Below are 137,732 nucleotides of genomic sequence, written 5' to 3' on the forward strand. Positions count from 1 at the left end.
AGCCAAGGATGCCAGGCATTTGAGGAAAGCATCTTACATGAAAGAGTCTGAAACAAATCACTGAGTGCCCAGCCCAATGAACAATATAGGTCCACACTACTGAAAATGTTCAGAACACAGAAGACAAAGAGATGAGCCTACAAGACTGCAGAGAGAGAACATAGTTCCATATGTGGTCTCAAGAATCAGAATGGCACCACAGTTTGCAACAATACTGGAAGCTACAGGACAATGGATCAATGCCTTCAAAATTCTGAGAAAATTGATTTTCAACGTGGAATTCTATACTCAGGCCAAGGACCAATTAAAGTAAACTCTACACTCTGCAATTGTTTTAATAGCATGATCCCTTGAAGGTTTGAATAAACTTTTTTTAACTTAATGTTTATTTTTGAGAGAGAGAGAATGCACAGGAGCAGGGAGGGGAAGAGAAAAAGCTAGGCAGAGGATCTGAAGCAGGCTCTGTGCTGACAGCAAAGATCCCACCATGGGGCTCGAACTCACAAACCACGAGATCGTGACCTCAACCAAAGTCAGACACTTAACCAACTGAGCCACCCAGGTGCCCCAGGTTTGAACAAACTTGTCTGTAAAGCCCATCAGACTTGATACCTTTTTTTTTTTTTGCCTTCATTTAGTATTTTTTTAATTCCAGTATAGTTAACATACAGTGGTGTACAATATAGTGATTCAACAATTCTCTACATCACCCAGTGTTCTTCACAAGTGCACTCCTTAATCCCCATCACCTATTTCATCCATCCCCACCACCACCTCCCCTCTGGTAACCACTGGATTTGTTCTCTGTAGTTGAGTCTGTTTCTTTAATTTCTCTCCCCCTCTCTTTTTTCCCCCTTTTGCTCATTGTTTTCTTAAATTCCACATATTAGTGAAATCATATGGTATTTGTCTTTCTCTATCTGACTTTTTTCACCTAGTATATACTCTGCAGCTCCATCCACGTTGTTGCAAATGGCAAGATTTCATTCTTTTTTATGGCTTAATATTCCATTATATTCACTTCTTCTTTTTCCATTCATCTATTGATGGACACCTGGGCTGCTTCCATAATTTGACTGTTGTAAATAATGTGGCAATAAACATAGGAGTGCATATATCCCTTTGAATTAGTGTTTTTTGTACTTTTTGGATAAATACCCAGTAGTACAATTACTGGATCATAGGGTAGTTCTATTTTTTCCTTTTGAGGAACCCCCATACTGTTTTCCACAGTGGCTGCACCAGTTTGAATTCCTACCAATAGTTAGGGAGGGTTCCTTTTTCTCCACATCCTCCCCAACACTTGTTTCTTTTGTCTTTGGTTTTCACCATTCTGACAGGTGTGAAGTGATACCTCATTGTAGTTTTAATTTGCATTTCCCTGATGATGAGTGATATTAAACATATTTTTATGTGTCTGTTGGCCATCAGTATGTCTTCCTTGGAGAAATGTCTGTTCATGTCTTTTGTCCATTTTTCAATTGGATTATTTGGATTTTTTTTTTTTTTTTGGTGTTGAATTGTATAAGTTCTTTATAGATTTTGGATACTAACCCTTATCAAACATGTCATTTGCAAATATCTTCCCCCATTCAGTAGGTTGCCTTTTAGTGTTGTTGACTGTTTCCTTCACTGTGCAGAAGCTTTTCATTTTGTTGTAGTCTCAATAGTTTATTTTTGCTTTTATTTCCCTTGCCTCAGGAGATAAATCTAGAAAAATGTTGCAATAGCCAATATCAGAGAAATTACTTCCTGTGCTCTCCTCTAGGATTTTTATGGTTTCAGGTATCACATTTAGGTCTTTAACCTATTTTGAGTTTATTTTTGTGTATGGTGTACAAAAGTGGTCCAGTTTCATTCTTTTGCATGTTGCTGTCCAGTTTTCCCAACACCATTTGTTGAAGAGACTATCTTTTTCCCATTGGCTATTTTTTCCTGCTTTGTTGAGGATTAATTGGCCATATAATTTTGGGTTTGTTTCTGGATTTTCTATTCTGTTCCATTGATTTATGTCTACTTTTGTGCCCATACCATACTGTTTTGATTACTACAATTTTGTAATATAATTTGAGGTCGGGAAGTGTGATAAATTCCAGCTTTGTTTTTTCAAGATTGCTTGGGATATTTGGGGTCTTTTGTTGTTCCATACAAATTTTAGGATTGTTTGTTCTAGTTCTGTGGAAAATGCTGTTGGTATTTTGATAGGGATTGCATCAAATCTGTAGATTGTTTTTGGTAGTATAGACATTTTAACAATATTTGTTCTTCCAATCCATGAGCATGGAATGTATTTCTATTTCTTTGTGTCATCTTCAATTTCTCTCATCAGTGTTTTATAGTTCTTGGAGTACTGGTCTTTCACTTCTTTGGTTAGCTTTATTCCTAGGTGTCTTGTTATTTTTGTTGCAACTGTAAATGGGATTGTTTTCTTAATTTCTCTTTCTGATGCTTCATTATTAGTGTATATAAATGCAACAGATTTCTGAACATTGGTCTTGTATCTGCAACTTTATTGAATTCATTTATCAGTTCTAGTAGATTTTTGGTGTAGTCTTTCGGGTTTTCTATATACAGTCATGCCATCTGCAAATAGTGAAAGTTTTATTTCCTCTTTACCAGTTTGGATGCCTTCTCTTTCTTTCTTTCTTTCTTTCTTTCTTTCTTTCTTTCTTTCCTTTTTTTTTTTTTTTTTGTCAGAGTGCTATGGCTAAGACTTCTAGTACTATGTTGAATAAAAGCATATAGCCTTTATTATGTCGAGGTACGTTCCCTCTAAACCTACTTTGTTGAGGATTTTTATCATGAATGGCTATTGTACTTCACCAACTGCTTTTTCTGCATCTATTGAAATGATCATATGGTTTTTATCCTTCTGACATTGATGTGATGTCTCACGTGATTGATTTACAAATATTGACCCACTCTTGCAACCCAGGAATAGATCCCACTTGATCATGGTGAATGATTTTTTTTTAACGTATTGTTGGATTCAGTTTGCTAGTGTTTACTTGAGGTTTTTTGCATCCATATTCATCAGAGATATTGGCCTGTAGTTTGCTTTTTTTGTGTCTTTATCTCGTTTTGGTATCAGGGTGATACTGGCCTGATAGAATGAATTTGGACGTTTTCCTTCCTCTTCTATTTTTTGGAATACTTGGAGAAGAATAGATTTTTTTTTTCAACGTTTATTTATTTTTGGGACAGAGAGAGACAGAGCATGAACAGGGGAGGGGCAGAGAGAGAGGGAGACACAGAATCGGAAACAGGCTCCAGGCTCTGAGCCATCAGCGCAGAGCCCGACGCGGGGCTCGAACTCACAGACCGCGAGATCGTGACCTGGCTGAAGTCGGACGCCCAAACGACTGCGCCACCCAGGGGCCCCGGAGAAGAATAGATATTAACTCTTATTTCAATGCCTTTTTTATGTCACTCTGTAAAAATTTTTTTACTGTCTCCAGCAACAGTTTGTCTACTCAGATTTTCTTCTTCATGAATCTTAGTACTTATTACTATAGTCCCTCCCCCCACACACACACAAATGCTATTTGAATTAGGTGTTTGGACAGCCTTAGGTAATCACACCAACTATTCTCACTTTGCTTACACTTCAACTAAAAGCCCTAAATAAAACTGTTCCTTGGCTTCTCTGTGTGCCATGTAAGATGTTTTGTGTCAGAGTGATACTAGTTTGGTGAGCTGCCACTAACTATTACTAATATGAGCTTATGTAATTGGGAATTTGGGTACTAAAAGTGACACATGTGACATCTGCAACAGCAAAATGCCATCGTGTCCACTTCAGCCCATTATGCCAACTGATGAGAACCATCCTCTTAAATCTGGATGTTCACCCAGAGTATTAGTGACTCTTAGCTTTGATAAATCGGATTTATCCTTCATCCGATAAGTCTGAGAGTTTAATACAATTAAGTGGCTTTCCCTGGTGGAATCTACATTTATTCCTGGGTCTGTATGTGTGGAGTCTTTGCTAAGTGCAAAATACTATTTCTAAAAGACTGTACCCCTTTTTCTACCCCACTCCAGGAAGGGGGGTAGCACAGCAAAGTATCACAGAGAACCTGAGGGTGTGGGGGACCTGATTACCTAGGCCATACCCTGAACTCAGAGAACCTCAATCATCCCAGCTCAGCTGTGATCCAGAGGATCTCTAAAAGCAGAAACAGAAACTCAAGGGTGGGGGGGATGATGAATTCTTAAAAGGGGGAATGAAGGACAGACACGGGAAGCCAAGCTCAGCAAAGGATCCAAAAGCTTCTCAAGATCAGATGCCCAAGCATTAGGTTAGGACCACAGGTGCCCAAGCCAAGCTTTAGCCATGAGAAGACTTTAGGTTAGGACCACAGGTACCCAAGCCAAGCTTTAGCCATAAGAAGAACTATTGTCAGCCTTACAGCAGTCAGTCCCTGTAAAGAACAGAACACAGTATGGCAGGGAGCTCAGATGCCTTCCCAGGACTGGCTTAAGAGAGGCCTCCAGAGGGACTAAGGAGATGACAACAGGGTATATGTGAGTAGAGACAGGGAGGGGACAGGCCAAGACTGAGAACACCAACCCAGCAGTAACATCAGTGGAAGTTTTGGCACTATTTCCAAATGAGATCATACATACCATTACACTTTAGCATATGTGTCAAAAAGCATTCAAATTTTACATCTTTGGGGGATGCCTGGGTGGCTCAGTCAGTTAAGCAACTGACTCTTGATTTCGGCTCCGGTCATGATCCCACAGTACGTGAGTTCAAGCTTTGCGCTGACAGTGTGGAGCCTGTTTAGGATTCTCTCTCTCTCCATCTTTCTCTCTCTCTGCCCCTCCCCCACTTGTGTTCTCTCTCTCTCAAAAATAAATAAACTTTTAAAAATTTTACATCTTTGAAACATACCATAATTTTTATATATAATTACTTACTATTTAATATAGCAAGAGCCTCAAGAAGTAAAAGTGGTCTAGGCTTTTCAACACCTGAAAGGCTTTGAAAAGAGAAACTTGGACTAAGAATTTTGATAGTTGAATTTTCTAGGTCTCCTCCACTAGAACATGAGATCCCTGAGGGCCTGGACTATGCATCCCCAAAAAACCAAAATCAGGAAATTCCCACAAAAAGTAATGATTTTCTGAACCAGAAAAAATGTATTCATTAAGGTTTATAGAATTTAATTGAACTGAACTCAGAGATTCTGACAGGGCTCAGAAAGAACACTTTCAAAAGAGCTAAGCCCATGAGCTTATCTGCACAATATGAAGTAGAGACTAAGAGATTTACAACCAATTTAGGAGAAGAAAACTCCAAAATATTGCGTGGAGGCAGGTAAGCATCACAAAAAGAAGCGAAAGGAAACTATATCCCTGAAGCATGGGACAGAGGTAGGGGGAAATGGGGCAAACAGAGACTCAAGCAGGTAAGAGAAGTTCAGCTGCCTCGAACAGGCATCCACACCCTTCCCAATGAGGAGGGAGTGCCTAAGAGGCAGAGTCTACCTCCCATTATGGAAGCTGAAATGAGAAGAAAGCACCTTTCAGGCTTGGAACGATGCTTTGAGTTCAGTCAATCAGATGTTTCTGCCCAGGTTCCTCCCAGAATCCAATATCCAATAATGATAATTGGAACAGGAGACAAGCCTTTGGGCCCAGTTGTGGCAGAGTTGGAAGTGAGACTCCTGAATAAAAGCCATTGGTGCCTCTCTCTCCTGGCCTTGGTGCTGGTAGGAGGGGAAAAGTCCTCCCTTGAGATTTAGTAACCACAGACATGTTCTCACACAAGTATGGATTTCAGTTTCTACTCTTTGTGAGAGCCAGATACCCCAAGTAGTCTTTATCCAATATGAGCCTCAGGGGACTTAGAAGAAAGTCACTTTTGAGGGATGTTTCCTCAAGGAAAGCCACGTGGAAGTCCCATAGAAAAAGCCCCACCATATGTGAACACACAATCCAAAATTACAAAACACTGGAGTGCCTGGGTAGCTCAGTTGGTTGAGTGTCTGACTTCAGCTCAGGTCATGATCTCACAGTCCATGAGTTCGAGCTCTGCATCGGGCTCTCCGCTATCAGCACAGAGCCTGCTTTGGATCCTCTCTCTCTCTCTCTCTCTGCACCTCCCCCACTCACCCTCTCTCTCACATAAATAAATAAACACTTAAAAAAACACAAAGCAAAATTACAAGACACACAAGAAAATAACACACTATGAATTAGAGTAAACAAAACAACATACAGAACAATTTGACCTCCCCAAAACTTTGAATCACTGAACCATTGAATAGGGTCAATAGATTGAATTGTGACAGATTGAATTATTACTGGCCCCAACACTCTATCCCTCTTTGCATTGCACCCTTGCAATGGCCTCATCAAAGGCAGAATGTACTTTTACATCCCTTAACTTAGAGCTTAAGTAGATGCCTTGTTTTGACCAGTGGCATGTGGAGGAAGTAACCATGGATCAGTTCCCAGAGTAAGTCTTAAGAAGGCTCATATATTTCTGTTTGTTCTTCTGTGACTCTTCAGTCATGATGAGAAGATCTTCCCCTGAGTGGCTGTTGCCCTTTCAGCTAGGGCCCTGAAAGAACACTCTAGAAGCAGAGCTGTCCCGGCTGCCCACAGATCTGCAGTGAGAAGTGAAGCCATGCCAGCTGCCACCATGTTAAGCAGAAGTTCTCAGTTGAGCCTAGCCTCACTCTGCAGACCTGCCCCAGCCAATCAGCAGATGCATGAGAATAAGTGGTTTTGGTTTTAGGCCTCCAAGTTTGGGGATAATAACTTACACAATGTCAGTATGTAAATAGGTAAGTTATACAAACAAATATGTTTAAAATGATTAGAATAAAAAGGGAGAAAAAAGACCTTGTTAAGAAATTAAGGTCCATACATTTTAGAGAACTAAATCAAACTTACAGAACAAGTTTTAGAAGTTATTAAAATTTAAAACTAATGGAGAATTGTGCTTCTACTCACAAAGAATCAACTGCTATGAAAAATGCCCTCCCATTAGAAACAACTAGAAAACCCAGATGAAATATTATGAATCAACTCCTTTGGACACTGGGCAAGAGGCAGCAAAGGACTATCATCCCTGAGAGAAGGGAAATAAACAAGGTGGGCACTACAATTGTCCCAGTTAACTGTGTGGAAACAGTTTTCAGCCTTCAGAGCAGAGAAGCAGGTCAAACAGAGACCAGAAATTTTGCTGAATCAAAGAGAAAGAGATCAGATTTAAGGGAGGTCCAGACAGCTAGACTTTCTGGGGAAGAATACCACAAAAGATGCAGCCTCACAGAGAAAGAACTCCAGAGATCCTCAGAAGGGTCCCTCAAGTGCACGGTGAAACTCTCTGAAGACAGGGCAAGAATCCCTGGAAAACTATAAGCTGAACAAATCCTGGAACTATTTCCGGGCTCAGAAATAGTTTATGTTCCCATCTGCCAGACTGGAGAGACCACATAAATCATGAGACATTGAGAAAAGTTCCGACAAAGGTATTGCATAGTAGTGGAGTTAAATTAGCTGCACACTAAAGGATTCTCTGGACCCACCCTAACAAAACTTAAAAGCAAGCCTCAGAAGGATCTAACTAATCCTTAGTAACTTATTTGTATGCTAGAACAATTTGAACTTTTTTTTAAAGGAATACAACTTAATAAGAACTAACAGACACAAAGAAGTGTAATCAGTAACCAGGAGAAAATTTAATAAATAGAAACAGACTCAATAGTTATAGAGATGAAGGAATTACCAAAAAAAGTTAAAAGAGTTATTTTATATATACCAAAAGCTATGGTCAAGTATATAAAGGAAAACATGAACATACTGAAGACAACAACGGAAAATATTTTTTAAAGACTAAAATGGAACTCACATAGAAAAAAATGCAATATCTGAAATTTTTAAATACACTGGATGAGATTTACATCAGATTAGACATTGAAGTAAAAATTTGAGAAGAGTCCCATCACCTATGAGACAATATCAAGTAGTCTAAAAAGAAGTGGGATTATACTAGAAGTGGAAAAGGGAAAAGAGAAGACACTAAAAAAATATTTAAGAAAGAAATGACTGAAAAAATTAAATTTCATGAAAGTCATAAACATCTCATTAAAAAAGCACAGTGAAACACAACGAGAATAAATATAATTATAGTCACACCAAGGCACATCATAATCAAATAGTTGAAAACCAGAGATACAGAGAAAATCTTAATAGCATCCACAATTTTTAAAAAAGCATTAGATATAAAGAATAAAGAATGAGAGAAAACTTTGCATTAAAAACTAAGTAAGCTTGGGGCGCCTGGGTGGCTCAGTTGGTTGGGCAACCAACTTCACTCAGGTCATGATCACACAGATCGTGAGTTGGAGCCCTGCATCGGTCTCTGTTCTGACAGCTCAGAGCCTGGAGCCTGCATCAGATTCTGTGTCTCCCTCTCTCTCTGTCCCTCCCTCACTCACGTTCTATCTTCTCCTTCAAAAGTAAATAAACATTAAAAAAAATTAATAAATAAATAATAAAAAAGTAAGTAAACCAAAGAAAAATGGAACAATATTTTTAAACTTAAAAAAGAACTGTCCAGGGGTGCCTGGGTGGCTCAGTCAGTTGAGCGCCCAAATTCAGCTTAGCTCATGATCTCGTGGTCCATGAGTTCGAGCCCCACGTCAGGCCCTGTGTTGACAGCTCAGAGCCTGGAGCCTGCTTCCAATTCTGTGTCTCCCTCTCTCTCTCTGTCCCTCCCCCGCTCACAGTCTCTCTCTCTCAAAAAATAAATAAACATTAAAAAAAATTTTTTTAAAGCAATTATCAGTGCACTCCTTAATCCCCATCACCTATTTGACCCATTAAGGAATGCACTTATCATGATGGTAAAAAAAGAAAAACAAAAAGTAGAGAAGGTAATTGGTTTCAGGAAGGTGTGCAGGTCCATTTCAACTGAATCAAGAAATTGTTACATATTTTTTAAATGTTTATTTATTTATTTTGAGAGAGAGAAAGAAAGAGCACTCGCATGAGTGGGGGAGGAGCAGAGGAGAGGGAGAAAATCCCAAGCAGGCTCCATGTTGTCAATACAGAGCCTGATGCAGAGCTCAGACTCATGAACCATGAGATCATGACCTGCGCTGAAATCAAGAGTCAGACGCTCAACAAAGTGTACCACTCAGGCACTCCAACAAATCATTATAAATTTTTTTTAATGATCTATAGTACATAAGTATTAACATTTGTTAAATACTGGGAATGGATTCCTGGGCACTCTATTATGCTATACATTTCTGAAGTTTTGAAATATTTCTTAATAAATAATGATAAATAATAAATAAAAACAAAGAATTAACAATAACAAAAGAACTGTCCATCCAGAACTCTAAATTCCAGGGAAAATAGATTTTGAAAATGAAAGTGAGACTTCCAGTTTCCAGTCCAGGATGTTGGGTCTGGAAGTCACCATTTCATCCTAACAACAAGTAAAAAGCTAAACAAACTGAAGAATCAACAAGTTTCCTTGGATCTATGAGAGAATTGAGGTCACAAGGCAAAGTGTTGCCCCCAAAAGGGAAAGGCCAAGAGGTGAATATAGAAAATCACAATAGACCAGACCCATCGGCTGAGACCTCTGACAGAACCAGTGCCAGGGTAGGAAGACCTATACAGTAATTAACAAATCCTAGAAACTCAGTGTGGACAAGTCTGAATCCAAAATTCCAGAGGGAAGTTTGTGTGGGAAGATCCCCACACTTCTGTGAGTTTTGCCTTCAAAATCTCAACTAGGTTCTCACAGTGAATATCAGAGAAAAATCCCCTCTGCTTCCTGCAATGGGAGGGGAAAGTAGCCATTTTGAAACACACCAGAGTCCTGTTCTTCTGAACAACATCTGTCCTCAGGAGAAACTTTGAACCAGCTGAGAAGCACTTGTGAAGTTCACAGTCAAGAACCACAGGCTCATTAAGAGACTGAGACTAATCATAACACTTTTGAACACTTCCTCTGCCCCCACACCTTACCACCATATTACCAAAGTCCTATTTACAGCAGTTACTTTTATCCACTATGTAATGACCAGTTATCGAGAAAAAAATCACAAAGCATACTGAAAGGCAAAAACACAGTTTGAGGAGACAAACATCAGAACCAGACATGGATATGACAGGATCTGTCAGCCTGGGAATTTAAAACAACTATGACTAATATGCTAAGGACTCTAATGGATAAAGTAGGATGGAAGAATAGGTGGGCAATGGAAGCAGAGAGATGGCAATTATAAGAAAGAATAAAAAAGAAATAGTAGAGATCAAAAACACCGTAACAGAAATGAAAAATGCTGTTGATGGGCTTATTAGTAGACTGGACACAGCCGAAGAAAGAATCTCTGAGCTTGAAGATATCTCAATAGAAACTTTCAAAACTAATAGCAAAATGAAAAAGACTAAAAACAAAACAGAACAAAAAAGAATATCCAATAACAGTGGGACAACTACAAAATGTATAACATACACATAATAGGAATACCAGAAGAAGAAAGAGAGAAAGGAACAGAAGAAATATGTGAAGAAATAATGACTCGGAATTTTCCCCAAATTAATGTCAGACACCAAACCACAGATTTAGAAGGCTCAGAGAACACCAAACAAGGAAAATATGTCTCTCCAAAAAAAATGCTAACACCTAGACATACCATATTCAAATTGCAGGAAATCAAAAAATAAAGAAAAAGTCTTGAAAGAAGTTAGAGTCAAAAACAAACAAAAACAAACAAACAAACAAAAATAACAAAACACCTTACCTATAGAGGAGCAAAGCTAAGAATTACATCCAACTTCTTCTCAGAAAGAAGAGAGTGAGGTGAAATATTTAAAGAGTTGAGAGGAAAAAGTCACCAACCAAAAATAAAGGAGAAATAAAGTCTTTCTCAGACAAACAAAAATTGAGAGAATTGGTTGTCAGTATACCTGCCATGAAAGAAATGTTAAAAGAAGGAAAGGAAAGAGAGAAGGGCGTCTGGGTGGCTCAGTCAGTTGAGCGCCCGACTTTGGATCAGGTCATGATCTCACAGTTCATGGGTTCAAGTCCCACGTCAGGCTTGTGCTGACAGCTCAGAGCCTGGAGCCTGCTTCAGATTCTGTGTCTCCCTATATCTCTGCTCCTCCCCTGCTCACGCTCTCTCGCTCTCTCGCTCTCTCTCTGAAAAATAAAATAAACATTAAAAAATTTTTTTTAACTTTAATTTTTTCTATTTTTATTTGATCTAACAAGTTGGTTCAAAAACAAGAATAGCTGGGACACCTGGGTGGCTTAGTCATTTGAGTGTCCAACACTTGGTTTGGGTTCAGGTTATGATCTCACAGTTTGTGGGTTAGAGCCCTGCGTGGGATTCTGCCCTGACAGTGCAGAGCCTGCTTGGGATTCTCTGTCTCCCTCTCTCTCTGCCCCTCCCCTGCTCATGATCTCTCTTTCTCCCTCTCTCTCTCTCTCAAAAATAAACATTTAAAAAATAAAAAAAAACAAAATAGCTAATATCTATTCATTTGTGTGTGTGTGTGACTACACATAAGTGAAATGGACAGTAGGAAAGAACTAGGATTATTTTATTATAAGCTACTCACACTACTCATGAAATGGTATAGTATCATTAGGAAGTGAATTTGGATTAGCTGATATTGATATTGATAGGAAAAGAATAAAACAGTCTTTGTTCACAGATGACATGATTATCTATGTAGAAAATCCTAAAGAATCAACCAAAGAAACTCCTGGAACTAATAAGCAGTGTAGCAAGGCTGCCAGGATACAAGCTTAATATACAAAAATCATGTGGTTGTCTCCATAGCTCAGGGGTTAGAGCAGTGTAATATACAAAAATCAGGGGTGCCTGGGTGGCTCAGTGAGTTAAGTGTCTGATTCTTGATTTCAGCTCAGGTCGTGATCTCATGGTTCATGGTTCGAGCCCCACATCAGGCTCCATGATGACAACATGGAGCCTGCTTGGGATTCTCTCTGCCTGTCTCTCTCTGCCCCTACCCCCTCAAAATAAATAAACTTTAAAATATATATATTTTATATGTGCATGTGTGTGTGTGTGTGTGTATGAAAATCACTCACTTTCCTGTATACCAGCAATGAACAATTGGAATTTGAAATTAAAAACACAATATTGGGCACAATATTGGCTTGGTGGGTTGAGCATCTGAATCTTGATTTCAACTCAGGTCATGACCTCATGGTTCATGGGTTCAAACCCTGCATTGGGCTCCACGCTGACAGTGTGGAGCCTGCTTGAGATTCTCTGTCTCCTTCTCTCTGCCCCTCCTCTGCTTGCTCTCTATCTCTCTCTCTCAAAATAAATAAATATTTTTAAATTTTTAAAAAGAAAATCATTAAAAAAAAAACCACTACCATTTATATTACCACCTCCCCAAAAAGTTATATATTTAGGTATAACTCTAATAAAATATGTACACGATCTATGTGAGGAAAACTATAAAATTCTGATAAAAGAAATCAAAGAAGTAAATAAATGGAGAGATAGTCCATGTTCAAGGATAGGAAGACTAAATGGTATCAAGATGTCGGTTCTTCCCAACTTGATCTATAGATTAAATGTAATCAGAATCAAAATCCTAACAAGTTATGTTATGGATATCAACAAACCAATCATAAATTTATAGGTAGAGGCAAAATACCTAGAATAGCCAACATAATATTAAAAGAGAAGAACAAAGCTGGAAAACTGACACTACCCAACTTGAAGACTTACTATAAAACTATAAGAATCAAGATGGTATTGGTAAAGAATAGCAAAGTTCATCAGTGAAACAGAGTAAGGAGCCCAGAAATGGACCCACATAAATATGGTCAATCTTTGAAAAGGGAGCAAAGGCAATACAAATAAAGGATAGTCTTTTCAACCAATGATGATGGAACAGCTGGACATCCACATGCAAAAAAAAAAAAAAGGGGGGGGGCGCCTGGGTGGTTCAGTCGGTTGAGCATCCGACTTTGGCTTAGGTCATGATCTCGCAGTTTGCGGGTTCATGCCCTGCATTGGGCTCTGTGCTGACAGCTCAGAGCCTGGAGCCTGCTTCAGATTCTGTGTCTCCCTCTCTCTCTGCCCCTCCCCCACTCATGCTCTGTCTCTCTCTCTCTCTCTCTGTCAAAAATAAATAAACAATAACAAAAAAAAATTTTTTTAAATCTAGACACATCTTAAACTCTTCACAAAAATTAGCTCAAAATGGATCATAGATTTAAATATGAGATGCAAAACTATAAAACTACTAAAAAATAACATAGGAGAAACTCTAGATGATATTGGGTTTGACAATGACTTATTAAATAAACACCAAAGAAAGGCATAATCCATAAAAGAAGTAAATGAAAAGCTAGACTTTGTTAAAATTAACAATTTCAGGGCACCTGGGCAGCTCAGTCAGTTAAGCATCTGACTTCGGCTGAGGTCATGATCTCACCACTGGTGGGTTTGAGCCCCACCTCGGGCTCTGTGCTGACAGCTCAGAGCCTGGAATCTGCTTTGAATTCTCTCTCTCTCTCTCTCTCTCTCTCTCTCTCTCTCTCTCTCTGTCTCTCTGCCCCGTCCCTGCTCACACTCTGTCTCTCAAAAATAATGAACATTAAAAAAAAGAGTCTTTAAAAAAAATTAACAATTTCTCAGGGTGCCTGGGTAGCTCAGTCAGTTAAGCGTCCAACTTTGGCTCAGGTCATGATCTCATGGTACGTGGGTTCAAGCCCTACATCGGGCTCTGTGTTGACAGCTCGGAGCCTGGAATCTGCTTTGGATTCTCCCTCTCTCTGCCCCTCCCCCACTCATGCTCTCTCTGTCTCTCTCAAAAATAAACATTTTTTAAAGATTTTTTTTTTAATTTGAACAATTTCTCCTCTTGAAAGACACTATTAAGAGAATGCAAAGACAAGCCCCAGACCGAGAAAAATTATTTGCAAAAGACACCTGATAAAGAACTGCTATCTAAAATATACAAAGAACTCTTAAAATTCAATAATAAGAAATCAACAACCCAATTTAAAAAATTGGCCAAAGACCTTACCAGACATCTCACCAAAGAAGATATACAAATGGCAAATAAGCATATAGAAAGATATGCCACATCGGATGTCTCATGGAAATTAAAACAAGATACCACTACACACCTATTACAATCTCCAAAGTCCAGAGCACTAATCACCAGATGTTGGTAAGAATATGAAGCAACAAGGACCTCATTCATTGCTGGTGAAATGCAAAATGGCACAGCCGCCTTGGAAGACAGTTTGGTAGTTTCTTATAAAACTAAGTATACTCTTACCATACAACCTGCAATTGTGCTCCTTGGTATTTACCCAGATTTGAAATTTCTATATAAAAGCCTGTGTATAGATGGTTATAGCTTTATTCACAATTGCCAAAAGTCTTTCAGCAGGTAAGTAGATAAATAAACTGTGGTACATCCAGATAACAGATTATCATTCAGCATTAAAAAGAAACAAGTTATTAAGCCATGAAAAGAGATGGAGGAAACTTAAATGCATATTATTTAGTGAAATAAGCCAATTTGAAAAGACTATTATTTCCGCTATATGATATTCTAGAAAAGGTAAAACTATGAAGATAGTAAAAACAACAGTGGTTGCCAAGAGTTAGGGAGGAGAAAGGGATGAATAGGCCTGAGTGATAAAGATGAATAACAAATAGATAATTTTAGGGCAATGAAACTATTCTGTATGATATACAGTTGTCAAAACCCATATAACACTAAGAGTGAACCCTAATGTAAACTATAGACTTTTGGTGATAATAAGGTATCAATGTAGATTCATCAATTATAACAAATGTATTATTCTGGTGCCAGATGTGGATAGTAGGAGAGGTTCGGGGGTGGGGGGAGAAAACAGGAGGTATATAGGAACTCTGTACTTTCTGCTCATTCTTGCTGTGAACCTAAAACTGCTATAAAAAATAAAGTCCTTTTTATTTTTTAAGTAAAAAGGATGGAAAAAACATATCATGCAAATGTTAACAGATAGTTGAGTAACTATACTAATATCAGACAAGATAGACTTTGGAACAAAGAACTAGGGATAAGAGAACATCTCATAGTGTAAAATTATCAACTCAAGAAGATTCATCAATCCTAAATGGGTATGCATGCACTTAGTAAGAGTCTCTAAATACATGAAGCAAAAAAACAGAGAGAACTGAAGGAAGAAATAGAAAACCTGTAATTATAGCTAAGGATTTCAATCCTTTTCTTTCAGTAAATTTGAAATAACAAATAGATCAAAAAATTTATTAAGGATGTAAAAACCGTTAACAATGCTATATACTATATAGTTGTTATATACTATAATAATCAGTTTGATCCAATTGGCATTTGTACAACTTTCCACCTAACAGAATACACATTTGTTCTGAGTTCACATGAAACATCACCAAGACAGATCATATGTGTGGCTATAAAACCAATGTGAACTGGGGCATCTGGGTGACTCAGTTGGTTAAGCGTCCAGCTCTTGGTTTCGGCTCAGGTTATGATTTCATGGTTTGTGAGTTCAAGTCCTGTGTCAAGCTCCATGCTGACAGCGTGGGGCCTGCTTAGGATTCTCTCTCTCTCTCCCTCTCTCTCTGTCCCTCCCCTGTGTGTGGGTGCATGTGGGCTCTCTTGCTCTCTCTCAAAATAAATAAATAAACGTAAACCAATCTGAATTAATTTTATTTATTTATTTATTTATTTTTAATTTTTTTTTTCAACGTTTATTTATTTTTGGGACAGAGAGAGACAGAGCATGAACGGAGGAGGGGCAGAGAGAGGGAGACACAGAATCGGAAACAGGCTCCAGGCTCTGAGCCACCAGCCCAGAGCCTGACGCGGGGCTCGAACTCACGGACCGCGAGATCGTGACCTGGCTGAAGTCGAACGCTTAACCGACTGCGCCACCCAGGCGCCCCTGAATTAATTTTAAAGAATTGAAATCATCTAAAGTATGTTCTTGGGCCACAATGGAATTAAACTTGAAATCAACCATAGAAAGATACCTGGAAAAAAAGATATTTGGAAAATAACAACACTTATAAATAAGCCACAGGAGTAGAAAAAAAAAGTCACAAGAAAAATTAGAAAATATTTTAAATTGAATGAAAATAAAAACACAACATAAAATTTGCAATGAAGCTCAACAGTGCTTAAATGGAAACGGACAGTTTTAAATACTTCTAGTAGAAAATAAAAAGTTCTAAAAGCAGTAATCTAAACATCCACTTTAGGAAGCTAGAAAAAGATCAAAATGAATATAATTTTTTTAAATAATAACAAAGATAAGATCAGAAGTCCATGAATTAGAAAATAGACGAACAATAGAGAAAGTGAATAAAACCAAGCTGGCTCTTTACAAAGACATATAAAATTGAAAAACTACCAGCCAGATTGATCAAAGAAAGACACAAATCACAAATATCAAATATGAAAGAGTGGCCACCACTATGTCCTACAGACATTAAAAGAATGATAAGGAGATTTTATGAACAACTTCATGCAAACAAATTCAACATTTAGATAAAATGGACAAGTTTCTTGAAAGACACAAACAACCAAAGCACACTCAAGAAGAAACAAACAGGAACAGCCCTATATCTATTAAGGAAATAGAATTTATAGTTTAAAATCACACACACACACACACACACACACACACACACACACAAGCCTCCAGGTCCCAGATGACATCATTGGTGAATTCTATCAAACATGTAAGGAAAAAAATCTTAACAATTCTATACAAATTCTTCCAGAAAATAGACAAGGAGGGAAAATATCCCAGCTCAGTTTATGAAGCAAGTGTTACCCTGATAAAAAAAAACAACAGATAAAGACATTCCAAGAGAAAGGGAGGGAAGGAAGAAATAAGGAAGGAAGAAAGGAAGGAAGGAATTATAGGCCAATACCCCTCATAAACATAGACAATGAAAGTCCCTAACAAAAGTTTAGGGATATATGTATAAAATAACACATTATGGGTAAGCTTTTTCCAGAAATGCATGTAGTGTAACATTAGAAAATCAAAAACACATGATCATTTCAATAGATGCAAAAAAAAAGCACTTAATAAAATTAAATATGTATTCATGATTTAAAACTTTCAGCAATCTAGGAATAGAGGAGAATTTCTTCAATCTGTAAGGATTGTCTACAAAAACTCTACAACTTATATTTAATGGTGAAGAAGGCAAGGATGTCTGATCTCACCACTTCTAGTCACCATTATGCTGATCAATGCAATGAGGCAAGAAAAAATAATAAAAGGCATACAGCTTTGTAAAGAAAAAAGTCAAATCACCTTTATTCTCAGATAACATGATTGTTTAGAGAATCCTGAAGAATCTATAAAAGAAGAGATACTAGAACTAATAAGTGAGATTAGTAAGATCTCAACTTACAAGGTCAATATACAAAACTCAACTTCGTTTTTATATACCACTAAAAAAGTAACTGGAATTGGAATTTTTAAATTCCATTAGCAGTAGCATCAAATATATGAAAACTAGGGACCAATTTAACAAAATGTGCAAGAACTGTACCCTGAACACTACAACACATTGTAGTGAGAAAGTAAAGAATGTCTAAATAAGTGCAACATATACCATGTTCATGAATAACAAGACTCATTGTTTTTAAGACATCAATTCCCCCAGGGGCACTTGGGTGTCTCAGTCGGGTAAGCATGCAACTTCAGCTCAGGTCATGATCTCACAGTTAATGAGTTTGAGCCTCACATCACTCTCTGTGCTTACAGCTTGGAGCCTGGAGCCTGCTTCAGATTCTGTGGTTCCCTCTCTTTCTGCCCCTCCCCTTCTCTCTCTCTCTCTCTCTCTCTCTCTCTCTCTCTCTCTGTCAAAAATAAACAAACATTTAAAAAAAGACATCAGTTCCCCTGAAAGAGATTTCTAAATTAAATACAACATAAATTAAATACAATATAGATTAAATACAATCACAATCAAAATTCCAGCAGGGTTTTTGGGTAGAAATTGACAAGATGATTCTAAACTTATAAAAAATGCAATATACCTAGAAAAAGAACTGGGTTGGAGGACATATGCTCCCTGTTTTCAAGACTTACTATAAAATTATTATAATCAACAAGTGTGGTATCAGTATAAGGATAAACATATAGATCAATAAAACAGAATAAAAAGTCCAGAAATAGATCCATACATACATGGTCCATTGAGTTTTCACAAAAATGCTAAGGTAAATAAATGGAGAAAGGATAGTTTTGTCATCAAACCATGCTGGGACAATTGGATGGGGTGGGAGGGAAGGAACCTGAGCCCTTAGCTCCACAAAAATTAACTGAAAATAGGTCAAAAACCTAAACATGAAAGCTAATAACATAAAACTTCTACAAGTAAAAAGAAGAGAAATTCATGAGTTAGATAAACATTTATCAGAACATAAAAAGCACAAACCATAGAAGAAAACAGTGATAAATGGGACTTCATCAAAGGCAGTAACTGAAATAAGTGAAGAGATGCTCAATAACATTTTGGAAATTTAAGGAAATACAAATTAAAACCATAATGAAATACCACTACAAAACCCACCAGGAAGGCTAAAATGAAAAAATAAAACTGAACATACCAACAACAGGATGAATCTCAGAAACATGCTAACTGAAAAAACAAACAAACAAACAAACAAACAAACATAAAAGATGATACACTATAAGATTCCATTAGTCTGAAATTCTAGAAAAGATAAAACTTCAGTGGGAGAAAGCAGATCAATGGTTGGTAGTTTCCTACTGTAAAAAGTCATCTTCCTGGGGTGCCTGGGTGGCTCAGTTGGTTAAGTGTCCGACTTCGGCTCGGGTCATGATCTCGCAGTCCGTGGGTTCAAGCCCTGCGTCGAGCTCTGTGCTGACAGCTCGGAGCCCGGAGCCTGTTTCAGATTCTGTGTCTCCCTCTCTCTGACCCTCCCCCATTCAAGCTCTGTCTCTCTCTGTCTCAAAAATAAATAAACGTTAAAAAAAAGTAAAAAAAAAAAAAAAAGTCATCTTCCTTAGTACTAACCAACCAGGGTTGTTGCAAGGATTAAATGAGATGACCTCTATTGAGAACTTAGCACAGTATCTTTTTTGTTTTTGTTTTTTAGGATCCTAATAAAACTTTATTTTTAAATTTTTTAATGTTTATTTTACTTTTGAGAGAGAGAGAAAGAGTGCAAATGGGAGGGGGCAGAGAGAGAGGGACACAAAATCTGAAACAGGCTCCAGACTCTGAGCTGTCAGCACGGAGCCCAATATGGGGCTCGAACCCACTAACCATGAGATCAAGACCTGAGCTGAAGTCAGAGACTCAACTGACTAAGCCAACCAGGTGCCCCCAATACAACTTTATTTAAAAAAAAAATAACTCATTGTTAGAGACCAGAAGTCTAGCAGGACCTTTACCAAAATTTTAAACCATTATTTTATAAGATGAAAATAAGTACTTCTCTGTATGAAACCAACCTGGATTTTCTAAATTAGATGACTATGTGTATATATATTTTTTTCTTCTTTACCATATCACTGGTCATTAAAATCACTAATTCTTCTTGATTAACTTGAACTCAACTCAAATAGCAAAGCAAAATCTAATACAGCAGATGCTTCTTCCACTTTAAAAAAAAAATGGCTGGGGTGCCTGGATGGCTCAGTCAGTTGAGCATCCGACTTCAGCTCAGGTCATGATCTCACAGTCCGTGAGTTCGAGCCCTGTGTGGGGCTCTGTGCTGACAGCTCAGAGCCTGGAGCCTGCTTCAGATTGTGTGTCTCCCTCTCTTTCTGCCCCTTCCCTGCTTGTACTCTCTCTCTGTCTCAAAAATAAATAAAAACATTAAAAAAATTTTTTTTAATGACCAAAGTTGTATTACTCAACATAGCAGGAAAATAATAAACAAACATTGAATGGTCCTGTTTGGTCCTGTGCTGAGATGGGCTATTTTGACAAAGAACAGAAGAGTATGAAGGGGAGAAACATAGGTGATAGAGCTGACAAACTTGGACTTGAACCCCCGCTCTTCTCCAAGTAAATTAGGTAGGAAAGTTTTGGCATGCATTAGACCCACCTCACTAGGCAAATGGGAAGATACAATCACCACTCAGCCAGCATTTGCCTAGAACATACGTGGTCTAAGCAAGCACTTTATGATATGGGATGCTTAAATGGTAGTGGATCAAAACAGTCAACATACATTGTGATAAGCTTTTCTGCCTAATGATATTAAATATCACCTTTCATTGTACTACAGAGAAAAGACATCTGAAAAAAGCCATACAATTTTGAAACCCTTTCATTTTTTGTGTGTAATGGCCATTAACAAGTCTATAATAAGGTTAGGATTCCAATTAAAAGAAGTGTTTCCATGAAAGCCTTCAGGGCTCAGTGGTAAGTCATATGGCATGGAGTAGCACTGAATTTGGTATAAGACTTAATGACCTTATTTACAGCTTCCAAGAAATCCTTCTCAGTAACAATTTTTCACCCTGCTCTGATGGCAAACATACCAGCTTCTATGCAGGCACTTCTAATCTCAGTACCAGTGCTGTTGGGACACAGTCATGCTAACAATTCAGATCTGATATCACTTTCAACACTCATGGAATGAACATGAGTCTTCAAAATGTGAGTCCAACCCTTTAGATCAGGTAAGCTAAATTCAATCTTTCTATCCAATCTCCCTGGCCTCCTCAGTGCTGTATCCAAAGTGTCAGATCTATTAGTGGCCATCAGTACTCCCATGTTACCTCGACAATCAAAACCGTCCAGCTCATTGATCAGTTCCAGCATTGAAGCACCATCATCAAAACAAGCCCTTGCAATAGCATCAACTTCATCCAAGATAAGACATGCTTTTTTTGTTCTGGCCATTTCGAAAAGCTTGCAAACTATTAGAGCCCCTTCACCTAGGTACTTCTGTATAAGTTCAGATCCAGTAACTTGAATAAAACAAGCATCAGTCCTGTTAGCAACTGCCCGAGCACAGAGTGCCTTGCCTGTATCCCGTGGACCAAAGCTTAGCACAGTATCTTGCACATAGAAAGTTCAAAAATTGTTAGATAGATAGATAGATAGATAGATAGATAATTGATATACAGAAATAAAGAAATCACTGATATTTTTGTGTTAGAGCCTGCTGGGGCTCATCCATATCATGTTGTCTCTTCTTCCTGGACACACTGCTAGATCCCTTTTCTATCCTCCTTGCATCTAGGTAGGACCATGCAACTAGTTCTTGCTGATAGAATACAGATGAATGTGGTATGAGTCACCTCTGAACAAGGCAATTAAGAGTGGGTTGTCTTCTGCATGTTCCGTTTCCTGGAGAATGGAGATGGTCTCATGGATGACTCTGAGACCCTAGAGGATGATGGAACCACAGCATGGAAGGAGCCTGGGTCCCTGAATGACCACATGGAACAGAGCTCCCTTCCCCACCTGACTGCCCATGTGGTGTGCCAGACTGTGAAATAAGTAAAAAATAAACCCTTATTGTATTGAGCCATGAAGGATTGGTTTTTTATTGTTGTGGTTATACCATTAGCCTCCCTGACTAATCCAATACATGCATATGTATATGTATACCCATACACAGTATCATGCTATGCTTGTCCCTCGTACTCTGAACACAACTCCTCAAAAGCCCTAGTTCATGCTGGGATCAGCTTCCCACTCTTCAGTTTCCATCCCCGGCTCCATGCTCAAACCTCCATCTTTACTTTACTTTCGGTTACAATCCTGAGTCTAAAGTCACTGATAGACCAAATCCCACATCTAAGTAGCATGTCTTTATCTCTAGGCACTGAAGCACAAGAGAATGAACAAAACTTTGTGTTTCTAAGACCTAGATCCAAATCTCTCTATAAATTACCAGCCGTGTGGGCTTGGCCATGTGACTCTATCTCTCTGAGTCTCAGTGTCCCCATCTGTAAAATGCAGATAATAATGTCTTCTTCATAGGGTTGTTGTGAAGACTAAACTAGATAACAGATCATAGGTGCCCGCACAGCCTCTGATACACTTAAGTCCTGCAATGAACCCCAAACTACTTGCCTCATCCCCAAGGGCTACCCAGACTGGCCCAGGAGCCCGCCTACAATGTAGGGGGCTGTGAACGTGTGGGAAGAGGCACACCCCACCCAGGAGAGATAACATCTGCTCAGCACCACTTCCTGTACCTATGGAGACAAAACTGTAGACCTCTTACTGCAAATATTGTGGCAATCTCCTCTAAATCACACACTGAGGACAACAGCAATGGCAATAATCATGTACTAACACTAGTTACAATCTCTTGGGCTTATTGTATCATAGACTCAAAATGATGGAAGTATATTTTATTTTTACAACAATTCTATGAAGCACTTTTTCTACAGATAAGGAAAGTAAGGTTCAGAGAGGTTAAGTAACCTGCTGAAAGTCACATAGCCAGTAGTAGCAGAGCTAGAAACTGAATTTATTCATACATTCGATCTTTCATTGATTTAGTCAACAAATCATTTCTGCTATCTGCTATGTGCCAAGACCATGCACTGGGCCTGAGGACACAAGATGCAGGGAGACAAAGTCCTTGAGGTTCTCTGGGGAAACAGATCATGACTCTTTAGCTACAGTCCCAGAAAGAATGGAGCCTGTGCAACACCTCTCCCTCTCTGGTTCCCTTCCCCAGCTCTGCTACCTCCCAGAGCTGCTGAACCCCAGCAACAGCCCAGAGACATTTCCTGAGACCACTGTTTTCCTTGGCCCTGCGATGGGAGACAGTATGCCCAACAAGGTGGAAAACAAGGTGGGGGAGGCAAGCAGGGAGCAGACCTCCCAACAAACTGTCCCTTTCGCTGGTGGGAGCAGGGAACAGAGGAGGCTGCCCTTCTACCCACCCACCAGCCCATCCAGGCCATTGTTCCCTTGTTGTGACAGGGGGTTCGGCTAGGGCCCTGCAGACTGGGGGCTTCCTCCCCAGCCAGCCATGCTTGGACAGCTGGAGGAAACAGGCGGCCAGAGAGCCAGCTATCCCTCCAATAACAACAGGCTGCTGCCCGCTGGCGGCCCTGCTGAGGGGCAGGCTGGAAGCCAGAGAGGCCACCCCACTCCACCCCGCCACTGGCAAAACATGTTTTCTTGTTTTCTGAGGGGGAGGAGGAGGCCCGTACCCATCCTGAGCAAACACAGGAGCTGATAAGCATGGACAGGCCTGGCTGCCAGGCTGCCAACGAGGGCTGCAGAGGCAGGGGCAGGGGCAGGGCTGGGCCCACCCTGGAGGTCACTTAGGCCAGAATGCCAGCTTCAGAGTCAGGGTGGGGACAGTGAGCTCCTGGCCCCTCCAGGGATAAAGCACTCAACTCCAAGTCTGCCCACACTGAAAAGAGAGGACAGGGGCTTCCAAGCCACAAGTACCATCACTGATCTCAGAAATACATGCATGCTAACGTTTGATAGCAAAAGTGCACCCGTCCATTGGGTGCCCATTTTTCGGCTAGTCTCTGGGACAGCCCCCTTACCAATACCACCATTTTCAATACTAGAGAGGAAATAAGATACAAGAATTGCTTCCCATTACCTTTTTCACACGAGGTGACTGAGGGGCAAAGTGACTTGTCCAAGGCCACACAGCTCTTGGGATGTAAATCCCCATCTGCCAGACCACAAAGCTCATGATCTTTTTCATCGTGCCCTAGCGAGCCCCTTCATATTTGTGAGGGTCTCCAGTTTACAAAGTACGTACAGCCTGCTGTATTCATTTACTGGGGCTGCTGGGGGGCTATCATCGACCTGCCATAGCTACCCTCACTTTTCATAAGGAAGCTCACAACAGACCCATTAGGTTAATGTCTCAGTTTGGGATTTCCCTAAAGCAGACTCTGAGGTAAGGATTTGAGTGCAGCATAGTTAATTCAGGAATTGATCCTAGGAAGTTCCCATTAGGCACATCAGTGTGCCAAGATAGCTGTGGGCAACTGGGATTCAGTCACACTGGGAACACAACACAGAACAGAATTGTCCCCCAGAGATGCAAGGAAACTGACATAATCCCCCACCACTGCCACCCATCTTTGGTTGAGGGCTGCTCCTGGGCACCTTAGCTCTCTGAGACTGCCTACAAGGGACTGAGACTGTCCTGCAGCCAGAGAAAGTCCTCAGGTAGGTGCCAAAGGGGCATGAGTGGGGCTCTAACAGCCTCTGCCACAGTTAGTAAACAGAGAAATCATCCCCATTTTGTAGATATAACTATAAAATGTTCCCCCAGGCCATGCCATGCCCAGACCTATGTGTACTGAGGCTCAGACCCTATGGGCCCATCTTCAGCTCTAGGTAAATGAATAACCTCTCACCAAGAGTCACAGCCCCTGCAGCCAACCCCCCAGGCTCTGAACCCCTCCCCGAGATTATAAGCCTCACCATCCTCATCCATTCTGACCCTGTCCAGAGAGAACTATGTCCTTGGATCCTCCCCCCTTCCACCCGTCTTCCATCCCCACCCATGACTTCCCCCTCCAAAAGGTGGGAGCAGGATTTATTTCCTCCTTTTCAGAAAGAAGGTCTTAATATTACTGTCCAGCAGCCATATAATAATCCACAAACACCCTTCACCACTTCTCCCACTACGTCCAGGGACTCTTACAAACCACCCCTGGTGGCCCAATCATTCAATGCCAAAGTGCCCGATGCAGGTGCACAAATAATGCCACACTGGGCACCTCACTGTGCAGATGAGGAAAAGTTCGAAAATTCAAGTGATTTATCCAGCTTGATCACAGCCAGCTATCTTCTGATTCCAAGTGTTTGGAAAAGAGGGAGTACGCATCCAGTCACTGGGGGGTTATAACAGATGCTAGAAATGGGGTGTTCTGCTCTGTTTTCATCCTACCATTTGCATGTGCGCAGAGGGACACCACAGGGGGTGGGGGTCATCTACCCCAGGTGTGGACAATAAAGGGGTCCATTGTCTACAGCAAATGTGTAAGTAATAAAACTAATTTTATTATTGACTTATTATCACTAAGCACTGGCAATTCTCGAGAATATTAGTGACCAAATAGCCCTCCCACCCACCACAGCACTGAGCTACTCCTCCCCCATTCTGTATCCCCAACAGACATGTTGATTCAATCCAGGCTCTTTTCCACTGAAGGGAGATGCTGCTACAAAACCCATCCTCCACACGACTCTCAGCAACTATATTCTGAGCTGGCATCAGAACTGACCTCTGGGACCTTACGCTTCTTAGCCCAGACCCTGTTCAAGAAATGGTCCATAGGCTGTTCTCTAAGGCCAGGGGTCCAGCCTGCACCCCATCCTCTTGCACATAACCCAGGGCCCCACCCCTACCTCTCTGATGTCACAATCCTCACTAATCTTCCCTCACTGTCTTTGGCGCTATTTTTTTTTTTTTTTTTTTTGCCTTTTTGCCATGCTCTTGTCCAACTACACACCTGCTTCCTGCCCCCAGGGCTCCTAGGGTCCTGGCCTGAGAATTCAATCCAAAAAAAACTTGGCCTCTGGTCGGACTACCTCAGAGCTGTGATCTCCCAGTGGTCCTGCTGCACAGACCCACAGGGAGCACATAAGGTGACTTCTCACCTGTACATTATGTCATCAACACAACCTTGAACCCTCTGGGAAATCTTCTGAAGGGAGGCCTGGCCCTTAGTGCCTGTCACTGGCGGAAGATTTATTATGATTTGCTTATAGGTTTAGTGTCTTCCTCCACTGAAAAGTAAATTTCAGGAAAGCAGACCTGGCGCATCTTCTTCCCCCACTATGTCTCCAGTACCTAGAGCAGTGACTGGAACAAGAGAGGCACTCAGCAGCTAGCAGTTGAAAAAGTAGATGAGTTTTCCTCAGCCCACACCTTGGCCACAGAGGCCCAGACCCACCTGGGGTAGCTTCAACACTCAGTATGGCTCTGCCTCCAGGATCTCAAACTCTGAGCCCCGTCGGAGCACACTGGCCCTTCCCTCGGAGACTGGATCTCAAGCTCTTCTACCAACCCATCCTCTCTCCTGCCGGCTCCCTGTTTGAGAACCAGGACCTCGAAATCAGACAGGCTGATTGCTCGACCTCTCTAAGGTTCGATGTCTTTTCCCCAACAAAACGGTAAAGTAATAATGCCCATCTCACAGGGATTAACAAGGGAGCTAAAACACACCAGATGTGTAGTGAGGACCCAATAGTGTTTACCATCACTAATGCCAAGTTAATAATGCATTATTAATACTGAATTAAGAAGCTTTTATACAACAGTCCAAAGGAAAAAATGCCAACCCATTCACCCTCCCCCAGGCCTTACAGGGATCCCTGAAGAAAATGTTCAAAATTTAGGTTTACCAGGAACTCAGACTTTAAAACAATGGGCTAATCACCACCCATTTCGCACGGCATTCATGACTCTAATACTTTATCCCTCCCTGGACCCACAGCCTTTGTAGATGACTTTGTAGCTGACTTTGTAGCTTTTCTCACTAAAGAGATGGAGTCCACCCCACCCCACCCCCAGCCCCCTGGATCTGGGCTGGCCTCGTGGCCTGCTCTGACCAACAACATGTAACAGAAATGACTGTGTGCCAGCTCTGGGCCTGGGCCCCCAGAGGTCTTGCATGTTTACATCTGCTCTCTTGCATCTCCACCACAGCCAAGACAGCATGCCTGGACTAGCCTGCGGGAGCAGAGACTGGTGGAAACGCGCCGAGCCACAGCAGCAGAGGCAGCAGCCCCCAGACATGTGAATGAGCCCATCCAACGTCAGCAGAGCTGCCTAGCCAACCTCCGTTGACTCCAGACTTGTGAGCCACGCACCCTACTGTTGTATACCACTCAGGCTTTATTACACAGAAAACGCTGACTGATGCACTACACAACCAAGTGTTAGATTGTGGTCTAGCCTTTCCACCAATGGCCAGCCAGCTTCTTCTCATATACCTCCATCAATGGGAATCTGATCACCTTCAATGGCAACCTAGTCCCAAAAATCTATCCATATTTTGAGCTAAAGTCTCTCTCTGTGTACTTTTTATGTTTATTTATTTTTGAGACAGAGGGAGACAGAGCATGAGTGGGGGAGGGGCAGAGAGAGAGGGAGACACAGAATCTGAAACAGGCTCCAGGCTCTGAGGCTTCGGCACAGAGCCCAATGCGGGGCTCAAACCCACAAACCATGAGATCATGACCTGAACCAAAGTCGGGCGCTTAACCAACTGAGCCACACAGGCGCCCCTCTCTCTGTGTACTTTAGCCTTTGGGCCAAATTCCTAGATCCATACAAGAGTAGCCCAATCTCTCCTATACCCATTTGGTGCTTCAAAGTCCTCATGTCCAAAATCAAAAGCTTCTCTTTTCTCTGTTTTGCACAGGGCAAGACACTCTCGGGTCTATGAAGTCTTGCTCTTCCTCACCCCCTGCAGTGAAAGGGTGACAGAGCCATGAGGCACACATCTCTTTCCACTGTGGGGACAGGGAGTCTCACCCCACCATTCCTTCCTCCACACTGGCTACAGTGTTCTGTCCATCCTTCTTCGTCAAACAACGTTACCTTGCATCTACTCTGTGCCAGGAGCTATGCTAAGGATGACGAGATAAAAGGCAGATCTACTCTCAAGGAGTCTGTCGAGAGAAGGGGCTCATCTTTCTCGCATAGGGATCTGATGATGATACTATGATCTATTATTGGGTGCCTACTGAGGAGGGAGCATAAGGAAAGCTGACATCCTGCATTCCCCCTCACTCACACACACACACCTGCCCCTGTGGGATATGTGTGACATTCCTCTGGTACTTCTGGTTGCCCAAGAACAAAGGAAAGGGAAAAACCAATGGTTAACTGATAGAGATCACAGTCCTGCAGGACATGAGTCTCCATCAGTTTACAAATGTCTTAGGAAATTACAATAAAGAGACAATCTTATTAATAGCCTAACCTCCAGAAACCCATAGACTCGGTTTCCTGGAGCCCCAACATCACTCTCCCCTCCACAGCAATGTGGGAAACAAAGGCAAGAAGGAAATGGCAGGTAAAATTAAATTTCTTTATAGTCTACAGCCCATTGACAAATATGTGAGATGGGCAGACTAAAACATTCCTCCAGGAACTCCCTACTGTCTTAATGCCTTACTAGAGGAAAAAACAACCTTAGCTTGACAATAGCTTGGCCTCCAGTATCTTAGGAGTCTTCTTTAGCATGTAAAAGTACTGTTAGGAACCTCCCTTTTGTCTTTACCTCATCTGACTCCATAAAATACAATCAGTCACTCTTCACAACAGGGGTGCACCTCATTCTGCCCTGGGGTCCTGTCCCTGTGCTTTAATAAAATCACCTTTCTTTCTTGGCCATCAGATCCAGACCCCCACCACCACTCCAAAACATATCACCTACTATATGCCATCATATAAGTCTCAAATCCTTGCAATGGTTCTACTGAGTTTTATTGTGTCCCTTTTTATAGGAGAGGAAACTGGGGCTCAGAAAGTCCAAGTGACTTGCCTGAGCCATAGCTCCGAAAGTGGCACCATCTAGCTGTTGGCCCCCAAATCCAGGCTCTTCCTGTGGCACCAAACTGATGCTGTCATTATGTCCCTCCCCTACTCAACACTTAAGTGACTCCCACGACTAACAGAACAAAAGCCATTCTCTTTAGCATGGACCCCTTGGTCTTGCCTGTTGCTACACATACCAGGCCTGCACGCTCCAGGCTTGCCTGCCTCCCTTGGCTTGTCTGTTTCCTCAGCCTGGAAATGCTCCCTCACATCCTGACCTATCCATTTCTCAAGACCCAGGTCAGGTGCACCAAGCTAGGAGGTCTCCTCAGCTAGCAAGACTCTCCTGTGTTCCCACAGACTCTGTCAGGCCCTCTGTGCTGGCATGGGTCAGTCTCCCACAGAAGACTTAGGGGTCCCAGGAGACAGAGATGGAGTCTGACCCATCTCCAAACTCCCCAGGCTGCATCATTCCACAGAGGGTCTGTACTCAGGAGTTGCAGAACCAGACCAAGCTGGATTAGATTGCCGAAAAAGTGGGTTTAGTCGTGGGTCAGAAGTTGGTTGTACAGATGCATTTGACCAATATTTATGGAGTATCTACTATGTGCTCAGTCAGGATTCCTAGTTGTCAGAAGTAATAACAACTCTGGCTAGCACGTGTGGAAAAGATTATTGGAGGAATATAGAGCAGTAGTATGAAGACTAAAAAATGAGGCCCAGAGAACTGTGGGGAACCCAGGCAGGTGTGACAGCAGGAGCTCCAGTTGAGGCAACACTGTGGGCAGAAAACTCATGCCGAATGCTGTGAGTGTCCCTCCCGCCTGCAGGCTCAGCCTCTCTGAATGAGACCACTGCTGGCCTTTATCTTTGGGTCTTGTCTCTGGATTCAGCCCTAAGCCTAGATCCCGTGTCCCCACCCAAGCTGCCAGAAAGGACGAGGAGGATGTATGTTGCAAAGGGAGGCTTCTGTAGTGAAAGATGGGGCTCTGCTACCCTCCGAGACTCATATGTGACCCCTTCACGACAAAGACGGGGTTGGAGGTGCTGGATAGACAAAAATGTATGACAAGTGTCAACAGTACACCTTTGCCACAAGGAACTTATATTTTGGAAGTAGAGGTGAGGAAGGACCTTAGAGACTATCTGTGCCAGCATTTTCCAATGTGTGCTCAGTAGGACACAGTGAGGACAGGAGCGTGAGAAAGGCCAAGTGACAGACCCTGGATAACTTGAGTTTTTCATTTCAGGACTTGTCGGAGCCTTTGATACACCACTGAATATTGTGCAAGTCCAGGAGCAGGAGCTTTTCCCTCATTTGTCCATGCCACCCTTTCCCTGAAGAGTATTCAGCAGACAGGGAAACCCCCATCTAACTCAATCCTCATTTTCAGACAGGGAAACTGAGGGACTTTCCTGGCCTCACTGGGTCCCTGGCCTCCTGATTATCAGTCCAGAACCCAGGGAAAGGACCCATTCCCGGGAAGAGGAGGCAAAGGTGGAGGCAGGGACCGGGACCAAGGGAACTGCTCAGGCCCTCCCCTGCCTGGCACTGCCTTCCCTGCTCTGTCTGCTGACATGAGCTCACCCTCCAGGTGCAGCACCCTTCAAGACTTCAGGACCCACTTCCACCTTCAGGAAACTCCTTGGGGGAAGTGGGGGAGAAGAGTCCTGGGCAGCACCAGGCCACCCAGGCCCAGCTCCCAGTTGCCTCAGCACAAGAGGGAAGGGGACAAGACACCCCAGCAGTTCCTGGCTGAGAAGCAGGAGTGCTGGAGTCCAGCTGTGGGATCTCAGTCATGGGCCCTTGGGAAATGTTTGTTAATTCTCTGAGCCTCAGTTTCTTCAGCGGGGAAACAAACTAAAAAAAAAAAAAAAAAAAAGATCAGCTGAGACATTACGAATGATTCAGTAAAGTGTATAGCATCCTTCTTCAGATATGAAGACTTACTCTAAATTTTTTTAAAATATTTATTCATTTTTTGAGAGACAGAGCAGGAATGGGGAAGGGGCGGGGGGGACACAGAATCTGAACCAGGCTCCAAGCTCTGAACTGACAGCACAGAGCCCGATGCAGGGCTTGAACTCACGGACCTAGAGATCATGACCTGAGCCAAAGTTGGATGATTAACTGACTGAGCCACCCAAATGCCCCCAAGAAGAATTATTCTTACATTGGGGATCAGATAGGAAATAACTTTCCTCTTTTTCCTAATGAGAGACCCTGAAAAAGACTTCTCAGATTAAGTCACAGTAACTCAAGGGGGACTTCCGCAAAAGGAGGTGTCTCCTATCTGGTTATGTCTGGAAGGGCCTATTAACAGAAATAGGACAGCATTAACACTGAGGAACTTCTTCCAGATATATTTTCTGAGTGCCACTAATGTGCCAGGACCTGTACTCACAGTTACTTATGTGTGCACACGTGCACACACACACGTACGCACATACCTCATGCTGCCTTGTATCTTCATCCCTGTGCCCTTCTCTGACATCCCAGGCTGCCTGGAATACACTTTCCCATCTTCACCTGGTGAATTTCTGTTCATCCCTCAAAACTCAGATGAGGTCTTCCTGGCCTCTCCTCTCTCCGGGCTAAGTGGAGGGCCTCCTCTGTGCTCTGTCTGTGCAGATCCTCATGACCGACCTTCCCACCCTAGAGTGAACTTGCCTGTTTGTACACCTCCTCCCCCAGTGGATTGTGAGTGACTTAAGGGCTGTGAGCTTAGAAGCCTAACCCGGCACATACGGGTCGATGAATGAATGTATAAATCAGCCTTCAGCTCTTCCTGGGGTGGGAAACCCGGGGCTTTTTCCTCATGCCAACCCTTGAAGCCAGGGTCTGCGTGCCTTCACGTGTACCCCAAGGAAAATATGCACTGTGTCCAAGTGCTGGAGAGTTTGTAAGAAATAAAGAGGACATGCACACCCCACCACAAGATCTCCCCCCAAACTCATCAGACATGTTTGTTCACAGTCTCCCTCCCACCACACTAGTAGCTCAAGGTGGTAAGCAGAATGATGTCCACCCTCGCCAAGATGTCCACATCCTGATCTCCAAAACCTGTGAAAATGTTAGGTTACATGGTGGATTAAAGGTGGATTAAAGTGACAGATGGAAGTAAGGTCATCAGCTGACATCAAGATGGGGAGATTATTCTCTATTATCAAGGGGATCATAAAAAGTAGAAGAGGAAGGCAGAAGTAGATGTCAGAGCGGTGTGATAAAAGATGGAGAAAAGAGAAAAGGGGGCCATGTGGGAAAGAATTAGGTGGCTTCTGGAAGCTGGAACAGGCAAAGAAATGGATTCTCCTCTACAGACTCCAGAGAGAAACAACTTTGGATCAATGTGGTCTGTTCCAGACTTCTGACCTCCAGAGCTGTAAAAATAAATCTGTGTTGGGGCACCTGGGTGGCTAAGTCCCTTAAGCATCTGACTTCGGTTCAGGTCATGATCTTGCAGTCCGTGGGTTGGAGCCCCCCATTGGGCTCTGTGCTGATAGCTCAGAGCCTGGAGGCTGCTTTGGAGTCTGTGTCTCCCTCTCTCTCTGCCCCTCCCCCCGCTCACACTCTGTCTCTCCATCTCTCAAAAATGAATAAATGTTAAAAAAAATAAAAAATAAATAATCTGTGTTGTTTTAGGCCACTAAATACGTGGCAATGCATTTCAGCAGCAATAGGACGCTAATACATCCTTCTCTGGCCTTAGCCCCTTACTGTGCTGACTCTCCTGGTAATTCTCTGGCTCCAAAGCTACACAGCTCACCCAGCTAAACAGAAGCCTTGCAGTTGCCCAAACCCACCCTCCTTAAAGGCAATTCAGCAGCCATCTGTTGTTAGGCAAGTTATGTATCCTTTGACAAGAGGGCTCACATTGGCACACCTCACAGCCTGTGCTCACAAGTTTCACAATCTGGCCAGGAGGAAAAGACACTTCTTATCCACACAGTGCAATTCTCTGAGAGCATCCTGCTCTGAGCTCTTGGAAGCAAAGGGGAGGGGAGCCCAGATTGGATAGGAGGAATCAGGGAAAGCTTTCTGGAAGAGGTGGCACGGAGCTGAGTTTTGAAGGGTATGAATAGTCAAGTGAAAGGAAGCAAAGGACAGTGGGTCAGAAAGACTCTGGGGCATGAAGAGAAATACAGAGACAAGATAGAGACATGAGAGACAGACAAACACTGCAAATTGTAGAGGCAGAGAAAAAGCCACAGAGAAAGAGGCAGAAAACTGCTGACTGTCATGACTGGCTACTCCCAGCCCAGCCTCCCTCCAGTTCTGGGACAGAAAATAGCCTGGCTGACCCATAGTGTGCAAAGCATTTCCTGTGCAGCCCTGGGGACCCCTGAGCTGTACTTTCTCAGGGGTGGGGCTGGCTGAGAGGGGGGCAGTGAGGGCAGAGGAGGAGGAGACAAGAAGTCCTGGGCCTGCATCAACTAACTCTCCAGGACAAGAGTGGCTGAAGATGGGGAGGAAGTGACATGCGTATGTCAGGATCCATGTATGTGTATGAGCCATGAGGGTGCCAGAGGTGTGTGTGATGCACTTCCATGTGTGCACGTGGCTAATCCTGGGGTTCTATGTCCCTTCCTGGAAAGTGAAGGCTGGACGGACAGACAGCAGGTCATGGTGGACACCTCTCTATGTTATGTCCCTGGGTGAAAGGCAGCTCTGAGAGCCCTCTTGAGTACACAAGCCATCCCCCCCTGGGGAGCCAACAGCTTCTATGTATCAGAAGCAGCTTCCAGTTGACTCTTTATCCTGCCTGTTCCCCAAGGGCACCACCTCTCTCTGCTCCCTTCAGGGGCCAATGACCTGGTCTCAACTTTTGCTGGGGAATGAGTGATCCAGCCAGAACCTTCTCTGAGGAACTTTTCCAAGTAAAAGGGGGGGAGGCAGGGGTACAGTTAGGCCTAGCTTTCAGAACATCTCATTGTGAAAGATCTCTTCGTCTCAGGGAGATCCCAAAGCTGACCCAGTGGCTTTAGCCTAGACCCTTCCCCCACCCTCCTCATTGAGTCCCTGTCCCCACTTTTCCCAAGGTCATTTTTGAGACTATCTTTAAACCAGCTCTTTCCATTCTTTTTTCAGTTTATTATTTTACCCTCTACCTCTGCTAGATTTTTTTAATATTTATTTTATTTTATTTTTTTGAGAGAGAGAGAGAGAGAGAGTGAAAACGGGAGGGACAGAGAAAGGGAGAGAGACAGAGACAGAGAGCATGAGTAGGGGAGGGGCAGAGAGAGGGAGAGAGAATCGCAAGCAGGCTCCATGAGGTCAGGGCAGAGCCTGACTTGGGCTGATCCCACGAACCACGAGATCATGACCTGAGCTAAAATCAAGAGTCTGATGGTTAACTGATAGAGCCACCCAAATGCCCCTAGCCCTGCCAGACTGTCATCATTCCAACACATGGAGATGTCTTTGAATGTGGAGCACACTTTTTTCTCTCTGATGGTCCTGCTTTTGGAAACATTCTAGCAGAGCCTGAGTAGCCATTGACTGGGCTGGGCTGCCACAGAAGGACTGCTCCAGAGGGGATTCCTGCTGGCAGGGGTGGGGGTGGGGGGGTGGGGGCAGCTACGCACACCGCAGGAAGTCATCCAGGGGAAACCAGGTAGTCCCTCACTCCCCTCCTAGGTCTGAGTTCTCAGCCAGGATTACCTCCCATGACCTTTTGGCTCAAACTCTGACACACCTAACAACCAGCCAGGACCTTTGACTCGACCACATTGGGACCCATGGAGCTCATCCAAAAAAACCACAGAAGAGCTGCTAGGCTGGATATACACTAGCTTCATCTGGCCAGGCCAGGCCAGGCCTTCCTCACCCTCACTGCACCTACTCCCTCAGCAGATAAGAGGTAACATCGTCCCTGCCTTCCCAAAAGGAGACCACTGAACTCCTGGCTTAAGGAAAGGGAACTAGCATTTATTGGACATCCGTCATGTATCTCCTTTAGTCAACACACCAACCCTTCTAAAAGGTCACTGCTGTTGTGGAGAAGAAGGGATTTCCAGAGGAGGCTAAATCAGGATCTGGAGTCAGGTTGTATCTGACACATGAAAATGACAGTGCCCTCTCCTCCCAGCATCCCTCCACAAGAGGAGGGTCCAACATGGGGGGAGTACACAGAAAGGGGGCTCCTGGAGAGAGACCAGAGCAAGATGCACTTTCCCCCGGCTCAGCTAGGACTGGGCCAGAAGCTCAGGGAGAGAGGGGGAGCTGCTAGCAGGGGAGATGCCTTTCCCGGGGGACTACGTGGGAGAAGGCTCACAAGCCACACTGTTTGGGGGCCCAGTAACCCAGTACAACTTGGATTTGGTGAGAGGAGCCTTCTCTCCACTTCTTCATAGAATTCCACGTGGCTCCAGTTCAGCAAGGGCTGAGGGACATGTGATGTCACCTGGCACCCTGTCTGCAGGTTTGAGGGCACTGGGACAGCACTGGGCTTGGAAGAAGGGTCCCTGTAGCCCTTCTGGGGCCCGCAGGCCAGGGCCACTCGTGAAACAGCAGGCTACGAACACACATGGCATATCCTGGGGACTCTGTGACCAAGTAGAAGTCTGGGGTCCTATAGATGCGGAGCTAGGAGGCAGAAAAGGTAAGGTCTTAACGTCAATGTGATTTCATTTGTAACCATAGGTTGCTGAAGCCAGGGAAAGCCACATCTCATGAACCTTTATGGATGTCAATCGAGCTCAAAGAGGCCAAGTCCTTTGCAGAGGTGGGAGAGCCAGTGCCATGCTGAGTCTCTGGCTCCACAGCCATGATCCTTCCAGTACACTAGTCTACCTGGGCACCCCTGATGTTCACGTCAATGCCAACGTCCCAGAAATCCTCTTAGTCATCCCACCCCACCTCCCTTCCTAAGGCCAGTGCATTTGTGGTGAGTGATCACAGCGGCACAGAGGACTAAGGCCTTTGCAAACCCCTGCCCTGCCCAAGAGGTGCCATCACACCTGCCCCCACCCTCATCATGCACCTAAGAAACTGCCTGCCTTCTCTGGAAACTTTGGCCCCATTCCCCAGGCCACTGCAGAAGCGGCCACATTCTCGCCTAATACTTGCCCTTCCCTGGCTACTACCTGTCAGTCAAGGGACAGGTACATGGACCAGTGGACCTCCTGTCTGGGATTTCTGGATTTGGAAAGCAAGGACTACAGTCAGTCCTGTGATAGAACCTGTCTTGTATCAGACTTGGGAGCTCTCAGCAGCCATATTCCTCCACATGGAAGAAACAGGTGTGCACAGAGGTTAGTGCCACCTCAGAGAGACACCCGGAGGTGAGAGGAGCAGAGAAAGTACTGGTGACCTTCATGGCTGCCACCGAAGCTGGTTCGCAAACTAGGAAGCACTTTTTGCCTGAAAAGCTGTAAGCTGGATTTCGGCCACTTGCTTAAGGCGCTGTCCAGCCTCCACATGCCCTTTCCCTTCCCTCCCAGGAGAGGCAGCACAAAGCAGCAGCACCAGGGAGAAGGAAAGCGGGAGGGGGCACCAGCCAGAAGGTCCCATGGGCCTCTCTCAACAATGGCACGGGCAGCCCATTGTTCTTTCTGGGTTGACACACCTCCCCGGACACCCCCACTGCTCAGCTGGCAGCCAATGAGGCAGAGGCAAGAATGGGTAGTAGGGGCAGTTCTAGTATCTTCAGAAAGCTGATGCCCGGGGACCACCTCTTTCACTACAACTTCCCAAGGACAGAGAGGGAAAGAGAAGAGTTCAGATGGGGGACAAGAGAACAAGCTAGGGCAGGAGTGACCCCAGGCCTGGGTGGAGAAAGGGGCTGGGAGACTTCTGGTCAGTAGAAACAAAGATGGATGTTTGATCTCTACTTAGACTTCCAGTGTGGCCTTGAGTCAGCCATTTCTCTTTTCTTTCCTTCAGGGACCCCACCTGTGAAATATGCAATGGGAGAATATATTCTGCGCAAAAGAAACCTGATCTCTCCCAACTTGGCCTCATGTGTGACCCCAGACCCACTCCTAACCTTAGCACCTGCCAAACTCCTCTGAACTCTAGCTGCTGGGATTGTCTGTATGCCTGCCCAAGGTAGGCAAGCCCACGAGGCCAACCCAGTGGCCTCAGTTGTCAGACACACTGGGACTCCTCTGTTGGTGCAGGCATCAGCGTCCCATCAGGGAAGGGACAGGAAGCTAGGACCTGAACAGGGAGGCTGAGCTACTCCAAGGCAAGATCCAGCCCAATGCTGATGTCTTTAGACCAATTTGATACTCAAAGCAGACATATTCCAGAACTGGAATTTTAGGGGATGGGGATATTCAGAGCAGGAGCCCAGTCCACAGCTTAGGAACACAGAAACCAGCCCAGACCCTCTGAGGGGAAAGAGAGAAAGGTAAGGAGACAGTAACGAGCCCAGTCAGGGAGTCAGGAAGCTAAGCAGGGCTTAAAAACTGGATAAGCTGGAAAAGCATAGCTGGGAGTCAGACAGCTGTGGTCCAGGGGTGCCCAGGACTCACACACACCAGGCTGTTGGCAACAAAAGCTAATTCCAGAGCCCAGTGGCCTGCCAAGGCTCAGGGATCAGACCGGGCTGAGTGGTGAGGTCGGCCCCTGCAGCTAAGCACAGAGTGAGAAGACACTGAGAGTCACATGAAGGACTATGCTTGGGAGGAGGCTGTGTCATCGCAAGGCCATGTGGGAAGAGAGCCCAGAGCAGCGGCTTAGAGACAGAGTCTTATGGCCGTCGTGCCCCCCAAGTCCTAAGTAGCCACAACTCACACCTGTGTGGGCGGTGTGGCACACAGGGCAAACTGTGTCTGCGTGCAAGGGCTGGAGATGGCCCAACCCTGGGGCACAGGGCCGACTTGGGCAGCTCACTCAGAGGTCCCTGGCATCTGAGTGTTGGCCCAAGTGTGCTCTGGACTCACTCCACTGATGGAAGAAGAGCACCATACACAGAGTCCAAACCCCACAGACACTCCAAGGAGAAGAGGGCCATTATCGCACTCAAGCCCTCTCTCCTCACTCATTTATTTTCTTCTACTTATCAGATTCTGCGGTATAGCACATCCTCCAGCTAAGCGCTGTCCAACAAAACATTCCACAATGATGGAAATGTTCTGGCTCCTCTGTCCAGTACAGTAGCTACCAGCCACGTGCAGCTGGCGAGGAGCTGAATTGTTAGTTTTAATCCATTACTTTTCACTTTTAATCGTTGCACATGGCAAGTGGCCACCATATCGAACAGTGCAGTTTTGGCTCTTCCGTGTGGTGGGGCGGTAAAACCTTCTGAGATCCAAACATTTAACCGTGTCCATGTACCAGGAGCTACCAGAAATGGCTCTCTGTCCAGGGTAGGGCTGAAGGGACAGGGAACAAGAGGGAAAGGGAAAGAAAAGAAAGACCTATGCATTACCTTATTTCGTCCTCACAGAAACCCTGCAAAGTGAGATTATCCCCACCTCACAAATGAAGACACTGAGACACAAAAAGCTTTAATAACCTGCCTAAGGTCACACAGTTAGTTAGGGCCAGAGTCAAGGTTTGAACCCAAGTGTGTGACCTCAAAGCCCCTGGTTTTCCACCTCATTACACAGCTGAGGAACAAAGTGCCCCTTCCTGGCACTGACGGGTCAGAGCTGAGCAGGGCAAAGCCCCGGGCTGCCAGACGTCTCTAACCTGCCTCTTCCTGAGCTAGGTCTGCCCTGTTACAACTTCTCCATTTGGCCTGAAGTGAATTTGTAGAACTCAGACACACCCAGATTCACACACAAGGCCAAAGGCACATGGCCAAAGAAAGATGATCTGCTTCTGTGCCGTCCATTAGCGCAGATAATTAACAGTTGATTTGATATTCTTGGCATAGGGGAAGGCACAGCTCTGCTTTGTTTGGGCTGATATTAAAATACCTCTTCACTCCCCTGCACACGCTGATTCGCTCACTGCTGGAGGACCAGACAGCGGGGTCAGAAGTGAGCTGGAAGGGAAGGAGATGAGGGTGGAGAAGGAACTAACATTTCTCAGACCTCTAATTTCATGCCAGGTACTGAGAACTTCAACAGACCATCTCGAGTACTGATCATCTTATGAGGTGGTTGTGATTCTTCTGGTTTTGTGGGAGCAGGCCTGAAGCTCGGAGAGGTGAGGGGGCCTGGCCAAAGTCACACAGGTGACAGCAGCAGAGTATGACCTCAAAGTCGAGGTCTGCTCGACTCCAAGCCCGTTTTATCTCACACTGGCTCTTGGCAGAGATCTAGAAAACCCACCACTGCTAATAAAGGGCCTGAACTCCTTTCCAGGTCTGTCTGGCACGATGCCCGAAAGCAGACTCCTGCTGCAGCCATCCCTTCTCCCAGAAGTTCAGGCTCCCATGAGCAGGAGCAGACCCCAGCCCCCAACCTCATTGTGCAGTCAGTGACAATGAGAGGCAGGCTGTCCCTTTCTCACCCACCGCTTTCCTCCCCACCCCATGGGGTGCTGCCAGTTCAGCACAATAGTGCATTCTGTGTCCAAGAGCCTCTGCTGGCGGCCCCAGGCTTTTGCAGCCCCTCCAGACAATGGCAGGACCCAAAAGGCCTGATAGCCGGTGACAAATGTATGTGAATGACCAGCTCACAGGAAGTGGCCTTCAATAGTCCGATAGCTTCCTGTATCCTGACATTGTGAAAGCCCACTTCCTGTGCTGTCTCTGAAAATACAGCTCGGCAAAGCTGGGGGCAGGGGCAGTGGTGGGGCTTCCCTGTCCACCCCCTGGCCCAGGCAGGATTCAACTCTCCCTGCCAAGAAAGCCACCCATCTCATCTCATTTCTGATTCAAGGGTGAATTCCCTGCTGGCCTCTGCCCTGTTTCTCCACCTCCTTGCCAAACCCCACCCAAGCCCAATCAGAACAAAATGACCTATTTTTAAAGACTGTGTGGCCTTCCTCAGTAACAGTCCCCTAGCCCCCAGTTCCAGGATCTCAGGCCTTCTGCTGGGAAAGGCTTTCCCGTGTCTCCTTGCATACCTCTGGGACACACTGAGCACGGTTCTAGGCTTATGAAGGGCTCTTCAGTCACCCCTTCAACCATCTATCCTATCAGAATGGATGCTCAGGATTCCTTCAGCTTCCTCTGGGTCATGAAAAGCACAGCACAGCAAGAGAGCAGGGAGGCCTCCTTTCCCTCCAGGCTCCAGCTAGACCCAAGAAAAGTCTTTTCCCAGGCAGTGCCTCCCCCACGAACCCTGCCTCCCAAGAGAGGCTGATCAGAGAGAGCAAGACAGGGGGCAGCTAGGAACAAATGCAACTGAGCATTTTCTATGGAGTCAGGCACTAGACTGAGAGCTTTCCTCTCTGTTACCTGGTGACATTGAAGTGAAGCCTCATGTTCAAGACAAGGACACAAGGAAATGAGGTCATTGGCAGAGGGTCACCCAGCTAATGGGAGGCGGAGTCATACCACCCCTAGCCTTGCTTTGTACTGGGAGACACGTTCAGGTCTGGGAGTAAGGGAAGGGTACCATTTACCCCCTCCTCTCACGTGCCCCCTTAGGCCTTCTACCCCAGACCCCAGACATGGACAGTCCTCCCTCAACTTCTGGCACTGGAGAAGCAACCCTCAGAGGGCAGGGGGCTGTACCCACCCAGCCGCCAGCAGCCTGCCTCTGAGCATGAGCATTGTTCTCCACTTTTGATAAAGGAGGCACTGAATCAGCCTCAGGCCATTGTGGCTGCCTGGGGGAGGGGGGCTGGTGTGGGAAGCCAGACAGGTCAAGGGGTGACTACCCTATTCATTCCCAGCTAGCCACTGGAGACCTGAGAGCTCCAGCTCAGCCAGTGAGGAGCCCCAGGCCCACAGTGTCCAGGAATGGGGAGAACAAAGAGGTCTCTGGAGATGGAAAGGAAGGGAGGAAGCACTCACCAGTTTTCCCACCCTCCACCCTCCCTGTCCCAGGGGAAGAAAGGCCATGGGCACAGTGAAATCAGCAGGGACCGCCAGCTTCCCTGGGGTAGAAAAGAACTCCGAAGCCAGCAGACCTGGGCTTAAGTGGCACCACCTTCTCCACCTGTGACTTAAGAGGGTGGCTTAGTGGCTGAATCTCAGATTCCACCTCCTTAACATGGAGACAATCCCTGTCTTGCAGGCATCTTGGGAGGATTAAGTGAGATTTCGTGAAGCACCCACCCAACACTTAGCCTGCAGGAGCTCAGCAAGCAAGCTTATGTCCCTGTTCTTGGCTGGGATTTGTCTGCCTCAGGTGCCGAGACTAATGAGGGCCACCAGAGAACCGGGGCGGCTGTCCTCCAGCTCTCTTCCAAGAGGCCGGAACATCGCAATCCCAGGACTTGAGCTGGCTGGGCAGGAGGTGGCTGGCAGCCTGTCCTAAAGCATCCATCACCCCTGCCTGTACGTTGGCTCTGGACCCTGAGGGAACCAGGGGCCACACGAGCCCCGGGGCTGCAGACCCCAGAGGGACACAACGAGGGTTGGGGAAGGGCAGGGCACCATCAGAGGCCCCTGAAATGTTCTCTAATCTGCTGAACAGGGCTGCATGAAAGTGACACAGAGGTGGGCTCCGGGCCAAAGCAAGGTGCTGGCTGGTTATCTGTGGCCAATTCCGAATCCCAGCAAACATCTGAGTCACTTTCCCACCCTGCTCTGCTTTTATCAAAACACACATGAGCTCAAGGGAAAATGTCTATACTGGAATATCAGCATGAACCAACCCAAGCAGGCAGGTAAATCTTCTGGAAAAAAATCATAATTCTCGGTGCCTTTCTACCGCTCCCTACCTGAAAGGATACTTACTGTGAGTTGCAGAGCTCAGCTAACACAAGGGCAGCTGAGTTCTCCCCTCAAAGTCAGCCCCCACTGGGAGAGCCTGGGGCCATGGCCAGGCCTGTAAAGGCTGCCTCGAGGCGGAAGGGCGTCTAGGCTCTGATAAGGCAGGGGAAGGACAGGACCCATGCCTGGGGCCCGCTGACTGTTCCTTCACCCCAGAGACCACAGGGATAATCAGCTCACAGTGTCTTCCGGCCTCAGGCATTTAGTTGCTACCCTACGGTCTCTTGGGGAGGCGAGGGGGAGCCAGCACCAGCTTCACCCCAGAACCAGGCCAGCGCCAGAGGCCAGCAGGCCCCTGCCTCAGGGGGCTGGGTACCCCACACCCAAGTCTCTCCCCTGAGGCAGAGGCAGCCTTTTCCCTACCGCTGCCTTACCCTCAAAACTGTGTCCCCTCAAAATTCATGTTGAAGTCCTGACCCCCAGTACCTCAGAATGTGACTGTGTTTGGACATAAGGCCTTTAATGACGTGATTAAATTAGACGAGGCCATTAAGAGTGGGCCCTAATCCAATCTGTTGTCTTTACAAGAACAGATTTGGATACAAAAGACACCCGGACGCGGTGTCACCCACCCAAGTGCACAGGGGGACCACCATGGGTAGAGCAAGAAGGCAGCTATCTCCAAGTCAAGGAGAGAGACCTCAGAGGGAAGCAACACTGCAGGCACCTGATCTCAGACTTTCAGCCTCCAGAACTGTGAGAAAATTAATGCCTGCGTTTAAGCCACCTGGACTGTGGTATTTTGTTGCAGCCACCCTAGCAAATTAAGGCCCTCCTCTTGATGAGGGGTCTGGGGGGACTTCCTCCTCACACACTGTCAGCTGGGTTGGTGCTCCGAGAGCCACGATAACCCAGGAAGGACCCCTTCAGCTTGGCCCTTCCCCTCAGATGCCCAGCTTCTACAGCCTCCTCCAGAAACCTCCACCTGCCTACAGGCCAATCAGTGGGCCAACCAAGGCAGGGCTGTGTGGGTGTCGGGGACCCAGCTGGAACCGGGGGATGCTGCGAGATGCCAAAGCAATGCAGAAGAGGCTGGGGGGTGGGGGAGACAGTGAAGCAGGGGTTGGGGCAGAAAAGCACCAAATGGCAAAGCCAAAGGGCCTCAGAGCTGAGGATCAGAATGCCCTCACCACTCCCCAGCCTCCTGCCACGGCATTACTATAGGCCCATTTCCCCTCTACACTCAGGAACCTCCTCTTAAAGCCCAGAGAACAGGGCCTTGTTGCAAGAGTACATGCGTGGAGCATAAAAAAACTGCTATGAATCAAAATAACCACCTTTCCTGAGGGCTATCAGTGAGTCTCAGTTCCAAATGCCTTGCATGTTTTCTCTTAATCTTCACAATGACCCCCTGAGATAAGTCCTGTATTAGCCCACCTGACACTTGGAATTGAAACAGAGAAGCTGGGCAGCTTGGATGAGGCCTCAGAGTTCTAAGTGGCCATGCTGGGTTTTGAACCCAAGCAGCCTCACTCCAGAGCTGAGTTTCTTGGAGGTGAAGCGGGGAGGGCCGGGATCGGAGCCCTTCGAGGCCCCAGCATATGTCAGGGAGGTGACAGCCAGCCAAGGACGGGGCTTTAGGGACAACAGTAGATAAACAAACCTTGTCATCAATTGACCAAATTATAAACACACGGGGCTCCATCTGTGGGAAAGTCTGTGACCTCCTACCCTCCTGCGCGTGGGGAAAACAGCATGGAGAGCGTCAGAGAGGCAGAGCTACCCCTAAAGGTTTGTCTGTGGTCCGTGCACTGGGAAAACGAAAGTGGGAAGGGGCAGGAAAAGCAGGCTGCGGCCTCCATCCGAGGTATGTCACGTGAGCCGCCCACAGAGGGCCCCAGCTGTGCCCTATGGCCAGCCTGCACTCAAAGGGTGCTTCCCTCATCGGGTCTACCGGTCTGCAGGCCAGCTGACCTTGCTTTGGTATGATGACAACATGTAAACTGGGAAGGGGAGGGGGCACCGGGTGGCTACAAACCCAGCTCTGCTGGTTATCTGGGGTGAGCCATTTCCCGCTCGGGGCCTCAGATCCCCTGTCAGCCTAACAGGAACCAGTGCTCTTCTCCCTTCTGGTTGAACTCACTGGGGATGAGGGACAAATGAAGAGGGCTTCTTGTGAATACAAGGTTTACCTCAGCTTTTAGGTGAAATGAGGAAATGGAAGCCTGCCTCACCTAGCAGCCCACCTGCCCTCCCCGGCCTAAGGGATGAATGGAGACAAAACGGAGACACTCCCAAAGCAGGGACTCCCTCAGACCCCCCGGCATTCCCAGGCCTCCCTAGGACTTCCGTGTCCCCCAGGGTTGGCCCAGGGTTCTGCTGAGGCTGAGGGAGAGCCCCACCTGGTAAGGGCATTAAGGGATTCCCTGGGCTCCATCCCAGGGCCTTGCCGGGTTCCTTGGAGCGTTCCCATCCACCCTGCCGAGCTGCTGCAGGGCTTTGATCACTACTACACGAAGGGCTTCCTGAATGCTTTCCTGAGGACATTGTTCCCCACTACAGAGTCATCAGGGTCAAATTCATCATGGGCTATGCTGGTCCAGGTCCCACCCAGTGGGGAAAGCCAGCCCTCTGCCCAAGCCCCACTTACCCTGGGAAAATGAAGCCAGTGGCTTCTTTTGGTTTCACTCATGACCAGCCTCGGGGAAGACAAAGCAGTAGCAACACAGTGCCGCCATTAGCTCAAGGCGGCCAGGCGCCTCAAAGCACACGCCCGGTGGTCTTGCCCCCTCAGCTTCCATAGAAGCTGGTCTCCGCACCCAGCCCCAGTTGTCGGCTCCACCCCAGAATCACACTCAGGGGGCCTCTTAATTCACTCAACATTTATTGAAAATGACTCTGTGCCAGGCCCCCTGCGAGGGGCAGAGGTGGATAAGACGTGGCGCCTGCCCTCAAGGAACTCACAGTCTAACGGGGGAAGACACACACCCGTTACGGTGCCTTGTAACAAATGCCACAGGACAATGACCACAGGGCTGGACGAGCAGGGAGGGAAGGACAGCCTCCGCTTAGAAAAGTGCCTTTGAGCCTGTACTATATCTTGCAGCGTCACAGGAGTTCACCAAGTAGCCAAGGAGGAGGGACACACGATGGACACAGAGGTATCAGGATTGGAACAAGCATCATGTGCTCAGGAAGCGGCAAAGGCTGGCCTCTGTCCCAGGGATGATGGGAGGAAGGCTGGAGCAAGCTGGTGAAAGAAGGAGTGAGGCATGCCAGGGGCTCTGGTGAGAGGAGCCATGGAGGTCTTTAAGCAGTGACCTCATCAGAAATGTCTTTTAGAAAGAAAATGCTGGCAGAGATAGGAAGAATTTCCAGGAAGAGACTGACAGTTTAGGCAAGATGATGCGATACAGAAGAGGGTAACTGCAGGTTGGCTCAATGGAGCCCACAAGAGGGGGGGTGGGGGAGGGAGTCAGACAACAAGGGAGAAACAGGACAGAGGGGGAGGGCTCCACGCCAAACCTGGGGTGGATTCCCTCAATCTTCCCAACTCTGTGAGGGAGGCAGAAGCATCCCCACTTTACAGATGATGTTTGGAGAAGTGAAGTGACTTTCCTAGTCACACAACTAGATTACGGAGCTATCTGCAAACCCATCATTCGATACTGGAGGGAAATCCAGACTAATTACTCTTCTCCATTCTTAAAGCTGGTATCCCAAAGACTGCTCTTTAGCAAATACTCTGGGAGACTGTGTACAGAAAAGGGATAGAAGAGCATTTATTTCCATTTCATTATTCAGACTGGCTGCCATCCAGTGCGCTAGAAGTAAGGCTTCTCTGGACTATCACGTAGCACTCGCGGTTTTCAAAGCGTCCTCGGGATTGGTTTCTCCTTCTCTTTACACCATCAGCAGGGAACACACTCACGTCCCCAGTTTGCAGGTGGAGAAGCCAAGTCCAGGGGAAGTGAAAGGTCATGTCCCATGTCACCCAGTTTCCTTGTCCCCAAGTCCAAGGCTCTTTCCTCTACCTGTGCTCCTGATACAGGACTCCTGGGGATTCTGCAACCCCTTGCTCCCCACTTCCCATCTCTGACCGTGCAGACGGCACCAACAGAACTGCTACTTAGTGACACAGGTCTGGCCAGCTTGGTTCTTATCCAAGGCAGTCCCTTCTGTAAAGTATTCCTAAGAAGTCCTCAGCCACCAGGCCTGTCAGGGTCCTGTTATCACTCTCCCAGCCAAGCCTGGTCCTGCCTCCAGATCCCCACTTCACCAGGATCACAAGGATACATGCAACTGTTGCAGGAAATGGAGGCTTTTCCTGCAGTAAAATGAAAGCAGCTAACATTATTGAGCACCTACCTAGTGGTTGTCATAGACCCTGCTAAAAACTTTACATGTTACCTTAGCCTGCTGCCACCCAGCAAAAATAGGTATTCTTATCCCCATTTTACAGATGAGGACAGTGAGGTTCAGAAAGGCTAAGTGACTTGCCCAAGGTCATTCAGCTAGTTGCGGAGGCAGTATTCATAATTCAACTGTTGGACTCGAGAACGCACTTTATTTTTACTCTGCCACACTGCCCAGGCTCACCACTCTACAAGTGCAGAGACGTCCACACCAAAGTGGAAAAGGAAAAGGGAGGCAAGACAGCTTTTCCATGTTTGCTGCCCGGCTCCCAGGCAGCTTCAGGGAGGCTAATCCCATGGTGTTTCACTCGGCCAACAGTCCCACCAGCCTGGGACCCTGGGAAGCCGACGAGAGTCAAAGGGCTCCCTGGCAGGCTTATCCTGGCAGCTGCCCAGCTGACTTGTGCTAACACAGCAACAGGCACAGGAAAGGCTCTAGAGGGAGTGGAAAAGCACCAGACACTGGGCCTCTGAGGGGACAGAAGTGATTCCTGCCCAGCTCAGACAGGATAACCCTGCTCTAAAGCCACCACCATCACTGGACCGAGAAAACACCCGAGAAGGGGCCAAGCACCTTTAGCAAGCACCAAGCACCTCTCCTTACTAATAATGTGTTTCAGTGAGTCGTGACAATTGGGCCAGTCCAGAAGAGGGACATGTGCCTCCAAGGTGAATCAGCAAGCATGGAAGAAACCAGTGCCCTTGTTCATTCCAGCCACCTTGGCCTGCCTTTGCCCACAACCACAGGAACCCTGCTACTCGATGTCACCTGAGCAGAGGCAAGAAGGCACGCACTGTGTCAGAGTTCCACCACGGGCGGTGGGAAAGAAAGAGCCAGCTGGGGATATTAATAGGCCTGCTGGCGGCAGAGATTCAGTGAGGGCAAACCCTAGGAAATGAAACTGCCCAAGAGGGGGCATAAAATGAGACTCCTGGAAGGGAGCAATGTAGGTTTCCAAAGACAGGGCTTCGGCAGCCAGGCCCTGGGCGGAGCTACATCAGCAGTGACAGGGTTATTCTGAAATATCTGCAAATCCAAAAATGTCTTAGTTTGTGGGAAAACTTTTTTGGTGCGGTTTCTGTAGGTTTTCTATCCTCTAAAGTTCTGTTTAGACTGATATTAGATATTAAGTATCTAATATCTATTAGACTGGTTTCAAGAGAAACTAATCCTGGGCCCTAATATTTGCCACAAGTTGTTATACTGCTTTAAAAAAATATATATATACCTCGCAGATTTCACTGAAAGGAAAGAGACAGTTTGAGAAGTCACAAATTGGCAGCTACTGGATGAAATTAAATCCACGGGTATGTTAGGAGGCTTTGAATTCTTTTTAAAAAATCAAATGTCAACATTTAAAAATCAAGTTTCCAAAAAAAAAAAAATGCGTAATATTCTAAATTTCTAGCATCTTTTAGAAAAAAGAAAAAAAAAAAACGAAAAATTTGGCATCACAAATTGGAAGATGCTGCATGGCCACTGCCCCCTTTAGGCAGGCCGGTCCCTGTAATTCCTGGCCTGGCTATTCACTTAAGCCCCGCTCACTTAAGCCCCCCACCCTCCCCCCGACTGACCCCTGGGGGCATGCGCCTTTGCCACTCCTTGTCTAAGCCCAGGGAAGGGCTGCCAGGCTTGGTCATGCTCAGGACCACCACAGGGCGGCAGCACTGGTCTGTCACCGGCCAGCGGGCTAACCAAGCTGAGCTCGGCACACCCTTGCAGAACCAGACATCTCATGCTTACCTCAGTGCTAGACACTCACACACTCATTAGATTTATTCCCTAAAAGCAACAGTGGCTCATTTCAGCATCCCCACTCGCTTCAGGGACTGAGGAGGGCCACTAACGACTTGCTCTCTCCTCTGGCCACCCCCTTCCACATCTTCCCGGCTCCGCCCACCCACTTGTTCAGGAAATCCACCTCCACCCACCTGTTATACCAGCAGGCCTCAGATCCCAAGAGAAGAGAAGCAGGACAAACCCACCCCCACCACCATCACCTTGAAAGACAGTTCATTCTTCATCATATGCTCCTTACTTGCTTTTGCTCACTTAGGTTAAATGTCAGTTGACTTCATGGACAATAGGTTCTTACACCTCTTCCCACCCTCTGCTCTCAATGCCCTTCCAACAGCACTAGTGACATCTTAAGCGGCAGCATTTAGTATAAATTCCTGCAGCCATTTAAGAAAGACCTTTGGTATTATGCATCAAGGTCCTCAAAACTGCACATCCATTTCACCCAAAATGCCATTTGTGGTTCCTGCCATTGACTCCAAAATGCAGGAAAAGCTTTATGAAAGATATTCATTGCAATATTTACACTAGTGAACCACCAGAAACAATCCAAATGTCCAGCAACTGGGAAATTACTGAAAACTACATTTTTCCCACTTGATGGGCAGTTGTGAAGCTATTAAAGTAGGATTGTGAAGACCATGTGATAAGATAGAAAAAATGATTATGATATGAGAAACTATGTAAAGAAAGAATATAAAATTAAGTGGACAATAATGTAAAAATCTTAAAAACCTATGCCAAGAATTAGTGAAAGGGAACAAAATGCTACCTTTGTAGTTGTACTAGAGCCCTAGTTGGGGTTGGGCATGGGGCTGACCCTTTTTAAATCTCTACCAAATGTTCTTTAATGTATATATATTATTTTTATAGGGAAAAATGTAGTTCTGTGTACAACTGGGAAATTTGATAGCAATTCTTAAGCTCCCTGGTCTACACTGAATTCACACTTTGAAATATCCTATAAGCCTCTTCCCATCATGATAAAAAGGCTGCTGGGAACCTGCACGTCCAGGACTCACTGCCTGGGCCCCGGAGCCCTTAGTTAAAGGCCAGTATTATCCACCCCTGAAGTGCCTGCACTTGCATAACTCCTAAGGAGACCCCAACACTATCTGGAAGATAGGATTCAATCAATATGGTTCTCAGATGCCACTTTAATCAAGTTTTGTACCATACAGTGATGGGGGGGGGGGGGGTGAAAAATCATGACTGTTTTCAAGCAAATTCACCTGTCCCAAGGCAAACTGCCTGGACTTCCAAGAACAGAAAAAGGCTTTCCTCCCCGAGGAGTCTCTTTCCTGACCTGATAGGATAGGATTTCAGGAAGAATGAGCACAGGAAGAGGGCAAACTAGTGAAAGAAGCCAGGTAGCTTTTTGAATTCTTCCCAGTGCACACAGGAACTAGGCCTGCAGGCATGCCTCCTAAGGCAGCCCCAACTCCAGCCCCTCCCCGCCGAGGCCGAAGAGCCTCCCCGCAGAAGCAGACGGCCGTCGTTTATAACACTTCTCCCAGCAGCACGCCCAGAAGCGCAGAAGCCTGCACACCACACAACGGATGCAACCTTCAGGCCAGAACCCCCAAGAGCCTTTCCTCTTCACTGGCCCCTCGGCTGCTCACGTGTCTGCCTGGCAACAGAACAGCAGCCAGTATGTGCAAGGCTGGGTGGTGCGGGAAGGGCCAGAAGAAGCAACAAAGCAAATGACATGTGGGTTCTGGGGCCGGGTAGACACGGTGGCAGGGCCACTCATGGCCCACAGAAGGACCCATGGGGCTCTGTGTCCTCCATTAGTTCTTCTCCGGGCGGTTTCTGTTCAGGACAGCTTTAGGGGCAAATTCCAGCTTGTCCTTAAGGCTCACCACCTGGGTGTGGTCCTTGCCTAGCAGTTCATCCAGCTTGCGGTCCTCCCGGCACTCAGAGATGCTCTTCTCCTCCTCCGCGGGCTGGGGATCCTTTCCCCGGATGAACCATTCCAGGTGGTAACCCACGGCCCCGACCACAAAGGCCACAGGAAATGTGACATAGGGAGCATAGGTACGCACCACGGTCCAGAGCACAGGCCACATGACATCTGCAGAAGAGCACAAGGCCACATTAGGGAGAAACCAGCACCCCCTCTTCCCCGAATACGGACAACCCAACCCACTGGGGCTCTCCACTTCCCAGGAAGCCTGGCACAATTTACTGAGCATCCACCCCAGGCAGAGTAATCCAAGAGGGTACCTTGCTTTAGGCGACAGTTCGGGCCCTGAAACAACCTAGGCAGTTTTCAAAGATATGATTGTTAGGGAAAGGGGGAAGAATCTCTTTTATGTACTATACTCTTTGACAATTACACAACCATGCATGGCAGTGTTCCCCACAAGGGAACCTCTGAGCTAACCTACCAAAGATTCAAGTCTGTTATTGACCCCAGGCCCTGCCTCCACAGTTTGCCAACATTACAGGAATGGACAAGAGCCTTTCTCCGCTCTATGCAGTTTCTCCATGAACACAGCCAGCCATAATTTTCCTACCATGTGTAGTCCCACTGTGAGTCTCCTGGCTCCAAGATAATGAGAAGTAGTTTCTTTGCCTCACAAAAATAATAAGGAGCATATTTAAGTGGCCAAAACCCTAATCCATTACTCAACCATTCTGGATGTTATATAAATGATGATTTTTTCCTATTCTGACCTTGATTTCCCTAACAATGAGACATATTTATACTTTACAAAACTGCTGCCCAAACCTCTTTCAAAATACGTTCTCTTTGGGGCACCTGGGTAGCTCAGTTGGTTAAGCATCCAACTCTTGATCTCGGCTCAGGTCATGATCTCACAGTCAGGAGATCAAGCCCCACGTTGGGCTCCTTGCTGAGCGTGGAGCCTGCTTGGGATTCTCTCCCTCTCTCTGCCCCTCCACCCCCTCTCAAAAATAGATAGATAGATAAATAACAATATACATTCTCTTCAACCAAGCCCATACCCTCATTTTGCATAATAAACTCCTAAAAATATCACCAACACTGAAAAACTAGGGCTTGAGTTTTTCTGTAAAAAAAACAACAAAAAAAAAAACACTGTACAAGCCCATGGCAGAAAAAAAAAAAGGTGGAATGGCTCTGGAGCGTCCTGAAAGTAAGTAAATTAAGCTCTTACATGCCAGTCCTTGGGCTAAGCAGTTTATATACAGTATTCCCTTTAATCGTCATGTCTACTCTAAGAAGTAGATGGCATTATCAGAGGGTTAACTAACTTGCCCAAAGTCTCAACTAAAAGATCATTCCATTTGCACTCTGTAGGTGTTTCTCCAACTTGGCTATCTCTGGTCTAAAGTGTACAACTGAAACCTCACCAAGGATAAAATGATTCTCTCTTTTTGGTTCCAATTCTCTTTGGAGAAATCCAGTGTTCTGTGCACCAAGACTATAATGGATCATCATCAAGGAAAAAACTGCAGCAGCCTCAAGGTTCCCCTCTGGGTCCTTTGTCTTAGCACCAGGCCCTATGCTGGACAAGTCACACACTAGTCATCACCTGATCTTTACAACACCTCTATGAGGCAGGAATTATCAGCCCAGATTTGTGTCTAAGGCCACAGTGGCTCAGGGACATTATGTTAACTTGTCCAGGATCACTAGAAGTGACACAGCCACAGCTTTTGAATCCAGGCCTCTCCGAACTTCAATGCTTGTGCTCTTTCTAGTGGTAAGAACACACTGCAGACAGGTATATTGTTTCCTCCAAGTCCTGGACTTGGGGAGAGCTTCCTGCAATTTCTTCCCAACTACTTGGCATGTCACTATCTGGAAGAGCTTCCCTCTTGGACAAACTCTAAGATTACTCAGATTTGTGAAATCATAAGACTTAGAAGTTGTTAAAACTCCGATGAAGAACCTCAAACCTAATACTTCATTTTCTTTCCTTTTATGCAAATTCCCTATAAGTAAACACTTACTCTAAACAGCAATCCTCCATTCAAATCCCTCATTTGCCGTCAAACACAGCAAGCATGAGTCCACAATTCCTATCACTCCCCACATGCAGCAAAGGTCTCTCTGTCGTCCTGCCCACTCTAATCATTCCCCAACTAGTCAATTCATTCATTTATTCAACACTTAGAACCACTTTCTCTGTGACAGATGTTGGGCTGGCAGCCTACCCTACTTATCTGCATTTCTCAAAACACTTAAGCTCCAAGAGAGCAAGGACCATGTCTGTGTGCACCACCCACCCCCCCCCCCCCCGCCTGGTATAATGCAATGTTTGTTGAATGAATGAATGACAGCTCAGACAACCCGCCAGTGTAAAATCACAGCAGTCACCCACCCCCTCGCCCTCAAAAGGCGGCAGGAATACAGCAGGCTACTTTTCTGATTCCAAGAAGCTAAATACTCTCCAAGTCATCCCTGGGGTATCAAAATGAAAGCAGCAAATACTGGAACGTATTCTTTCCGGCCCAACACAGAGGGAGCCTGAGAGCCCGGTAAAGGTCAAGTGGGTTCCCGGGAAGCCTGTCCTTGTACCGGCGCCCCGGAGACCCAATGAGACCCGAAGCCGCAGTTCCGAGATTTGAGAAATGTTAACAAGGGCAGATGAGATCTGACAGGGTGGAAGGACCGACCCTGACCGTCACTCGAGACCAGCCCAGAGATGGGAGCGCAACTGAGGTCCACGTCCAAGTATCTGCCCTTCTCCCTCCTCTGGGCTCCCAGGCCCTGCCCGTTATCCCACCACGCTCGTGGCCTTGTCGGCGTCCGTTCTCACCCACGTGCCTGAGGCCGAGAAGCCCTGGTCGCAAAGGGTCTGCTGGGAGCCCAGACTCAGCTTCCGAGCCCTGGGAAGAGAGGAGCTGTCAGGCCGGGGCGGGAGCAGACACTCGCGATCACCCTTCCCTAATTCAGAGGTCACTGCCTGGAGCCGTCCCCCCGGCAACGGGCGGCCCCGGCGGCCGCTCTGGGGGAGGGAACTGCCCGCCGGGACCGCGTGCTCACCTGCGCCGCAGCCCGCACTGCACCGTCCGGGCCCCGTCCTCCGCCCGCTCACTCGCCTGGAGCACCGACGTCTCCACTCCCAGCGGCCCGCAGGCCCTCGCCCCGGGATCCCGCCCACCGGCGCCTGCTCTCTCGGAGCGCGGCGATTGGCTGAGCTCCAGCCAGAGAACCAGAGGAAGCTAGGCGTCCTCAGCAGGCCCCGCTGCACAGAGAAGGGTACTGCGCCCCCTGGTGGTATGGAGGTTTCCCAGTGACGTTAGCACGTGCTTGTCGCGGGGAGAAAGTGGAAGGTCATCCATTCTTTATTCAACTGATGTTTATTAGGAGTCTTCTAAGACCTAGGTCTGGGCACACAAAAATTAAAGACAGATTCCTTGACTTCAAGATCCTCTTAGCAGAATATAGTCTAGAACTCTAAGAACGCTTCAGAGCTGGGCTAGCTTTCTAGCCATGTGACCTTGGGAACATTATTAATCAGCCTGCGCCTCCTTTCCAGCTTATGCATAAAGGTAATAACACCTATTTCACAGAAGGTTGGGAGGGTTTGATGAGATAATGCATGTAAAGTGCTGTGCCAGGCACAGAGCAACAGGGAAATAAATGGTACTATCGTTGGTATACAAAAAATTGAAATGCAGTAAAACCTAAGTCTTATCTGACCCCTCAGATACAAGTATTCACTCCCCCTGTATCCACTATGCCCTGTACAGACACGTATTTGATCACATACAGTTGACCTTCGAACCACAGGGGTTTGAAACTGTGTGGGTCCACTTATACACGGATTTTTTGCAATAAATACAGTACAGTACCATAAATATATTTTTCTTCCTTATGGTTTTCTTAATAACATTTTCTTTTCTCCAGATTATTTTATTGTAGGAAGACAGTACATTATATATATATATATATAATATACAAGATATGTGTTAATCAACGGTTATCTGTAAAGCTTGTGGTGAAAAGTAGGCTATTGGTAGTTCAGTTTTGGGCGAATCAAAAGTTACACACGGATTTTAGACTGTTCAGGAGGTGGGTACCCCTAATGCCCTCATTGTTCAGGGGTCAACTGTGTAGAGAAAAACACCAAAGCTCAAGTTCCGTAACCCCCCACTAGCCCCTCTGACATCTGTTCCACGAGTCTCAGCCAAGCATGTTTATCTGTAGGACGCAGGCTAAACTCATATTCCTCCATGCAGACCAAACAGTTCACACCTCTGTGCCTTCTTTTACTATGCTTTTTCATCTACCTGGAGTGCCCCTCCCACCTTTCTTTACCAAAGTAGCTCTGGCTCATTTTTCCAGCTTCAGGGACACCTCCAAACAGGAAGCCTCCTAGATTGCTTAGGGCATCACTTAGCTGCCCTTCCTCTATGATCTCCAAGAAGTCAGTGCTGGAGTGCCTGAGTGGTTCAGTCAATTGAGTGTCCGACTCTTGATTTCAGCTCAGGTTGTAATCTCACGGTTCATGAGATAGAGCCCTGTGTCAGGCTCTGCACTAACAGCCTGGAGCCTGCTTGGGATTCTCTCTCTCCCTCTCTCTCTGCCTCTCCCACCCTCTCTGTCAAAATAAATAAATAAACTTAAAAAAAAGTGCTACGCTCTGGAAGTGGAGATAGAGAGGAAGGAACAGTATAAAGAAACACGTAAATGTGTAAGAAACCATTATTAGCAGAACTTGTTCCTCAAAAGAGAGGAGAAGGAAATAGAATTGCCTAGAATAATTAGCATTCAGTCAGCCAATCCACATGTTCTAGGCAATGGGGATGCAAAATTGACTGTGACCACCCCTGTCCCAGGAGTTTTCTGAAGAGATTGCCCGGCCCTGAAAGCAGAGGGGTCTGTGAACTGCCAAGGGAGTGACAACAGAAGCATGCACAAGTAGCCCAGAGGAGGAGCCCAGGAAGAATCAGAGAGTGCTCACCAGAGGCACCTACCCTTGAGCTGAGTCTTAAGGGATGGCTGGTAGTTCCGTCAAGCAGAACTGAGTGGAGCTCTAGCGTACAGACTTAGGAATCAAATGTGGGTTCAAATTCTGGCCCTGCTGCCTGCTAATCTCAGAAAAGCTGTTTACATCCTTTGTTTAAACACAGGCAATAAGTTCCCATCTCCTAGGGTGGTTCTGAGTATTATATCACCTTCTGTGTATAAAGTGCTTGGCACAGTGCTTGCCCCCCCGCCCCGAGTGCTCAGTAAACGGTCACTGGTATGTTCAGTATTCCCCAAATTGCTTCCTCCTTCTGTAATGCCTGTGTCCACTGAAGGCTTTACTTATTCCCTAAGCCAAAAACCTAAATGACACCTTCAAAATCTCTTTGTCTTTGCATTATTCCCCAAACCCAGCTTATGCTTTCTGGAATGTCTCTGAAGTTCTTCATCATCTCTTACCTGGACCACCTTAGCAACTCCCTGAGTGGTCTTCCTGCTTTCCATTGTTCCCCCCAGTCCATTTCCATTCTTAGCCAAAGGGTCTTTCAAAACCTTAAATAAAACCTTGAAATCTCCAGCTAAAATTCCCTCTCTTCTCATGGGTCCCTTCTGGCCTCTCTCTGAGCCTGTCACCTACTGCCAGTCTCTGCTCTTCCCATGACCCCACATACACTTACCCTACCATTCGTTTGCCCCAGCTGGTCCCTTTGCCTGAAATGAACGTCCTCCCTCTCTTCCTCTGCTGCAAAACTCTAACTTATCCTGCAAGACCCAGTTCAAAACGCCTCTCTTGCAGAAAGCTTTCCTAGAATCAACTGGCTGCTAGAGGCTCTATCCTCTGGTCTCCTCAGCCCCTCTGGGAGAGGCCTCCCTTTGTATGTACCTGTCTGTTTATATGCCTGGCTATGGCCAAACAGGGAGCAATTTAAGCAAAGGGGCTGGATCTAACCCTTCACTTGCCCGTGGAGCCCAGCACATCTCCCCAGGCCTCAACATCCAGGGACTCCCTGCCACATCAGCCCCACATGGGGAGATGTAGACGTCCTGTCTGTAGCAAGATGCCCATTACACTTGTTCAGGGCTGTCCTGTTCCTCTATGCCAGTCCCATATACCTCATGGTCCTGGAAAACCCAGCCCAGTTTCTGGGAAAAGACATAGACCCATAAAGAGCTGTATAGTGCAGATGGTAAAACTCAGACGAAGCCACTTCTCAGTTTTGTGATTTGGGGTAAGTTTAAATTCTGAAAGCCTGTTTTCTCAGCTGTAAATGATGGTAACAATATCCACTCCAGAGGATTGCTCTGAGTATCATCCAGTTCAAACCCAATTTTAGAGATGAGAAAACTCCATCTCAGAGAAGTAAAGTGACCCAGCCAAAGGCTCACTTGGCAAGTCCAGGGGAAATAGACAAATGGGCATTTCTAGTTGAAACTTTTGGACAGTCATCCAACCTAAATGTTCTCAAACCTGGCTGCCCATCAAAATCACCTGGCACACTTGTTAAAGACTCATTTGGGGGCAGAGAGTCTATTCACAGTCTTGGACAGGGCCCAGGAATCTGTTTGGGATCAGCTCCAAGCTGACTCACTTTGGGGAATTTGGAACATATAGGGCTCCTCTCTACCTTCCAGTGGCCTCATCTAGGCGTGTGTGTGTGTACGACCTCATGCTTTTCAGGTGGTCTCCCACACCAGCCTGGAAAATAGCTGCTTCTGCCACTCTCCTATTCAAAACCCTTCCGTGGCTCCCCGTGGCTCTCCGGACCCAGACCCACTCTCCTCAAGTTGACCCAAAAGCCCAGCATGGTCAAGCCTTTGCACTCCCAATGCTTTCCCTCCTCCTGGCCTTTGCACAGCTGTTATCAGACCTTGGAACATTCTTCCCAGCCCTGGCACTGCTCCAGTGGCTCTTTCCATCATTCACCCTTATTCCGTAACTGCTTGTTTACTTATCTGTTTTTCCCATAAGACCGTTAGTGCCATAGGATAGCAACTACACTTGTTCAGGGCTATGTTCCAGGTGCTGGCCAGTGCCAACAGTGGTTCTTGATAAATACCTGCTAAATAAATGAATGAGAACTGGCTAGTCCAATGTGGCCCAAAAAGGCAGTCAGAGACTTGGATGGCTCTTCTTCCTGCCTCAGGGTGACACATCAACCCCAAGGACCAGAAGGGGTTGCCAGACAGGGTGGGAGCTGTCATCAAACCCTTTCTGGACTGGGAAAGCTGTAGAGCTAAAAGCTCACGGTTTGGCATTAGACAGACCTGGGTCCACCACTATGAGCCCTGCCTGTGACTTTGGACGGGTCACTGAACCTGTCCGGGATTTCAGCTCTCTCACCTGTCATAAGGATGAGCTCCATTCATGTAAATCGCTCTCCCCCTGCCTGACCCGGAGCAAACATCCCATAAACATTAGCCATCACTACCAGGTCTGGGTTTCTTCTTAGCTTCCCAGGAAAGTTCTGTTGCCCCTCCCCCCCCCCAAAGTGCCCACCCAGAGGAGGCATCAGAAAAATGTGACAACACTAAATTGAATAATGTTTCTGCTGCTGATCAGTAGTGAGTGGAACAGAGGGAACACCGGACCCTTCGGGGAAGGGAAACCAGTATCCATCCATGTCTAAGAATAACAGCAAACCCTGTTTATTGAGCGCAGGCCTGCCGGTGAACCAGGCTTTGGACTCTGGGTTGCCCTGTTGGTGGAGGGAAGCCTGGGAGCATTGAGAGGCAGAGAAATGGACTAAACTAGGAGGAGGAGTGAGGAGGAAACCCTCCCTTCTTCACTGCCCCCGGGCCCCTCCAGTAGGGCTCAGATCCTTCGCAGCCACCAGGGGGCCGAATCCCCTTTGCCCCAGCTGGCTCAGGCGACTGGGCTCTCCCCATATCAAAAGAGCGGCTACCGGCCTCCCCTCCCACCACCCGCTTCCCGACCACCCCCAGCTCCCATGCACGGGGCAGAGGTGGCTCCTTCTGGAGAGAGCAGCCGGCTCGAGTGCAGTTCTGCCGTTTTATTTTTCCTGGGATACTCAAGGGGATGTGGGAACAGCCACAGGTGTGGTGAGGGGAAGCCCCGTCTCCCCTCCCCAGCAGCTGGGAAAGGGGAGAGGCCCAGGCGCCCTGGTCCTGGGTTGGTCCAGCCACTGTGGTCCCTGGGCCCGGTGGGCTGAGGGCTGAGGGTGGAGCCCCTGGGAGGGTGGGGCAGGCTCCTAGGTGGGGTTCGGGATTCTTCATAAAAAGCCACGAAGCTTGATCCCCACGAAGCCCAGCCCCGCGGGGTGGGGGGAGGGGTGGGGGGGACGCAGAGCCCAGATGGGGGACCCGGCCCGGCCTGGCCCGTGGGGGGTAGTAATGGCAGAGATGGTGCCCGTGGGGAGGAGGTGGGGACGAAGCGTCGGACCAGGAGGGAGGGGAGTCCAGGTGGGGGCGCAGGGCGGAGAGGCACGGCCCCCAGCCCAGCCCGGGCGCCTTCGCGTGGGGTCAGGAAGGTAAAAAACCCACGAGAGTGTGACGGGCAGGAGGGGCCGGGGCGTGCGGTGCCGGCGGGGCGGGCGCACGGGGCGGCCCGCGTTCACAGTGACCTCGACGCTGGGTGTACAGTACGGGTAGAAAACCGCGGGCCCGGGCCCAGGCTGGGCGGGCCGGGCCGGTCACAGCCTGGTCTGGGCCTCGGGGATGTAGATCTCGATGCTGTCGGCGCTCTCGGTGGCCGAGCTGTGGCGGAAGGAGGCGGCGCGCTTGGCCGCCAGGAGCCGCTTGCGCGCTTCCTGCCGCTGCCGGTCCACCGAGTCCAGGGAGCGTTCCTTCACCGGCACGCCCCGGCCCCGCGAGGGCTTCTTTGGTATCGGCGGAGGGACCTTCTTCTCCTCCTGCCGGGAGAGGGGGCGGCGGCTCAGTCTGGAGGTCGGGGTCCCCCCACCCCCGATCCCGCCTCCCGTGGGACTGACACCAGGCTCCCGCGCGGGAGAACCGTCCGAAGCCGCCGCCACCACCGACGCCGGCCAAGAAGTCCCGGGGGTGCTTGCGGCAAGGTCAAAAGCCACTTTTCATTAAAAATTAGGAAACCGGGCGCCCCCTGGTGTCGCCGTTCGCGACTACTCGCATCAGAGGGCTCGCTCCTCCGAGACGGTGGGAAGTGGGCGATATCCCCCCAGTCGGGAGGAGTGCGGCTTCCCTGACTCGTGCAAGGAAATGGGGGTTCGCTACTAGACGTCTGGGCCTCATCACAGACAACCTCTAGTGAAGTGAGGGCTGACGGGCCCGCCAAGGTCCCCGCTGTGCCTAGGTCCAAGCTAAGGGCAGTCTGGAATTTCGCTCCTCTGCTTCTTCAAACTACAGCTGGTCCTAGGCGGCTGCAGCCACCTCGGGGCTCTGGCAGCTCAGGCAGTGATGAGCACAGGGCCAAGCAGATGGCAGTGACCAAGAGTGGGATCATATTGAAAGAAGATGGTCACCATCACCTGTCCAGGACTGCCTTTGCTCCCTGTGAATGTCCTCTGTTCCCCTGCCTCTCCCCACAACAGGTCTGTCTGGGGAAGGGCATTTTCCAGTCTGTCCTTTTGGCTTGAAGGGACTCTCCCCTACCTTAGGCTCCAGGAGTTTCCAGCTGTTGGCCTTAAGTTGCTGTAGCTCCAGGAACTTGAGGGTCACATCCTCGATAGAGAGCTGCAGGAGATCCCAAAAACCCGCCAGGTCCTGGAAGGTGGGCACGGGGAACGCAGTGGGGTCCTTTAGTGGAGAGAGACAGAGGAGAGGCAGCCAGTCAGGAAGATCTGTGCCCCAGCCAGGACCAGAGAAAGCCCCATCCACCCTCACTGTCAGGAAGTTCAACCTGGGACAGTGGGGTGGGGGGATGAGAGACAGGGAGACAAGAGCGAGCCCAGGCCTCTCCCTGTTGGGCACAAACACCTGGTCTCACCTCCAGGCATACGCACACCTGGTAGGCTCTAGCCCATGGGCACTCACCATGCTTTGCTGACACAGCCGGAAGAACTGCTGAACTTTCTGGGACAGGAGAAGTTGTGTACTGCCCACTGCACTGCGGATCTTCTCCAGGACTGGAGAGCAGAAGGAGATTCAGGGAAGGGCCGGATGACTCTCCTTTCCCAGCCTCCAAGATGTCTGCCCTGAATGACTCAACCTTCCCGTATCTGGCACTCTCTGTCTGTCTGTCTCCTCCAGTCCCCTCCCCATCCCATCCTCAAGTTCCTAACAAACAGCTCCTACCCCATTTCACCAGGCCAGCTGTATCCTCAGACACCAGTGTTTCTTCCTTCATACAACCTCCATTTCGTAAGCACCTATGCTCCTGTGTCTCTCTTCCCTCCCATGTCATGGAACAGGCGGAAGCCAGCCCCAACTTGGCCCCTTTAGGCTTAGCCAGGCACTAGCTCGATGACCACCATCGGTCGAATTTTGTCACTCATCAGTATAGGACTCCTTGGCTCATTAAGAATTATGGAAATTTTCATATGCCTGACTCTTGTCTTCTTAGTCACTATTCCATAAATGTAGGGATTCTGACGTATGACTGTCTCCCCTCAGATGGATTTGCAGAGAAGGGCCATGGCCTCCCTCAGTCCAGGGCTGTGTCTCCTTCACCTAGGCCTCAGACAGTGATCTAACATCATGCACTGCCTTGCCCTCTGCCTTGAAGTATGGTCCCACTCGCTAGATCAGACCTGGACTCCCACACCAGCTCAGATGAGAACAGAGTCCCCTTGATCCCCATGGACTGGGTGACTTGGACTGGCAGCCATCTCCTAAGAGGCCCAGCTCCTTCATCTGGTCACTTTCCCTGTCCGACCTTGACCTCAGCCTCTGAAGCTGCTCCCCACTTCCTTCCAAGAGCTCCCAGCATGCCATGCTGCCAAGGGGAGACGTATGGAGGTCAAAGTCCTCACAGAGGCACACTCAAGCCCAACCAGAGGGCCCCCCTGTTCCACGGCTCTCCGCCCACCCCCAGTGGTGATCTCTTCGCGCACACAGGGTCCCCCACTCACTCTCCTCCGGCAGCTCATAGTCCTCCGCCTCGCGCTCCATCTGCTGGCACCAGTGCTCCAGCTTCTCCACCTCCGCCCTCAGCATCTTGATGAACCACTCGCCATCCCGAGGGCAGGGGGACGTGCGGCCTGAGTCGGGGAGGCTACGTGAGCCGCGCTCCATCCAGGAGTCCCGACGGCTGGACCCGGGGCCAGGGGTGGGGGCAGGGGCAGGGCCTGGCGACCCATCGGTGGCCGGCGGCTCGTACGGCAGTGGGTAGCCCTCGCGGTAGGCCCACTGGCCCTGTGTGTGGACCGTGCGGAAGACTGAGTAGGTGGGGGCCCGGGGCCCTGGCTGGGGCTCAGAAGCGTGCCTCTGGAAGGAACGTCCAAACTGCAGGGCCTTGTCTTCTGTGGCCACTGTGGCCAGGCCAGCCAGGCCCTCCAGCTCCAGGTCTGCCTGCACACCCGCCGTCACACTGTTGGAGCGCTTGAACCTTGCCCGCCTGGTGAGAGAGGTGTCTGTCATCCCTGCCCCTTCCTGCTCTCATCGCCATCCTCACCCCCACCCCAGGCCCAAAGGAAAAGGAAGAAGAAAAGAAACCTACAATGTGATGGACACTAATCCACGACCTTGAACTATACCAGCCCTTGTAGGTGGGTACAGAATTCCTGTTGCACTGCCTCTGGACAGGGGTGGTATTCAGAATATTTAACAATCTGTACTCGGTGGGCAGAAAAGATGCTGGCATACAGAAATCAGGATGGACGCACCCAAAGTGCTCAGAGCACGGCCTTGCAGAAGCAAGGGGCAAAGCAGTAGGGCGAGAGAGGGACCAGGGTGGTGGCTCTTTACCAATGAACACAGAAACATTTCAGCATTTGGACAAACAGCATGCCTTTGCTAGTTTACAACAACTGCCTGGGTTTGTCTTCAGCCCTTCAGAAACGAGTAAACTAAGGCCCAGAGAGGCCATTGGTCACCCAGCTACAAAACAGCTGAGCCAGGATTTGGACCCACGGCTGCTGGCTCCACAGCCCAAGCATCTCCCAGCACACCAGCTGCTGGAACATCAGGAAGAACTGCCTTGGAGCGGCCAGAGGGTGGGGGGGGCCTGCAGCTGAAAGGACTTCTCTAGGGAGCCCCACAGCTCAGCCCAGAACCTGGCCAGACACAGTCAGCCAGTGCCAGTGGAGTTGAATTAAGTTGTTGGCAGGAATGACATAGGGCCTGGAAATTTCTTGTCTTTGAGTTAATATGCAAATCCTCTGCAAAACAGAAAGTCAGTGGGCTTTCTTCTGTTTCACCCCCTCCTCAGTTCAGAGTTCTTTCCTATGAAGAAGTCAGTAGCCTCTGAAGTGCATGGAGCTGGGGTCAGACAATGCTTGAAGAAGTGGGAGTCAGGAGATGTGGGGGTGGTGGGAAGGGGTGAACAGAAGTTTGACGTCTGGAAGTTTCCAGACCAAAAAAGAAAGACCCATATGTCCTAAGCTACCTCCACCCCATTACGGTCTAAAGAGAGGGGAACTTGGGGGGCCAGCTCTAGGGACCCCTCAAGCTTCCCAGGAGTCTCCTTCAACCCCCACAACTTCAGCCTTCCTCTTGCTGCCCAGGCCTCCTCTCCCTGCCTGTCTTGCCTGCCTGCTTCCCTCCAGCTGGCGGGCTGCCTGCTGGGAGCCTGTTGCCATAGAAACCAGGCCCAGAAGGATGCTGCAGGACCCAGGAAAGAGAGATGCACTCATGTGCAGTCTCCAACAAGCCCTATGTCCCAACCCCCACCCAGAGAGAGAGAAAGCAAGAACATATCCGCACTGCCTCCCACATGATCTTTACCCTGGCATCTGCTCTGTCCTGCCCTGGTCAAGATTTCTATCAGCCTCTGCCTTGATGTTGGACCAGACTCCTTTTAAGACACTTCCGTCTCCACTCAGCACAGCACCAAAGAGAAGCACTAGATGAGGAATCCGATCTGAGTTCTAACGCTGGCTTTGTTGCTGTGTGCCTTTGGGGAGTTACTCCCCTCCGTCTAGTGTGTAAAATATATCATACAATATATATAATTATACATAAGCATACATGCACACATACATCCTATATAAAATGACAGGAATGGACCAAAAATCACTAAGGTACTTCCTCTCTCAAAAATTATACCTTGCATATTTTCAGATCAGGGGCCCAACATTCCCTCACCATTGAGGTAATGTTCCCTCCCTCCAATCCATTCAGGATTGGAGCAGTCTTCCTAAAGCTGATCTCTGCCCAGCTCATTCCCATGCCCCAAACTCTTCCATAGCTCCCCACTGCCAACAACATAAAGTTCAGGTTTCCTCTGCTGGTATTTCCCCAATGCTAGCATCTAGTCTGGAAGCAGTCCTCTTCTCTAACCTCACCGCCCCCTGCATTCTCCTTATTCCCCAAGTCAATTACACTGGCCCTGACTCTAAGCCTTTCTGAAACGGTCTTCCTCCTCCTCCTCCTCCATCCCTCCCTGTCCATTCCCTACTCAAGTCATGTCTTCCTCTCTGAGCCTCCTGATTGCCCCCAAGACCATCCTCAGCACTGCATCTCCCTCAGCAGCCTTCTTGCATTTGGAGACAGCCCCCCCACCCCCCACCCCCAGTTCAGTTAAATTGTTCTCGGTTTCAGGTGAGAGTCTTGTGTGTCTAACTGAACTGTTGGGATGCACTTTCAAAATATCCATCTTGAATATTTCTGTGCCTCTGAGCTCCCGTTAACCTTTGGCTCCGTCAGAGCTCCAGCCGTTGCAAACCACACAGGTAAAGGTGGGGCTTGCCCCAGTAAAAGACATTATTGAAGACCTGCCTTCCCTGTTTGCCTCCCTGGTACCCTCATGGAATGTGGCTCTGTCCTTCAGCACCACTGGTGTGCTGCCTTTCACCTCTGAGGGGATCCTGAGAAGATTACATTCTGTCTTGATGGAAACAGGCCACATGGGCTGGAACAGAAGCTTGCATAAGTGCTCCAGGCTGGCCTCAATGAAGCCTCTTCACCATGTCTACCTCAAGGAAGACCAAAAAAGTTAGAGCTTATGGGAATACTAGAAGCACACTCTTTACCAATACTCCCAGCAGGGGGTCAGAAAGTGGCAGAGTTTCAGCAGGAGTCAGTCAACCTTGTGCAAGTGGTATTTTTCTTTAATTTTTAAAAATATTTGTTTATTTTTGAGAGAGAGACAGAGACAGAGCACAAGCAAGGGAGGGGCAGAGAGAGGGAGACACAGAATCGGAAGCAGGCTCCAGGCTCTGAGCTTTCAGCACACAGCCCGACGCAGGGCTCAAAACCATGAACTGTCAGATCATGACCTGAGCCGAATTTGGTTGCCCAACCGACTAAGCCACCCAGGCACCCCGTGCAAGTAGTATTTAAAAGCAGCAGTGTAAAGCACCTGGCTGGCTCAGTCAGTGGAGCGTGCGGCTCTTGATCTGGGGGTTGTTAGGTTCAAGCCCCATGTGGGGTGTAGAGATGACTTAAGAATAAAATCTTTTAGGGGCGCCTGGGTGGCTGTCGGTTAAGCGTCCAGCTTCAGTTCAGGTCATGGTCTCACGGTTCATGAGTTCGAGCCCCCCCACCGGGCTTTCTGCTGACAGCTCAGAGCCTGGAGCCTCCTTTGGATTCTGTGTCTCCCTCTCTCTGCCCCTCCCCAACTCACTCTCTGTCTCTCTCTCTCAAAAAAAAATGAATAAGCATTTAAAAAAAGAAAAGAATAAAATATTTTTTAAAATTAAAAATAAAAATAGAGAATAAAACCAGCAGTGTGGGACATGATCACCTAAGAAAAGAGCAATGGAACAGAGATGCAAAGCCCTGGGGAACATGGACATTTCATGAGTGGATGGAGACAATGTAGCCCCAGAGGCATCTAAGCCACAGAGGAAGAGGAAGAAAACCAGGGGAGAGTCACCTAAAGGCAGAGAGAAGACAGAAGGGTCTCAAGAAGGAATGAGCAATTGACATGGAAAATACAGCCAGTTGAGAATTAAAGGTGTCTACTGATTTGGCAATATGGAAGCCTCGGGAGACCAGGGCAAGAGCCAGTTTGGTGGAGCATGGAGGCTGAGGCAGATGGCAGGAGGTTGTCAGGAGGTGGAGAAAACTAGCCAAGGCAATTCTTTCAAAAAGGTTAGTTGAGAAACGAGGAAGAGAGAAAACAGTATACCTTTAAGGGAGCGATATTTTGGCTATTTGTCAATTGTATCTCAATAAAGCCGGGGGGAGGGGAAGAGAGGGATATTTTGTCTAGAATGGTTCTCCCATGCCATATCTTGACAGGAGAGAACCTACAGGGGAAGCAGCATAATGGTCAAAGAGGTCCACGTCCTAGCTCCTGGAACCTCTGAATAGGTTACCTTCCGTGGCAAAAGGGACTTTGCAGATATGGTTATATTAAGTATCTTGAGATGAGGAGAAAAGTCTGGATTATCCTGGTGTGTCCAATTTAATCACAAAGGTCCTTATAAGTGAAAGAGGGAGACTGGAAAGTCAGAACCAAAGGAGATGGGATGACAGGATCAAGGCTGGAGTGATGTAATGTGGGGACTCAACCTGCCATTGTGGCTCTGAAGACAGAAGTGGGCTACAAGGCAAGGAATGTTGACAACCTCTATAAACCAGGAAAAAGTGACACAATGGATTCTTCCCAGAGCCTCCAGGAGTCCTGCCAATACCTTGATTTTAGCCCAGTGAAACACAGTTCAGACTTCTGACCCCTAGAAAAGTAATATAATAAAAATGTATTGGGGCACCTGGGTGGCTCAGTTGGTTAACTGTCCAACTCTTGATTTTGGCTCAGGTCATGATCTCACCATTCATGAGTCTGAGCCCTACATTGGGCTCTGCCAACGCTTCTCCCAAGCGAGAAGCCTGCTTGGGATTCTCTGCCACCCTCTCTCTCTGCCCCTCCCTCCTACTCACATGCATGTTCTCTAAATAAATAAATAAGTAAATAAGTAAATAAATAAATACTTTTAAAAATTTTTAAATGTATTCTTCAATGCTGCTAAATCTGTGATAATTGATTATAGCAGCAATAGGAAACTAACACAACCTGTAAAGAAAAACTGATTGGAGAGGAAAGAGGCAGTAGTCAAAGGACCAAACATAAGGGCAATAAATAATAACTAACATGCTTTGAGCACTTAGTGTGTGCTAGACTTAGCATTTTGCATAAAAACATGCTAAGTCCTCAAAAACAGTCCCACGATAAGAGTGTCAGTATCATCCCTACTTACAGATGAGAATACTGAGGCTTAAAGAGAACAAGTGGCCTCTTAAGATTAGACCATTATCGGGGCACCTGTGTGGCCCCGTCAGTTGAGTGCCCAACTTTGGCTCAGGTCATGATCTCACAGTTTGTGAGTTCAAGCCCTGCGTTGGGCTCTGTGCTGACAGCTCAGAACCTGGAACCTGCTTCAGATTCTGTGTCTCCCTCTCTCTCTCTGCCCCTTCTCCCACTCATGCTCTGTCTCCATCTCTCTCTAAAAAATAAATAAACATAAAAAAAATTGGGGGGAGGAGGGTGCCTGGGTGGCTCAGTCAGTGAAGCATCTGACTTCAGCTTAGGTCATGATCTCACGGTTCATGGGTTCGAGCCCCGCATCAGGCTCTGTGCTGACAGCTCAGAGCCTGGAGCCTGTTTCAGATTCTCTCTCTCTCTCTCTCTCTCTCTCTCTCTCTCTCTCAAATAAATGAACACTAAAAAAATTTAAAAAAATTTTCCCATAAACATATGGCCAACTAATCTTTGACAAAGTAGGAAAGAATATTCAATGGAATAAAGACAGTCTCTTCAGCAAGTGGTGCCGGGAAAACTGGACAGCAACATGCAGAAAAATGAACCTGGACCACTTTCTTACACCATACACAAAAATAAACTCAAAATGGAGTTAAGACCTAAATGTAAGACAGGAAGCCATCAAAATCCTCAAGGAGAAAGCAGGCAAAAACCTCTTTGACCTTGGCCACAGCAACTTCTTACTCAACATGTCTCCAGAGGCAAGGGAAACAAAAGCAAAAATGAACTATTGGGACCTACCTCATCAAAATAAAAAGCTTCTGCACAGCAAAGGAAACAATCAGCAAAACTAAAAGGCAACCAACAGAATGGGACAAGATATTTACAAATGACATATCAGATAAAGGGTTAGTATACAAAATCTACAAAGAACTTATCAAACTCAACACCCAAAAAACAAATAATCCAGTGAAGAGATGGGCAAAAGACATGAATAGACACTTCTCCAAAGAAGACATCCAGATGGCCAACCAACACATGAAAAAATGCTCACCATCACTCATCATTAGGGAAATACAAATCAAAACCACAATGAGATACCACCTCACGCCTGTCAGAAAGGCTAACATTAACAACTCAGGCAACAACAGATGTTGGCGAGGATGTGGAGAAAGAGGATCTCTTTTGCACTTCTGGTGGGAATGCAAGCTGTTGTAGCCACTCTAGAAAACAGTATGGAGGTTCCTCAAAAAATTAAAAATAGAACTACCCTACAATTGCTCTACTAGGTATTTATCTAAGGGATACAGCTATGCTGTTTCAAAGGGGCACATGCACCCCAATGTTTCCAGCAGTGCTATCGACAATAGCCAAAGTATGAAAAGAGCCCAAATGTCCATTGATGGATGAATATATACCAAGAAGATGTGGTGTGTGTATATATATATATATATATATATATATATATATATATATATAATGGAATATTACTCAGCAGTCAAAAAGAATGAACTCTTCCCATTTGCCACTACCTGGATGGAACTGGAGGGTATTATGCTAAGCGAAATTAGTCAGAGAAAGACAAATATCCTATGACTTCACTCATATGAGGACTTTAAGACATAAAGCAGATGAACACAAGGGAAGGGAAGCAAAAATATAACAACAGGGAGGGGGAAAAACAGAAGAGACTCTTAAATATGGAGAACAAACTGAGGGTTACTGGAGGGGTTGTGGGAGGGGGGGTGGGCTAAATGAGTAAGAGGCATTAAGGAATCTACTCCTGAAATCATTGTTGCACTATATGCTAACTAACTTGAATGTAAATTAAAAAATAAATAAAAATTCAAAAAAAAATTTTTAAAGATCAAAAACAATTTTTAGTACAGTCTGGTCGTGGAGACCAGCTCTTACAGCAGTACACTCCATTGCCTCCCCAGGATTGTGGGAGAGGGGCAGCTTTAATCAGGAAGAGGAGTGCCCTAACCTCAGGCAGGACTGATGGCAGAGGAGGGAAGGGATGCAAATAGGTGGGGGTCGGTCCAGAAGTGGAGAGAGGTCCCACAGATGACCCCAATCGTTACAATGAAGTGAGTGGGCTGGATATTTGGGGGTGGGGGGGTCGGGGGAAGAAATGTGAATGAGCAGCTTTAGGGGGACGCGGCCCAGCAAAGTGGTTAAGCGCATGCTCCCTGGAGCCAGACTGCCTGGATCCAAAACTCAGCTCTACAGCTTGTGCCTCAGTTTCCTTGTCTATCAATGAGAATGATCACAGGATTCTCGTGAGATAATATATGTAAAGAACTTAGAACAGCACCTGGCCTACCCATTGTAAGTGTTAGCTATTGTATGGAGGCAGGGAGGTTTATAGCTCTCACTGAAAAGAAAGGGAGCTAGACAAATACAATAGTGGGAATGTAGCACTGAGAACCCAGTGAGGGATTGTAGTTATTAATTATTGTGATTGCTGCTGATCACTTCCATCTGTTCTCACAGGGCATTCTGAATAAAACCTCTTTTGTACTCCAAAGCACATTGTATTATAGTTAGTTATTTGCATTTCTGTCTCCCTTATAAATAGAGCCATTCCTCACATAAACGTTGGCTGAGTGGTTGGTTGGTTGGTGGATGGGTGGGTGGGTGGGTCGGCTGGTTGGAAGGAAGGATGGTAGAGACCACTAATCATCCCCCAATATCCATCCTCCCTTTCTTCCTTAGTAATAGAATACCACAGTTTTAAGCTGGACACATGGCCACTTTGAATAACGATTCTCTTACCAGTCTCCCTTGCAGCTAGGGATAGCCATATAGCTAAGGTCTAGCTCACAGGATATAAGCAGAAGGGGTATGTGCAACTCCCAGGAAATGTTCTTAAAAGGAAAATGTACCCTTCTTTGTTCCTTCCTCCTCCCTGCTGACTGGAATGCAGATGTGATGGCTGGACTCAAGCAGCCATCTGGGAATATGAGATGGAAGCCAAGTGCTAAGGATGGAGAAGTAATGAGATAGAAGAAGCCTGGGTCCCGACACTGCACAGCACCTACCAGCTCTCAACCTAATCTCTCTAGACTTCTTGTATGCAAGAGGGAAATAAACTTCTGTCATACTGTGGGTTTTCTGGAACTTACAGCCAAACCTAATCCTAACTCTAACAGATGAATTTTCAGTCCAGGGCTTATGTCCCTACTTAATTCTGTTCTTGGCAGTATTTGCTGTGGTCTCACCAATAGCTGTAAACACAGGATATAAACTGGCTTCAGTTGTGAATCATCACTACTTCTTAACAATGCCTGTCACAATATTTTCTCCCTAAGCTTTTTTTTTTAATTTTTTTTTACACTTTATTTATTTTTGAGAGAGAGAGAGACAGAGCACAAGTGGGGGAAGGGCAGAGAGAGAGAGAGAGAGAGAGAGAGAGAGAGAATCTGAAGCAGGCTCCAGGCTCTGAGCTGTCAGCACAGAGCCTGATGCGGGGCTCGAACCCACAAACCGCAAGGTCATGACCTGAGCCAAAGTCGGACAATTAACTAACTGAGCCACCCAGGCGCCCCATCTCCCCAAGCTTTTTTTTTTTTTTTTTTTTAATTTTTTTTTTTCAACGTTTATTTATTTTTGGGACAGAGAGAGACAGAGCATGAACGGGGGAGGGGCAGAGAGAGAGGGAGACACAGAATCGGAAACAGGCTCCAGGCTCTGAGCCATCAGCCCAGAGCCGGACGCGGGGCTCGAACTCACGGACCGCGAGATCGTGACCTGGCTGAAGTCGGATGCTTAACCGACTGCGCCACCCAGGCGCCCCTCCCCAAGCTTTTTAACAAGGTTGAGGAAGCCTCCCCCCTCGAGCTCTTTGGGGTGACAATGATCACATTCCTCATGATTCTGGAAGTTGTTACATGGTTACTTCAGGGAGACATTTCTACTGTGATTCTCTAAGGGATAACACAAAGGGCTCTGGGAAGAAACTGGTTTATCCCAAGAGACACAGCGTCCAAGGAATGCTCAGCATTCAGGAGTTGTCAAGAGGTTTTGCCAGGAGTATTTGGCAGCAGGCTGGCGGGGGTGTAAGGAGGGAACTGGGCAGGGAGGGGGAAGGGCAGTGACATTTCAGCAAGGTACACCTATTGTACTGGCTCCCTCTCTGAGAAAGCAGCTAAAGGCTTATATATATCATCAATCAGGGGCCTTGAGTCCACCACCCCAGCCTGGGGACTAAGACAGTAACAGGTGGGGCCAGGGTAGGAGATTTAAGAAGAGCAGTGGCCGCATCCACATCCAGGGCTTGTGGTCAATCAGCAGTGCATTGCTTTCGCATGACTGCTCTGGGAGTACAAATTCATGAGGATGGAAACCTCCTTCCCAGGGCTCAGGGGCTTCTATTCTTTCAGTACATGCCATTCCCAAGGCCCCAAAGTCAGAAATTACCATGATGCTAAGGAAAGGGTGGGGTGGGGTGGGGTGGGGAGGGGGCTGCCTTCCTCCCATAGAGTTCTCCAGGTGGCCCTGTTTGGGCACAACTGGGTATAAGTAGGGTTGTTAGATAAAATACAGGAGCCCCTGTTGAATTTGAATTTCAGATAAGTAACAGGTAATTTTTTAGTATATCTCATGCAATTTGGGGGAACTCCATATACTAAAACCTCTTCATCGTTTATCTGACAACCAGACTTAACTGAGCATTCTGGTGTTTTTTGTTTATTTTGTTTTCTTTTTGCTAAATCTGGAATTTAAGACAAGCTCTTAATAGGAAGGATCTACTGGTAAAAGATAGGAGGGGATTCCCATAGTTAGAGTTTGAAGCAAAGCTCATATGGTTTCTATGTTCTTAAAGGGCCCCAGGAATAGTCTTCTAACATTTAGCAAGGTCATGTGATACATTCTTTTTTTATGTTTATTTTTATTTTTGAGACAGAGCATGAGTAGGGGAGGGGCAGAGAGAGAAGGAGACAAAGGGTCCGAAGAAGGTTCTGTGTGCTGACATCAGCGAGCCCATTATGGGGCTCAAACTCATGAACTATGAGATCAAGACCTGAGCTGAAGTCAGACACTTACCCAACTGAGCCACCCAGGCATCCCTGTGCATTCTTTTTTTTTTTTTTTAACGTTTATTCATTTTTGAGACAGAGAGACAGAGTGTGAGTGGGGGAGGGGCAGAGAGAGAGGGAGACACAGAATCCGAAGCAGGCTCCAGGCTCCGAGCTGTTAGCACGGAGCCCCACGCGGGGCTCGAACCCACGAACCGTGAGATTGTGACCTGAGCTGAAGTCAGGCACTTAACCGCCTGAGCCACCCAGGCGCCCTCCCATGCATTCTTTTATCCTGGCCCAGAGTATGCTGGGTCTGGGTAGACAGGTGCTGTAGGATGCCCTAAAACAGCCCTGGTAACTGTTTCTTAAGTATGCTCCCTCCCACCACAGGGACTTAGCACATACTGTTCCTTCTGCCTAGAACACTCTTATCTCCCACTTCCACCTAGTTAAACTGTATTAACCATTCATCGAGATCTCTACCCAAATGTCACTTCCTCAGGAAAGCCACGCCAAACCCTGACTAGGTCAAAGCCCCCTACGATACACTCTCAACTGTGCACATACCTCTCCTTTGTGGTACCACCACAGCTGTACCTCTACATCATTTATGAGCTACTCAGATTTAACATGGCAGTATGCTTCACAGGGCAGGGGCTGTCTGGTTCCACTTACCTTTGTATCCTCAGTGCCCAGCATAGTACTTGACAAATAATAGGGGTCTAATAAATATCTGTGGACAAATGAATCTTAGTTGGGGGTGCAGCGGAGATGGAACTGAAGAAGCACCCACAGCCACCCATCCCTGTGTAGTTCTAAGCCAAGTCACCACGGTTATGGGCAACTGGAAAAAACCCACCGGCAACAGGTCTAAGGGGCAATAAATCTGAACTCTTCACCCAACAGGTTGGCAGGGAACACACTGAAAGGCAGAAGAGGAGAGACCTTTCCTTTCTGGCAATTTCTAAAACCAATGGGCAGAGAGAGATGACAGATACCGGGGCCAGTGAGACAGGAGTAAGAACAAGAGAGTCCAAGAAAATGGGGCGGCAGCAGGTGGGGGCTCCTGGATGTCTGCCTGGAAAGGCTGCTGGTAGTCATGGCTCGCTTTTATGTACCATTTGGGGCATGGTGTGTGGTAAGTCAGACTTAAAGTGCCAGGGACATAAGGGACACAAAGGACAGTGCAGGTGGATAACTAAGGATGCCTGCAGCAGACAAGCAAGGGAGCCTGGCCAGAGAGATGCGCCAGATTTCTTCTCTCCCCACCTGTCACCCCCTTGGATTCCCAGCACGATCACCTGTCCCAGGCAATTCAGCTCTTTAGACATTTATCCAACACCTTCTCCCCCTCACCAGCTCACCCCACCAAGACCCCACGAATACCTACACAAGAGCAAGAAAGACCTCCCCTCAGCCTGTCCCTGTCCTTCCATGACTTTGCTCCAAAATGCTTCTCAAATTGGTCCGCTTCTCTCCATATCTACTGCTATCAGCCTAGTCCAGACAACTGATCAATACGGCAGACTGAACTAACTTGAAAAGCTCCCACTCACACACACACTGAAACACAGAGAAGTACTGGATAAAATAAAGTCAAACGGTGTTTCTGCTATAGTGCCAAGCTTGAAAATAGAAAGAGAGAAATCATCAGGTACTAGAGACAAAAAGGAAATTCAAAACCTAAGAAGTGAGAGGGAATCTAAGCCAAGTGAGCCACAGGAATAGTGGGCCAGACATATGCTAGAGGCTAGATGGTAATGCTCAGGGAGGAAGAGAGGAAAGCCCCCAAACCTGTGCATCCTGGGGAGCTGGAAGGAGACCCCATGTACAAAGCCAGCAGCCACGAAGGGTCATTTTACTTACAAACGTGGACTAGAAAATGCAGGTCATGCTTCAGAAATGTGGCCTGGAAGTCCGTTTTGTGTGTGGGTATGAGTTACAGTGAGTGCTAGCACTGAAATCCAGAAACCTCAAGAAGAGACATGGACTCTAAAACTGGTCCCAAGCTGAAGCAGTACTTCAGCACAGAAAACGCTGAACGCATGAGGACGGAGTGGGCAGTAACAAGTAATAATGAACATGTAAGTTGGTCTAAAATATGCTTGTAAATCTAAACTATTAGACCATGAAAGATATAAGAACAGCTGCTTTAGCAGAGTTTTTTTTTTAAGGAGGTATAGTCAAAATACTAGACAAATACAACATGGAAGATGGGAAGAGGGAGTTAAGAAGGAAATTAAGGTGTTCCAAGCTTCTTGGTGTTTGCCCATGAAGGGTAGAAATACTCACTGGTTTTAGACTTTAGTAGAAAAATATGAAACTAAGTATATTTGCTAAACATTTGAGGAAAATCACTACTAAAATGTAAACTTCCAAAGCAGTAGAAGGAAAAAAGAAATAAAGTAAATTTGATCAGTTCAATAGAAGGCAGAGAAGTAGGAGAGGAGGAAAGCAACGAAAAAGCATGACGGGGTGCCTAGCTGGCTTAGTCAGTACAGCATGTGACTCTTGATCTCAGGGTCATGAGCTCAAGTCCCATGTGGGGCATAGAGCTTACTTTAAAAAAGAAAAAAGGGGGGGGGTATAGAAAAGGCATTGTTAAAGAGATAATAAAAAGAAGTCCAAATAAATGAGTAATCAATATATATGTATATGTATATGTATATGTATATGTATATGTATATATAGAAATAGACTAAATACATCTACTAAATTTTAGCCCCACACTGCTTACAAGCAACAGATCTAAAAAGGATATAAGGGGGGCGCCTGGGTGGCGCAGTCGGTTAAGCGTCCGACTTCAGCCAGGTCACGATCTCCCGGTCTGTGAGTTCGAGCCCCGCGTCGGGCTCTGGGCTGATGGCTCAGAGCCTGGAGCCTGTTTCCGATTCTGTGTCTCCCTCTCTCTCTGCCCCTCCCCCGTTCATGCTCTGTCTCTCTCTGTCCCAAAAATAAATAAACGTTGAAAAAAAAAAATTTAAAAAAAAAAATAAATAAATAAAATAAAAAGGATATAAGGAGGTTGAAAATCAAAGTATGAAAAAGGAGATTTTGGAAAATTAACCAAAAGAAAACAACCATAATGATAAAATCAGGCAAAATAGACGTCAAGGCAAAAAAACATTAGTAAGGATGATCAGCAGCCTATTTAATGATCAAAGGGGCAACCCACCAAGAAGACATAACAATCATAAGCCTGAATACTTCTAAGTAGCACTCTCAAACTGAAGAAAAAACTAATAAAAGTACCAGGGAAAATGACACATCCACAATCATGGTGAGACATTTTTAATACAACTCTCTCAGAACTGGCTAAAAAATTTAAACAAAAATGAAAGCTAAACATTTGAAAAATATAATTTAGAAGTCTGACCATTTATATAATAAGTGTATATATGAGAGAGGAAGTCTCAACAAATTTTAAGGAATAAAAAATATACCGAATGCATACTATTACCACATGCAGCAAATTTAGAAATTAGTAGTGGAAAGATAGCTCCCCACCACCCCCCACAAAATAATTTGGAAACTAAAACAAAACAAAACAAAAACTTGTAAATAATTCATGGAATTCACAGGTGAAAAAGGAAATTAGGATAAAAGTTACAAACTATTTAGAACTGAACAATAAAAATACTGCATCTCAAAATTTATGAAATACAGTTATAGCAGCATAGTTAAAAGGAAAATTTATAGCCTTAAAAACACATGTTACAAAATAAGAAATAGTGTTCAGGAAACTGTTAAAAAGTCACAGAAGATAGGAAAAAGAAAAATAATAACACAAAAGTAAAAAAAAAAAAAAAAAAAAAGGAAACAAAGATAAAAAAGAAAGAATAGAGATGCTAATGACCCAAAAGCTAGTTTTCTTAAAGACTGATAAAATATAACTTTAAGGGGCACCTGGGTGACTCAGCTGGTTAAGCGTCTGGCTCTTGGTTTCAGCTCAGGTCATGATCTCCCGGTTTGTGAGTTTGAGCCCCACATCGTGCTTGGGATTCTCTCTCTCTTCCTCTCTCTCTCTGCGCCCCCCCCAAAATAAATAAATAACTTCTTCTAAAAATATATATATCTTTAAAATGATAAACTAGGGGCGCCTGGGTGGCGCAGTTGGTTAAGCGTCCGACTTCAGCCAGGTCACGATCTCGCGGTTCGTGAGTTCGAGCCCCACGTCGGGCTCTGGGCTGATGGCTCAGAGCCTGGAGCCTGTTTCCGATTCTGTGTGTCCCTCTCTCTCTGCCCCTCGCCCGTTCATGCTCTGTATCTCTCTGTCCCAAAAATAAATAAACGTTGAAAAAAAAAAAATTTAAAATGATAAACTATACAAACCTCAGACAACATTGATCAAGAAATAGAGATTGGACATACATATATGGTATTAGGAATGAAAAGAAGGGGCATAAGCTACAGATACAATAAAAACTTATAAAATTATAATACTATGACAAAGAATATTTGTGCCAAAAATGTTTTAAAACTGTCATTTTGGGGTGCCTGGGTGGCTCAGTTGGCTAAGCATCTAACTTCAGCTCAGGTCATGATCTCACAGCTTGTGGGTTCAAGCCCCATGTCAGGCTCTGTGCTGACAGTTCGGAGACTGGAGCCTGCTTCCGATTCTGTATCCCTATCTCTCTGCCCCTCCCCCACTCATGCTCTGTTTCTCTCTCTCTCAAAAATAAATAAGTGTTATAAAAAATTTTTTTAAACTGTCTTTTTTTTTTTTTTTTGTATAATGGCCCATTTCTTAGAAAAATATAAATCACCAGAACTGACTCAAGAAGAAAAAGAAAACCTGAATAGGTCAATAACCATGAAAGAAACTAAAGCTGTAGTTCAAAAAGTTTCTCCTAGCCCCAAAGGCATCAGGCCTAGATAGTTTTATGGGCAACTTTTACCAAAACGTTAAGAAATAGATAATTCCTACTTTACACAAATTGTTCCAAAGAACAGAAACACAGATAAGGCTTCCAAACTCATTTTAGTACTCCAGCATAACCTAAATGCCTGAACTGAATAACAACAATAAAGCAAAAACCGTCATCTAATATCACTTATGAACACAGATATAAAAATCTTAAAGTAGGGGCACCTGGGTGGCTCAGTCAGTTGAGCATCCAAGTTCATCTCATGGTTCATGAGTTCGAACCCCATATCTCGCTCGCTGGTGTCAGCACAGAGCCCACTTCAGATCCTCTGTCCCCCCTCTCTGCCCCTACCCCACTCACACTCTCTCTCTCAAAAATTAACCCAAAAAACATCTTAACGTAGTAGCTATTCAAAAATCCAGTAATGTATATAAAAATAATACAGCAAGACTGTGACAAAAGCCACTAGAGTTCTGTATGTCCATTCTTCTCTTTGTCTTTAGCCAGAAGAACCCTGATTTTCAGCAATGTGCCCTGCTCGTTGTACATTGCTTCCCAACTAAGACTATACATCTCATAGCCTCCCTTGCAGCTAGATGCCACATGATGAGGTTTTAGCCAATGTGATGTACCTGAGCATGTCATATGTAATTTTCAGAAAGTCTTTTTTACAAGGAAGGACTGTGTCCCTCCTCTCTTCCTCCTTGGTACTTCTCAGAATACAGATAGGACTGGCTGGAGCTTGGGCATCAGCTCCTGGGAAGGAGGCGATGCACAGAGTGCAAGACCAGCAAGATAGAAAAAGCCTGGATCCTGACACTGCACTTCTACCTCCAGGCCTTTCTTTTTCTAAGTGAAGGAGAAACTCACTTAAGATACTATTGAGGTTCCAGGCACCTGAGTGATTCTGTCAGTTCAGCGTCCGACTTTGGTTTAGGTCATGATCTTGCAGTTCACAAGTTCGAGCCCCGCACTGAACTCTCTGGTCAGCACAGAGCCCACTTTGGATCCTCTCTGTCTCCCTCTCTCTCTGCACCCCCCTCAAAAATAAACATTAAAAAAATTTTTTTAAAGATTCTATTGAGGCTCTGCTACTTCCAGCAAAACTTAATCCAAACTGACATAGCATCAAGCAGGGTTCATCCCAGGAATGAAATAATGGATCAACGTGGAAAATCTATTAATATAATTCACATTACAGATGAAAGGAGAAAATCTATGATCATCCAAGTAGATTCTGAACAAGCATGCAATAAAATTCCAGCTCATTTTCTATTTAAAAGGAAATAAAAATGAAACTTCTTAGCCAACTGGGAATAGAAGGGAATTTCCTTAACCTGATAAATAGTATCCACCTAAAACTGTACCAAACATCACCTAACTTGTGAGCAGGATTTGAGAAGATAACCACCAATGTCAGGAATGGGACAAGACTGCTACACTCCACAGTGAACTAGAAGTCCTACACAATGCATTATTGCAAGAAACAGAAATTAAAAGAATACAGATTTAAAAGAAATATCCTTATTTACAGAAGACATGATCAACTATATAGAAAATCCATCATGATTTTCAGACAAACTACGAGTCCTAATAGGAGACAGCAGCTAATCTGCTGAATACAAAAATCAACGTATAAAACTTTATAATCTTCCCGTGCACTGGTAGTGCCCAATTGGAAAATAAAATAGAAAAAAGAGGTCCTCTATGATGCAAAAGGCTCTATCACCTTTCTTCTGTATCAGGAAACATTCCTGCTTACTAGACTCCCCATACTCACTATTATTTCCCTCAAGTTCATTCTCCACTTAGCAGCTAGTGATCTTTTGTAAACATAAATTAGATCCTGTCATGCTTCTTTCACCTTTTAATGGCTACTCATTAGTTATAATTAAATTCCAGTTCTTTATCATGCCCGTGCTCTGCATGACCTGACCTCTGCCTATTCTCCAATCCACTCCCTCACCACTGCCCCATCTCGTTCCACACCAGCCCCAGAACCTTCTTTTGGTTCCTGATGCATGTCAAACTCTGTCCTGCCCAAGTGCCTTCACATATGCTATTCCCTCTTCCTGGTACCCTTCCACCAACAATCATCACCTGAGTATTCCCAGTCAATCCTTGAATTACCCACTTACCCTAAATAAGATCCCTTCTCTCTTAGATTTTTTCTTTCATATTCCCACCATAACATGTAATAATATCCCATTACATATTACACCATAATGCATGATCATATTTCTTTCTGTGGAGTATTTATTCACTGCCTTGGTTCCCTTCCAAGCCATAACTTCTGTGAGGGCAAGACTCATGTCTTTGATGTTTCCATGAGCCTTTAATAGGAACAGTCATATAAGAGATGCTCAATGAGCATTTTCTAAATGAATGAATGAATGAATGAAAGTTTACTGATTTAGCCAGAATCTCAGTAGAATGTCTACTGCACTCTTTCCAGGATTCAGGCTTGTTAGGAAGAATAGGGGGACCCCCAGGGGTCTCACTGGATGAGGGACCAAGAAGCCTTATAAAGGAGTGAGTGTGGGTAGTGGGTTTGGTTGATGGTCCACAGAGTAGCATTAGAGTTGGGGGAAGAGTTCTGAACACAGAGCTGCCTCCCTCCATGACTCCTACCCCACCAATCAGGAACTCAGGTCATGGACTTGTGAATTGGGTTTGCCATAAAGCGCTCCTTTCCTGGGATCTTTGTGGAATATTAAGAGTTTGGAGGACAGTGGCTTTCAGGAGCAATGGAGGCAACAAGGCAGCTATTGATCACTCTTGGTGGAAGCATTTACAGCCTCAGGAGCATATGGAACGGCAGGGAGCTGGAGCGTGCATAAAGAAAACTGGTGCAGCCCACAGGAACCCCACGACTTGATCAGGCACACGCGCGCGCGCGCACACACACACACACACACACACACACTACTCCCAGGGGTTCCCAGAAAGAGCTAACAGAACTTTAGGGGAGGTCAAAAGGCCCAACAGTGGCAGCTGGGAACAGCTGAAGGGGCTGCTACTAAGACTCTAGCCTTATTCTTCTAGTGCGTATGGCCTGGACAACACAGATTACCATGAAACTCTTGCAGCCACCGTACTTAGGGCCACTGGCCTGGTGGCATTGCAGCCCAGAGGGCAGATGGGCCACTGTGGCACTGCCACATGGTCATTAGAGAAAGCATCTTCCCATAGGGAGCCAACAACAGAGGGACTCCTCCCAGTATCCCCTCCAGAGCTGAATGCTAATTTTTCAGCTGGAAATTAAGGAAGCAGTGTTTCTGAGGCCACCTAATGCCAGAATAGTGGCTGCTGGTAATTCTACTATCTTGGGTACACCACAGACTCAGGCATGTAATAGGTACCCCTGACTGGTTAAATGCTTGTGTGAGCCAAGTGAGGAGGAGTATTACATTTGCCAGAGGCCCCTGAGAGGCAATCTTCATGTTTATTTGTTTCTTTTTGAGCTCACATACTTGTACACCACAGGTCATAAGGAGGGATTAGGAAAATCCTGCTATCCCCCATAAAGGACAGTTGTTGGAGGCCTGCTCAGCACCTACCTGTTACCTCTCCCTACCAGCCCCTTCCTCCAACCACTCCTGTCGCCTCGGAACACCTGGGACAGGCACGGGTACAAGGAGAACTCACTTTAGATCTGATGGCTGCCCTGCTGACATCTCCGAGGGTAACCTCTGTGGCTGCCCAGACTCCTCCCCATTAGGAGGGCTCTAGTCGCAGTCCAGAAAGAGAGGGTGTGCAGGCAGACCGCACCAAGAAGGGCACTGTGCAGCCTCCTCTCCTCTTCTCCCCCAAGGAAGCCTGAGATAGCCCCACCCAGACCTACCTCTTGTCCTCTTCCACCTGAACACCAATGGAGTGGAACTCTCTTCGACTCCTGTTCTCCGTGTCCGAGTCCGAGATAGTCTCCACCTGGCGGCAGGGTAGCGGGAGTCAGTGGCCGGGGCTAGACAAGGGACACAAGCTCTCCCCAGGCAGAGGGGTGAGCAGAGGCTGAGCCCCAAGCCAGTGGGCAGATTCTGCAAAGACAATCTGACCCAACAAGAAAAGAGACCCAGGAGGTCAGAGGCATGGTACTGGCAACCAGTAGAGGCGATGGCTCCACGACAAGTGACAAGGGAGTGGGCCGGGACTGGTTGTAAGGGCCCTGTCGATGACCAGGCACAGAGCAGACCAAGGAAAAGGTCAACCCATCCCCACCGGCCAGGGCCTGAGCTTGCTTCGGCGCCTCGTCTTGCCGTACCTGCACCCCAATGGACGGCCGCCACTTCCGCTGCCGCGCCAGGCTCCGCAGCTCCTCCCTGCCAGGAATGGTCTTGATGATGAGTGTAGGGGGCTTGGGGCTGGCCCGGGGTGGCACCGGAGCCAACTCCAGGGTGCGCGCGCCCATGGCCGGGCCGTCCAGCCCGTCCGCGGAGCTGCAGCGCCGGGCGGGGCCCTCGGCGGCCGTGAAGCTCTCGTGGGCGGAGTCGGTGCTGCTCTGGGCCGTGATGGAGATGCGGGGCGGGGCCTGGCTTCCCGGCGGGATGGGGGACGGGGCCTTTCTGAAGTTGAAGGCTGTGGCCGGAACGCAGAAACGCAGCGGGTGAGAAACTCGCGTCCCAGCGGGTGTCTTGTGGCCCACCGCCCCACACCCACGCGGTGCCAGAGGAGGCAGCAGGCACGCGTCCTCCAAGCGCTGCTACGTACAGAGCCGAGGCTTGTTCTCCCCATCATGCGGCCCAGAGAGGCAAGCCAGCTGCCCAAGATCACACAGCACAGCTGTGACTGGGGCCAGCGCCAGAACCCAGGGCGCTCTCCAACCTAGGGCCGGGCCGGGGTGCAGAGAGGGCACACTCACAGGAGCCGGGCCTCCCTGAGACAGAGGCAGGGGCAGCAAGGAGGGGCAGGCAGTCGTCGTCTTGAGAGCAGCCGGCCTGGATGGCCCGGAGGTAGCTGTGGCTCCGCATGCGGAAACAGCCGGGCAGGTCCAGGGCGTCCACTGCCTGGGACTCGAGTTCCCCAAACACAGACCCGCACACGGCCTCCAGCTGCTGGTTCAGCTCCTCACTGAGCTGGGGGCAGGGGGTAGGGAGGATAGTTACAGGGGTGCTGGGATGAAAGCGGGTGTCTCTGAGGCGCATTGCCTTAGGAATATATCTGGATCTGCAGAGACTGCCTCTGTGTGACGCTGGGACGAAAAGAAACCCTCACTCTGTGCAAAGAAGAAGGATTGAGGATCCTATGTCCTGTGCGGCTCTCCAGGCCTGCCTCCACTGTCTTGGGGTCTGTTCTTTACCCTAAATACTTCTCCTTCCACCCCATCTATGCCTCTCCCGGACACCTGGGACTGCCTCATCTTTCTCTCCACCTACAGCCAGCCCCTCACATTTCTCTCACCTAACCCAGAGGGAGAGGACCAGGGACATCCACCCTCCTGCCCAGTATGGAGGTGGGGAACTGCAGGGAAGGCAGTGCGCGCCTTTTATTTTATTATTTATGATCCATTACATTACAAAACTGATTGCACCCTATAGAGATATATATACCATGGGGCAGGGCAGAAATTAATGGGTAAGTGACGGAGCAAAAGTTTTTGTTTTGATAGTTTGTGGTACAGAATCCATGGTGGTTTTAAAAAAATTAAAGCAACTAAGAAAAAAAGCAAAACGAAAATTCTGTTCATGGAACCGTGTCCCCTAGCACTGCACTAAGACTAAATGTACCGCAGAGATTGCAGCATCGTTCGTATTATATGAGAAAACTGGCACAAAGGAAAAATAAAGGTAGGTGGTCCAGGGATAAGCTCTACACCCAGAGCACAGGATGAGTACAAGTTTGACCCTGAGCTTCAGAGCAGCCAAAGCATCAAGGAGTATAGCCTGCAGGTTGCCTGCACAGGCTACAGAGCCAGACCCACCTAGACTCAGATGTTGGCTCTGCACCTTCCTAGCACTAACTACTTAAAGCTTTGGGGCCTCAGTTTTATCACCTGCCCAATGAGAATGATAATGGTACCATCTTCATAGGGATATTTAGGGGACTCAAAGAAAAACATGTGGGGCATTTGGTGCAGGTACTGGTACATCCTAAGCCTTCAGTGGATGACATGTGAAGGTCTCAGGACCTACCTGGAAGCAAGCCACTGCTCATGAGAACCACAACTATTCCCTGTTATTGAGCCCAAGAGAAATCCCCCCATGAGTGATTACGTAGAGACCATTGGAGGAAGTCATGGATAAGGTCCTCGGTAGCATCCACATGGTAAATATGACACTAAGTGTCCCATGGCTGCATCTTGTGACATCTCCCAGGAGATTCATGACATATTTATGTGCAATCAACAGATAAAGTAGTGGCTTGGCTCACGTGTAAAATGCAACTTGACATTTCCATAACTCCACCTCCAAAGCATAACATGACGTCACTAAATTCTACCTCAAATTGAGCAGAAATTTCCATCCAATTCTACTGATCTTAATTTGCCCAAACTAAGGCTCAGAGAGAGCCGATGAACTGTCCAAAGATGCCCAGCTTGTAAGTGATTTACCAAAGTTAAATGCCAGGTTTCCTGGCTCTTTTCCCAGGCTGACTGAGCATCAGAATCTCCTGAGGACCTTGTTAAACCTACCTTAACTCAAGCTCCACTCCAAGGATCTGAACCCAAGGCTCTCTACCCATATGCCTCTCTTTGCTTTGGCTGCTTCAAAGCTCAGGGACAAAATTTTGTGAAAATTTGGATTCAGTGGTTCCAGTGTGGGCCCAGTAATCAAAAAGGAGTGTCTGGACTTCTTTCTGCGGCTTGTTCTAAAGTAACTTCATTAAAAATAATAATAATAAAATAAAATAAAATAATTTCATTACAAGTGTACAGAAATCACAGGTCATGGAAAAATCAATCCAAGATCCTGTAGAAGTTAAGTTCTGCCATGTTTGGCACAGGCCACACTTCTGTGGCAGCTGTGGTTTTCATCATGGCTTCTGCAAGTTTCCTATCTCTGGACCTCTGGGGTACCAAGGACCAGTTTTATTTCCTAAAGCTCAGAAGCTGATCTAACTCCTGCTATTTCTAGGCCAGGCTCAAGATACTCCCCAACTAGAACCAATCCAGCTCAGAGAGTCCCTTCTGGGGCATAGGAGAGTTGATCTAACTCCAGTAGAGAGCATTCTGGATACCACAGATGGAAGGAATCTCATTTTGCAGCTCATCTCTGTATCTCCAAGCCTCTTCTGTGTGTAAAGTTCTAGACATAATATCTGGCATATAGCAGAGGGTCTTAAATCACAATGACAGTACCTTTCAGAGGCCTCTCCTTCCCAGAGTCTCTGAAACTCTTGAAATCCCAACCATATGCTATTCCTATGACCAATTCTATCCAAGGCAGACAGAGGGAAGGTGAGAAACTCCCTGGGGACACACTTTCTATCTCTACTGGCCAAGAGGAGCTTCTGAAGTGTTTCCACAAGGGACCAGGACCTAAGGGAAACACAGACTTGTATAGACTCCCAGAGGAATATTGCACCGGTGTTGATCTTTACTGTATTAGAATTATAAAATTGTAACATTGTGCTGTGAATTCTCCTATTATCCCTGCACTGCCTTCCACCCTGTTTCCCCCAACCCCCACTTTCAGTAGAGTCAAAGTCAAAGAATCCTCTTAGAAAATAGGAACCTTAGCCTTTTTCCAAACCAGACTCAGAATCGGTAAATATTTCCCAGGGTGTGGGATATTTAGCAGAAAACGCTTTGCTTGGGTCTAACTGAAATTGTCCATGCTAGAGTTGGCAGGTTCATCTGGGGGCTACGCAACATCCTCTATAGTTTACCTGTGTCATTTAGTTTAGCTAACCTTGGAAAACACTCCCATTTCAAAACACTCTAAAACATTGGATAAAATATAAGAAATGTTTTATATGCATAGCTGAGCTCACAAGAAAGCACGATGTGTCCCCAGGGGACAAAAGCAAAGAGGAGACTAGAAAATCAGAATATTAACTGTGTGAGTCAGGGCTGCAAACAGCCCAGGGGCGGTGGAAGGTGGGGGTGCAGGTTGCTGGTCTCAGGGACTAACGGGTTTAGGTATTAACACTCACTTGGGTGTGGGAGTAAGGCGCTGGGCCCACATGAAACACAGCATTGGAAATGAGAACCTCCATAAAGGTAGGAAAGGGGAAACCTTTCATGAAAAGTAGACTAAAAAAAAATTAATTATCAGCACAGGATGATAATAGGAAGCTAGTCTGTAATCTAGGCACTAGAGGGAGGGAGAAGTAGGCCAATGTTCTAAGATTTTTGTAGCCACAAGCTGGTCTTCACATAGATACAGGATTCTGTCTGCATAGGCCTGGGTGACAGACACCTCCCTGCAAATTAAAAATTAACATAAAATGGTCCCAGACCAAGAATAGTCTAACAGAAGCGATTGCAAAGTATTTTCTGAGGAACAAATTTCTAACCCAGGCTGTTCAGGACTGTCACAGATAAAGTTCCACTGAAGATGAGTTCATACCAGACCATGTGGTACACTACCCACGACACAGCCCCTAATGATGTCCACCTCCTAGCATTAACACCCTTGTATAGTTCCCTCCTCTTGAGTATGGCCTATACTTATTGTAATACATAGAACATGGCGGATACAATGGAATGTCACTTCTGAGATTAGATTACAAAGAGACTGTGGCTTCCATCTCAGGCACTCTCTCTCAGAGTCTTTGCTCTGGGAGAAGCAAGCTGTTATGTTCTGAGTAGCCCTATGGTGAGTCCCACATGTCAAGAAACTGATGACTCTGGCCAATAGGCACTGAGCATCACATGGCAACAGCCATATGAGTGAGTAAGGAAGTAGATATTCCTCCAGTCAAGCCGTGACATGACTACAGCCCTGACCAACATCTTTTGTTGAAGCCATGTGAGTCACCTGATCCAGAGGGTACCCAGCTAAGCTGCACTGAGATTCCTGACCCACAGAAATGGTGAGATAATAAATATTCGTTGATTTAAGACACTATGTTTGAGGATAATACGTCACACAGCAATAGAAAACTAAAACAAACTGTGACATAAACAACTAAGCTTTTATTGAGCTAAGCCATTGAGAATTCAAGCGTCATCTGTTACAGCAGCTCGTGTTACCTTAGCTAAAACAGATTAGCTTTTAAACTATGTTTAAAACTTCTAAAACTTAAAAGATAAAACTGAAAATATAAGAGAACATAAACTTTGAAAAGAAGACTAGAAATATTTAAAAGAAACCAAACCAGCTTTCCAGAACTGAAAAAAAGTCAGTCAAATAAAAACATAATTAATGAGTTAAATCGTAGATGAGACACAACTGAAAAGAAAATTAGTGAATCAGAAGATACATCTAAGGAACTTACCCAGAAGGCAGCATAAAGAGGCAAAGAGATGGAAAATATGAATGAGAGGTTAAGATGCATGGAGGAAAGAATAGGATCTTGCAGTTCGTGGATTCAAGCCCCATGTCAGGCTCTGTGCTGACAGCTCAGAGCCAGGAGCCTGCTTTGGATTCTATGTCTCCCTCTCTCTCTGCCCCTTCCCCACTTGAGCTGTGCCTCTCTCTCAAAAAAATAAAATAAAATAAATAAACATTTTTTTTTAATCTTAAAACAAAACAAATAATAGGAGCTCCAGATGAAGGAATAGAGAGAATGTAGAAGAGGCAATATTTGGAGATAATTATACTGATGGAGAATTTTCCACACTTCTAACTTCAAGCATGACAGAGTGACAAGCTGGACAAAACTGTCAAAAATAACTATTTCCTCACTCTGAAAATCAGTCAAAGGTATACAAGAAAGAAACATATACATGAAAATTACTGAACAGCATGAGTCTGTGGTGGCCTTGCCTGGGGCTGCTCCCATTACTCAAGTTCCCAGCTCTATCAGTTGCAATAGTTCAATCAGGGTGAGGCAGGCTGTGAAAACCAGCTGCTTCATTGCCACTGCCACTTAATTTGAGCTCACTTAATTTGGAACATTGTCAGGTATGGTATCAAGAACAGGGGGGGAAAAATAGAGCAGGAATAGCCAGCAGCACTGCTAAGCTGAGATTTCAATGCTGTTTGGGACAAGCAATGGACTAAGAGATGAGGCAGAGATTTAACAGAGAAGTTTCAGGGGATGAAACAGCTAGAGAAGGTTTGATGAGCTCTCCACATATCTTGAGTTAAGTAGGGGTGAGTGCATACACAGCAGAGACCAGAGACGTCTTGAGCTGCCCACACCTCCCTGGCCAATGGGACCTGTGCACATGTGCGGAGATAACACAAGAGAGACTGGCAAAAAGAAAAATTCAGGGTAGGCTTAAAAAGAGCCTGAAGTTTGTACTCCCAAGTCCACACACACAACCATAAGCAGAGAGAAGCCTTTCTGGCTTAAGGTTTTTGAGCACAATCTCTGACCAATCTCTGGCTGAACACTAAGCTATACAGACACAGGACAACTCTTAGGAAGGCAGGCTTAAAAATAAAAACAAGAAAGAAAAGAAATTTAGTGAATACATCAGAGGCCACGTTTAGCATGGAAGACAGATTTCACAGATTTAGTCCAGGGATTAACAAACACATAATAAACAAAGCAATAACAATCAAGGGGTAAAGTAAGAATCCAGAGTTGCTACAATATGCTATCTAAAATGTTCAGAATATAACAAAAAAATCATGAGACATGCAAATAAACAAGAAAATATGAATGTTCCCAAATGTTTGATCTACAGACAAAAACTACAAAGCAGCTATTACAAATACGTTAAAAGAAGTAAAGTAAATCATGTTGAAAGATTTAAAAGAAAGCACAATAACTTCATGAATAAAAAATCACAACAAAAAGATAGAAAAAAAAATTTTTTTTAAACCAAATAGATATTCTGGAGCTGAAAAGTACAATAACTGAAGTGAAAAATTCACCAGAACGGCTCAGCATATGAAATAATCAGTAAACTTAATCAGTATAAATTATCCTATCTGAAGAATGGAGAGAAAAAAATAATAAAAATAAACAGAACTTCAGAGACCTACAGGACAATAACAAGTAAAGCAGTATACATGTAATGGGAATTCCAAAAGAAGAAGAGAGAAAGGGGAAGAAAAAGGAACAAAGAAATAACAGCTCAAAACTTTCCAAATGTTATGAAAAATATTATTCCGCAGATTAAAGAAGCTCAGCAAATTCAAAGTAGGTTAAACACAAAGGGATCCATAGCCAGATACATTACAGTCAAAATGCTGAAAGCCAAAAACCAAGAGAAAATCTTAATAGCACAAGGGAAAAACAATTCATCACATACAAGAAAACAACAATATGATTAACAACGGGCTTTTCATCAGAAACAATGAGCGCTAAAGGCAGTGGAATGGTATATTCAAAATGTTGAAATTAAAAACTGTCAGCCACTGGGGCCCCTGGGTGGCTCAGTCGGTTAGGGGTCCAACTTCGGCTCAGGTCATGATCTCACGGTTCGTGAGTTCAAGCCTCGCGTCGGGCTCTGTGCTGACAGCTCGGAGCCTGGAGCCTGTTTCGGATTCTGTGTCTCCCCCTCTCTCTGCCCCTCCCATGCTCATGCTCTGTCCCTCAATAATAAATAAATGTTAAAAAATATTTTAAAAATAAAATAAAATAAAAACTGTCAGCCAGGAATTCTATATTCAGCAAAATTATTCTTCAAAAATGGAGTAAAATTAAAGATGTTTCCAAATACATATAGACTGAAGAATTTGTTGCAGACCTATCTTATAAGAAACAATGGAAGTTGTTCAGGCTAAAGGGAAGTGATACCTCATGGTAACTCAAATCCACAGGAAGAGATGAAGGGGACCAGAAATGGCAAATATAAAAAACTCTATAGATATGTTTTTCTCATTTTTTCTCCTAACTTCTTTAAAAGGTGCAAAATTTCACAAAGCTATTATTTATAATACCAACATTCCTTTATAATAACTGTTAGTTTATAGCATATACATAAGAAAGGTACATGACAATAACAGCACAAAGAGAGGAGAGAAAAAAGAGACACATTGGAGCAGAATTACCAGAATTAATTTTTTACCAGAATTAATTAGATTTTAATCAGTTATGATACACTTTGTAATTCCTTGAGCAACTCTAATAACTCAAATAATATAGTAAAAGGGAATTAATAACAAAGAAATTAAAATGGTTCACTAAAACATTCATTTAATACAAGAGAAGACAGTAAAGAAAGAACAGAGGAGCAAAAATGACATATGACACAATCCAACCATATCAATAATCACATTAAATGTGAATGAACAAGAAAGCCTCATTCGAAAGGTGGTAATTGTTAGATTGGATTTTTTTTTTTTGAAGCACAAGTAGGTTGAAAGTAAAAGGATGAAAAAAGATGTACCAACAAACAGTAACCATGAAAGAATTTTCCAGATTTGATGAATGACATTAATCTTCAGATTCAGGGAGCACACACACATATCACAGTGAAACTGCAGAACACCAAAATCAAAGAGAAGATCTCAACAGCAATCAGAAAGAAATGAAAAACTATGCACAAAGACAATTAGATTGATTGCAGACTTCCCAACAGCAACAAGAGGAGACAGATGACAAAAGAATACATTCAAAACACTGAGAGAAAATAAATGTTGACCTAAGATTCCATAATAAGCTAATTTATGTTAAAAAACGAGGGCAGACTACATCTTTTGTTTAAGGCAGAGTTTTATACTAACAGACATTCACTGAAAAAATTACTAAAGAAGATTTATTTTTTATTTTTTTAAACGTAATTTATTGTAACTAAAGAATATTTAAAAGGAAGGAATGAAACGTAAGAAGTTATGGGGGGAGGGGTTAAAGATATGAGTCTATATAATCAAGTACTAACAGCATAAAATTTGGGCACCTGGGTGGCTCAGTCGGTTAAGCCTCCAACTTCAGCTCAGGTCATGATTTCACAGTTCAAGAGTTCAAGCCCTGCGTCGGGCTCTGTGCTGACAGCTCCGAGCCTGGAGCCTGCTTCAGATTCTTTGTCTCCCTCTCTCTCTGCCCCTCCTCTGTTCAATCTCTCTCTCTCTCTCTCTCTCTCTCTCTCTCTCTCTCTCTCTCTCAAAAATAAATAAAATGTTAAAAAAAATTTTAATGTGACAATAATAAAGACTAATTTGGAGAGGTAAAAAGAACGCGGAACAAAATACCAGGCAACATGTACAATAAGAAGGGAAGAGGTCATCAAAACTAAAGTATCCTAAGGAAAGAAGAAATTGTCAAATTTAGACCTTGCTAAGTCAAATATGCACATGAAAATTATAAGAGTGACCACAAAGAATGAAAATAGAAAATAGAACTGCCAAATCAGTGTGGGATTTGGTAGTAAGAAAAATGAAGAAGAAAACTAATCCAAAAGAAGGTAGGAAAGGAGTAGAAAAGCATCACTCAAAAGGCAGGAGAAATAGAAGGCACACAATGAAACAGCAGTAATACTATTGTATTGATACAGGTGTATCAGTAACCACAATAAATGTAAATGTACCAAACCCTCAAGCTATTGTCAGTATAGATATAAACTAAATTCCTTAAACTATTTACAAAAGACCTACCTAAAACATAAGGAGACAAAAAGCTGGAGCACACCTCTGGTGTCAGAAGGGTAGCAAGAGGACCACTGTGGCTGCAGTGGGTGACAGGCGGAGGAGCATTAGGAGCGGGATTCGCAGGTAGCAAGGGACAGATCGTGCAGGGCCTTGTAAGTCCTCTGAGTAAGGTGAGGGTTTTGAGTGAACGTAATTCTATTTTGAAATGATCACTCTGGGATGTACTGAGAGAGAATGAAGTGGGGCAGGGGCACGTGCAGGAGACCATTCAGGAGGCAGTGTCAAAGCCCAGACAAAGGTCATGGTGACTTAGGCTGGAGTGGTGGCATCGGAGGTGAGAAGTGCTTTGGTCCTGGATATACTTGAAGATGGGACCAACAAGGTTTGCCGAAAGCTTGGATGGGGCATGTGAGACAGAGAAAGGAGTCAAGACTGACTTCAGGCTTTTAGATCAGAACTCCTAAAAGGATAAAGTTGTCATTACCTGAAACAGAGATGACAGTGGACGGAGGAGTATGTTTGGGGAGGTAGGGGGAATGGGGTAAGGGTACTAGCAGTTTTGTTGTGGATATCTTAAATTTTAAATGTCTACTAAACATCCAAGTGAGATTTCAGTACACAGTTAGACACACATGCCCAGCAATTATAAGAGGATTGGGGCTGGAGATACACATTTGGAAGTCACCAGGCCCTCAATAATATTCAGAGCCAGGGCGCCTGGGTGGCTCAGTTGGTTAAGGATCTGACTTCGGCTCAGGTCAGGATCTCACGGTTCGTGGGTTTAAGCACCGCATCGGGCTCTGTGCTGACAGCTCAGAGCCTGGAGCTTGCTTTGGATTCTGTGTCTCCCTCTCTCTCTGCCCCTCCCCTGCTCGCTCGCTCTCTCTCTCTCTCTCTCTCTTTCAAAAACAAATAAACATTTTTAAATTTTTTAATAAAATAAAGTAATATTCAAAGCCATGAGCCTAAATGAGCTCACTTAAGGAGTGAGTGTAGAGAGAAGTCCAGAAACTAAGCCCTGAAAAAAATCCAGTGTTCAGATCTGGCGAGTTGGAGAGGCACTGGTGGCAAGACCAAGCGTCAGCAGCCAGAGAGAATCTAGGAGAACCTAAAAGGTATGGTGTCCTCAAAGCCAACTGACTGAGGTGTTTCAGGAAGGCGAAAGTCTTCATCTGTGTTAGATGCTGCTGATGGGTCAAGTAAAATGAGAACTGAGCATTGAACTAGTGGGTTGAGCAACATAGGCTAGTCTGATGAGAAACAACAGCTGTGCCAATCAGATTCCCTGATTCAGGAAATGTAACAAAGACCTCAGCAGCAAACAATAGGAGCCAATGTGGACATTCTTCTGCACTGCTTTTTTGCATTGCTCTTTTTCCCTGGCAAACAGTAAAAATAGCTAACCTTTACTGAGTGCTGGCTATGTGCCACGAGCACTATTATGATGCCTATTTTTAAATAGAGAAAGTGGGGCTCAAAAAAGTCAAGTAACTTGCCCCAGGTCACTCGGCTGGTAAGGAGCTGAGCTAGAATTCCAATTCATGCCATACATGTAATTACTAAACTGCACCGCCTCTGCTTAGCTAAGGGGAAAGTCTACACTTAGGGATGGAACTCACATTTATAAAGTACCACTTTGGAGCCAGGTACCTCGTGTTTGCATACATTTTCTCACGGAACTCTCACAAAGCCCCTGAGATAAATATCACTACTACTGTCATTTTAAAGGTGAGAAAACAGAGGCGTTGCCGTGTCTTCCAATGGTTGGAGTGGCGGGGAGAGAACTCAAGCACAGGCCATCTCTCAGACCGCAGCTCTGCCTATCCCTGTACCATCTGCACAATCAAGCCTGCCTTTTGCATGGGGCGAACTGGGAGTAATCAGGCCATGACAGGACTGGAAAACCTCAGAAAACTGATGTTGCCCCTGCAAACTCATCACTTAGAGGCCCCTCGGTGGTTTTGAAGAATGTGACTGAGACCCCCAGGCTGAGTCAGATCCAGGAGTCCCAAGGCCTCCCAGCTCCCCCCAGAACCAGACCTGGGCTCTCTCCATGGGCAGACCTCTGATTTTCAGGCATACGGTGAGTATGGGACTGACCCCACCCCCCTTCCTTCCCACCCTTTCCTTCAGGTGTGCTGGACCATCCCTACCTGTCCGGTGGTGAGGGAACGGCTGTAGCCAGGGATGGAGCTCCGGGGATGGATCCGGGGTGGGACACAGCAGCTGGGAAAGGTCAAAATTCCAGATTCAGAATGGGGGTCTGCTAGAAGGGGGAATAATAGCACTGGGGCCTCTGAGCAGGTTCTATACCTCAGAAACCCCCAGACAGGGATCCTCCCAGGAGACTCCTGGGTGAAGAGACTCTCCTAAAGAGGCACTCAGAGAGGCACTATCTCACCAGGGACCCCCTCTTTCTGTGGGGCAAAGCGAGACTCCCCCAGTCGAATCCTAGGCAGGGAACCCCTCTGGTGCACATCTCCTGCAGGGACCCAGCATCAGCTTCCCACTCTCCGCCCCCAGCCCTCCCTGTCCTTACTTGATCCGGGCCTGGTCCACGCTGGAGGAGCGGCGGGAGGTGAAGCGCCGGGCGACTGCCTTGGGGGACGTCTTGGGGCTGCCTTCTGAGTCTCCACTCTCCTCATCCCCCATGGCTTTGATGTAGCTGCCGCTCCGCATCCTGCGGCAGGGGATCTCCCCATCCTTGCCCCCAGTGGGGTAACCCCCCCAGTCATCTTGCGGCACCTGCAGGGACAGGGGCTTCTGTCTCTCAGACACGTCCCTATGAAATCTAGAAGCCAGAACCCTCTATCCCCATTGCCGGGGCGCTCTGCTAGCTGGAGCAGGCCATGCTCAGGGGCATGCAGAAGCGGAGCCGGAGGTAAGGTTTCAGCTGTCCCCTCCCTTACAGGAGATGCCTCATCATCCTCCATGGACCTTTTACTACTTAATTGAGGGCCACCTATGGAGTCTTGGAGGTGATATGCCAAGTGCCAAGAGGTTGAAGATCGGAGGCCAAAGTGACCTGTGTTGACCCACCCCCCGCAGTGAAGTATCACCTGCCCTCACCTTTCACCCCTCCTGCTCCTTCTTTCTCTTAACCTGCTGACATCCTAAATCCTCCAACTCTCCCTCCTTCCCTCTCTGAGGAGTCACAGAAGGCTCTAAGCAGGGAAGTGCCATCAAATTTGGTTCAGAAAGAGCACTCTGACAATCCAAAGGGGGGATGCACTGTGTAGCGCTGGGAGAAGGGCAGGGGATCGAGTGGCAGGAGGGAGACCAATTAAAAGGCTTATGCTGTTAGCCAGGCAAGAGATGATGAGCCTAAATTAAGACCATGACAATGAGGGGGACGAAGAGATGGAAATGAGGTGTTAAGGAGCATCAGTGAGCCTGATTAGATGTAGGGGGTGAGGGGGTGGTGGCGGGTGCGCTGGGAGGAGTCACAGATGACTGGGAGGCTGCTGGCTGAGGACCTGGGGGATGGTGCTGTCGTTCACTGAGCCACAGAATCCCAGAGAAGCAGGTTTGGGGAAGAGGTGATAGGTCAGGGTTGAGCATCTTAAGTCTGGCAGAGAACTGCTGAGCAGGTGGTTGGATGTTCAGTTCTGGAGTTCACTGGAGAAATCTGGGTTGGAGGCAGACACGTGGGAGTCATGGGCGGCAGCTGAATCCATAGGGGTGAATGAAACAGCCCAGGGGAAAGAAGAAAGAGAGCTGGGGAGGGATTCACTGACATTTAGAAAGGGGACTGCAAAGAAAGGAAGAAAAGCCTATGAAGTCACCTGAGAAGGAGTGGGCAGAGGGGTAGGAGGGAAGTCAGGAGAATGCCATGTCATGGAAACGGGAGACATTTCCAGAATAAAAGGAGTTGATAATGTCAAATGCCACAGTGCATTGAGAGGTTAGTAATTCGGGCTCAGGAGTTAAAATCCATGTTCAAAATCTCACCCCATCACTTGCTAGGCAAACTTGGGCAAAACTGATTACTCTCTCAGTTTCCTCATCTATGAATCAGTAATGACAATTATGCCTACATCCCAGGGTTGGTGGGAAGGATAAATAAGTCAATATGACATGCCCAGCACATAGTAAGTCCTTAGCTATTATTATTATAAGCCTTGAAAAGTGCCTTTCAAGGAGAGCTCTCAAGAGACTACTGGGGACCAATGCCAGAACATTTTAGAGGACAGGGGATGTGGAGGTCAGACTGTAATAAAGGGAGAATGAAAGGAAGTGAAGGTGTAGAACCTATGCTTTAAGAACTTGGGTATGAAGAGAAGACAGTAGACAGAAGGGGGTACGGAGTTGAAGATTTTGTAGGATGAGAGACTTGGGCATATTTTCAGAATAAGAGAAAGAGCCAGTAAAGACAAAGCTAGCCTTTAAATGTAGGATGGAGAAGGGGCAGTCAATTCAGGGATAGAGGGGATCCCGGGGAGATGGGCTCAAACCCTGCTGGAGGGATCAGTCTGGGTGAGTGGTCTTGGCTTTTTCTCTGAGCCAAGAAGGAAGGCAATGGGGGTGGCTGGGGATCTAGACGAATCCATAGGTGGCTGACAGGAAGGTGAGGGAACCTGTGATGGTTGGCCTACACTAGGAAGAATGACGTATAAATAGAGGCGTGGGGGAGAGGGCTGGGGCAGGCAAGGAAGATTTCGAACACCTGTTGTAAGAAACAGGTTGAATGGGGTGAGGATGGAGACTAAGAAGGTCAATATTCAGGGACAGCATAGGGTTCAGGGGAGGGACAGAGACTCTGGGGGTGAGGCTAGGTGAAGGGACAGAGATAAATATGAGAACAGAGACCCAGGGACGGAATGGGTTCCCAGGATGGAAGTAACCCACCAGGAGGAGCAGGGCTCAGTGAAGATGTTGGAACTCAATCAGAAGAGGGTAACACAGGGAGGAACATAAAGGAACAAGGGCTCTGAGGACAAAGAGGGGTTCAAAAGAGGGTTGAGGGAGAGGTGAGGTCCAGTGGGAGAAATAGGGTCTCAACAAAAGGGTTAAGGATCCAACAAAGACACCTGGTCTGATGGGGCCAGCTTCCCTTGCTTTTGTGCAAGGTCCCTGCAATCTGTTAGTTCTCCCCCAGACAGGCTCTGACTTTGCAATCCTCAGATGTCTTAGAACCCCAGGCCCCAAGGAATCATTCCTGTCCCTGCACTCTACAGAGAGGAGCCACAAGCAAGCAGAGAGACACAGGCCAGCAGATGGGATAGCCACTCTCTGCCACACTGCAGGGCTCCCACTCCACAGCCACTGCAGCTCCTCGCTCCTCTGCAGGACACTGTGAGGTGCATGTTAAAAAGGAAGCCCCCAGAGAGGTCAGGGCAGCCCTGGAGAAGCAGCAGGAGGCAGCGGAGTGGCAGTGAAGCTCCAGGGACAGCCAGGGCTCAGTTATAGCAGAAGAAGGGCTGGTGTTCCCTCCTTGGCCCTTTCTGCTGGACCCTTCAAATCCCAACGTAGAAGACCTCTCTACCCAGGAAAGGGGCAATTCAAGGACAACCCAGAAGTCCTGAGTCCGAGAAGTTTCTAACCTTCCCTACTGTCTGCCCCCCCCCCCTTCTTGCTTTCCCTTGAGCTCTTGTAAGTTCTCCACCCAGAAGAGCCCTAACGTGTGAAGAACTTACCAGCAAGGCCAGGGACACCCAAAAGACACATGCAAGGTCAATTCTCTGTACCTTTGAACAAGCTGTAGCCTCTTCCTGGAAGACCCTTAATCCTCTTCTGCATTCAACCAACTCCAGCTCCACCAGGATTCAGCTCAGGGGCCATCCTCCCCCGAAGCTGCTCTGAGCAGTCCCCTGGCCACCACCACCCCAGGTGGGTGAGGTGCCCCCTCTGTGCCCCCACAGTGCCTCGGGCTCTGTGCTATCACAGCCTCATCACTCTATTCTACCTGCTTCCTTGTCAATCCCACCTCAACCCTGTGGGCTCCTCACAAGCAGCTTCTGTGTCTTCGTCTTTATATCCACAGCACCCAGGAAAGCTCACTGAATGAATGACTGTGGATTAAACACGTGGAATGTGGGTTTGGGGGATAACTCTAAGTCTGCTGGACTTCCAGACCTTGTAATGACTTTTCCTCCTAAACCCATGGGAGGCCTCAAGAAAGTAAGTCCAGGGTGGGGTGGGGTGGGAGGGTTGGCTGGCTGGCTCAGTAGGAAAAACATGTGACTCTTGATCTCGGGGTCATGAGTTCGAGCCCCATGTTGGGCATAGAGATTATAAAATAAATGAAACTTAAAAAAAAAAAAAAAAAAAGCAAGCCAGGGGTATGAGGGGTATGGGAGAGGGTCCTGAGGCAGAGAAAAGGAAGGTTGAGAGAGAAGATGGTGAGAAGAACCCGATCCCACCTCAGTGAGAAGATGGAGAGGGGACAGTGTGGGATGGATAAGGGCTCCATAAGGAGGAGTCAGAACTCCTCGGCTCACCTGCAGAGACCACACAAGTGGTGAGACAGGATGGAGACAGCATGCCAACTATCACGGGCACAATCCACTCCCTAGAAGCCCTGCCCTGGTGTTGTATCTGGGCCTCAGACTTCAGTGTGTCCCCAGCCTAGGAAAACCCACAGGACAGGCTCCCAAGGCTCTTCCACAGCCTTGTGGTGTCCTACTGCAGGCACCCCAGAATGACAAACCCCAGCACAGGCACATTCTGGAAATAACTGACCTTCATATTCAAACAGTATCTGGACCACCCAGATCTGAGCAGAAAAGAGGTCTGGAGAAGGCCTGGGGGCAGGAGAACTGCTTTCCAACTGCTGACCTCTAATCTCAAGGGAAGCGACTGCCAGGGAGTACCACACTGTCCTGTCCACTGCCTACCCTCAACCTCATTCTGCCTCCGAGCTCATGAGACAGAGGCCAGCACAGCTTGTCCAAACAGCAGGTCGAAGGGAGGTCTTCCTGGCAGTGACATATAATGTCAGAATAGAAGGGCCTCTTCGTTGTACAAATGGGGAAACCGAGATCCCAAAAGGGGCTCGAGGTGACACAGTGAGGCCAGGCAGAACCTCCCTGCCTCCAGGCCTCCATCATGGGGACAACTGACTCCCATCCAACCCCTTTGATAGCTCCCCAGGTGACAACCTCAATGAGGACTGAGGACCCTGTTCCCCACCCCCACCAAAGCCTCACCTGCAGATAGTGATAAGTCCTGGCTTTGGCCTTGGCCTCCGGACCCAGGAGTCCCTTGCCTGGCCCAGCCCCTGGGTATCCATCCCGGCCCTGGCTGACCATCATGGTGTGCCAGGCACTTCGCTTGACCGATTGTCCATCCAGTGACATGGACATGCCAGTGCAGGCGAGACAGCGGCCTTCCGACCCGCCCGAGCGCCCCTTGAAGCTCAAGTCCCGGTAGGACCCATCTGGAGCCTCCAGGCAGAAGGGACCACCAGGCTCCCCAGGGGGCCGCCCACCCGCTAGGAAGCCGCTATCGCTGTCCAAGTTGTCATCAGAGCTCCACCAGCCAGCGGCCTTGGACTGGTGCCGCCCGTCCCCCTTGCGGTCCTTGCTCTTGCTCCTCTTGCCGTGCCGGGACTGGTGGTGGTGGTGGTGGTGGTGGTGATGGTGGTGGTGGGAGGTGTGGGGGCCTCCAGAGCCCGGGCCGGGGTAGCTGTCTCCTCCAGAGCCACCTCTTCCCTCAGCCTTGGGCCCATTATAGTCCCGCTTCCCTGGGGCCTCCAAAGAGTGGGACTTGGCGAAGAGCTTCTGCACAGAGTGAACCAGGTGCCGGATGCGGCTGGGGCTCTCGCTGCGGGCCTCCGGGGCAGTGCCAGACGCTGGCCCTGACCCGGGCCCGGCCCCTGCTGGACCTCGCTGGTATGGGAGTGTGTGGAAGCCATCTTGTTGAACTGGCAACTGCTTTTCAAACTGGTCCAGGAGTGTAGAAGGCAGGCGGGGGGCACCCTTGCCCTGAGGGTGGCCCACACAGTCTTCACAAGTGTCGAAGGGGCCCTGGCCGGGGTACATCCTGGGGAAGGTGCTGCTCCCCCCCCAACCCCGGCCCCCCCTGGCCCTCCCTCAGGGCCTACTGATGGCCCTTCACTCAGGCTCAGGGGCCCTTCAGGAGAAAGGTGTCCCAGGCCAGCTCTCGGGGCACAGAAGCGGGGCTCGGTGGAGAAGGCCTCCCCGGAGCCCAGCAGGTACGGGGCCCTGGCAGCTGGGCCCACGTCCATATGCTGCTGGTCGGCAAAGCGGGCTGGGCGGGGATGGCTACCGCGGTCGCCATGGTAACCCCTCATGGCCTCAGCAAGGGTTCTTCATAGTGTTGGGGGCCAGGCCCCAGGAACCTCCTGGGAAAATAAAGAGAAAAAGGATTTGGAATGAACAACAGGCCACTTCACCTAAAACTATCTACTATTAGGTATTCCAGTATCCCTTTAGGTAATGCATATCAATTTATTGTAATTAATTGTACTATCTTTCCACAAATGAGCTTCAAATTCCTTAAAACAGTCATACTAGACAAAGACACAAGGGCACAAAATAATGCCATCATTCGCCAAATGCTGCAAATTTGATAAATACTTATTCACAAGATAAAATACCCTCAGCCAAATGAGTTTCTAAAAATCCTTAGGGTACCCAAAATAAAAGGATACCCAAACAGACTATATATATATATATATATATATATATATATATATATATATATATGAAACCAGTCATTAGGTGAACTAGCTTTCAACAAACTGGCTGTAGGCAAATTGATCCAGAGCCACACCTCTGCCCCAGCCCTACCCACACCCACTGCTTCGAGGAGCCAGCCTCAGGGTCATGGCCTCCAGCAGCAGCAACCAAAGAGAACGCTGGACCTGCATCTACATACCCACCCCCTCCCCTTCTTTCCACACCCTGTTCCTTCCATCTGGCTGCAGGCTCATTCTCCTCCCTCCCACACCCCCCCACCCACCCACTCCAGGGCTGAGACAGGAAGGAATAACCTAAGATGACTGCCTCTTCTTCTTCTGGGTTCCAAGTGTTCCCCAGTGAAATTTCCCCTTTTGCCTTTCACTCCCATTGGCCACCCCCATTCCACTGTAGGGGAGTCACACAGGGAGGAGAAACCATAAAGAGGAAGAATGTTGGTTGTACAAGGCAGCATCTAAATCCTAAACTGGGATTGGAACTCAGGAGTTCCTCCTCCCAGGAACAGTAGGCTGGAAGGGCAGGGAGGTGGTGGAGAGAAAGCGTTGGAACCAGTGCCCCTGGCCCCCATCCCAGGCTTGCCAAGGCTACAGGACAGAGAGGTCAGCTCTCAGCAAGAACTGCCTCCAATCAGGACTCCAGAGCTGCCAGGACAGGAGCTACAGCAGGAGGGGGTGTCAGCAGGAGGGACAGGGACTGAGGAGCTGGCAGACGGCGCCCTCCCTCATCCTAGACCAGGCTCCTGGGCCATCTGCTGACTAGGAGGGGATGACAGCCTCAAAGACTCCAGACAGCAGCACCTCCAAGACCCATCCTCCATTCCTCCCCACCACCACCTCTCCATATCCACTGTTTCAGGTTGCATCCAGAATAACTCAAGTCATTCTGATTTCAGAACCTCAATCTACTCCTCATCTCCCAGGCTCCTACAACTCACCATCCGGGGTTTCCCATCCTTGGTGTCAGGATCCCCACCACCAAACAGAATTCTAACTTCAGAAGGCTCAGGACCACTGGCTCCTGACGGAAAAGAAGAGTAGTGAGCAAAGGAAGAAAGAGATTCTCCCAGAGTCCTCAGAGGACCAGCCTCTGGCCTTGACAGTTTCCCTTCCCAACCGCCCCAAACCAGGACTGATTAGATCCCCCATGATGCAGAGCCTTTGGACCCCCGGGAAATGAAGTTGGCTTCATTATGCAAATACATGCAAATGAGCTTACAGGTTGGACTACCTCCAACTGCAGGTGTCTGTGTGATCTGTCCATGGTGCTGAGCCACTGCTTTTTTTTTTTTTCTTCCTCCATTGCCCTCAAATATAACTCCATTCCACAAATATTTGTTGAGCAGCTACCATAAGTAAGACTCTAAGTAAGAAGTGTGTAGAGGTGATTTAAGTGTGGTCTCTGTCATTGAGAGGCTTATAGTCTAACAAGGGACCAATCCCACATGACAGGGTTATTTTAGGTCGCTATATTTTTGCACAAGCTGTACCCTCCTCCTAGAATCTCCTTCCATCTACTCCCTTCAACCCTTTCTCTTGGCTAACACTTATCCAGATGAAGCTTCATCGTCCCTTAAAGACTTTCTGTACTCTTATTCTGGGTTATATCTCTCTATTGGGCTTTCATAACATCCTGGGTTCCCCCATGAAAGAAACATAATACTGCATTGAAACTGTCTGTTTCAGTTTCTGTCCTCTCAACTAGAAAGTGGTCTTTTGCAGTGTAGGAACCATATCTATTTATCTCTGAATCTCCAACACCTCACTCAGGGCTTTGTCCAGAGCAGGTGCTTAATAAATTGTTCACCAAGTAGATGAATAAATGACTGGACTAGAAAGGGGTAGCAAAACATTATGCTAGTTCAGATGAAGACAGGAACAGATTTAATAGAGGGAGAGTGAGGAGGCTTCCCAGAGAATGATGTGTTTGGGATGGAGAACAAGATGGCTGTGTGTTCTGAAGACAAAGTGGTGGGGGAGAGAGAATTCCCAGAGGAAGAAACAGGAGGCACAAAGGCAGAAGAGGTGGGCAAATAAGGAATTCTTAGGGGTGGGCTGTGGGAGTTCCAGCAGACATTTAGGGTTTGGCAAATACTGGGATGAGGTGGGAGAGAGAGAGAGAGAGAGTCAGGAAGGAAGACAACTCTGAAGTTTGCAGCAGCCGTGACTGGAAGACTAATGATGCCATTATTAGACACAGGGATGTCAGGAAGAAGAGCTAGCTTTGCAGGCATGATTAATAGTAGTGGAAGAGACACAGTCAGACATCAGGAAGAACTTCCTGACCCTGAGGAATGTGAGACAATGGAGACAATGGTGGAGTCTCCTGGAAATCTTCCACAGAGGAGAGGGTGAGACATGCCCAGCCCCTGGCCCACCCTGTGGCCTGGACTGGAGAAGCTGTTGGTTACCTTTCCTGGAGAGAACCTGGGGTGACCTCACAGATATCAACTGCTTGGCTCTAGATAACAATTCTTCTCCACTGCCCTTCTCTGGGGAAGCAGAAGTGACTTCAGACCAAGAGGCCTCACAAGCAATTGTTGGAAAAGCTCTTGGAAGCATCTCTTTGCTTTGGAAAGAAATTTTGATAGCCTGGTCCTTCATCCACATCATGATCCCCCTCCTCTTGCCCAGGCAGGACCCACGTTTGAGACTCACAGCACAAAAGTGAGTCAGACCATCTCATTTGCTTTGTTTGTGGTCACATCAAGGAGTGTCATGCTGAGCTTACCAAGGGTAGATGTTCCCAGTCTCCCCCTACTCCTTGGCCCCGCCTCACACAGGTGCTGCTGTGAAGCCTCTGAACCTCCATCAAGATTATCAAACTTCAGTCCCTTTAGCATCAGTCCATGTTCTCCCAGCTCTAAGTCTCAGGGGAGATGGGCTTCTCTTCAGACAAACTACCCATGTCCTATAGGGTAGCACTGGGTAGTGGAAAAAGTACAAGCTCTGAGACCAGAAGGTGTGTGACACTAGACAAGTGACCAGATGATGCCCACTCATCTATCTCCCAGGATCTTAATATCAAATGATAAAATGTATATGAAACCATTTTATGAACTCTAAAAGATTACACAATGTAATCCCTCATGTGAATGCTTTATTCTGAATTTGCAAAATCCCCAATATCCAAATACTAAACTATGATCAAATGCAAACTGCTGGGGGAAGGAGATACCCAATTTATGGATTTCCTAAAGAAAAGACATCATTGATGTAGATTGGATTATACAGGCTTCCTCTTATATGGTATGCTTTACCATCACATTCTCCTGCTGCCACCTTATATACTAATCCATAGAGAGGCAAAACAAGCAAGGAGGGGACTAATAATTCCATCTATCACCAAGACCTACGGATTTTGCTTCCTAAAAATAGATCTGCCCACTATTTCCACATCCACCAACAATGGTTGGCTGCCTAGCTAAAACTCACTCTCAACCTCCCTTCCCCCTTCCCAGCACCTGTAACTAGAGGCTACAGGATTCACTTTTGGCTAATGATACATACATAAAACTCGATGGTTTCTGGAAAATATTCTGCCTTTGTGATAAAAGGAGTGGAGCTTGCTAGTACCATCCTTCCTCCCTTTCTTCTAGGCTTGAATACAACCATGAAGCCTGGAGCTAAGGCAGGCTGTCTTGCCACCATGAGAGAAAGGCCTAGAGAATCCCAGAAATGCTAGTCCTGGAGTCATTGAGCCATGGAACCAACATAAGCCGTCTGCCTTCCTCTGGGCCTAAATGTGGTAAGAAATAAACTCTTCTTTATTTAAACCATCGTTGGCCAGGTTTTCTGTATTTGTAAGTAGAAAGCACCACTAACCAATCCACCTAACTCAGAACACCATCTCCTGCCTCAGCATCTGAAAAATCTCCTAACTGGTCTCCCTGCTTCCTTTCCTACCCAGCTTCCAATCCAAATGGTCACTTGGAAACAGAAATCTGATACTGTCACTTTTCTGCTTAAACCTCTTTATTGGCTTATTGATGTTCTTAAGATAAAACACCATAACCTGTCCAACAAGGCCTGCAGGGTCCGGCCCTTCCTACGTTTCCAACACCCTCTCACAACATGCTCCCCCTTGCTTTCTCTGCTCCAACCAGGCCACTCTTTTTGCAATCCCATGATCCCATCAGGGACCTGTTCCCCCTGTCCAGAAAGCTTTTCCCGCCCACCTCTGCCTTGTTAACTCCTACACACCCTTCAGATCTCAGCCCCGTTGTTGCTTCCTCGGGGCAGCTTTCTCTGGCCTCCCCGACTAGGTCAGATCTCCCTGCTGTTTGCTCTCAAGGCATTAGGCACCTGTATAGCTCTTATATCATTACCATTTTCAATGTGTGTGATTTGGAGATTGTCTGTCTCTCCCACTACACTGTAAGCTCCATGTGAGTGTAGGAATTTCATCCATCTTATTCACCCCCGCCCCCAGAATGATGCTTGGCATATGGCAGGTGTTTGTTGAGTGAATGTGAGCATTTCATTTATGACATCTTATTTAATTTCCACAATTATTCCAAGGGATCGGTACTATCCCCCGCACTTCCATTTCACAGAAAAAGAAACTGAGGCTGGGAGAGGCTAACTGATCTGTCCTGGGTCACAGAGTTGGTGGTAAAACCCAAAGTCAAACTCAGTGTTGCCTCACCCCAACACCTTAGCTTTCCTCCCACCTGTGCTGTCAGCCCAGAGAAGACACCCTTATTAAAAGACATTCTGAAGTAAACACAGTAATGAAAGTGAATTTGTCAAAAGAAGAAGAAAACAAACAAACAAAAACCTCACACGTACTCACACACTCCAGAGCAAACCAGAGTGTGGTATATGGTTTAGCCTTTTCCCCAAAGGTGAGTACTGAGTTTGTTCCAAGTCCAAGGTCAGATAAGTACAGAGTAAAGGAAGCTCCCTGAAGCCCTATGACAATTCTAGGTGCTGGTGGTATGTTCCCCATCTTACTGCATGAAGTCACCTCTCTACTATCCCAGGACACAGAGAGTTGCTCAGGTGATGAACCTCTGGGCCCAGGGAAACAGCCACTTTTGCAATTGCCTGTGCTAGCTCGGGAAGTGGAGAGTGGAGGAGTCTGGGAGGGTGCCGTGTATGACAAATTCTCTGATGCAGCTCGAATCTATCTGGGAATGGAAGAACTGGCACACATGCCGTCACCAAGAAATTACCCAATTTAGCACCAACTACACAATCCAGCAATTAGTTTCTTAAACCGGAACTTGCTGCGGGCCGCCAGGCTGGCGGGGTTGTTGTTACAAATCTCACTGGGAAACCAGCTGTGTAATTCGCCAGGAGGTTGTCACTGCCCCAAGCAATTACCTTCCAGAAAAAGAATGGAAAATGGAGGAAGGAAAAGGGCTGCAGAGGAAAGAGTCAGAGTGTTTTCTTTTTCTTTCCCCCAGGGCCCTGCCCAGCCAAATCAGTTGCTTTTCATTTTCTGAGACCCAGGCAACTCACAAACTCCCTGGATCAAAGCAGTTATGGGTGCATACTCTGTTGTCAGACTTTCTGGGTTCAAGTCCCTTTCCACTTACTCACTTGCTGTGTGTCCTTGGGCAGGTCTTAGCCTCTCATCTGTAAAATGGCAATAATAATAGAACCATCAGAAAGGTAATAGTGATGTGATGGTTAACAAAGTGCAGTCTTTAAAGCCCTTGTACCGTACAGAATACTTAATAAAAGTAGCTCTCATTATCTGTCCCTTCAATTTTTTTTTAACTTCCTCTATTGGTTTACAGTGTGACCTTGGGTGGGTCACTTAATCTCTCCAGGACAACCATATGAGACCAAAGGTATTCTGCTGGGAAAAAAGCAGTTCTTAGTCAAGGCTGTCCACACCTGGGCACCAGGGAGCCAGACGTGTTTGGCAAAAGCCAATGTCTCAGAGGTAGACACAAAGCGATGCCTTGGGCAAAGCAAAGATAAAGATTTCAAAAATCAAATGTTATCCGATTCATGCCTCCCCCCACGAAGCTGTCTGGGAGAGCTACACGCTGGACACAATGGTCCAGATGGCAGCAAAGGGGTACAGTTGCTCTCTTGCTGGGGATCAGCCCTATCTAGTCCCCTCACACTGGAACCTATGAGGTCATCCCCATACCAGTTCCAACACAACAGAGCTTGCCACAAGCAAGGCCTGGAACTCATTTTGCTGCTGTAGTCCTGGGCTTCTGCAAGTTTCAGGCTTTGCCTACCCATCCCCTTTCCCTGTGTCAACTTAACCAGCATGGCCAGGATTCTGCTTCAGTTTTCCTGTCCGGTCCTCCACCACCCCCTGTCCTAACAGCAGCATATGTGGCGGGGGCTCACTACTGGGGAGGCTTAACACACAGCCAATGACCTGTAGCCCATACTCCTGTGTACATGGGTAGGCGTTCCTCCCCCAGCTGTCTGCCTCCTCCTGCATCCAGTTCTTCCTGAGCCCCCTTGACCATTTCAACACTTGGCTTTGCCCAGCTGCCTTTGGCAGCATCTCTTGTAGCTGGGCTGGTGCCCTTGTCCCTGACCTCTCTCAATCCTACCACCAGCCCTTAGGACCCCAGAGAAAGACTGCCTACACTTACTGCCCCCAGAAAATGGAGAAGGAAGGAGGAACAGAATATTAGGAGGAAGGCTTGGGGTCTTTTTCATTCCCCTTTATTGCTTTATTTAATCAAGTCTTCCTGGGGGGTTAGGGTAGGAATTTTACAGAAAACAGGCTTACTGCCCCAAAACACTCGAGACATTTAGGTAGAGGCAAGTCTAAATCCATCTCCTGACCCATTGGACAGTGCTCAGTCTGTGAATAACCCACACTACCTATAATCTCTTTGAAAATCCCACCTCAGGGGGCTTTGCACTTGATGTTCTCTCTGTTGGAACGCTCTGCCCCAGATATTCCCATGGCTTCCTCTGCCTCATCTTTCAGGTCTCAGCTCAGAGAGGCCTTCCCTGACCACTCACTAACTAAAGTTGAGCCCCATCCCCCAGGTACGCTCTACATCAGCCTGCTTCATTGCCTTCATAGCACTTATTGTTCTTTGAGATTATTTTCTTTATCTGTTACATGTTTATAGTATGTCTCCTGATAGTAGAACATAAGCTGCAGGACGGCATGGACTTTGTCTGTTTCATGTGCTGCAGTATTCTGGGTGTCTCGAACAATGCCTGACATTAACAGGTGCTCAAAAAAAATATCTTCATGGGGGCACCTGGGTGGCTCAGTTGGTTAAGTGTCCAACTCTTGATTTCGGCTCAGGTCATGATCTCACGGTTTGTGAGTTCAAGCCCCACATCGGAGCCCACTGGGCTCTGTGCTGACAGTGCACAGAGCCTGCTTGGGATTCTCTACCCCCCCACCCGCCTCTCTGCCCCTCCCCCACTCATTCTCTCTCCCTATAAATAAACTAACTCTCTCAAAAAATAAACTAAATATATAGATATACAAATATAGACATATATATCTGTGTATCTGTATGAATGAAAGTCTTCACTTGCTACCCTCATCCACTCTACTCCTGTGCCCAATAGCCCAGAGAAAGGACCTCCACTCCTTTCCATCTAAAAGCTTTAGAGAGCCCCTGAAGGATTTAGTATTAGAAGTCCAGCCTCCAAACCCAGCCCTGCTCACCATACCTATCTAGCCCCTCTCAACTGGGCAGATACAGATGGGTTTTTTTCTAGCTGCATCTGGGTCTCTCCAGATGTGCCCCTTTGCACAGTTCAAGGAAGGCATTTGGGAGAAAGAAGAAGAAAGAGTGGGGAAAATGACTCTCCCCACACTGCAGAAAAGAATGAGACTCTGAGGAGGGAATCTCAGGGCTCAGGGTCCACCACCCACACCAAGTAGGTCTCTTTATTCAGACTCTCTGGGTTCCAGCTCCTTTCCCAGCTGGGGCCATATAGCCAAGAGACACCAGAGCAAAGTTCAGTTTTCCTCCTTCTCCAGGGCTGCCAAAGGCCCTGTGGGACACAATCCAGCCTGGTCTCCACCACCCCTTCCTCCTTCCTAATTGCAGCCATGGCCAACTGCTTTTGGCCTGCTCCTCCCTTCCTGCCAAGTGAACCAATTCTCAGTCTCTTCTGCCTTGTCATGTCCATGTTCCCCCTCCTGAAGATCTCCAGAAGCCTCCTTTGGGGGAAGTCATGCCTGCCCACTGCTGTAAGGCAGGACTCTTAGGACCAGACTCCTAGAGGACCCTGGTCAGAGGCAGCTAGTCAGAGAGACTGTGGGACTTGAGTTAAACTATTTGGGTTCATGTCCCAGGTCCACCACTTACTAGACATGTGGGCTTAAGGAAGGCCCTTCATCTCTCTTGAGCTCTCTTCACCTCAACTTCCAAATGGGGGCAAAAATAGTTCCTTTCTCATTCCATTGTCACAAGGATTAAGATAATACAGGCAAACTGTCCATCAATCCTATTGATAATGAGGGAGAAACCACTAAAGTGTGTGAGGTCTGGAAGCAGGGTCTCTAAGACCATTCTCAAATGGCCTTGGGCAAAGGCTGTAGCCATACCTGACTCAGGTTTGGATCAGAAATGGGTGCTCTGGAAACTCATTTGTTTCATGTTTCACCCAGGACTTTCTGTTTGCCTGAGCTCCTTTGGAAGACTTCCTACACCTTGAGCATGCTGAAGATAGCAGAGCAGCCCCGGCGGCCAAAGATAGTGGCATTTGAGACTAGAGGCCCTTGATTTGCAGACCCACCAAACCCTGAAGCCAGAGCTGGTGGTCTCTCTTCCAACGCCAGGGATCTGAAAGGGAAAGCTCAGTGACCTTGTTGCTGGGTATTGGAAAGACAATCATCTGCCTCAAACCATTATATTGCAGCCTACCTGCATGATGCTGAAAAACTTGCTTATCTGTCTGAGTCCCAATTTGCTCATCTGTAAAATAGGGATAATACCTACCTCCTAAGGTTGTGGCAATGAGTAAACAAGCTGATCTAACCAAGGCAGCTGACACTTATGTCTCCATATGGTGGCTTCTTTTGACTTTAGCACCCCAGCACCTTCTGCCATTTGTAGGTGTTTGGTAAAATTTGGGCTGCTGCTGCTCTGGCCTCCATGATGCTGCCAGACTTCACCCTGCCAGAGCCATTAGAGAACAACAGGTAGGATCCCAAGCCCATGGCAAGGGTCCACTGGGCAGCAGCTTCTCAGGCAGGCCAGGCCCATGGCCTTTCTTACCATCTGGCCCAGATGTCTGGTCTCCTCATGGAGTCCAGAATTTAGGTCTGCCTCCTGAGTTAGGACACTGTCCTGTAAGCTCTCTGTGTCAGCTTGGACGGGGGCTGCCTGCATCAAGACCTGTCTCCTCCTCTGGGTTTCTCCTACAGGGGAGTCACACACAGGGCCCCCATGAAGGCTGGTTGCTTGGCTGGCTGCCAGAGTTCACGTGGTAACACCTCCCACCCCTTACCACTGCCTGATCCTGTCCCAGCTTCCAGGGTACCTTAGCCTCTGCTCTCCTCTCTGGATTTCTAGGCTTAGCAGGAGCCACAACCACAGTGGGAGACAGCATGGGGAGAGGAGACAGTACAGACTGTGAGATTCCTCCGTATGGAAGGCCTGCCCTCCCAGCTCTGCCCTCTGAAGAATGGTATCCATTCTTCCAAGAAACCTTACTTATTTACGAGTGCCCTCCCCATCAATCCCAGAACACAGCAGTTGCTATCTCCTCTTAGGCCCCATACTTCAACCCAATAGGGTAAATATTTGTTTGTAGCCTGTGAGCTCCTTGAAAACCAGGATTCATCCGATCTGTTTCTGTATGGACAAGACCTGGCATATAATAGACGCTCAGTAAGTGATTGACCCATCAAGAAGTAGTACCCCTCAGCTGGGGCACAGGGCGTAGAGGAGAGACAGAAGGTGGCAGCAGGGAAATGACTGCCTGCAGCTGGATCAGAACTCCCCAGCAGGCAGAGCTGGACCAGGGTGATGTGGGTTTCCTGAACAACGGGGCATGTTCTCTCTAGGGAAGCATGTTAGCAGAAGTTGGAGGGCCACTTTGGAGGGATGCTATAGAATGGATTCAAGCACTGAACACATTTCAGACAGACAACCTCTGCTGCTTTTCAACTCTGAAGTCCAAGGTACAGCTCTGTGAATGCCTACAACAGAGCAGGCATTGTGTCAAGTGCTTTTGATGCATATCTTTATGCAATCCTCGCAAACTCTCCTTTGCAGTGGGTACCATTTTTACTCCCATTTTACAGATGAGGGACTGAGGCTCATTGAAAAATATAAAGAAAATTGCCCAAGGTCACAGGGGTGGAGGAAGAGGAACTGAAATCTGGTCTGAGTCCAGGCCCAACATTCTCAACCACTGGGAGACCAAGCCCAAGCAGGTCAAAAGTAGCATGTCTCTCTGACCAAATGGATTTGATGAGGCCCCCAAGTGGACTCCCAGTGTGTTCTGACTCATCACTCAGCCTCAGAAAACCTCCATCCCTGCTATCCCTCCCTCGCACATGGGCACATGTTGCCAAGGCTGCTTATTCACAGTTTAACATATGTGCTCATCCAGAGTCAGATTACACAGCCATGCATATCATCCAACACAATTCACGTGGCATTTGTCATATATATAGGCATCATCTACATAATGTGCACAAATACACACAAACTTGTTCCCACAAGGGTTCACACATCTGCATTTTTATCCAATGGACATTGATGCTTCTACACAGAGAAGCTGCACAGATGCAAACCTCACATACATGTTCATTCACATGTTTATCCCCAAACAACAAATATACATGTTCATTCCACATCACTCAGGCACCCATATCTGCTCAATGTCGTACACCAAATCCTCCCCCAACAAGAACTTTATCCATTGTTCCCAGATCCAGTACTAGGCCCAGGTGAGCAATGATGCTCCCTCCCTCTGGGGTTGGCCAGGCAGTCCTGAAAGGGGGAGAAGGCTCAGCCTGCCTGTGATGGATGGAATTAATCTATTGAGCTGGAGAAACTAAATAATTAAATCCCTAATCACCCCCCCAAGCCAGCCCAGGCCAATATAGCTGAGGGAGGGAGGGGGCTCTGAGGCCCAGACCAATATCCTAGAGAGGGGGAGGGGCTTGGGAAGAAAGAGATGGACAGAACCCTCCAGGAGTGCTCTCGGGGAGGAGCTCTAGCAGGCCGGCAGACAGACAGACAGACAGACATGGTTCTCAGGGGCCACAGGCTCTCCCTTTCCATGCTTGAGAAGAAAGCCTACCACCATCCACTGATACAGAGTGAGAGGATTGTGCCCCCCCCCCGACCCCTCCCTTCCCCTCCACAGATGCATCCTGGGAGTGCATGGGGATAGCAGACAGACACTCAAACTGCCCAGGGCTGTGGCTGCCAATGGGGTCCGCCCAAAGTGGGGCTGATCCTACCATCGGTAGGGGCCTAGCACACCCCTGCCTCATTCAGAGCAGGTCCCTCCACAGCCTGATGCAGATGGCAGGGAAGGACCCCTCCACACAGGTGCACCTGCTTCCCTCAGGAAGTGGGTCCAGCACGTGGCTAAGAGGCTGAGAATGGGGCAGAGGCCTGGGCAGGGGGGCTCACGGAATCAGCCTGGGAGCAGGCCCCAGTCCCATTGGCTGAAAAGTGGGTCATTTTCCTTTTGAAAAATAGTGAGAAAATGGAGAAGTAGGTCGGGCTCTCATCCCCTCAGCCCCAGGCACCATCCCCGACTTGTCGGGTGGGGTGAGGAGAGATCTGCACATGCCACGGCCCGGCCCCATCTCCCCCAGGACGCTGTCAGGGAGACCCCCAGCACAGGAGGCCAAGGTCATCAGCATTACTCAGGACACCCAAGGGCACGGGCACTCAGAGGCCAGGACTGGAGCTCAAGCCCCACCCTGCCCTGGGGGCCCTGGGGTGAAAGCAGCTGGGGCCAAACCACGGGCAGGGTGGGGGCTCCAGCACATAGGACCCTGAGGAGCCTCCTCCCATCCTCACGTCTGTCGTGATACCTCCTCTCTTCTCCCTTTCCTCTTCGTCCACGTGGGCAGAGTCGTTGCCATGACACCGCGGGCAGGTGGGCGGCTCTGGCGGCAGCTTCGGCCCAACCCCCAAGCTCGGAGCCCAGGTGGGAGGGGAGCGGCGACAGCGCCCCCGCCCCTAGTCCAGATGGAGAGGAGATTGGCAGAAGGCCCCCAGACACCTAGAGCCTGCAGGGGGCTCTAGCACTGGCCTCGGGGGGATGAGGCAACCCGAGCGCGAGCCTGGAGGTCTGGGGGAGCAGCTCAAAGAGGGCTGTAGGCCTTAACCGGCCCTACCCCAGTTCGGGGAACGGCACGGGGCGGGGCTGGCCCACCACTCCCACTTCTCCCCTTTCTCGCCGGCCCTCCTCCCGGCTTGCCCCACGCCTCGAGTCTCAGTCCCTTCCCGCCCGCCGCCAACCAGCCCCGCCTGAGGTCTAACCTCAGTCCCGCACTCTGCTACACCGGCGCGATTCCCCGTGTCTCTTGGGAGAGAGGAAAACAGCCAAAGTTGAGACTCTCCGAGAGATTCCTCCCCTACCACCCCCACCAACACCCCCCCCCCCCCATCCTCTGGAAAACGGGTCCCTTTTCCCTGGATGTCCCCACATACCTGAATTCACATCACAGCCTGGGGGAACCACTCACTCCTGAGCCCATACTCGGCCAAGGCACCTACCCCACCAGGAGAGAGGACCCAGAATGGAGCAGGGAGAGGAAGAGGGGAGGGAAAATGCTGAGGAGGCTGCCCTGCCTCCACCATATCTGACTTCAGGAAGGCTGGCCCAGAGCCCTGAGTCCTTTCCGGGTCTGGGTCCAGACCCGAGGGCCTCTGTCCTAAGTCTCTGTGGCTCTGACCTCCTAAGACCCTTCTCCCTGTCCAGAATGTTGTTCCCTACCCTGTTCCCTGAGGCAGGAGCCCTGTATCACTGACCAAATGGAACCAGAGGGACCCCTACACAGCAGCCCTCTGTAATCTGGCTGGCAGGGGTAGGCCTAGGTGGGGTGGTGGTGACAAGACCCAAAAGGAAGGGAGAATGTCAGCCAGGGTTATCTGGAAGGTGTCCGGCTTGCCATGGGGTGTTCATGACATGCAAACCGCATACACACATAAAGACATTTTTACTTTCTTCCTTAGCCGTCTCCAGCTGAGACAATAGATCTGACTGGCCAAAATACATACGTGTGCATGTGTGTGCACAGGAGTGCATGCATGCATGTGTTTACACATTGCATCTCCTTTTATCCACCTCTACTTCCACTGTTCTACATCAAAGCGGCCCTCATCCTAAATTCTCACCAAAGCTACTTCAGCAGGCTCCTAACTGGTCTCCCTACCTCACATCTTGGCCCAACCCCCATCTATTCTCCTCACTGGCTGCCAGTGTGATCTGTCTAAAATGTGTTTATTCAACAAATATGTATTGAATACCTACTCCGAGCCAGGCACTCCTCTGGACACAATAAATACAGCAGTGAACAAAACGGACAAAGCTCCCATTCTGAAGAAGTTTATATTCTAGTACAGCATGTATTATAGCATGTATATTAGAACGTATAGGGTATATATCCCCTACATACACCTCTGAGCACCACAGCGTCTGATCAGCCTCGGGCTTGGCTCCCTGACTCCGAAAAAGATGATAAACAAAGATATTTAATAATGGAGTGGGGTGAGGAGACAGGAAGACAAGGGGATAGTCAAGATTGACTGTGGGGGAGGCCTCTCCAAAAATGTGACTTTTGAGCAAAGACTTGAATAAAGTAAGAGAGCAAATCACATGGGTATCTGGGGGAAGAACGTTTCAAGCTGAGGGAAAAGTTAGTACAATGGCCTCAAGGTGGGACTGTGTTCACCATCTTTGGTTCTTGTGGAACCAAAAGGCAGCCCTTGTAGGGATGACACCTGAAATCAGGGAGGTCACTGGTGACTGGGAGGTCAGCATTTATGTCACTCAAGCCCCACTAAGCACTTTGGATTCCATTCTGAGATGAAAAGCCATTGGAAAGGCAGGACCTCATCTTACTCAGGCTGGTTTTCCAGGGGAGAATCTGTGGGGGAGGGGGCTGGCAACGGTGGAAATAGGGAGACCAGCTAGGACATTTCCTGTCACTGAAACACCTTTTCCTACAGTTGTCCACCTGGGGAATACCTGTTCTAACTTCAGGCTGTGGCTCAAGGGCCTCCTCTCCTATGGATCCTTTGCCAAACCCTTCTCCCCACCCCAGAACTGACCAACCTCTCTATAGGTCTCCACCACCTCCAACGAACACTTATGTTGCACCACCTTCCTTAATACTCTCCTTACTTGGTTCCAGGTCTTTTACCTTCCCTAGATTGTAAGTTACCTGAGGTCAAGGACCATCCCCAGTGTCCAGTACAGACTGTAGCAGATTGTAGGCATAAACATTGGCTGAATGAAGGGATGCATTGGATGAGGCACGTGTGGTGTAAAAGGGACGATCTGCAGGCTGTTGTTAACATGTGAGTGGGTGAGTGAGGTGCACATGTATGCACTCACCAGGTGCAATTAGGCCAGTGTTAGCATATGCCCACGTATCTCTGCATACTCTGTTTATACGTATGTTTGTTAGCATGTAAGTACATGGTGACAAATACATTCCTGTAGATTTATTCATGTGTGTACATGTTAGAATGTGCATTTAGGTCAAGGTAGGCATACTGAAGCATAGACAAGTAATATACACAGACACACATACACACATATTGCCACATGCCCTGCACGTGTGAGACTCATACACATACTCAGGCCTCTCTAATATCCCTGCCCCTTTCACCCACCAAGGTTACTTTGTTCTGCTTGATTCTTGAAATGTCTGTGATCATGTTAATGTTTAATCTCCCATATTCTTTCCCCACATACACTCCTAAGCGCCATAGCATCTGATCAGCTTGGGTTCGACTCCCTCACTTAGCTATCCTCAAGGCCTGTATAGGTTTCTCCTCTGAAAACCCACATCCTATGGATGGTAGTGAGGAACATGAAAATTTGAGACCTCTCAAAGAGGCTGCTTTCTGGAGAAGAGCCACAGGCATCAGAGTGGATCAAATTCAAGCCTGTGGGAAAACAACTTTTGGACAGCCCCAGTGTTCAGCCAGAATCTCTCTCTCTCTTTCATTCTTTCTCTTGGTCACATTTATTCACATGACCCAACTTAAGTGCATATATTCATACGCTATTAATTCATGTGTGCACATATGTCCCCACATCCATGCTCACATGCAAACTTAAACACATATGCACTGTTGAGCGAGCACCCCAATACACACACACACTCAAACATAGGTTTAATTAATTGTCTTCAAAGTCACATATATATGTGGATGCGCACATAAAGTCATACATACATATACTTATGTATACATGTCTCAACACTTATACACAAGTCCGTTAATGTGTTTGAATACATTCATACACCATACTCATGCATATGTGTACATATCCACAGTCACATACCCACTCACAGGCAGAAAAACACATACATGTGCACTGGAAGAGCAGAGATATACAGTCCATCCCCTGACTTCTATCCTGTGAAGAAAGCCAGGAGTCCATATTCTCTCCAAAGGACATCACAGGTTTGCACTCCCTCTCTTTCTTGCCAGTCTCCCACTTCTCCATTTGGAAAGTTGTTCCTACTATCAATAGGATATGTCCCACTCCTGGACACACCCCATTCCCACCCACTCTCAGAAAAAAAGTCATTCTAAAAATGGGCTCTGTTATCCCTTTGTCCGATGCCTGTAGTAACCAATATTTCCTCAGGCAACCTGGAGGATCAGTAACAATGAAGCAGGTGCACCTTGGAGTAGGTTTACTTTTACCCACCAAAGAGGCAGCTCCCACCCCCACCCCCATATACATATGTAACTCTTAAATTTAAAAAGAGAAAATAAAGAGAAAATATCAAGATCAGAGTTTTTCCTCCCAGTACCTCTGGATATGGTCCACTGCTCCCAGACTCCAAAACAGTTACTGGAGCAGAAGAAGGAACAGTCAGATTATCTCTGGGCCCTAAAACCTCCTGAGATGCCTCTCCTTTCCTAGAGGGCAACTTCATGATGTTCAGTGGACCTCTTCCACCCCAGCCCAAGGACCCTGCCAAAGAGAGGATCTCAAGGCTCCAAAATGTAAAGATGATGACCTTGGCTCAAGATAACAAAAAAAGCAAGTATTTAAAAAACAGGAGCTGGGTAGGGAGCAGCGAGGGAAGCTGAAGACACCTCCCAGCAGGAAAGTGGCTGCCGGAACATTGGATCATGAATAGCAGGACTCTCCAAGGGGCCAGGGAGAGGGAGGTGGACATCCAGTATTCTGTGTGGGGGTGGAGGGGTGACTGCTTCAGGCAGTAGCAGCAGATCCAAAGTAAAGTCTTATCAAAGCTGTTATGTAACCAAGGGAGCTGAGTGGAGCACAAACACCTCCCCTCCCCAAACAGGCACCCACACCCACACCCACCACCTCCCAGCACCCACAGCATAGGAAAACTCAGCTCCTCCCAAGCAGCTAGAGAAGAGCAGAATCATCTTGATGAGTTACATCAAAACCATGATGGGTGATGGGCTCCTTATTAACTAGAAGTCACATCTGGGAAAGAATGAACTGGCTCAGCTTGGGGTCCCTACATACTTCCCCCTTTTCTTGAACTCCCTGCCACACCCAGTTTTTGCCCAGCATCATCTGGAACCCTCTCTGCTCTCCCCTCAAGAAGGATCCCATTTGAATATTTGATTGTGCTCTTGGGGATGGGAAGTGAAGCTGCCATCAACCCCTCCTGCCTGTTGTTCCCCCACAGTCTCATCTGCATGTCCTGACATTTGGCTCTCATCCCCCTGGGATGACAAGGGAAAGGACCTGGAGAAATAAGACCTTGCTCTATTCCCTTCTGAGTTACAAAGATGAAGTCCAAGAACCCAGAAAATTGAGATAACTCTAGGTTAGTGGGGAAAAGATTTCCAAGGAAGCTGAGGATTGAAACCCAGGCCCTATCCCCTAATTTCGGGGGGAGGGGTTTCTCCCCCAGATCTTCCTCTTCTCATTGCCCTGTCTCCAGTGGCTTCCTCCTTCTCTGCTCTGTGGCTCTGAACAACCCCACCCACTCTTGAGTCCTTTGCTTGGAAATCTTCCTCCCCAACAAAAGTCTCTCCCAAATGCTGCTCTGAGCTGTGTTTGGAGTAGGCAGAGCATGAGACAGGCTTGCAGAATATTTCACTGTCCCCTGCCTCAATTCCAAAGTATGCTGGGCAAAGGAGTATCACATAGTCAAACTGTCCTGAACTCCTGAGCTCTATCTACCCCAGGCCTAACTAGTAAACCTAAGCTCTCCTAATCCAGAACTGTCTTGAGTCTGAACTTCTGGGACCCAGTAAGAGAAAAGCTGGTGCCCATACCCCTGAGCTTCTTGCACTAAAAACTATCCAGAAGAGAGCTCACAGCCACAATATCATCCTCCATTCCTACCTCCACACTAACAGAAAGGTGGTTTTGGAAAGGGGAGGGGGAACTGAAACAGGAAAAGAGGAATCCTTTTCTCAAATACCACTAATAATTGTGAGGCCAAAGACAGAGGGAGGACCCCAGAATCTATCTTTCCATCCAGGGACTCCTTCCTTGGAAAGTGGGTCATCTGGGAGAATTTTTCTAGTGAGCCCTCAGCACTGCCTAGTCACCATTCCATCATCGGGTCCCAGCGCAGCCCCATTCAAGACCCAAGACAGTTCCGAAGAAGCAGATTCCCGCCGAGTCCCGTTCAGCACTCGGGACAGCTCCCAGCGACTCTGAGGGGCCAGTCCCCAGAAACCCAGGATGCTTCACCCCACCACACAAGGGTGCTCTTTAAAACAGAAGCCCCTCTCCCCTGCCCATCCCACACTCGCTCCCGTCCACCGGGAGCACCTGGTATTGCTCCCTTCCTTCTATGTCCAAAGAGAGAAAAGAAACCCAGACACGAGGCTTCCCTGAGGGAGCCTAGAGAGAGGACCCCACCCACCTCCTTTCAGCCCTGAGCCTCTCAACGCCACTCACAGCTGGTTCTAAAAACCACTTTTCCTTCTTAACCACCACCCCAAAGATAAGAGAAATACTCACGTGGGGGCTCCCAGCCCTGTAGGCAGATGTGGTGGGGGGAGGCAGAGAGAGGTAGCTCCCCACACCCTGATCTGAGCCCCCTTTCTGAAGGAGCCAGCTCCCATCTGGACTGGGGGGAGGAGAGACATGTGGAAGCACTGATTGAGGGGAGGGGAGAAGGGAAAGGGGAGGAGGCAGTAGCGGGGGACTGCGGGGTGGGGGTGTCGAGATGGGGGCAAGGGAATCCTTTTTAATTTCATTCTCTCCCCATGTCTACATCAGCCCTGCAGGCTCAGCTCTTTAATATTTACACATAGGAAGAGGAGAGGATGAGAAAGAACAGAGAGTGAGGGGAGCAGGAGATACCTGAGCTCAAAGGACACAGAGGCAGGGGCCTTCAGGAGCAGGGAGTTTGAGCCCCCCACATCATTACCAGCCCACTCCCATTCTCAGCTCTTGACTGGAAGGAAGGAGGAACCCTGGTACCATTCTGTCCCTTTGTTAACAAGACACTTTGAAGCTGCATCAGAAAAAGATCAGATCCCCACCCACATACCTGGACACCCCACAAACCCAGATTTCTTGGGTGACTTATGTGCAGATGGTAGAGGCAGTATTCATGTGCAAGCATGTTCTGATACTTGAAAGCATGTTTACATGTGGGCTGCTGTGTAGAAGCATATGAACATGTCAGCTAGCATGTACAGGTCTATACAAGAATGCTCTGAGTGTATTCACATGTAATAGCTCAGGCAATCATACACAAACTTATGTAATCAAACGTGTAAATCAGCCCCCCAGTGACCTACCCCCAGCTCTCTAGCTACAATCCAAGGACAAGGCCATCCACTTCTCTAGAAGCCCTTATTTACTGGCCCCCTCCCTCTCCCTCATAGCCTCACTTTTTCTTTCTGTGACATGGGAAGAAGAGCTGGTGGGAAGGCATGCTGCATTTGAGCCCAGGGACTCGACAAGTTATTAGCAACAATGAGCTGGCAGCTCGTTACCATAACGATGGTGCCACTGCCTCACCCCAGCTCAAACCCAGACTCCCCAGACAGCAGGAGGCCCGCTGAGCCAGCAGTCTTCAGACTGGGGGGCGGGTAAAGAAGGAATCAAGACATAATGCTTGTATAGTGGAGGGTACACAGCTGTTCTTCCAACTCCCACTGAGACAACACGTTGAATCCACCAAGTGGGAATAATATCAGACTCTGGAAAGGTTTCCTGACCATGGGGATGATAAGACACTAGAAGGGATCTGTAGAAGCCCCTCTTGACAAAAGGTTCTTTTGTCATTTGCTCCCTTCATCGCCTCACTCCAAGAACCTCTTCCACTGATCTTAGTAGACTAAGAGAAAAAACAAAACAAACAAACAAAAAACAGCCAAATAGAAGGCCCCTGTCTGAATTTCAGTCTTCCCATCTGTGAAATGGGGACAATTATCCTATCATTTCCCCTAGACTTCCAGAAAGTTTAATTAGAAAGAGTTTAAGGGTAACTATAGACCCTTCCCAAACCAGAAAAGCCCCAGAAGTTTCTCTACCCAACAGGAATCCATGAAATAAGGAATTGTCAGGCCAGCTAGAGGCAAAATGCATCAGAAATTGGGTGGGATGAAGGAAAATGGAGCTCAGCCAGCTCAAGCCCTAACATCAGCTGGAGAGAGATGATGTGAGGTGCCAGGCAGCAGCCGAGCTGCCACAGAAGAAAAGTCTGGGAGTCTGGCCTTCAGCAACTCCAGCCCCTCACCAGCAGGTATCAAGACAAACCCATGGCCTACTCAGTGGTGGGTATGGTTACAAATCCCCATCCCCAATAACATCTATCTCTCTTTTTGAAAAGGGCCCCAGGTTGAAAGATCTACAGCCTTAGGCTTAGTTAGTCTTTGATTCTTCTCCTCAAATCCCCTCTGCTGAGCTCTGATGGGCACGGATGGGGGTGGGAGGGGGCGAATTCCAGGAAGGGAAAGCAACAAGGGGGGTTGGAAAGTTCCTGGGCTAAGACTAGCCAGGAACACACAGGTTTGCTGTGTGACCTTGGGCAAGTCCCCTCCCTTCTCTGGGCTTCAGTGTCCTCACTTTATAATTAAGAGGTTAGACGAAGTTAATTCTAAGGTCCTTTCTCTGGCCATCATTCAATAGCTACATACAAATTCACTCCTTGGACATGAGCACCCTGGCATAAAATGCCAGTGGGCACTATCTGCTAGATCAGTGGGACAGTGGGAGTGAGGGATCCAGGGCTTGTATCTGAGGCTGTTCATCCTATGTTCATGTTCCTTTTAGAAACACCTGCCACCCTAGCCCTCCCGGCTCCCTTTTTAGACCCTGATTCACTGCCAACTCACGAAGCCTCTCCCTTCCCTCCCTCCTCTCTTTCTCCCCCTCTCTCCCTTTTAGGCCTTGGCAGCTGGGTGCAGAAGTAGCCCCAGCAGTCAGGGAATGCTGGGGTGAGGTGAAGATCAGTGCCCCCAGGGTCAGAGAGAACACACCAGGGAGTACTATTCTTTAACCTTGGCCCAGCCCAGCTCTTTGAAATCACCCAAAGACCTAGGTTGGAGTCTTTCTGTTCCACTGATTAGCAGGGTGAAATCATGAGAAATGCAATTCACCTCTCAAACCTCAACATCCTCATCTGTAAATTGGCATTGTATTTAGTTGAATTACATGAAGTTGCTGTTTTCGTAGGTAAAAAGCAAAAACAACTGAATACTGACAATTTCATATGGCTTAACCTGGCCTGCCTGCTTCCCAAGGCTGTTTGGGGATAAGAAGAAAGAGTTGAGAGGGGAGTATTTTTCAAAAGCCCTGGGCTGATAGAAGGGCATTGTTTTCCTACTATTATTACTTCAAAGAGCTTTAGCACAGACCCACCTGGAGCCAAGGAACTGAACAAATGACCCAGAACTTGGAAATTTAGGACTTGGAAGTCTGGGAGACAGCCACCTGCTCTGATGACTAACAACAGGACAGAAGCTTCCACCTGGCCTCCTCAGCTCCTGGCACTAAAGGGCCCTTGGTGAAACATTACTGGGCTGACACAAGTTCCCAGGCTCCAAGATGAAGCACACAGACACTCCAGCTCACCCCTGGTCATACTACCACCAGAGGCCCCAGCAGGCAGGAAGGACACAACCAGTAGCATCCTAGAGGATACCCCCTGAGGTAGGTGAAGGTGAGGATCAAGGTGGGGAGTACAATGCAGCTCTTGCCTGAGTCAGAGGTGAGGAGTCACAGGGGAGGAGGGATGATCTGACCTCAGAAAAGTCTGATCTCCCTGTCCCATGCCTCCACACCACCAGGAATCCCCTGGGGAGAGGAGGGACAAGGCCCAGGTGTCAGTGATTCAGAGTGAACCCTGCTCAGATACATTCTCACACAGCCAACACACACACACACAGGCCACAGACACCTGGACCCACTCACAGAGACACAGTCACACTGGCACACACACATCCTATTCACATACACACGCACAGAGACATACACAGGCACACGGTGACAGCACACACACTCATTCACACACATGTCTACAGATACATACACTGTAACACACTCCACACTCACTGCATACACCCACTGACACACACTCACCCACAATGACACACGCACACACTCACTGCATACACTCACTGCCATACAGAATCACCCACAGACCCACACGGTGACACACTCACACTCATCACAGACACAGTGACACGCACTCACACTCACACACCTGCAAAGGAAACTTCTCTCCGGATCTCCCCAACACCACCACTTCCCCCCACAACCCGGCTGGCTACTCCCTCCCCGGCCCGAGCCTCCAGCCCCGGCCAGCACTGGGCCGGGGTTGGCCGGCCCCCGAGGCTCAACCCCGGAGGGCCGGTCCTCGCTCCGCGTGGTCCCCCTGCCCGTGTCCGGGGTCAGGCCCGCGGCCGCCAGGCCGGGGCGGGGGCGGGGGCGGCGGAGGAGGCCCAGCCCTCCCCCCACCGCTCCCGGGGCCGGGAGCCGAGGCCGCGGGAGCCCGGGGCGTGGGCGGCGCCGGGGCCGCAGCCAGGCCGAGGCTGGGGGGCGCTGCAGAGGGCGCCGCGAGCGCGGCCCCGTCCCCACCCCTCCCCGCGGCTTACCTGGCCCGGCTCGGGCTCCGGCCGGGTTACATGGTGCCGGCGGCCCGGGCCGGGGGCGCTGCGGCGGCGGGCGGGCGGACGGGCGGGCAGGGACGGGGCCCGGCACTGCGGAGCCCCCAGCGGAGGGGCCGCGCCGGCTGCGGAGCCCCGAGCGAGCGCCGAGCGGCAGCGGGCGCGGGAGCGGGAGGCGGCCAAGCCACGGAGGCTGGATTTCCCGGGGACCAGGAAGGGGAGGCGGGGGGATCCCGCCCGCGCGCTCCGCCCCCGCCCCCGCCCCCACGCAGGGCTGCCGAGCCCGGGAGAGGGAGGGGGACCGAGCTCCCCGCCCCCGCACCGGACCCAGGAGGGCCGAGGTCGCAGCCGGCGGACGGCCGCCGGGGTCTCGGAGGAGCGCCCGCCGGGCGGAGCGACAGCCCTGGGGAGGCCCCCAGCTCGGGGGTGCGAACCAGCTCCCCTCCCCGGGGACCACCGGGTCCGTGTCCGCCCGACCCAGGAACAGGCACACGGTGTCACGACCAAGCACAGCCGACCTAGGCACAGGGACCCAAGCCCCGAGGCGGGCGGCCGGGGAGACAGTCGCACAGCCTCACAGGCACGGAATCGCGCCCACCGAGGCACAGTCACACCCTGAATGTCACACACAGCCCCCCATACACGTTGCCTCGGGAGACCCTTCGGGTTTTCCCAGTCAGCTACCCGACTTCGGCTCCTGGCCTGGGTTCGAGGAGCCCCCTTTCTCTGCCCCAGCCCTTGCCAGGGTGAGGCGCTGTGCCCGGCCTCCAAGCCACGGACCGGAGTCCCCCACCCACAGTCCGCACAGCCCCAGGCATTCCCAGTGTGGAGGGAGAACCCCGCTATACCTGGCGACTTTGCTGGGGCTCCCACCCTTGCCCACTGTGCCCGCCCACCTCTAGGCCCTGAGCCAGGGTTTGTGCCATGGCGGGGGCGGGGTGGGGAAGGGAAAGGGGACTGTCCGAAGCACAGCCGGAGGCTGCAGAGCCAGGACACAGTCTGCAGGAGCCAGGAGAGGCGGAGGAGAGCTGACTGCAGCAGTTCCTGGCTGGAATCCGTCTTGGCGCCCAAAGCGATGCTGTAATGGGGGGGGGGGGGGGGGGGGGGAAGGGGCCGCTTGGGGGAAGCCGCAGGGGGAGGGGCTGGAAATGTGGGGGAGGGGCTGGTCCTGGATCCTGACTTCCCAGGGTGGGTGTGAGGGAACACTGCCTCAGGCGCTGAAAGTTGGGGTGGAGAGGAATCCTTAAAGCCCTCTTCCCATCTTCCTTCCTTCACCTTGTCTGGTCTTGAAAGCTTTGGGGTGGTGAAGTGAGGGCTTGCAGGCTTGGGAGACCAACTGTCCTCCTCTCCAGGAACGAACGGATCTTGGAGTAGTTATCATTGAACATCTACTCAACAATTCCCTTTTCCCTGTACCCCTTTGGGGTTCCTGGCTCTTCCTTGTATAAAGGGGGAAACTGAAGCAGGGAAAGTAGAATTCAAAGCTCCAAAAGGGAGCTACGCCCTTTCCCCTTATGTCAAGATGCCACATGACATAAATGACAGAAAGGAGTTTGGAAAGCCCTTCCCCAAGGAAACTTAGAAGTCTGGGGACGGGGGTCTGGCAGAATGGTTACGTGCCCTGCTGCCCACAAGACCGGTTCCATCAAGAATTTTCAATCATGAGCTAAGGTTGCAGACCATTTCCAGGCCAGGGACCACCCACGAGCAGATATGACAGAAAATAAAGTAGAAACTTGTTCTCAGGAACCCACTTTAGAACCGAAAGAACCATTTTGCTTTCCATGAAGTATGAGAATAGTCATCATGTCAGACACCAAAAGGCACCACCATGGTTTCTCAGATACACATTTTGTTAACTATTCTGACATTGGAATGCATCTTATAATGGATAGGGACATTTAATATGGTTTTCTACTTTTCTCTTAAAGCTGTCATCAAAGGATTGATATGTTTGAGAACTGGGAATATAGGGCAGCTTTCATTTGTTAACTCAACAACGATTTACTGATTATGATTAATCAGACAGGCTTACCTTAGGCCGTGTTCTTTCATAGCCATCCAGTGACATATAAGGGAGATGGAAATGTAAGCCAATAATTACGATCAGGGCCAGCTTCTTAGGAGTATGAGCTGTGCAGTCACACAGAGTCCCGCACTTAAAAAGGCCCCACTCTTGGTTTAATGCTCTGCTGTCACTATCTTGGAATTCTTAATCTTTAACAAGGGACCCTGCACTTCACAAAGTATGATTGCCGTGTTAGGAATTCCATGCCTTAATAGAGATAAGCACAGAATACTTTGAGTCTAGAGGCAACAGCCAACTCTGCCTCAGTGAAGAGGAGTAGTCAGAAAAGCAAAGAAACATAAAGGAAGCATTTGAGTAGGCTCCAAGTTGGGAGAGAGAATTAGGGTAGAAAACCACACATGTGCAGAGACAAGAACTCATCAAACTGTCTGTCATTCAAGCAGTATGGCAGACTAGGTGCTTCGTTGATCCTCCCACTGAAAACGTGATAAGTGTTAAAAAGTGATAGCTAAAAAAAAATTTTTTTAATCTTCTTAAATGCATCAATGAGCTGGCAAGAAAATTAAAATCACCCCAGCCAAAATCTAACTGAAGGCAAAACCAGAGAAGTATGCAGAGCACTGAAGGCAACTTTAGTCTTGGCGGTTATGATACATTGGTTGCAAAAATGGCACCAATTCACCTCTCCCTGCATCCATGTCCTTTGCCATATGACTTTGAAACTCCCTGCATCAAGAGATGGACTCTATTTTCCCACACCATGAATCTGACTTGCCACTTGCTTTGGCCAATAGAATAGGGAAGAAGTCACCTGCCAGTTCTAAGCCTAAGCTTTAGAGCTTGCATACTCCTGCTCTTTCTCTTGAACTCCTGCCTCCACGGTGAGTGTAAGCCTGGGATAGCCTGCTGGAGACAAGAGACAGGTGCAAGACAGCCAGACTTTCCCAGCCAAGACCATCAGAGCCACCATCTCTTGGTCAGGTATAGCCAGCTGACCCCCAAACATGAGCAGCCAAGAGCAACAGAGGTATATACCTGACTGTCACTGACTGCAGACACTTAAGTGAGGCCAGCTGAATGAGAAGAACCATCCCACAAAGTTGAGGACTCTTGAGCAATAATAAATGCTTATTAATTTAAGCCACTGAATTTTTGAACGGTATGTTATGCCATAACATTGTGGCGATAAATACCTGACATGCGGGTATTTGCTAACCGGTGAAATTGAGCTTCAGTTTTCATGGTCTCTCAGGGAAATATGGGAAAAAAGATAAAGCACAGGGTCTGCTCAAGTTGAGCAAACACTCCCCTGCATAAACTTAGAACCTCAAAGCATTCTCTCTACTCTAAGGTACAGGCGAACTAGAAAAAACTTGCCCCATCCCCACACCCAGGAAATTGCAAGAAAATAACTGGGTGGTTTTTTTTAACGTTTATTTATTCATTTTTGAAAGAGAGAGAGAGAGAGAGAGAGAGAGAGAATGAGTGGAGGAGGGACAGAGTGAGAGAGAATTCCAAGCAGGCTCCATGCTGACAGCATCAGAACCTGATGCGAGGCTCAGTCTCACAAACTGTGAGATCATGACCTGAGCTGAAATCAAGAGTCAGACGCTTAACTGACTGTGCCACCCAGGTGCCTCAAGAAAATTACGTTTTAAACCTTGGCAATAGCAATGAGTGTAGGAAAAAAGAATCATCTCCTGAGATTCCACAACTACAACTTAGACCTCACACAATATGCAACTATCTGGGACATCTGAAAAACCTCAAACCAAGAATTTAGCATTAAATGATTCCAAAGGTAGTGCCCCAGGTGCCAGGCAGAAGCCAATATAAAGCTCAGGCCTCGAATGATTTCCACAGATAAGGTTCCAAAGAAAATGAATGAACACAATCAAATATCACCAAACACACATGGAAATATGACATCAAGGACAAGAACCAGCGGGGCGCCTAGGTAGCTCAGTCAGTTGAGCAGCCAACTTGGGCTCAGGTCATGATCTTGCGGTTCATGAGTTTGAACCCCACATCAGGCTCTCTGCTGTCAGCATGGAGCCCACTTCAGATCCTCTGTCCACCCCCCCCCATCTCTTTGCCACTCTCTCTCAAAAATAAATAAACTTAAAAAAAGAAACAAGAAAAAAGAATAAGAACCAGCTAAAACAACAAATAGCAGAAACATCTGCAAATAACTCAACTTAGAGTTGTGAAACACAGAATATAAAATAACTGTTTAATATATTTAGAGATAAAATAATCCTGTTGCCTTTCACTTATTTTCCTTTTTTTATTGTGCTGGCCAGGTCCTAAAGTACAATGTTAGAAGTGATGATGGCAGGTAAGTTTGTCTTATGTATGAATTTAATGCTCTGGCATTTCTTCTTTATGATGATATTTATTGCAGAGTTTTTGGAGACCTCTCTTGATCAAGTAAAGGAAGTTCAAATTTAGTTCTAATTTACTAAAAGTTTTAATTAAATCCACATTGAATTTTATCAAGGGCTTTTTCTGCATCTTTTGACATGATCATATGGTTTTTCTCCTATAATGGTTGTGGTCAATTATATTTAGAGATTTTCCTGATATTTGATTTTATTTTCCTGAAATAAACCCACTTACTCAAAGAACTTTATGATTTATTGTACATATATCATTGGATTTGATCTGCTAATATTTGTTTTGGATTTTTTCATATATATTAATAAATAAAATAAGCCTGATATTTTCATTCTTTTGTTATCTAGGATTTGGTATCTAAGCTATTCTAGCTTTATAGAATGAGTTGGACAAGTATTATCTTTTTTCTTTTCTCTAAAAAGTTTATATAAAGTTGGAATGATCTGATATTTTTAAATTTGGTGAAACACATCTGTAAAACTATCTGGAACTGGTGTTTTCTTTATGGGAAGTGTTTTGTTTTGTTTTACTATTTCTTCTGTTTCTTTAACAGTAATATTTAAAGCACTATTTCAGGTTTTCTATTTCTTTTTGAGTCAGTTCTAATAAGTTATATTTTTCTAATACTATGTCTGTTTTGTCTAAGTTTTCAAATGTATTGCTGTAAAGTTGTTGACAAAATTCTCTTATTATCATCTGAATCTCTGCTTCCTCTGTGATTGTGTCTGCTCTATTTTTTTGGTTAACATTTATTTGTGTCTGCTCTATTTTTTTGGTTCTCACTGGCAGAGACTCTTTGTCCATATTTTAATCATTATAAAGAATCAATTTGTTAACTTTGCTGATCTTTTCTATTGTATCTTTTCTAATTTCTTGATATCTACTGTTCTTTTTGTTATCTACTTTATTCTACTTTCCTTGGGTTTACTTATTCTTTAACTTACCACTTAAGTTGGAAACTTAGTTCCCTAATTTTCAGCTTTTCTTCTTTTTTCATATAAATATGTAAGGCTAAAAATTATCCTTGAAGAACTATTTTCGCTGTATCTCACATGTTTTATTATCATTCAGTTCTGAGTATTTTTAAATTTCCATTATGATCTCTTCTTTGACACGAGTTATTTGAAAGCATGTTTTTCATTTCTAAATAGCAGTATTTAGGGTATATTTGTGGTCAAAGAACCTTGCCCGTATGATACTTTTTCTTTAAAATTTGTTGAAACTTGCTCTGTGACTAGTATATAATCGGTGTTTGTAAATGTAACACATGTGCTTATCAGTCTTCAAAGTGGCCCTCAATTATTCTAATCTCAAGGCATTAATAATCTTGGGTAGTCACCTCCCACACTGAATAATAAGCCTGCTATGTACAAGCAATAAGATGTTGCAAAAATGATAGCATGTGACTTCTGGGGCTAAGTCATAAAACACCTTGCAGTTTCCACCTTGCTATCTGAGGTTGCTCACCCTAAGGGAAACCAGCTGCCATGTCATGAAGATATTCCAGTAGCCCTGTGACAAGACCTACAATGAGGAGGAACTGAGGCTTTTTTCCAACCACTAGCACCAACTTACTAGTTATGTGGGTAAATCAGTCTGAAAGTAGATACTTCTGCTTCAATCAAGCCATCAGATAACTGCAGTCACTAAAATCATCTCTGTGAATCTCATGAGAAAATTGAGCCAATTCTGCTGTCAGCACAGAGACCACTTTGGACCCTCTGTCCCCTTCTCTCTCTGTCTCTCTCCCCCTAAAATAAATAAAAAAATTTTTTAAAAGATGTATTGAATCAAAACCACCCAGCCAAGCTCCTCCTGAATTCCTGACCCATAGACATTGAGGTATTTTTTAAATGCTTATTTTTGTTTTACACTACTGAGTTTTCTCAGTAGTGTAAGATAGATACTAAGATAGTTCTGGAGAAGATTTTGTACTCTTTAATTGTACTAGGATAGTACAATTAAGATAACTAAGATAGATAACTAAGATAGTTCTGGAGAAGATTTTGTACTCTTTAATTGTACTAATTGTCAAGTCTCTGTTGTACAATTTTATTGTTCACGTCTTCCACATATTTAGTGTATTTTTATCTGTTTGTGTTATCACCAATTTAAGGAAATGTATTGAAATCTCCCACTATGATGGTGGATTTGTTTATTTCCTATCTATTGTAGCCCTATCAAATTTTCTTTTAAGGTACTTTTTTAGGCACATGCATGTTACGATTAAAGAGGGAAAATAAAACTAACATTATTTTCAGATGACATAACTCTCTACCTAGAAAATACAAAAGAAAGACAAATTGTTAGATGCAACTGTATTTAGCAAGGTGCCTGGATAAAAGATCAATATACAAAAGTCACTTGCATGTTTTTACATTAGCACAATACTAAAACATGTAATCTGCAAAAGTACATCATTTACTGTATTACAATGAGTGGTTAGATATTTAATAACCTAATAAAGATGCAGAAAAGTATAAACATTTCTTGAAATTTTAAAAAAGCTAATCAATGGAAAGATAATTCACATCCATGAATTTTAAAAGTATAACTTTATAATGAAGTCGGTTCTTTCCATATTGATCCTAGATTCAGTGCAGTTTCAATAAAAAACCATGTAATTTGATAAGCTGGTTCTAAAATCAATATGGAAAAGTAAACAACAAGGAGACAGTTTTTAAACTTCTTATCATGAAAAATTTCAAACACACACACACACAACAAAAATGTAGAAGAAAGAATAATATAATACTCCTCCCCCTGTATCTATTCAATTATCCAATTCAATTATTATAAACTCCTGGCCAATCTCATTTAATTTATATCTTCCACTTCCTCCTCTCTTTGTATTATTTTGAATCAAGTCCTAGACATAATATCTTACTAATAAACATTTTAGTATGTATCTCTAAAATACAGGCATTTTTTTGTTAAATATAATTATAATGATCACATCTAAAAATTTAACAATAATCCCTTAATATCATTAAATATATAGTAAAATATACAAATTTCCCTGATTCTTCTCATACATTATAATTGATTAATGTCACTGAAGGCTTTTTTAACCTATAGATTCCCTCTCCATTTTTTTTTCAGCAAATTCATTTGTTGCAGAAAGAAGATTGTTTATCTTGAGAATTTCCTATAGTTTGAGGGTTTGCTTGCAAAGTTGTTTATCATATTTCTCCCATATTTTTTTGTAAAATTTTATAAAATTCTTAAGTAGACCTAGAGGTTTGATCAGACACAAGTTCAATTTGAGGGCAACAATTTTTTATAGCTAGTATTGTATATTTCCATCAGTGGATGATTGTATCTGGTAATATCTCTTTATATGTTGCCTCTTTTTTATGCATTAGAGGTTGCAAAATGGTGATATACCAATTATTTAATTCCCTCCTCAGTTATTAGCTGGATCATTTCTATGAAGAGAAACATCACTCCTCAATTATCTCTTCTATGAAGAGAAATATTCTCTCCTCAATGCATAGTTCATACAGGAAAAGCAAAAAAACATTTGATTTGTTCCCTTTAAGTTTGAGAAACCACGAGTTGGTTAAAAATGAACCTTGACTTGGAGTGCCTGGGTGGCTCAGTCGGTTAAGTGACCAATTCTTGATCTTGGCTCAGGTTATGATCTCATGGTTCATGAAATTGAGTCCTGAGCCTGCTTGGGATTCTCTCTCTCCCTCTCTCTCTCTCTCTCTGCCCCTCCCCTGCTGTCTGTCTGTCTCTCTTTCTTTCTCTGTCTCAAAATAAGTAAAAAACTTTAAAAAATGAACCTTGACATCAAAAAATATTTTTAAAAAATCTTGACTACAAAAAAGCAACTCTTTTTTTTTTCTGTTTTTCTTTTGTTTTTTGTCTGTTTATTTTCAAGTTAAATAACATACAGTGTAGTCTTGGCTTCGGGAGTAGAATCCAGTGCTTCATCACTTACATATAACACCCAGTGCTCATCCCAAGTGCCCTCCTTAATGAAAAAAAGCAATTCAAAATGGATTGCAGACCTAAAGATGAATGGTAAAGTATTAAATCTTCTGGATGGAAATATAGGAGAATATCTTTATGATTTTGGAGTGGGAAAATCTTAAGCAGGATGCAAAAGGTGATAACCATATAATAAAATATCGTAGAAGGATTCTAGGAAGATGATGGAGTAGGAAGCACCAACAACCTGTCTCCTCACCTAGGCAACAACTGCACTGGAGAATCTATTTTTGGAGCTCTGGAGTCTTTGGAAAGGCTTGCAATTTCCAGGAAAAACTTGGACAATAAATTCCTATTAATTTTGGTCAATTTCAGGTTTAGCACAGTAACATCTGCTTATCCCCCACTTCCAGCTACCTGACAGGTGGCTGTGCATGTTTTCTTGGAGCAGCTTGCAGAAGCCAGGGTGCCAAAAGTAGCCTTTTCTCCAAATATCAGGAATCTGTGCTCTGACCCTTGAAAGTTACTTCAAATAACAGGATATAGACAAAGAGGAGGTGGCCATTGTATTTGGACCTCCTCTCATTGTTGCAAGACTCCCACACACACACCCCAGCTAAAGTGACTTCCAGGGGATTTAAGAAGCTAGATCCTGCTTTCCCTTCATTTTTCTTTCTCTTTTTGGTAACCAGACATTAAAGACTAAGATATTTAAAAGCAACTACATATATAGGAGAAATTAGAGTGTCACTGGGCATATGCAGGAAAAGACGTGGTCTCAGAAAACAGTGGAGAAGACCTTAAGTTTACACCTCAGGTTGATCCTAGGCATAGAAACAGTTTACAAAAATGTATTTAAAGGAAGAAAGAAAGATTAAAGAAGAAAGAAAGAAAGAAAGAAAGAAAGAAAGAAAGAAAGAAAGAAAAAAGAAAGGGAGAGACAGAGAAGGCAACCCTGGGGATAGGAGGAAACTCTGATTTCCGGAGTTACCACATTATTAGGTACAAATCTCAAGTTTTCAACAATATATCACAAAGTATACCAAGAAACAGAAAAGTATGACCTATGCAAAGAGAAATAATAAACAAACAGAAACAGTCCCTTAAAAAGACCTAATGCTAGATTTACTAGACAAAGACTTTAAAGCAACTGTTTTAACAATGTTCAAAAACTAAAGAAAGCTATGGAGAAAGTCAAGAAAATAATGTATGAACAAAATGTCTATCAATAAAGAGATAGAACACCTAAAAAGAAGGGCACATGGGTGGCTCAGTCGGTTGGGCATTCAACTTTGGCTCAGGTCATGATCTCGCGGTCCGTGAGTTCAAGCCCCACATCAGGCTCTGTGCTGACAGCTCAGAGCCTGGAGCCTGCTTCTGATTCTGTGTCTCCCTCTCTCTCTCTCTCTCTCTCTCTCTCTGTCCCTCCCCCACTCACGCTCTGTCTCTCAAAAATGAATAAATGTTTAAAAAAATCTAAAAAGATATTCTAGGGATGAAAAATACACTAACTGAAATGAAAAATTCACTAGAGGCATAAATCTAAAAAGATATTCTAGGGATGAAAAATACACTAACTGAAATGAAAAATTCACTAGAGGCATTCAAACACAAATTTGAACAGGCAGAAGAAAATATCCATGAACTTGAAAGTAAGACAATGGAAATTATTGAGGCTGAGGAACAGAAAGGAAAGAGATTGAAGAAAAATGAACAGAGCCTAAGGGACCTATGGGATACCATCAAAGGACCAGCAAATATATTGTGGGAGTCCTAGAAGGAGATTAAAAGAGAGAACGGAACAGAGAGAATGTTTGAAAAAATATTGGCTGAAACTTCCCAAATTTGGTGGAAGACATGAATATAAACATCTAAGAGGCTCAAAGAATCAAAGAGGAACTCAAAGAGACCTACACTGAGACACATTATATTCACATTGCCAAAAGACAAAGAATTTTGAAAGCACAAGAGAGAAGTGACCTGTCGCATTACAAGGTGTCCTCAATAAGATCATAAGCAGATTTCTCATCAGAAACTCTGAAGGCCAGACTAGAGTCATCAATATATCAAAATTGTTAAGAGAAAAAAAACTGTCAATCAAAAATCTTGTATTTGGCAAAACTGTTTTTTAAAACTAAGAAGGATATTAAAACAATCCCAGAAGGGGCGCCTGGGTGGCTCAGTCGGTTAAGCATCCGACTTCAGCTCAGGTCACAATCTCGCGGTCCGTGAGCTCGAGCCCCGCGTCGGGCTCTGGGCTGACAGCTCAGAGCCTGGAGCCTGCTTCCGATTCTGTGTCTCCCTCTCTCTCTGCCCCTCCCCCATTCATGCTGTGTCTCTCTCTGTCTCAAAAATAAATAAATGTTTTAAAAAAAATAAAAAAAAAACAATCCCAGAAAACAAAAGCTGAAGAAATTTGTTACCATTAGAACTTCCCTGCGAAAAAGTGCTCAAGGTAGTCCTGCAGGGTGAAATGAAAGGACACTAGACAGTAATTCAAAGCTGTATGGAGAAATAGAGATCCTAATAAAGGCTGAGGAGCCTGGCTGGCTCAGTCTGTGCAGCATGTGACTCTGGATCTCAGGGTCATGAAGTTCGAGCCCCACATTGGGTGTAGAGATTACTTAAAAGTAAAATCTTTTTAAAAACATTTTAAAAAGATCTCAGTAAAAGTAAAAACATGGGCAATCATAAAACCTCATATTATTGTAAGAATGGTTTGTAACTGCATTTTTTGTTTGTTTTCTACATGATTTCAGAGACTAATACATTTAAAGAAAAAAAGTGTTAGTGTAAAAGCTAGTATCACTGCACCTTTAGTTTGTAACTTCACATCTTGTTTTCTACCTAATTTAGGAGACTAATGCACTTACAATAATTATTAGTTTATGTTTGAGAACACACCATATATAAAGATATAATTTTGTGATATCAACAACCAAAAGCAGTGGGGACAGAGCTTTTTGTATGTTATTAAAGTTAAGCTGGTATAAATTCAAAGTAGTTATAACTTAAAAATTTTCAATGAAATCCTCATAGTAACCACAAAGAAAAGAGCTCTAAAATATACACAATGGGGCATCTGGCGGCTCAGTTGGTTAAGCATAGGACTCTTGATATTGGCTCAAGTCATGATCTCATGGTTTGTAAGATCAACCCTGGCGTCAGGCTCTCTGCTGACAATGGGGAACCTGCTTCGGATTCTGTCTCTCCCTCTCAGTATGCTCCTCCTCAGCTCATGCTTTCTCTCTTTCTCTCTCTCTCTCTCAAAATAACTAAATAAACTTTAAAAAAAAAAATAGGGGCGCCTGGGTGGCTCAGTCGGTTAGGCGTCCAACTTCAGCTCAGGTCACCATCTCGCGGTCCATGAGTTCAAGCCCAGCGTCGGGCTCTGTGCTGACAGCTCAGAGCCTGGAGCCTGCTTCGGATTCTGTGTCTCCCTCTCTCTCTGACCCTCCCCTATTCATGCTCTGTCTCCCTCTGTCTCAAAAATAAATAAACTTAAAAAAAAAAAGAAATAAAATATACAAAAAAGGAAATGAGAAAGGAATATAAGCATTTCACTACAAAAAATAAGCACAAGAGAGGACAGTAATGTAAAAGCAGGAGTGGCTATGCTGGTATCAGACAAAATAAATTTTAAATCAAAAAACATTGCAAGAGACAAAGAAATAAGTGAAATAAGCCAGTCACAGAAAGACAAATACTGTATTATTCCATAAGTGTAAGTGTATGATTCCACCTACACAAGGTACTAACAGTAGTCAAAATCATAGGGACAGAAAGTAGAATGGTGATTACCAGCAACTGAGGGGAAACGGGAATGGGGAGTGGTTGTTTAATGGGTACGGAGTTTCAGTTTCACAAGGGAAAAAGTCCGGGAAATGGATGGTGGTGATGGTTGCACAACAGTATGAATGTACTTAATGCCACTGATTATACACTTAAAAATGGTAAGGATGGTAAATTTTATGTTATGTGTATTTTACCACAACTTTCAAAAATTGAAGAAAAAAATACTGACAAATTCGATTTTGTTAAAATTAAACTTATGTTCATTAAAGACATCATCAAAGAGAGTGAAGAAACAAACCACAGACTGGGAAAAGGTATTTGCAGTATATCGATCAAATGAAGAACTCACATCCAGAATCTGTGAAGAATCCCTACAAGCCAATATGAAACAAAAAAACAAGCCACAAATTTTAGTAGGAAAAAAAATCACTTGAGGAGGAACTTCGCAAAAGAGGGTCTCCCACTGGCCAGAAAACCTGCATTGGATACCACCACACACTCAACAGGATAACTGTATTTTAACAAGAACAGTACAAGTGTCGGTGAAATATGGACCAACCAAGACTTTGATACCTTGCTGGTAAGAGCGAAACGGTACAGCCATTTTGGAAAACTGTTTGACAGTATCTGCTAAAGTTATACAGAGACCCTATGACCCAACAATTCTATTCCTAGGTATATACTCCCTACCAAGTAAGTGCATATGTCCACCCAAAGACATGTACAAGAATTTTCACAGCAATTTAATTCATAATGGCCTAAAATTGGAAACAAAAATGTCCATTAAGGGTAAAATAAGTAATAAATGTAGGAATAGTAATTCTATTAACAAATGAAAATCATTCAGCAACTAAAAAAAAACTACTATTACTACTACACGCTACAACATAGAAGAATTTATGTTCTTGCTTCTCAAGTGTGGGCCACAAATCATCAGTATCAGCATCACCTGGCAGCTTATTAAATGCATAGGATCCAAGGTCTCACAATAGACCTACTGAATCAGAACTTGAAAATCACCAGCTGATACATATACACGTTAAGAGTTGAGAAGAATTATTCTATACTTTATATTGAGTGATAGTTACATAGATGTATATAAATGTAAATTTTCATCAATTTATACATTTAAGATTATACATTTAATTTGCACACATTAAGGCCTATACATTTAAATGCATTTTGCTGTGTCTTTTTTAACCCAATACAAAGTAAGATAATCAAACAAAAGTAATGGTTCACTAGCATATTCCAAAGGTCACCAGTGAGGGATTTTTAGTATCATTACAAATGTATGTATTAAAATATATTTGAAGTATTTTAATCCGTCAAAGTTATTGTTGTACTTACACTCTATTTTTCCATTTTTGACCAGGGTTCAAGTTGGCCACTGGGTCATTTGCAGTCCCAGAAATATTTATAATTTCCTCATTTTTTAATATTAGAAAATGTTTCGACTCATTTTGTACATTTTCTATCCAGTTGTGAAAAATAGCCATTTTTCCAAGAATCCAGGATTCTTTTAATTGGAAATCATATTAAAAGCTCCAAAATGGGTACTAAGAGATCTAATTAATTACCTTAAACATTTCTGAAGAAAAGAATAAAGTGGTATGATTTGCCTTATCAGATACCAGGGATTATTAAGAAGGTATAGCATCAGGACCATTTGATGCTGGCTCAGAGATACAAAATGATCAGTACAATAGACTAGATTGTTCAAAACAGATTTACATATGGATCTTAGATGTACAACAGAGGTGGCATAGCAGATATATGGGAAAAGGAGGGAAACTGATGATCTATTTAGAAAAATAATTAATTGGATCCCTACTTTATATAATGCACAAAATTCAGTTCCACGTGGGTTAAAGAAACTTAAACTTAAATATCAAATAAATTTAAATGTCTTATAGAAATTGTATTAGTCAGGGTTCTCCAAAGAGACAGAGCCAATAGGAGATGGTAGATAGATAGACAAATAGATGGATTTATATTTATTTTAAGGTACATTTATGTACATTATGTACATTAAATATATGGGGTGCCTGGCTGACTCAGTCAGTAGAGCATGCAACTTTTGATCTTGGGTTTGTGCGTTTGAGCCCCACATTGGGTGTAAAGATTGCTTAAAATTTAAAAATCTTAAAAAAAAAATCTTAAAAAAATATATATAAGTATATATTTAATATAAAATACATGTCAATATATTTTGCATATATAAATATATTTTTGCTTATGAGTTACATAAATAAGGATATAAATATATATACAAATATATAATTTATATATGTGTTAAACATATACATATATATATAAAGATCTATTATAAGGAATTGGCTCATGCAATCATAGAGGTTGAGAAGTCCCAAGATCTACTGTAGGCAAATTAGAGACCCAAGAAAACTAATGGTATAGTTCTAGTCCAAGTCCAAAGGTCTGAAAACCAGGAGAACAGATGGCATAAGTTCCAGTTGGAGTCCAAGTTCAAAAGCAGAAAACTGATGTCTTACCTTGAAGACAGGCAGACACAGAGAATTTTTTCTTACTCAGACTTTTTATTCTGTTCGGACTTCAGCGTATTGGATGAGGCCCATTCACATTGGGGAAGGCAATCTGCTTTACTGAAATGTTAATCTAATCCAGAAACACCTTCACAGACATACCCAGAAGTAATATTTAACCAAATATCTGTGTACCACATGACCCAGTCATGTTGACACATGAAACTAGTGTGACACATCACAGAAGTATAGGTAAATATCTTTCTGAACCTGGATTAAGAAGGTTTTCTTAAACAAGGCATACAAAAAGCACTATCTCAGAAAGAAAATATCGACCCATTCGACTATATGAAAGTGAAGAACTTCTATTCATAAATCATCTTTTTTTCATTTTTGATTATTTTTTATTTTATAAATCATCTTAAAGAAAGTGAAAAGCTACAAATGTTGAGGACATATTCATTATATACATAAATGACCAAGAATTAGCATAAGGGATTTTAAATTTTCTTTATATAAACTCTTTCAAATCGATAAGAACAAGACAGGGATGCCTGGGTGGCTCAGTTGGTGAAGCATCCAACTTGGTTACAGCTCAGATTATGATTTTGCAGTTTTGTAAGTTCAAGTCCTGCATCAGGCTCTGCACTGGCAGTGCTGAGCCCGTTTGGGATTCTCTCTCTCTCTCCCTCTTTCTGCCCCTCCACCTCTCATGCTGTCTCTCTCAAAATACATAAATAAACTTAAAAAAAAAACACAAGACAATCAAACAGAAAAGTACATGAATGATACATGAGTAAGATACATGAGCAAGATATATGAGCAGGAAATTCTCAGAGGAAATGCATATGGCCATATATGCTTGAAGAGATGCTTGAATTTATTTATAAACAGGAAATGCAAGTCAAGACCAGAATGAGATACCAATTCATACCCATCTGATTGGCAAAAATTAAGATATCTGTCAATTCCAAATGTTGGAGATAATGTGGATCAACGCAATCTCATATTATTTCTGGTGGAAGTATAAATTAGGACAACAATTTAAAATAACTTGACATTAGCTTACAAAGTTTGCCATTCATAAATCCTCAAGGATAATATTCAAAGTATTAACAACCAATGTCACATGGATATTGACCAATCAGAATGGAGTGCCTGGCCAACCAGACTAGATGTTAGCCTGTAGCTATACTGATGTGCACTATTTATCTTATGTACACTACAACCCAGCATTCCACCCATAGCTATGTGCCCAGTGGAAATTTCTGCTCATGTTTATCAAAAAATAGATAAAGGAATATTCATAACAAGACTGTTGATAGTAGAAAAAAATAGAAACAACCAAAATGCTCATTAGGAGGAGAATGAATAAAATAGTCATGGAATAGTCTCACAATGGAAATTATAGAGTGTGCAAAAATATAGAAAAGTCTTAGTTAATATAATGCAGATATTTTTTAAAATCCCAGAATATTATATATGCCATAATACTCTTCATAAAGTTCAGAAACTATTAAAACTGAACAATATATTTAGGTCACATATATATTTATTAGAACTATAAGAACAAAAAAAATGAATGGTAATCACAGATCTCAAAAAAAAATTTTTTTAACATTTATTCATTTTTGAGAGACAGAGAGAGAGTGCGAGTGGGGGGAGGAGCAGAAAGAGAGGGAGACACAGAATCCAAAGCAGGTTCCAGGCTCTGAGCTGTCAGCAGAGAGCCCCATGCGGGCTCAAACTTACTGACTGAGAGATCATGACCTGAGTTGGAGTCTGTCTCCCAACCGACTGAACCACCCAGGCACCCCAAAAATCACAGATTTTAGAAGGGGGAAAGCAGAATTATAGGATGGGAAGAAGCAGATAGGTAGCTCTTCTAGCTCTTGAGTTGGATGGTGGGATTAGGTAATTCATTACATTCTTTTAGAAATACACGCAGGGGTGCATGGGTGGCTCAGTCAAACCTCTGACTCTTGATTTCACCTCAGGTCATGATCTCAAGGTTCCTGAGATCAATCCCTGCGACGGGCTTGCGCTAACACTCTGGAGCCGGCTTGGGATCCTCCCCCTCTCTCTGCACCACCCCTCTCTCTCAAAATAAATAAATTAATAAGAATTTTTTAAAAAAAATACATACATACATACATTCATACACAAAATAGAGGTCTGTGTCCAATGACAGTGAGTGACCATGAATCAAGGATTAAGATTTATCTAATTCTGTGTGTCTCAGATTCATTAAAAAATAAAAGACAATTTTGAAATATGAGCAAAGAACAGGAATTTTAAAGAATGATCAAGTAGATAAGAAAAGGAACTAAATATAACTTCTAGAAATGAAAAATATAATAACTATAATTAGAAACTCAATAAATGGGTTTAACAGCCAACTGGATGCAGGTGCTAATAGAATCAGTGAACAGAAAGAGCTGAAAAATATATGAGGAAGACATCCTGGAGAGAGAAAGCTCTGAGAGAGAGGTTACAAAACGTGAAGGGTAATGTGAGTTGGCCAAACATACATCTAATCAGAAGCCCCCCCAAAAGAGGGAGACCATGGGGTAGAGGCAATATGTGGAGAGATAATGGCTGATGCTTTTCCAGAATTGATAAAGGTATCAAGCTACAGTTGCCCAATGAATTTCAAATAGAATAAATAGAAATAAGTCCACACCTATTACATCATGTTAAAACTGCAAAATCAAGAATAAAAAAAAATTTTAAAGCAGCCAGAGAAAAGAAAGGTTGCCTTCAAACAAACAATAGATAAGCTGACAACTGACTTCACAAAGCAACAACAGACACCCAGAGAACAGTGGAATGGTATGTCCAATGTGCTGAGGGAACAGTCAACCTAGAAATCTATGCACAGTTAAAAAGATTTTTTAAGAATCAGGGTGAAATAAAGACATTGCAGAAAAGAAAAAATGGAAAGACTGCCATTAGCTGACCCTCAATAAAGAAAATTATAAAAGAAAAGTTCTTTAGACCAAATGTGATCTCCTCTGTAAGGAGTGGTCTAAGATGGAAGGTCTAGGATGCAAGAAATAATAAAGACAAAGAAAATGGTAAATATGTAGATACATATGCATAAACCATGACTGTTAAAATAGTAATCATAAGCTCTGGTGAGTTTTCC

The 137,732-nt window shown here is 46.2% G+C and overlaps 2 protein-coding genes across 3 annotated transcripts; both read right to left on the reverse strand.

Annotated features, from left to right (window-relative positions):
- Positions 1-48,598: 48,598 nt before the first annotated feature.
- On the reverse strand, positions 48,599-52,588 carry SMIM12 (small integral membrane protein 12). 2 transcript variants are annotated; one of them, XM_043574424.1, is made up of 2 exons: positions 52,435-52,588; positions 48,599-49,530 (listed from the first exon to the last, which is right to left on the reverse strand). In XM_043574424.1, the coding sequence occupies exon 2, from the start codon at positions 49,523-49,525 to the stop codon at positions 49,247-49,249; it is 279 nt and encodes a 92-aa protein (XP_043430359.1). In that variant the 5' UTR covers positions 49,526-49,530; positions 52,435-52,588; the 3' UTR covers positions 48,599-49,246. The 2 variants fall into 2 exon arrangements, with proteins under 2 accessions (XP_043430359.1, XP_043430360.1); XM_043574425.1 differs by lacking the exon at positions 52,435-52,588 and adding an exon at positions 52,208-52,272.
- A 4,771-nt stretch (positions 52,589-57,359) lies between these two features.
- DLGAP3 (DLG associated protein 3) lies at positions 57,360-120,117 on the reverse strand. Its single transcript, XM_043574426.1, is given in 13 exon segments — positions 57,360-58,232; positions 58,948-59,091; positions 59,329-59,420; positions 60,366-60,850; positions 79,336-79,421; positions 79,753-80,066; positions 80,350-80,563; positions 91,231-91,303; positions 91,617-91,822; positions 96,226-97,076; positions 97,079-97,382; positions 98,675-98,757; positions 119,912-120,117. Coding segments are annotated over 11 exon segments (2,937 nt in total). The 5' UTR covers positions 97,332-97,382; positions 98,675-98,757; positions 119,912-120,117; the 3' UTR covers positions 57,360-58,013.
- Between the last annotated feature and the right edge of the window lie 17,615 nt (positions 120,118-137,732).

This window comes from Prionailurus bengalensis, chromosome C1, assembly GCF_016509475.1.
Source record: "Prionailurus bengalensis isolate Pbe53 chromosome C1, Fcat_Pben_1.1_paternal_pri, whole genome shotgun sequence".
Taxonomy (NCBI): Eukaryota; Metazoa; Chordata; class Mammalia; order Carnivora; family Felidae; genus Prionailurus; species Prionailurus bengalensis.

Excerpts from the sequence above, each read along its gene's own strand:
- SMIM12 (XM_043574424.1), bottom strand. The coding sequence starts at position 49,525 with ATGTGGCCTGTGCTCTGGACCGTGGTGCGTACCTATGCTCCCTATGTC.